We start from the raw sequence: 130,611 nt of genomic DNA on the forward strand, positions 1-130,611 counted from the left end.
GCGGGCATCCACAGCGCTCGAGGACAGGGGAAGGCCGCAGGCACGGCTCTCCCCGCACAGGCCTTGAGAAAGTAGCAGCAACAGCCCTGGGACAGCCCTGGAGGGCCAGTGGTTAGGAGTCTGTGCTTCCACTGCAGAGGGCACAGGTTCGATCCCTGGTGGGGGAACTAAGATCCTGCGTGCCAAGTGGTGCAAATAAATAAAACATTAACAGCCCAGGGACTTCTCTGGTGGTCCAGGGGTTGGTTAAGAATCGGCCTGCCAATGCAGGGGGCACGAGTTCACTTCCCAGTCCAGGAAGATCCTACATACCTGGGGGCTACTAAAGCCAGTGCACCACAATACTGAAGCCTGTGTGCCCGTGCTCCGAAGCAAGAGGAGCCACCGTAATGAGAAGCATGTGCACCACAACTAGAGAAAGCCCGTGTGTGGCAACAAAGACCCAGTGCAGCCCAAAATAAATTTGAAAAAAAATTTTTTAATTTAAAAATGATAGCCCTGCCACCAGACAGACCACACCTCACCATTACATGGCTCTCAGGGACCAGCCTGCACCCTGCCTGCTTTACTAAAAGCCTGGGAAGACACAGTTAGGGTCCAGAGCTGAGTTGTTGCTGTTCAGTCTCTAAGTTGTGACTTTGCGACCCCATAAACTGCAGTGCGCCAGGCTTCCCTGTCCTTCACTGTCTCCCAGAGTTTGCTCAAATTCATGTCCACTGAGTCGGTGATGCCATCCAATCATCTCATCCTCTGTCGCCCCCTTATCCTTCTCCCCTCTTTCCCAGCATCAGGATCTTTTCCTATGAGTTGGCTCTTCGTATCAGATGGCCAAAATATTGGAGCTTCAGCATCAGCATCAGTCCTTCCAATGAATATCCAGAGTTGATTTCCTTTAGGATTGACTGGTTTGATTTCCTTGCTGTCAAAGGGACTCTCAAAAGTCTTCTCCAATACCATAGTTCGAAAGCTTGGCCTCCACAAACTGAGCAATCAAGAAGGCATTTGGCTTATAGTTCCCCCTCTTGGGCTTCAAGGGCAAGAGTGCAATCTTGGGGCCAAGCGGCTTGCATTATAGCTCCCACACGCTTTCAGGGACCTTGGCCTAGCTCCTTAGAATTTTTGTGCCTCCCTTTCCTCTCGTGCAAAGTGGAGACAAGCTGTGGGGATTAAATGAGATGATACTGGCACACAGAGGTATCATTCGTACCCAGCCTGGTCCCTGCCCGCTGCCCTGCACTCCAAATAGAGCCACAGATTCTTCTCTCCCACCTCCCCAGTTAGCAGAGGGAAGGTGGTCAGAACCCAATGGGTCAACTCAGGATCCAGACCTCTCATCCTCCCCATCTATTCTGGGGTAGATGCCTTTTCTGCTCTCAGGATCTCTGCTCCCTGAGACTAGCTCCAGGGAGCGCACCCCACCCTAGAGCCATCCCCACGCCTGCCAGGGGCTGATGAGTTCCCACCTCGTGTGGGAGAAACTGGTAAGGTTTTTCCTCCAGGCACACATCCTGAAACACCCAGCCAGGGACTGTCAGGTGCAGGGCCTGGGCTGTGGGGAGCACCCTTCCTCTCTAAATGTCAAGGTTCTGGCACCCTCCTGAGGCACAGCCAGGGAGTTCAGCGGCCAGGAGGGAGGTGCAACCCAGGAAGAAACTTGACACAGAGAGACAGGACCAAAAGATGCTGCCCAAGAACAGCGGGACCACCCACCCCCTCACACCCTCCACAGCTTTTTCTTGAACACCTACTGAATATCAGGAACTGGTCAAGGCACTGAGAACTCAGCACGGGGTGAGACAGAGTCCCTGAGCCCATGGAACCTGCCTGATCCCCTCCTCCCTGTGCATTGACAGATTCTACCAACAAAACCCGTGGGACTAAATAAATCAGCCACTCCCCTTCCCAAGGTTGAAAATACTCACAAAAAACTTATCATAACAAGCTCCTTGTCTCAGGCTGGGACTCCCCAGAAAGCAGAGTCCGAGACCAGGACATGGCTTGGGGCAGGCCGCTGGTTTGGGGCAGCGGTCCAGGGAGCAGGGGTGAGGGGCCAGGGAAACTGGGACGGGCTGGAGCTGAGCCGGTGAGCCTCGAGTCAGAAGCATCGTCCTCTCCCCGCCGGCTAGGTCAGTCCGTTCACTTTGCTTTGAGTGGGGTTTCTGTGGCTTGCAGTCCAAATCATTCTAACACAAGTGGATGAGAGAGTGTTAGGAGTGAGCCCTCCAGCCCTGTGGTGGTGGCATGTTTGTGGGCTTCAGGAGATGCTTGGTAGAATGTGAGAGAATTGCTGCTGTCTAACCAGGGATGTGTTACCCCAGTCAGACAGGGGCTTGGGCAGAGCCCAGGGGGAGCTTCCCTGGGGGCCTGTATATGAAACAGAACTGAAATAAACCAGTTATACAGTAGGCAGCTTACCCCCCCCGACCTTGATTCCTTAAAATAACTGATTGAATATGAATTGATCCGTGCCGCTCTTCCCCCACCACCCCGAAGTGCTGAAAATGGAGAAAAAAGGGACTTCTTGATAACATTGCCTCTCTTTTGCTGAGGATTTTTGCAAGGCCTGTTCACTAGAAATTATTGTCGATTGAAAGTCAGAACTTCCAAACCAAATGCTGCGTGGGGTCACACTGGGTATTGGCAGCAAGTAACTTATTTTACCAACTGCATGGTAAACCCCAGAAGGTGCCACCCCAGCAGGTGTGGTTCAGAGACCCCCTTCCCCTGGCTGGAACTCAGGAGATGGGCCAACCATGTGACAGAGTCAGCCGGAAGGAGCCTGGGTCTCCACCACCATGGGGAGTGGATACCAGCCCATCCAGATGACTCTGTACCGTTAGTTGAACAAGAAAAGAACTAACTTGTTTCAGCTTCTGTTATTTGAAAGCTTTGTAACCGCAGTTGAACTTATAGTCAATTAATACACAACTGGAAGCAAGAATTCCCAGGTGGCTCAGTGGTAAAGAATCCGCCTGCAATGCAGGAGGCCTGGGTTCGATCCCCTGGAGAAGGGAATGCAATCCACTCCAGTATTCTTGCCTGGGAAATCCCAGGGACAGAGGAGCCTGGTGGGCTACAGTCCATGAGGCTGCAAAGAATCAGACACGACCGAGTAACTAAAGAGTAATAACAAAGAAGCAGAAAGGTAGGCAATGGCTATGAAGGTTTTTTCCAGCCCCCGAAAGTGAATATGTTTCTGTAAACAATCTCTTTTCTTAAAGCATATTTTATATGGCCAAACTTAATATTTAGTATGTGATGACTAAATATTTAAAACCTTTGGCTTGAAAGGGGAGCAGAGTACTAGCCACCTGTGCCCATATTTCAGAGTCCAACTCTCATCTTTTTAAAAAAGAGTGTTTGTGATTTCCCTGATGGTCCAAGGAAGTGGTTAAGACTCCGCACTCCCAATGCAGGGGGCCCGGGTTACATCCCTGGTCAGGCTACTAGATCTCACACGCCACAACAAAATAAATAAATAAAATAAAACTGCTTGTTGTATACAGAGGATGGATAAACAGCAAGGTCCTACTGAATGGCATAAAACACTGCAAACAATACCCCGTGATAAACCAAATGGGAAAGAATATGAAAAAAATACATGAATGTGCATAATTGAATCACTTTGCTGTAGAGCAGAAATTAACACAACACTGGAAGTTAACTATTCTTCAATAAAATTAAGGGGGGAAAGAGTTTGCTGTTTGGAAATAGTTTGTGTGGCAATATCACACAAGCCTCAAGCATAAGAAAAGGTGTGTGACATCATTAGTCATCAAGGAAATAAAAACCATTAGATTACCACTATACATCCATTAGGAAAATTGGAAGCACTGACAATTCCAAGTGTTAGCAAGGACATAGAGCAACTGGAACTTTCATGCTTTCTTGGTGGGAGTGTTAAAATGATTCAACTACTTGGAAAAATCGTGTTCTCTACCAAAGCTCCACTCCTGGGTATATATTTGTGATGGTTAATTTTATGTGTTAACTTGAATAAGCCACAGTACCCAGATGTTTGGTCAAATACTATTCTAGATGCTTCTCTGAAGGTTTTTTTTTTTTTTTTTAGATGAGATTGACATTTAAATCAGTAGACAATGCCAGCCTACCCTTCAGATTTTGGATTTACCAAGCTTCCACAATCAAATAAGCTGATCCTTAACTCATAATAGCCCCAAACCAGACATTCAACCCAGATGTCAACCAGTCAGTGATGATACGGTCACCCAGTGGAGGGCTTCCCTGGTGGCTTAGATGGTAAAGAATCTGCCTGCAAGGCAGGAGACCTGGGCTCGATCCCTTGGTCAGGAAGATCCCCTGGAGAAGGGAATGGCAACTAACTCTGGTATTCTTGTCTGGAGAATTCCATGGACAGAGGAGCCTGGCGGGCTACAGTCCATGGGGTCGCAAAGAGTTGGGCACAACTAAGCAACTAACACACCCAACGGACGCTGCCACACACCACAAGGATGAAACCCACAGACATTACACTAAGCCAAAGAAGCCACACGGAATAATGCCTGGTATACGACTGCATTTATGTGAATTCAGAAACATGCAAAACTAGTTTATGGCATTAGGAGCCAGAATGATGTGTGGTTTGGAGGGCACTAACTTTGAGGCGACTTTATGGGGTTGAGGTATTAGAAACATTCTCTCTCTCTTGATCTGGTGGTAACTGCAGAGGTCTGCATGAATCTGAAAACTCACAAAATCCACTTAAAGAGGAGTGTACTTTACAGTATGTGCACTGTAGGCATAATTATGTATTTATGGATGTATAATACCTCAACAACAGCAAAATTTATCCCTAAAGTTAAAAACCCAAATACACATTTGAGCTTCCCTGGTGGCTCAGTGGTAAAGAATCTTCCTGCCCATGCAGGAGACACAGGTTTGATCCCTGATCTGGGCAGATTCCACAGGCCAGGGAGCAATTCAGCCCACGCACCACAGCTGCTGAGCCTGTGATCTAGAGCCTGCGAGACATAACTATTGCTCCCTCACACCCTATAGCCTGTGCTTCACACAAGAGAAGCCGCTGCGATAAGAAGCCCGCATTCCGCAGCTAGAGAGTAGCCCCCACTCGCCTCAACTAGAGAAACGCCCTCACAGCAATGAAGACTCAAATTAAATTAAAATTAAATAAATAAGTTAACTAATTTTCCAAAAACAAGTTGAGGTAAATTTGTCTTTTACCATTTTCATATTGGTTTGCTTTCTATGAAGCAGTGATTCTCTGTGGTACTTGTGGTTCGCTGGCATGAGGACTCAGCTCCTGAAATAGTCCTTTAATCACAACCATCTAAATTGTCTTTTTGGAAATTGGCTTTTAGCTCACTTTCACTGTGCATAGGCAGCGGACTCTACAACTTCAATCCACTGGAATGCGCTGACATTTCTACGGAATCAATTTTGGTATATGTTACACGCGTATGGAAAAGAAAGTGTATTCTGGGACTTCCCTGGTCCAGTGGTTAAGAATCCTCCTCGCAATCCAGAGGACACAGGTTCAATCCCTAGTCAGGGAACTAAGATCCCAAATGCAGTAGAATTAAGCCCATGCTCCTCGACTACTGAGCCACAACTAGAGAGTCCATGTGCTGCAAGGAAAGATCCTCCATGCCGCAACTAAGACCCAACGCAGCCAAATAAATAAATAAAAGTGTATTCTGTGGTTGTTTGGCTTTTCCATATTATTTTGAATTTTTTCTCTGCCCGATCTATCAGTTACTAAGAGAAGCATGTTAAAATATCTGAATACAGATGGAAAGAAAATATAAACGAAACAAGACTGGCAAATGCACACACACACACGTAATGACTTCAGCTTTGTGTATGTCTCATTGCAATTCCATCATGTTTTGCTTTATAAAGTTTGAGGCCATGGTATTAGATACATACAAACTTAGAGTCTTTTTACTTCTGGATAAATATTGAGGCTTTTCTCATTAACAAAATCCCCTCTCTATATTTAAGTTTTTCATTCACTATGTATTGACTTTTGGCTTCCAAGCGCTGTTGTCCTGATACTGATGCAGCTACACTTTCTTTCAGGTGGTACTGGCACAGCATGCCTTTTCACCCTTTCACTTTCAGCTTCTCCATCCTAGGCCTGAAATGTGTTCTTATACAGAGAATGGACTTTAATGTTCTTTTGTCATTCTGACATCCTGTGTCTTTTAATTAGAACCTTTATATCTATTTACTTTTTTTGACCTAAACTTTTCCTTTTGAGATAACATCTTGCAAAACTGGAGTGCTACAAAGTCACACCCAGGATGTTGACTCTGATACAATCTAACCATCTTGTGCAGAGTGCCCTGGCTTCAGCGGGACTCCTGTGAGTGTGTGTCTGCTGCTGCTGCTGCTGCTGCTGCTAAGTCGCGTCAGTCGTGTCGGACTCTGTGTGACCCCCATAGACGGCAGCCCACCAGGCTCCCCCGTCCCTGGGATTCTCCAGGCAAAAACACTGGAGCGGGTTGCCGTTTCTAGTTCTATGCAATTTTATCACCTGTGTAGGTTCACGCATCCACCACCACAGTCAGGACCCTGAACAGTTCCTCACGACACGATTTCTTACATCATCTTTGATAACCACACCCGCGTCTCTCCCCCCTCCACCCCCCCACCCCCGCCCCAGCTCCACAGCACTTCCAATCCCCTTGCCTGTCCTTAATCTCTGGCAACCACAATCTGTCCTCCATTTCTATAATTTAGTCATGACAAGAATGTTATATAAATGGAATCAAACAGTATGTAAGCTTTTGGGATCAGCTTTCCACCCCCCCCCCAACTCAGCACACTTCTCTGGATTCCGGTTGCCCTGTGAATCAATAGTTCATTCCTCTTTTTGAAAATCAATTAAATAATTAATTTGACTGCACTAGGTCTTAGTTGCCCCACCTGTGATCTTCGGTCTTTTAGTTTTGGCACGAGTCTTTTTTTTTTTTTTTCTTAGTTGCAGCATGTGGGATCTAGCTCCCCGTCCAGGGATCGAAACCCACCCCCGACTCCTGCATTGGGAGTATGGAGTCTTAGCCACTGGACCACCAGGGAAGTCTCAGTTCATTCCTTTTATTCCTGAGTCATATTCCTTGGGATATTTAACCACTTACCCACTGAAGGATATATGTGTTAGTCTGGAGGCTTCCCAGGTGGCTCAGTGGTTAAGAATCCTCCTCGCAATGCAGAGGACACAGGTTTGATCCCTGGGGCAGGAAAATCCACTGGAGAAAAGAATGGCCACCCCCTCTAGTATTCTTGAGGGGAGAATCCCATGGACAGAGGAGCCTGGCGGGCTTACAGTCCATAGGGTTGCAAAAAGCTGGATACAACTGAAGCAATTTAGCAGCAACACACACATGCTTAAGCACACCTACCATAAATTGTGAAAATGAAAGTTCCTCAGTCGTGTCTGACTCTTTGTGACCCTTTGGATTATACAGTCCATGGAATTCTCCAGGCCAGAATACTGGAGTGGGTAGCCATTCCCTTCTCTAGGGGATCTTCCCAACCCAGGGATCAAACCCAGTCTCCCACACTGCAGATGGATTCTTTACTGTCTGAGCCACCAGGGAAAAGTGGGAAAATGAAAGAATGCCATTTGCAGCAACATGGATGAACCTAGAGATTATCATACTAAGTGAAATAGTCAGAAAAAGACAAATGTCATACAATATTGTTTATATTTGGAATCTTAAAAAAGTGATACAAATGAACTTATTTACAAAGCAGAAACAGACTTATAAACAGAAAACAAATCTGTGGTTACCAAAGGGGAAAGGGGTGGGAGAAGTAAACTAGGAGTTTGGGACTAGCAGATACAAATTACTATGTATAAAATAGACTCCACGTGGCTCAGAGCAACTCTGAGCTTGCGCTCTAGAGCCTGTGCCCTGAGCAAGAGCGGCCACCTCAGTGAGAAGTGTGTGCCACAAGTAGAGGGCAGTCTGCATGTAGCAATGAAGACCCCCCAATTTTTTTTAAAAAATAAAGAAAACCTCTAGCTCAATGCCTGGCCCATAGTAAATGTTCAATAAATGGCTGAACACAATTTTTGTAAGAAGCCAGCTCTGCAGGTATTTTCATCACCCTTACCTTAGGGGCTATCTCAACATCTTGGGAAGGTGGCATCTTTTCTCTCACCATACATTTACACAAGTATGCACTTGAGCAAGAGGGGAAAGAAAACAACTAATGATATGCTGACCTCTAGCAAAACTTGAAGTTCAACATTTTCAGCCAAGTCATCATTTGAGCACTTGCATGTATAATGAAATAAAGAAATATTACTACTTTGAGATTTCCTCTCCAAGTAAAGTTTTTTAAATCAAGTTTTTTCTTATTCAATTTTTAAAATCAACATGTTATTCAAGAATAAAAGCCATCATGTTCATGTATGGCAGACACCAATACAATAATGTAAAGAAATTATCCTTCAATTAAAATTAACTTTTTTTTTTAAAGAATAAAAACCAAATGGATTGTTCTAATCACAACAGATAGAAAATCAATCTTTTCAGAGACAGCCCTCAATAGGTGAGTCTTCTGTTTTTTTTTTATTTTAAATGTAATTGTATTAATTTATTTTTAACTGCTTATTTGTATCTATTTGACTGCTCCAGGTCTCAGCTGCAGAGTGTGGGATCTAGTTCCCTAAGCAGGGATCAAACCTGGGCCCCTGCATTGGGAGTGTGGAGTCTTAGCCACTTGACCACCAGGGAAATATCCTATGCTTCTGTTTAAATAGTGTATTAGTCAGCGTTCTATCCAGAAACAGAAGCAGTAGGGGAGACACAGATAAGAATTTTTTAACGATTTCTTTATTTTTGGCTACACTGGGTCCTCTTTGCCGCGTGGGCTTTCCCTAGTTGCGGTGAGCAGGGGCTACTGTGCATTGCAGGGTCCCGGCTTCTGGTTGCAGTGCCTTCTCCTGTTGTGGGGCACAGGCTCAAGGTGTGTGGCTCAGTAGTTGTAGTACATGGGCTTAGTTGCCCCACATCAGGTGGGATCTTCCCTGACCAGAGATTGAACCTGTGTCCCCCGCACTGGCAGGCAGATTCTTAACCACTGGAGCACCCGGAAAGTCCAGAGCTGTTTTAGATGTATTGCTTTGTTTGGGTATGGTGATCAGGATCACAGAGCAAATGAGGGGAAGGGATGGGACCTGAAGCCAAGCTCATTAGCTGCTCTTCAGTGTGAATGACCTGCATGGAAACACTAATTGTTGGAATACGCACTGGGGCATTGGGCTGCGCTGGGTTTGCAATCAGGAATTGAGATCATCAAAGCAAAGATTCCTGTTTGAAGAATGTACCTTTATCCTGAGGACTAACCAGCACTTGTGCCCAGTGGTGTCAGAGAAGACACCAAACCTCAACCAAAGGAACCAGAAAACCTCTGGGAAGTAGCTCATGAAACCTCAGAACACCTGCCTTGCTTCATGAACCCGGAAAGTTGCTCCATGTCCATCCCACGCTGGGACCAGATGCTGCTGGCCTGGTTCCGACCCTGTATTAGTTATCTACTGCTGTCTAACAAATGACCCCAAAGTTTATTCACTTAAAATAATAAACATTTATTATCTCCTTCTCTGGGTCAGAAATTTGGGAGTGGCTTGACTGTGGGGTTGTTGCCCAGAGTCACTGTTTTAAATATAGTCTTTATTATTATTTAGGTCTGGCAAGGCCAACAGATCAAGAGGCATCTGCCATCGAAGAAATAGTTTCTCACAGATCCCAAGAGAACGGGGCATGCCATCCTGGGGTAGGGGTGGGGGGGCGTCCACCCGAGGATGTACCGGGGGTGGTCAGGAGGCAGAGGGAGATGGGAAACTTCGGGCAGAGCCTCTACTGTGGTTTCCATGGAAAGAAACACACAAGGCAGGGTAGGCAGGCCAAGGATTGGGGAGTTTGGATCATTGCAGTGGGCTCAGGAGCATAGGGGCCATCTCTGGTTGTTTGGTACCTGGCCCTGGGGTGACTGTGGCAGGTGTACGGCCAGGGTATAAGAGCCCGTTGAGGAGGCGGGACATGGGCTCTGAACTGGTCAGTTTGCATCTGAAAGGCACACTGTCAGGCCAATCGTCTACCATTGCTTTTGTTGTTGTTCAGTCACCAAGTGCTGGACTGCAGCACACCAGGCTCCTCTGTCCTCCACTGTGGCCCAGAGTTTAGACAATTCATGTCCATTGAGTCAGTGATAACTATCTACCCATCTCACCCTCTGCTGTCCTCTTCTTTTGCCTTCAGTCTTTCCCAGCATCAGGGTCTTTTCCAGTGAGAATTAGTTAACCCTGCAGGGTCAGTCAGGCCCTAGAAGTCAGAGCATCAGAATACAGAAAATCAGACTTCCCTGGTGGTGCAGTGGCTGACACTCCACACTCCCAATGCAAGGGGCCACGGTTTGATCCCTGGTCAGGGAACTGGATCCCAAATGCTGCATCTAAGACCCAGCAAAGCAAAAAAAAAAAAAAAAACTAGAAATTAAAACACGTAGTTAACACAGTCTCTCATGAGGTTTCAGTCAGCATTGCAGCTGGGGCTGCAGCCATCTGAAGGCTCGACTGGGGCTGGAGGAGGCCCTCCAGACGGCTTGCTCACGTGGGTGGTGACTTCGTGCTGCCTTGGCAGGAAGCTTCCGCTCCTTATCACCTGAACCTCTCCCCAGGGCTGCTTGAGTGTCTTCCTGGTTGGCTGGCAACCGGGAGAGGGAACCAGGAGCAAGCCAGAAAGCTTCCACGACCTAGTCCCGGACAATCTGCACCATCTCTCCCACACCTGTGAGCTGGAAACAAGTTACTATGTCCAGCCACACCCAAGGGATAGGAGATTGACTCCAAATTCTGACGGGGAAAATGCATCTGTAGACATATTTGACAATTCTCACAGTCTCTTTCAGCTGAAATCACAGAAGCTCAACTCCAAACAAGAAGCATGTCTGAGGTCATGTGAACAAATCAGAGGAAGGACATGGCCTCTTGGAGACTGGAATCATAGCTGAAAACTCTCTCTCTCTCTCTCACACACACACACATAGGCTCAACTCTCTCAGCTATAAACAACCCCACAGTCTGCTCTGAAGTCACACCCTCACAGACTCTTTTTGTGCAGGGGCTGTGCTGAGCCTTCACTGCGGCGGGTGGGCGGGCTCAGAAGGTGTGGTGCACAGGCTTAGTTGCCCCGTGGCATGTGGGATCTTAGTTCCCTGATCAGGGATTGAATCCGTGTTGCCGGCATTGGAAGGCAGATTCTTAACCCCTAGACCACCAGGGAAGTCCCCTCACAGACTTTTGTGAAGAAAAGAAAGCTCTGGTTGCAGAGGAAGCTCCTGGTGCCTGGCCAGCACTGCCCTGCCTGGGTCAGGGAAGGACTCTGATGGGCCCAGCTCCCTGCCAGGGCTCAGCCCTTGGACCACACTGTGCCCGGGGCTAGGGCTTGGGTTTGGGTCACACGTGTCTGGAGGGCAGAGGCTGGTACCAGTAGCAGACGATGAAGGCTCGCAGAGTCAGAGGAAGAGAAGCCCACAGACATTACCAGGTTAGAGCTGAGCGACCAAGTCAGCTGTGTGTCTCAGTCTCCCCGAGCCTGATTTATGAGCCCAATTACCAGTTGCCTTATTTTTGGCATAAGAGGAAAAAGCCACTGCTTCAAACTCTCAAAATGGTAACTTTCCACTCTCGTTGTTGTTTACTCACTAGGTCATGTCCGACTTTTTGCAACCCCATGGACTGTAGCCCAGCAGGCTCCTCCGTCCATGGGATTTTCCAGGCAAGAATACTGGAGCTGGTTGCTATTTCCTCCTCCAGGGGATTTTCCTGACCCAGGGATGGAACCCACGTCTCCTGCATTGGCAGGTGGGTTCTTGAACACTGAGCCAGCAACTTTCCCCAGATGTGGCCTAATCAGTAGGTCTAGCTGGAGACTTAAACATACTGAGCCCAAATCTTTGAGAAACCACCATTTTCTCAAGGTTGACACACTTTTGAGCCAGAACCCAGCTGGGGATCAGCCAATGGGCGAACTAAAAGCCTTCGTTTATTTTCTCCCCTAGATGCTTCTCTTAAGATCAAGGCTCAGGCAAGTAAGTTGGAGGAATAGTAATCAGAGCTTGCGGGATCCTGGGCTATTTTCCTGACTTTGTGGAAAATCCCATCTGGAGATGTATAGGCTCCCCACCCCCACCCCGGTGGAAAGTCTTCCAAGAGGAAGATTTGGAGTTCAAGTTTTGCTGCCAAAAGCACTTCCTGGACAAATACTCAACAGTTCTTGGGGGTAAACGTCTCCATAGGGTCATGAGAGGATCCTCCCAGTTGTTCGTGCTCACCCTGGTTTCACTTCCACATGTTTGCAGAGCTGGTTTCCAGCCTCTCGGCCTTGAAAGCAAACTGCAAAGCAGGCCAGCGGTTGAACATGACCTGTGCTCTGGCTTCTAAAATTCCTGTGGCTCCCTCTTGATTGCAATCAGGAAATTTAACAAGTCACTAACATTAACATTGCAAATAACCACTCCCGTTGACGGCTAGATTCGTGCAAAGCACATTTGAGAGCATTTTCTGGGGCTCTTTGGGAAAGAATGTAGGCTAGACGGTCAGTCTGCCTGGGTGCAAATTCCAGCTCTGACCTCAGTTTTCTCATCTGTAAAATGGAAGTTTTAAGGCCCACCAAGTGTCTGGCACACAGAAGGTGCTTGGAAAACACTGTGGCCTTTCGTGATGTCAGAAGAGGAAACAGGCCCAGAGAGGGTATGCTGCTGCTGCTGCTAAGTCGCTTCAGTCATGTCCGACTCTGTGCGACCCCATAGACGGCAGCCCACAAGGCAAGAACACTGGAGTGGGGTGCCATTTCCTTCTCCAATGCATGAAAGTGAAAAGTGAAAGTGAAGTCGCTCAGTCGTGTCCGACTCTAAGTCTGCGACCCCATGGACTACAGCCCACCAGGCTCCTTCGTCCATGGGATTTTCCAGGCAAGAGTACTGGAGTCGGGTGCCATCGCCTTCTCTGCAGAGAGGGTATACACCTGGGGAAAGGCAGCCAGGGCTCCAGGGCTGGGAAAAGAGTCTTCAGGTGGCTCACCAAGTGGGCTCGGGGGGAGTGGGCTGGAGGCGGGGAATGGAGCCTAAGCTAGAGCCATCCGGGACCTTGACAGAGCCAGGAAAAGGTGGTGCAGGCCAGAGACGAGCCTGGGAAGGACTCAGCTGACGTCCCTGCAGCTTCTGGAGTGGCGGCAGAGCAGGGCCCATAGGCTGAGACCTAGACTCAAGGCCCCATAGCAGGCTGGGCTTCTACAGGTCAGCGGTGACTCCCTAAACCCCTAACCCCCAACCTCCCTGGTCTAATACCCCAGGGAGGGAGATTATCGAGTCTCAGAGCTGCCACCAAAGGGCAAACCCTCACAGAAACTGGGATCAACCCCTTTATTCCACCTCTTCTGACCCAGCTGCAGCTGGTTGAGGACTGGGAGCGCCCACAAGGACTGGCGTTTTGAGTCTGTAACCGCTTGTCCCTCCTCCCCAGCTGGAGAGCAAATCCGATCAACAGGCTTTAAATGTTCCAGTGCCCCCCCTCATTTTTTCCCCCTGCAACTCTTTATTTATTTATTTTTGGTTGCACTGGGTCTTTGTTGATGCACCCGGGCTTTCCCTGGTTGTCGAGGGTGGGGTCTACTCTTCACTGCGGTGCACAGGCTTCTCATTGGGTGCCTTCTCTTGTTGCAGAGCACGGACTCTAGGTGTGTGGGCATCAGTAGCTATGGCAGAGAGGCATAGCTACTCCTTGGAATGTGGAGTCTTCCGGGACCAGGGATCAATCCCATGTCCCCTTCATTTGTAGACGGATTCTGTGCCACCAGGGAAGTTCCTGATCCAGCCTTTAAACTGGAACCAGTTTCACTTCCACCCCGACCCTGAAAGGCTGGAAGCCCAACCTGTTAGGGTTCCTGTCTCCATATAATTGAGTGGGGGAAGGGGGTCACCAGAGTTACCAGCTCGCAGGGCACCTGGTAACTGCAGTCACCCTGGACCGGGATATAAAAAATAGTGGTTCAAGCTGGGAGAGTTGTTACAAGCACGGGTTCTGGGACCAGAAAGCCCAGGTTCGAATCCTGGCTTGTGGCGTGTCTTAAAGGAGGTTGCGGGCTTCCCTGGTGGTTCAGATGGTAAAGAATCTGCCTGCAATGCAAGAGACCTGAGTTCACTCCCTGGTTTTAAAAGATCCTCTGGAAAAAGAAATGGCAACCCACTCCAGTATTCTTGCCTGGAGAATCCCATGGATAGAGGAGCCTGGTGGGCTAGTCTATGGGGTTGCAAAGAGTTGGACACGACTTAGTGACTAAACCACCACCACCACAGATTTTGATGTTTTCGAGTTGTGATGCTGCAGAAGACTCTTCAGAGTCCCTCAGACAGCAACGAGATCAAACCAGTCCATCCTAAAGGAAATCAAGCCTGAATATTCATTGGAAGGATTGATGCTCAAGCTCAAGCTCCAATACTTTGGCCACCTAATGAAAAGAACCGACTCACTGGAAAAGATCCTGATGCTGGGAAAGATTGAGGGTGGCAGGAGGAGATGACAGAGGATGAGATGGTTGGACGGCATCACCGACTCAATGGACATGAGTTTGAGCAAACTGGGAGATGGTGAAGGTCAGGGAAGCCTGGCGTGCTGCAGTCCATGGGGTCGCAGAGTCAGACACGACTGAGCAACAACAAAGGTGAGTCAGCAGCGTCTCCCCTGGGGCCAAGGGAGGCAGAACGGAACTTGATCCAGTCTCTGACCTCACGGGGGAGGGCTGGAGGGGCGACACCTGGGCAGGCCAGACCCCAAAGAGTGGAGAGGCAGAAGTGCCCAGGGAACCTGGAAGAGGGCTGAGGGGCATGACTGTGGGGGGTGGCAGGGAAAGTGGGGGAGGGGAGGTGGAGGCAGGGAAGTGGGTCGTCAGCGGCACAAAGGCAGGGAGGGGCAGGAGAGGTGGGCTGTCTGGAGAGCAGAGAGCAGCTCTAAGGGTGAACCAGGTGGCTGGGGGCGGGGAAAGTTCTGGAAACCAGAGAATTCAGATGTAGGAAGGCCTGGCAGGCTCATCATTCTGAGGACTCTGCCTGGAGAGCAGCGAGGAGCCATGAGAGCTCTGCGTTGGGAATGCAGGCCTTCTGGAATTATCTGCCTCCACACTGTCCCAGGAGCAGCAGGAGGCCTTGGACAGGCTGAGCAGTCACAGCCTTGCAGGAAGGAGACTTGAGCTGGGCCTGGGCAGGTGGTAGGATGCTCCCATGGTGGGAGGGGGCGCTGACAGAGGCCCCAGGAGCTGGAGGACCTTGACTAACCCCCTCCCAGGTCCCCAAGCAGCACGTCGTGCCCAGAACTCCCAGGGCGGTCTTCAGCCACACACCTGGGCCCTGCTGGCCACCTGCCACACTGCCTGCGGGTGACCGTGGCACACATGAGAACAGGCAGCATGGACACGCGTGTGAAACCCTCGAGGGTGTGTGTCACTCCAAGTGGTTCGTGTGCACAGCACCGGAGAGAGCAGAGACCAGTCACCCTGCCTGTGCTGGGTGACGGAACCCATCACGCAGCTGTCAGGAACTGCGCATTCCCTACACGGAGGCCCTTTTCTCAGCTGGAGAGGGTTCCCAGGTTGCTGTGGCCCTGGGGAGGTCAACCTCCTCCTGCAGGCAGCCCTCCAGGGTGGATCTTGCAGGCGTGGAATCTCACCTTCCTCTCTGGACCTGGAACTCCTCTTTGTGTCTTGGCAGCTCTGAGGGCCTGAAGCTCCTTCAAGGCCCAGCCCAGCCCTCATCCTCTTTGAGACAGTCTGGGAAGGGCTGGGGATCCCCAGTGGCCACCCGGTCCCTCAGTGACCACAGCACAGCTTTCCTCTCACCGTGTTTATTCGTCTCAAGGGCAGCCCCTCTCCCAGGGGAGGCTGGGCTCATATTTTGCGGCTTCCAAAGATGGGACGGTTCACATGCTCCGGGGAGGCCAGGAAGGCCTTGAGCTTGGGCCGGGCGCTGAGGCGGGCCACGTAGGCTGAGAGCAGGGGGAAGGGGTCCAGGCAGCCGGGGACCAGCACCTGATGATTGAGCAGCAGGTCCAGCAGGTTGTAGTCGGCGAAGGAGATCTGTAGGGCAGGGGGCGGGAGGGCTTGAGTGGGATCAGGAGAGAGGGGGCGCTGCTTGAGGGGGCAGAACACTGACTGCTCCAGGAGCCAGTCACGGCCTTGCTCTGGGCCTCGGTTTGCCCATCTGAGAAATGGACCTCCAATGGCTGGACCCAGCGCTCACCTGGTCGCCCACAATGAAGGCCTGGCCCCCCTGATTCTGGGACAGGAGGGTCTCGAAAGGCTGCAGGTGCACCGGCAGCTCCTGAACATATTGGGCTTTGTCCTCCTCCTGTGAAAGGAAGTGATGCCTGCGGTGGTCTGCGGTGGGCCTGGGCCCGGGCAGCCTCCCCGCCCCAGCCCTGAGCGCCGGCCCCAGCGGCTCACGCGCTTGTGGTGAATGAGGTGGCCGCAGTGCCTGCGGAGGTCTTCCAGGCCGTCGTTCACCATGTCCACCAGCGCCGCCTCCCGCTCGTCTGTGCCGTAGAGCCCTGTGTCAGCGGCCGGGCGGAGGGTCACGTTCTGTTCAGGCTGGGGTCTGGCCCACCCAGTGCTCCCCTCTTCCCCCAGACCTGAAGGCCTCAGGTCTGGACACCCAGGTCTCCTGCTCTGGGGGGTCCGCTCTGCCCAATTCTGCCACTCCCGTCTCCATGAGCCTAAGGAACGTACCCAGCAGGAGCCCTGGCGCGCGTCTTTGAGACCAGACCCTGGTCCCTGGGACTCGGGAACTCCCAGCCCAAGCCACCCCCGGTTCCTCCTCCAAGCTGTCCCCCTGCAAGGGCCAGCCAGGCTCTGATTGAGCCTCCCCAGGCCTGAGGGGTACCCGGTTGTGGGGCCTGGCCAGAACCTGGCTCTGCAGACTGTCGTGTCCCTCTGAGTGCAGGACTTGCATGGGGCAGGATGGCGAGAGGCAGGCTACACCAGAGGCCCCCGTCCTCTCACCCTGGCTCTCGAAGAAGTCAGGGTGGGCCTGGGCCTGGCTGCTCCCACTCCCTTTCCCTGACTTCCTTGATGTGGGATCCCCTTCCCACATCCTCCTGTACCCACCCCCCAACCCCCAAGCTGGCCGAAAAAGAGGCAGTCACCTCCCCAAGCCACATTCCTGCCACCCTTGAAACAAGGCCACAGACCTGCTCATTGTGTGCACCAGGCTTTGCAGATTCAGGTGAGGCCAGGCAGGAGGAGACCGGCCTTGAAGCTCCTGGTCACACCCACAGTGACTCTAGACTACAGCAGCATGTACCTTGTGGTGGCCAGTGACCACCTCTGAGCTGTCATCCAGCAAGCGATGAACCCAGGAGGGCTGCCGGCCCAAGCCATGTGGTCCCTGCCCTGGGGGTGCTGGAAGCCCCAGCCCTGTAACCTAGAACCCTCCTAACCCAGGCCCTGCCCCTTCCTCTAGGGCCATCTGGCCCTTCCCCCAGCCGTAGGACCAGATCCCAGGACATCTGGGTGGGACCCTTCAGGAGCTTCCCTGGACTGCGCTGCCTTCAGCCTCGGGACTCACCAAAGGAGCGGCCCAGGTGTCTCAGGATGGCATTGGACTGGTACAGGGTGAGGTCTCCATCCTGGAACTTGGGGAGCTGCCCGTACAGCTGGGAGGGGTGGGGCACGGCTTGGTAAGGGACACTGAGCTCAGCTGCCCCCTACTCAAGGGTTGCCCCACCTGTCTGGGCGCCGTCACTCACGCAGGAGGCCTTGAGTGGGCCCTGCAGCCAGCTCTCCTTAGTGACCACCTCCTCCTTCCAGCTCTGGTCCTGGTCGGCTAGCAGCATGCGCAGGGCCTCGCAGCGCCCTGGGGGAGGGGAGGATGGGGCAGTGGGGGTGGGCAGAGACCCCAGCCTCGCAGCAGCCCCCTGTCAGGAGTGGATGGGAGCTGGATGTGGAGACAGGACACAGACCAGAGTCTGAGCCCCCTGAGAAGATGAGCAGCGGATAAAGAGTGCAGCCCCCGGCCCCCACAGCGTCTGGGCCAGGGGACAGGGTTGGAGGCCCAGCCCACTTCGCCCCAGGGAGGGACCCGAGAGGGAGGAATAGAGCGCACCGCCCGCGGGCCCCCTGCCCCCACAAAGGACGCTGCGGCGGGACCCCAGCCCGCGACCCCGCCCCGCCGCCCCGGGGTCCCGCCTCCGCCTCGGGCGCTGTCCAGACTGCGCGTCCTGCCGGGGGCCCTTCGCCCTCCTAAAGGAGCAGCGGCCGCACCTCGGGTCGGGAAGTAGACGATGGTGTAGGGCGGCACTAGGGTAGGCAGACAGACCGGACGATGCGGGAGGATCGGGGGTCAGGCCGCCCGGGCAGGAGGTGGCTCGGCCGGCCCCTTCCCCCACACGGTCCAGACCCTACTCACTGGAGGCGGCGGAGTTCAAGTGTGGCAGGAAGTGGGGAGGACCCAGAGCCCGTATATTTAAGGTCCTGCTCCACCCCGACGCCCCACCCCGGGAATCCGCCGAGTCACCGAGCGGATCTGGGTTGGGGCGAGGTGTGGGTGTGGTGAAGCCGGGCCGGAGGGGCCCACCGGCTCTCCGCAGCCGTGCACCTTGCCTGCTGTGCAGCGGTTTTACAAGAGGCTCCCACACTCAGCACCGGGCCGCCACTACCGGCCTCCTCACCGCACCTGAACACAGCATCCTCAGGGCCCCCAGAGGGCCAGGACTGAGCGCCCCAGCACCGGCACACAGTAGGTGCTCCATAAATGCTTTTTGCTTGAATGAATGCTATTTCAATAAACACCCATTTCCGCAGCCTGTCTCCTTTATAATAATAGCAAACCCTCAGGGACTGAGGGCTGCCGCTGAGAAATTTACACCTATTACAACCCTAAGACTTGGTCCTGTTCAGATCCCATCTTACAGAGGAGGAAACTGAAACACAGAGTGATGTTCCCAAGGTCAGAGGGCTAGTGAATACATCGGGTTGGATTCAGGGCATCACCTTCAATCCTCACGGTCTTCTGCAGGGCCTTGTTATTGACTACGTCTAAGGGCTCTGTATGCATAAGGCAATGGCACCCCACTCCAGTACTCTTGTCTGGGAAATCCCATGGACGGAGGAGCCTGGTAGGCTACAGTCCATGGGGTTGCTGGGAGTCGGACACGACTGAGCAGCTTCACTTTCACTTTTCACTTTCATGCATTGGAGAAGGAAATGGAAACCCACTCCAGTGTTCTTGCCTGGAGAATCCCAGGGACAGGGGAGCCTGGTGGGCTGCCGTCTATGGGGTCGTACAGAGTCGGACATGACTGAAGCGACTTAGCAGCAGCAGCAGCAGCAAGGGCTCTGTAAGAGGCTTCCTAGGTAGCTTAGTGGTAAAGAATCCGCCTGCCAGTGCAGGAGACATGAATTCAATCCCAGGATCGGGAAGATCTCCTGGAGAAGGAAATGGCAACCCACTCCAGTATCCTTGCCTAGGAAATCCCATGGACAGAGAAGCCTGGTGGGCTACAGTCCATGGGGTTGCAAAGAGTCAGACACGAATTAGCGACTAAACAACAACTCTTCAAATACAGGCTGAAGGGATACGGGTGAGTGGAAAGACAGATGAACTGGAGTGAGCAAGACTTTCTGGGCCTGGGAGGGCTGTGTCTTTCCAGGCGGGGCCTGTACCAGCCTCCCTCTGGGCCCATCTGCACCCGCAGCCCGGTTCTCATGGCTGCCCCTTCCTGGTGCTGGGGGTGGCAGTGGGTGGGGTCCTCCTTGGTAACTGGCGCCTGACTGAGCCTGGTTTTCCCATCAAAGCCACCCGAAAGAGGAAGCTGTCCTTCCCCAGGTGTAGAAGTATCCAGCCCAAGTGTGGGAAAACCCCAGGCAAGCCCGATTAGGAGCATCCCTGAGCCTCATGGAGCCCACAGCTGGAAGCGGGTGGGGGAGGTGGCCCCAGAGCTGGGATCTATCCCTGACTCACAGCTGCAGGAACATCTGCCCAGCACTTAGCAGCTTACAAAGAGCTTTTGCATAAATGGTTTCATGTTATCTCCACCGCAGCCTGGGAGGAACGGGGTCATGTTCCCATTATGCAGAAGAGGACACCAAGGCTCAGAAAGACTCAGTTACCCGCTCTGGCCTGGCATGCCTGTGCTCCTTCTGTGCACAAGCATCACACACCTGGGAGCTTGGAGACACCCTGCCAGCCGGCAGGCCACCTGCCAGCTCACACCCCAGCCGTCATGACTCCGGCCCGCAGGGCAGGCCTTAGCACCATGCTGCAGTGTTCTGCTGACTGCTTTTACCCACAGTCCTCTGGCTCCCCCAGCCCAGCCTGTGGTCTAGCTTTGTGGCCACCCTGGGGCCTCTTCCTCTGAGGCCCAGAGCACAGCTTTCCCAGTTGCATGGGGCAGGCAGCTTCCTGTGTCCATCCCCCACCTCCAGTCCATGTATATGTCAGCCCCTGTCTTTGGTGGAGTTTAAAGTATATGTCGGAGAAGGCAATGGCACCCCACTCCAGTACCCTTGCCTGGAGAACCCCATGGACAGAGGAGCCTGGTGGGCTGCAGTCCATGGGGTCTCTAAGGGTCGGACACGACTGAGCGACTTCACGTTCACTTTTCACTTTCATGCATTGGAGAAGGAAATGGCAACCCACTCCAGTGTTCTTGCCTGGAGAATCCCAGGGACAGGGGAGCCTGGTGGGCTGCCGTCTATGGGGTCGCACAGAGTCAGACATGACTGAAGCGACTTAGCAGCAGCAGCAGCAAAGTATATGTAAGAGCTTTATTGCTACACAAAATTCACCCTTACAAAGTGTATGTTCTGTGGGTTTTGGTATATTCAGTGTTGTGTGATCATCACCACTAATTCCAGAGCATTTTCATCACTCCAAAAAGAAACCCTGGATCCATTAGCCATCACGCCTCATTCCCCCTCCTGCCATCCCTACCTGGAGAATCCCATAGACGGAGGAGCATGGTGGGCTACAGTCGCAAAGAGTCAGACACGACTGAGTGACTGACACGCACGCACACCATCTATTTTGTCACTATGGATTTGCCTCTTTGGGGTATTTCATAAAAATGGAATCATACACGATGTGGCCTTTCACGTCCGGCTGCTTTCTCTTAGCGTAATGTCTTCAAGCTTCATCCATGTTGTAGGATGGGTCAGGACATCATTTCTATCTATGGCCAAATAATATTCCATTGTCTGGACATACGCATTTTGTTTACCCATTTATGTATTAATGGACATTTGGGTTGCTTCATTTTTTTACTGTTATGAGTAACACCTTCCCTGATAGCTCAGTTGGTAAAGAATCTGCCTGCAATACTGGAGACCCTGGTTCGATTCCTGGGTGGGACGATCTGCTGGAGAAGGGATAGGCTACCTACTCCAGTATTCTTGGGCTTCCCTGGTGGCTCAGCTGCTAAAGAATCCGCCCACAATGCGGGAGACCTGGGTTCGATCCCTGGATTGGGAAGATCCCCTGGAGAAGGGAAAGGCTATCCACTCCAGTATTCTGGCCTGGAGAATTCCAGGGGTCACAAAGAGTCAGACACATCTGAGCAACTTTCACTTTATGAACCTTGTAACACTGTTACACACAAGTTTTTGTGTGGACTTATCAATTCCCCTGGGTGTACATCTAAATGTGAAATTGCTGAGTCACGTGGTAACTCATTTTGAGGAACTGCCAAACTCTTTTCCAAAGTGGCTGCACCATTGTATAAGCCCAGCAGCGGCCTGTGAAGGTTCCAACTTCTCCTCATTCTCACCAATGATTGTTACTGCTCGTCTGTTTCACTGTAGCTGTCCTGGTGAGTGTGTGTATAACTTATGTGATATCTTACCACCGGCCACGCCTGGGTTTGGCTTGTGGGGAACTGGGTAGAGAAGGAACCATCATCTTTGCCTTTAGGGGAATTACAACTCAACTCAGAGTAGGAGGAGATAGACACAAGTCTTTTTTTTTTTTTTGGCTGTGCTGTGGAGCATGTGGAATCTTAGTTCCCCAACCAGGGATCAAACTCACACCCCTTGCATTGGTAGTGCAGAGTCTTAACCATTGGACCACCAGGGAAGTCCCCAAGCACAGGTCTTTATCACACATTGATTAGTGTGTCTCAGCAATGATTGGACTGGACATAAGGGAAGACACTGAAACAAGTACAATATGGTCTTTACCCTAATGAACTCTTTGACTAAAGAATGTAAGACCTTCAACAGCAAGTCCATCCACCCAGCCTCCATTTATCTGTCTGTCCATCTATATACCCATCTACCCAGTTATTCAGTTGGTTAAGAATCCACCTGCAATGCAGGAGACCCTGGTTTGATTCCTGGGTCAGGAAGATCCTCTGGAGAAGGGATAGGCTACCCACTCCAGTATTCTTGGGCTTCTCTTGTGGCCCAGCTGGTAAAGAATCTGCCTGCAATGCAGGAGACCTGGGTTCAATCCCTGGGTTGGGAAGATCCCCTGGAGAAGGGAAAGGAACCCACTCCAGTGTTCTGGCCTGGAGAATTCCATGGACTGTATAGTCCATGGGGTCGCAGAGTCAGACACAACTGAGTGACTTTCACTTTCACCCAGTTATTCAGCCATTCGACAACCAAACATTAGACCAGTAGTCCATCAAAACATCTACCTGTCCGTTTACCCACCATCTCATTTACCCAGCCGCTACTCATTTACCTACGCAATCATCCTCTACTTGTCTGTACCTCCATCTTTCCATTCACCCATCTATCCATGCAACCAACCATCTGTCTATGAAACCATTAGCCATCAAATCATCTACCCATCCTTCCATGAAGTCACCCAACTGTCCATCCATTCATTCATCCAACTTCCCATCTATCTTCTCAACTATACATCCACCTGTCCATTTATTCATCCTTCCATCCATGTTTGTCTATCCATCCAGCTTCTCAATTGTTCATCCTTCCCACCACCAACCATTCAAACCCATCAAATCATCTGGCAACCAATCCAACCACTCACTTATCTACCAAACCATCCATCCATTCATTTGTCCACCACTGATCCACCTGGGCATCTTGGACCCTGGAGTTGGACATGAAGGCTTTGCTCCTTCATTGAAAATGCTTCCAGCCCACATACCCTGACCAGTGATAGTCCCCACTTCTTTGGCTTATACTTTGGGACACATTTCTCAACACTTCCCCACCTTCTTAGCAGGTTATTTGGACATGGATTCTTTCATCTCATGTGACATGCACAGTTTTTTGAGCCTTTCCAATACACCAGGAACCTGATTGGTCTTTTCTCATTTAATTTTCACAAAGGCACCATGAGGCAAATACTAGGTCAATCCCTATTTTCCAGATAAGGAAACTTTCTTACCCACTTTCCATAAGGAAAGTAAGACTCAGAGAGATGAAATACCTTGCGTAGGGTCACACAGCAAATGCAGGGGAGATCCCAGGCCTGCAGGTCCATTCTAAGACCATGCAGAAAACAGGAGAATTCTCTAAGGGATGTTTGCAGTCCCTCTGGGGATGCTGTGCACGCCTGGCCTCTGGGAGGAGCTGTGACCCAGGGTGCAGAGGGACTGAAGGATGCTGAAGCTGAGCCTTCAAATGGTCAACATGAATGGTCACAATGAGCCACCCTTGACCACCGGCCGGCATCCACTGGCCTCTCAACCCTGGCCTTTGCTCAGATTCACTCAGGGCTCTGTGGAGGCCATTCCCTCTGCCTGCAAGTCCACCCGCCCCGCTTCATGTGGTCACTCCCATCATCCCTCTGGTCTCGGCTCACAGGTCACTTCCCCAGCCCCTATCCAATCAAGGTCCCCACACTCCTTCTCTGACAGCCGGTCAGGCCCTTCCCTGTGCTCACCCCTCCAGTCGGCTCTGAAGGTGCAAACCAGGTGGGAGGTCCCAGGAAGGCGCACAGCAGGGGGTCCACAAACATTTGCTGAAATCGAGTCTCCTGGGAGTTTTCTCCGACCTCTTGTGGCCTTTGCAGGGGTTACAAGCCGTTCCTCCCTCCTGAAGGCCTCCACCCACAGACCCTGTTGGATTCCAGCGCCTTGGAACACCCCATGTTCACAGCTGGTCCCTGCTTGGGACCCTGGGACTCACCCAGGTAAACATCAGAGGGCAATGCTTAGAATGCTGCCCATCTGCCCATCTCCCCCATGAAGCCTTCCTGATGCCTAGGTCCCTGCCCCAAAGCTCTTGGAGACTGTCTCTCGGCCCTTTTCTGAATTAGATGTGCCTGAAAGCAGGGGTCTGTCGTGTTGGCCCGGGGCTGGATCCCGGCAGACCTTTAGTGTTTACAAAAGAAATACATGAATGGATGGCCATGCTGTGGCAAGAGAGGCCAGCGCCACCAGCTCAGGTGGCAGGTGCTTGGTGGGATCTGGTTCCCTTGGACAAAGGCCGGTGCGGGGGCTAGGTGAATAAATCATGAGGGGCCCGGAGCAGGGCCGGGGCAGGACAACTGACCTCATTCTGGGAGGTGAGGAGCCGGCAGCTGGGTGGTAAGTGGGTTAGGGGCAAAACCTGGGGGGAGGGGCACACAAGAGGCCGCTGCAGGCTGCCTGGCCCACCCTCACCCTTCTCCCCAAGAAGCAGGAAGTTGGAGGTCGGCACAGGTTAGGTGGGAGGTGAGGGCGGAAGTGGGGTGGTGGGCAAGTGCAGAGATACCCCAGGGCTCTGGGTTGGGGAAAGGGGGGCAGATCTGGGATGGGGCTTAGGGGGATGGTTTTTCCAGAGTCCAAGAGCCATCCTGGGAGAGGGCATCCTACGGAGAACAGGAAGAGCAAGAATGCACAGACAGAAAGAGGGACAGACTGATATGGGAAAGAGTCTCACCCAACAGAGGGAGGCAACTGACAAAGAGATGGGCACAAGTGGGCAGAAGGACCCACAGGAACACAGCTGGGCAGATGTCAGCAGGGGGCAGGGGGTGGAGCGAAAACGGCAGGTGAGACAGACACAGAGAGACCCCCCGGAGCAGAGGGGCCAGGGAGGGGCAGAGAACAACACAGACTCAGAGGCGGAGGGGCATATGGGGAGATGAGCAGAGAGGCTGCTGTGACGCGAGGAACCCCGGGCACGGTCTGTGGTAGCCTGAGCGCGGTGGGTGTCAAGGTAGGGTTTCAGGGAGGGGCTGTGTGAGGGGTCCAGGGAGCTAGGAAAGATGGGGTTCTTGGAGGGCCTGAGGCCCACCAGCCCCTGGAGCCAGAAACAGGAAGAAGAGTAGCAGGGACCCTGCGGGAACCATACCTGCAGCTGCCCACAAGGCCACCCTCCCGCAGGCCCTGGGAAAGTGGAGTGGGCAGTGCCCCTCAGACGGCAGGAGGTGCCAAGCGCTCGTCTCCATGGCCCTTCCCCAGGGCCCGGCAGATGGCAGCCTCCCCACGGGGGACCCCACCCCCTCCGAGGTCACGCCAGGGCCTAGCCGGGCCCCTGCCAGCCCAGCAGCCACCAGGCGGCGGGCGCTCCTTCGGGAACTGGAGGCTCAGGTGCAGGCCGCCTATGGGCAGGTAAAGGGGGCCGGGGTGTGGGGTCATCCTCAGCTGAGGGAACCGTGAGGGAACAGCGGGGACCGCACGCCTTAGCCGGGGCCCCACAGGACAAACCCAGGGCTGAGCCCAGGGAGGGGAGCTCAGACATGCACTCTGATGGATGGGCCAGCAGCCACTCAGCTGTCCAGAGAGAGGCTGGCATCCCCCACAACCTCTGCCATCACTGAGCCCTGTTTCCAGACCGCAGAGCCCAGTCAGCTGTCCTTGGGTCCTCGCCTAAGTAGCCAGGTTGGGGCAGGTCCAGGCAGGGGTGCCGAGGGCAGGCAGGTTGGGCGGATGCTCTGAGGTGACAGCAGGGGTCCAGCTGGGAGGGGCAGGTGCTTCCTGGGTCTGCCATTTCCTGGAGAGATGACCCAGCCCACCCTGGCAATCAAGGCACCTGGCTTCCTCCTCCCAGGTCTAGGCACTGCTTCTGAAGACATTAAATCTCTCCAGATTGGGCTGGAGGGAGAGAATGCTGGAGAGGGCGTGTCTGCAAGACCCTCAGGAGTGAGCACGGGGAAGCTGTGCCTTCCAGGGGGAGCCTTGCGCCCCAAGTGGCCACCCTCACCAGCAGAGATGCTCAGAGATAATCCCAGATTAGGACCCAAGCCCCTGTGCCCCGGGCTCCCCGCTTGCCCACCCGCCCGCGATCTTCCCCACAAAACCCTTGGAAAATCCCCTGCAGTGATCTCAGACTCTCACTGGGAGCTGGTGGGAGCCCACAGCATCCTCTGAGGCCCAGCCTTGGGCTGCCCCAGGGACTCCAGGACTGGCATGGTTCAAGGGCCCATGGGAAACTGTGCCAAGCGGCCCCGGCACCGGGCGCCTAAGGTAGGAGGGTTAAGGGGGAGAAGCAAGGCCGGGAGGCTGGGCTGGACCCTGAAAGGGTCTGATGGGGTGGGCAGGGCCCGACTGGGGTCACAGGTGGGCACAGCAGGGGGATGAGTGGGTTGGCGCTCACCACTGTCGACCAAGATCTTCCCTGGCAGACCCCAGACTCTGACCCATCATAGTCTTGGCTCCTGCAGATCTCTGGGCCTTCTGCTGCCAAGCTTGTCAGGCCCCCCAACTGCCCATCCAACTGCCCCCTTCCTGCTGCTGCCCTTGCCCTCTGGAGTGACCATGGCCCTGTGCCTTGCCCCTTTTCTGGGCCTCGGTTTGCCCCACTGAACAGTAAGGGAGTGGACCCTTCTCGTCGAGAGTGTTGATGGTGAGGTTCCACTGTCCTGTGCTGGGTTCTAACAATGGGAGAGGCTGGCAAGTGAGGGTGGAGAGGGGTCACTGCCCCAGCTCATGGCTGGCTCTGCTGCAGGACCGCTGGCAGTGGCCTGGCTCCCCCCCAGGGGGGTCCCGCCATGGCCTGGGCCCCAGCCCCAGTCCCGAGGAGCCGGGGGCCCCTGGGCCGGGCGTCCAGGGCTACTCCGTGCTCAGCAGCGTGGTGGGGCCCGCCTGCATCTTTCTGCGGCCCAGCATCGCCGCCACCCAGCTCGTATGTACGGCCACCACCTGCCTGCCTCCGGTCCCTATCCTTGCCCCCACGTCTTGCCTCTCCTTGAGTGGGGGGGAGAGGACTGAGTGGGGATCTCAGAGCAAAGGCTCACAGATCTAGGAATGTGGGGGACAGAGAGGCATGGAGAAACAGACATAAGATCAAAACGGGGGGGGACCTGGGGAAACAGGCCAGGAAAGAGAGAAGAGGGGGGCAGAGAGTGTCTCAGAGAAACAGCGGAGACAGGAGCCACCAAGGGGATGGGCAGGGAAGAGACAGGGCCCCCAAAGAGGAATAGAGAGAACAAGAGAGACATGGCCAAGCCGGAGGGTCTGCCCAACCCCAGCTCCACCTCTGGCTAATGGAGCTCCAGGAGCGGGGCACAGGGGACAGGAAGGGGGGCCCAGATGCCCAGCCCATGAGCATGAATGGTGGGAGGGAAGGAGTGCCTGCATGTTGTGGGGCTGAGTGGGGGGCCCCAGAGAACAAGAAAGAGGAGGTGCAGGTACCTAGGGGGTTGTCCAGGGAATTCTTAACCCTTCTGTCTTCCCTCAGGACCGGGAGCTGCGGCCAGAGGAGATTGAAGGTAAAGGCTTGGGGAAAGAACTATAGTTTCCAGAGTGGGGGGCACTGGGTGGGGGTCTGAGCAGTCTCCAGGAGGACCTGGGAGCAAGCAGGCTGGAGGGGATCCAAGCGGGAAGATGGGGACCAGACTGAGCAGGGTGGGGTTGAGAGAACCCCAAGCTGTCAGTTTCCTGCTTCTATTTGCCCAGCGGGACATGGTCCCCCTTTAATTCATCCAGCGAACACTTCCTGGGTGCCCACTGTGGGCCTGGCCCAGTTCTGAGTACTGGGAAACGTGGCCAACCAGATAGATCTGGACTGTGTCCTCTGGAGAGAGATGTCAACAGGTCAACTGCCAGTACAAATGGTGCTATGCACTCTCAAGGAAGTGATCCTAAGAGCCAGAGGGGACTGAATTGAGAGGGAAGACCTCCTTGAATAGGTGGCATAAAGACCAAGAATGTTCCAGAATGTGAGCTCCATGAGGTCAAGGACTGTTTTTTCCTTTCTCTTTCTTTCTCACCTCCTTCACTCTCTCCTTTCTTTCTTTCCTTCCTCTCTTCCTTCCTTCTTTTCTTTCTCCCTTTCTCTCTTTCTTCCCCTCCCTCTCTCTTTCTCTCCTTCATCTTTTTCTTTCTTCACTGCCACATCTGCAGTACCGAGAGTAGCGCTTGGCACAGAGCAGATGTCCCTTAAATATTTGCAGAGTGAATGAAAGGAATGACATTTGCAAAGACCCTGGGGTAGCAAAGAGAAACAACTGTTTAGAAAGCAGGACATGACAGGACCAAGGTGAGAAGGTCTAATCCAGGCTGGGGTCCCAGGGGACATGCGGAAAGGCCTGACCCCGCCCTGCCTGGCAGAGCTGCAGGCCGCCTTCCAGGAGTTTGACAGAGACCGGGACGGCTACATCGGCTACCAGGAGCTTGGGGCCTGCATGCGGACGCTGGGCTACATGCCCACCGAGATGGAGCTCATCGAGATCTCCCAGCAAATCAGTATGTGCCTGAGACCTGTCCCACCCCCAGTTCTCCAGTGGCCATGACCACGGTCAGGGCAGCCGGGCAGCTCAGGGAACCGAGGTGGCTACACAGGTTGGCTCCCAGAACCTGGGATTTTGGTTGTTCTCACGGCAAGCTCTCTGCCTCCAGACATCTCACCATCCCCCGTGAGGTGGGTGGGTCAAGGGCTAGCATGCCCACTTTTTAGATGAGGCAACAGTCTCCGCTAGTGGTAAAGAAACTGCCTATCAACGGAGCAGACTTAAGAGACCGGGGTTCAAACCCTAGGTTGGGAAGATCCTCTGGAGAAGAAAATAGCAACCCCACTCCAGTACTCTTGTCTGGGAAATCCCATGGACAGAGGAGACTGGCGGGCTGCAGTCCATGGGGTCACAAAGAGTTGGACACAACTGAAGCGACTTAGCACTCAGCCACAGTCTCTGAAAGGTCCCTGTGACTTGCCTAAGGTCACACAGCCAGGTCACTGGAGTCAGGAACTTGAGCCCAACTGAGCTCTTCAGGAAAATTAAGGGAAGCCGGCAGGAGACACAGCCTAGGAGACCCAGAGGGAGGGAAAGGCCCATTCAGTGGGGCGGGGAGAGGGACACAGGCCAGGAGGGGAGGGCGGAGGAGGCCAGGGCTGGGCAGGGGTCTCTGATGGTTCCGGGTCTCTTCTGGGCGTGGCCCCCAGGTGGCGGGAAGATGGACTTTGAAGACTTTGTGGAGCTGATGGGCCCCAAGCTGCTAGCGGAGACCGCGGACATGATCGGCGTCCGGGAGCTGCGGGACGCCTTCCGGGAGGTGGGGTCCCCGGGGCCGGGGCGGGCGGGGCCTGCGTGTCGGCGGTGAGGGCGGGGCCGCGCGAATGAATGACTGGTTCGTGACCCGGTGTCGCCGCAGTTCGACACCAACGGGGACGGCTGCATCAGCCTGGGTGAGCTCCGGGCGGCCCTGAAGGCCCTGCTGGGAGAGCGGCTCAGCCAGCGGGAGGTGGACGAGATCCTCCGCGACATTGACCTCAACGGGGACGGCCTGGTGGACTTCGAAGGTACAGCCCACCGCTCCCCCACGCTCAGCACCGCGGACCCTGCGCGAGTTTTCACAGAGGAAGAGCCTCAACCGCTGTGTGTGTGCCAGGCTCTGTGCTAAGCACACCTATCTCCTCTGCCGGCTAACCATCAGGAGAACCTGGGAGGAAGCCAGGCTTAACCCCACAAGGAGGAGAAAGTCGGTTCTTAGGGAAGCGAGGGTGCTTAGCAAAAGAAGTGGATGGAGCCAGCGTCTAGATCCAGGAAGCCTACCCCTTCCCAACAGAGGGAAAACAAGGATTAAATAATAAAAGGAAGCCAAGGAAAGTAAAGTCTTCCCTCATAGCTCAGCTGGTAAAGAATCCACCCGCAATGCAGGTGACCCCAGTTTGATTCCTGGGGTCGGGAAGATCTGCGGGAGAAGGGACAGACTACCCACTCCAGTATTCTTGGGCTTCCGTTGTGGCTCAGCTGGTAAAAAAAATCCGCCTACAATGCAGGCGACCTGGGTTCGATCCGTGGGTTGGGAAGATCCCCTGGAGAAGGGAAAGGCTACCCACTCCAGTATTCTGGCCTGGAGAATTCCATGGACTGTGTAGTCCATGGGGTCGAAAAGAGCCAAACACAACTGAGAAACTTTCACTTTCACAGAAAGTCAGGGCTTCCTTGGTGGCTCAGATGGTAAAGAATCTGCCTGCAATGCATGAAACCAAGGTTCAATCCCTGGGTCAAGAAGATCCCCTGGAGAAGGCAATGGCTACCCACTCCAGTATTCTTGCTTGGAGTAGTCCATGGACAGAGGAGTCTGGCGGGTTACAGTTCATAGGGTCACAACGAGTCAGACGCGACTGAGTGACTAACACACATAAGGAAAGTCAGTGTGTAGAAATTCTCCAAGGTAGGCCCAAAAGTGTTCGCGAGCTTCCTAGCAGCCAAAGCAAAGAGGAAAGTAGGTTCAGTTACAAGATTTTTTTTCCCCCATAAGACAAAGCCCCTCTTCTCCACCAAATTCAGGGGACTCCGTTGCAGGTCCTGCCCTTGACCACACCCCCTCCCACCTCGAAGCCAGTATCTTCGCCTCACTCCAGGGTGTCGAGGTCCAGAGAGCAGACTGAAATGTTGGCTTTGTCCTGGCAGAGTTTGTGCGAATGATGTCTCGCTGAGCCTGCACAGAAGCTGGAAGCAGCAGACAGGACTTGGGACCAGAGCCACTGCCTGCCAGTGTGTTCTTGGAGCCCCTCACCTCCAGCTTGGACCCCTCCCCCTCTTCTCCCTGCCCTGGCCAGTGTGCGCAGCCCTTGCCTGCAACACCTCCACCCCCCTCCTCCACCAAGCCCCCTTGCCCAGCTCTGTTTCTCTGACAATAAAGCATGTTCGAGCTGGGGACACAGGTTCCACTGCTCACTTGTTCATCCTGCAGGTATCTGGCCCTCAAAGTGAAGTCCTCTCGATTGTGAACTTTGGGTGGGTAAGGGGCCCTCCCTAGATCCTGCAGCCAGCCCAGAGCAAGTACTGGGAAATGTTCCCAGATGAGTAAACCCAACCTGTTTCTCCCAGAGGTGGGTGCATGGTGGCCCCTCACCCTGTGAAGTGCTCTTCTGGATCCAAGGTTACAACCGAAGACCATGTGCCTAAGGGCTTCTCCCAAGCTCCTTCCCATTTCCTCTTAGAGGGGCGCAGCTCAGAGCTCCCTGCAAGAAAGAACTTGCTGGTGGGCTGCAGGGGGTGAGGGAGCTGACAGGCCCCTTCAGGATATATCTCAGCCTTTGGGCACACACCTCACTCTTCCCCGGAGCCTGCAGCCACTGACCACGCACACAAGTGGGCTCTGTTCCAAGCTCCCCGCTCTAGTTTAGCCGAGGTGTGGTCGGGTCAGCCCCGAATCAGCAACTCTCTGCCCAATCCTTCTTTATCATACTTCCTCTTTTTCACATTCCGAACTTCACCTTGGTGTTTGCCTCCCAGGGAAACCAAATGATACAGCTCCTCACTCCAGCCCTGCCATGGTCTTCATAGCCCCACTTTCCATATCGAGGGACCTGGGAGCCAGGTCCCGGCAATGTGCGGGAGTTCTCCCAGCTCCACTGTCCTCTCCCTGCTCCCGGCCGTGCAGCACGTGCTGCCAGATTTTTCTTTCTAAAATGCCATTTGTGTTTTGTCACACTCCTATCCAGAAACTGGCCATGGCCCCCCATTGCCCCCTGGGATGATCCAGTCCCTGTGCCTGGCGCTGGAAGGCTCCATGAGGATGAGGAACTGGCATACAGTCACACATGTTAGGAAGAAGCATCAGGGGGACTTCAGCTAGGCCTGGGGACTGTAGAGTCACAGTGCCAACCAGAAAGGGAGCCTTCAGGTCGGAGTGGACCCTGGACAGGCTGAGGCCTCTTCTAGCCCTGCATGACCAGCCACCGTTCCCACCTGCTGGGAGGAAGGATGAACTTGACCTCTAGGCCCAGAAAGGGGAGGAGCTTTCAGTGATTGTGCCAACAAGATGGCCTTGAGACAGATCAGGCAGGCAGCCACCAGCACCTTGCTCAGTCTGGAGCTTGGACACCGAGGTGCCAGGGCTGGCTGCAGCAGCCTCAGCACCACTTGCCTGGCAGATCACAATTAATCCTTAATCCCCAATTAGGTGATCTCTTCTGCCAGTCTGGCAGGCTTGGGGATGAGGGGGGAGTTGCAGCTTGTCTGGGAGCCATGGTCCACCCTCCTTCCCCCTACCCTCCACCGACACGCACAGATGGCATTACTGCCAGAGAAGAAATCTGTCCCCTCTGCAGGGGCTGGGGAGAATGATGGACATGGGCCAGGGGAAGAGCAGACCCTGCTCAAGGTCAGCCTCCCACTGGCCCCAGCTTGGTAGGTGCTATGGTTGGAACTGGGGAGGGGGGACGGTTGGTGGGGAGGTTTTAATTGGCTGCCGTGTATCTGCTGGCATCAGCAGTGCCCACAGCTCCCCTAAATCCCCCACACGCCCTCCCACCCCAAAAAGGCTGTTAGCCCAGAAGTTCCAAGCAGACGCAGCTGGAGCAGGGACCAGGGCTACAAAGACCAATAAGCAGGCGGCAACTATGTGGAGCCAAGAACCCCTCCCCCGTCTAAAGGGGGCACCTGCCCTCCAGCTCCACTGGCTGCTGCCAGTTGGAATAGGCTAGAGCTACAGGATCTCCTGGTTTTCCAAGAGAAGCTGTCAGTTGAGATTTTTACTTTAAGTTCACTGTATTTATTTCTTTTTAATTTTGGCTGCACTGGGTCTTTGCAGTGAAGAAGGCGATGGCACCCCACTCCAGTACTCTTGCCTGGCAAATCCCATGGCCGGAGGAGCCTGGTGGGCTGTAGTCCATGGGGTTGCTAGGAGTCGGACACGACTGAGCGACTTCACTTTCACTTTTCACTTTCATGCGTTGGAGAAGGAAATGGCAACCCACTCCAGTGTTCTTGCCTGGAGAATCCCAGGGACGGGGGAGCCTGGTGGGCTGCCGTCTCTGGGGTCGCACAGAGTCGGACACCACTGAAGTGACTCAGCAGCAGCAGCAGCAGCAGCAGCAGCAGCGTCTTTGCAGCAGCATGTGGGGCATCTCTCATTGCAGAGCATGGGCTCCAGAGCGTGCAGGTTCAGTGGATGCAGTGCTCAGGCTGAGTTGGCCTGCAGCGTGCGGGATCTTTGTTCCCGACCAGGGATCAAGCCTGTGTCCCTAGAACTGGAAGGCAGATTCTTAACCTCTGGACCACCAGAGAAGTCTCAGTTTCACTTTTAATAGTTGAGGTATAATGTACATTCAGTAACATGGATGAGTGTACAGTTCAGTGAGTTTTTGCATGCATATGCAGCCAGGTAACCATCACCCCGATAAGGATGTTAATCCACTTATTTAAGAGTAGTTCCCGGTTTACAGAATTATACTGAAGACAGGACAGGGAGCTCCTGAATACCTCACATCCAGTTTCTCCCATGTGTTAGTCAAGGCTCTCCAGAGAAACAGAACCAATAAGAGATGTGTCAGTGTAAAGATATTTATTATTAAGGAATCGGCTCAGGCAATTATGGGCACTGAGCCATCCTCAGATCTGTAGTCAGCAAGCTAGTGATATGGGAGACCTGGTGATATAGTTCCAGTCCGAGCCCAGAGGCCCCAAAACCAGAAAAGTTGATGTGGGAAGTTCCAGTCTGAGAGCAAAAGCCTGGTGACCCTGCTCAAAGGTCAGGCAGGCAAAACTCCTCCCTCACTCAGCCTTTTTTTTCCATTCAGATCTTCAGCCCACACTGGGAAGACCCATTCACTTTACTTAGTACTCAGATTCAATGCATCTCATCCAGACGCTCCCTCAAGACACTCCAAAATAATGTTGGACCTACGGCCCGGGCACCTCCATGACCCAGTCAGATCGACACACAGAATGAACCACAACACTCTAGTAACATCTTACATTAGAATGGTACTTCTGACACTGCTCATGAACTGTGAGCGAAGTGAAGTGAAAGTCGCTCAGGCGTGTCCGATTCTTTGCGAGGCCATGGACTATGTAGCCCACCAGGCTCCTCTGTCCATGGAATTCTCAAGGCAAGAACACTTGTGAAAGTGAAAGTTGCTCAGTTGTGTTCGACTCTTTGAGACCACACTGACTAGACAGTCCATGGAATTCTCCAGGCCAGGATACTGGAGTGGGTAGCTATTCCCTTCTTCAGGGGATCTTCCCAACCCAGGGATTGAACCTGGATCTCCCACATCACAGGTAGATTCTTTACGGTCTGTGCCCACAGGGAAGCCCAATTAACTAGTAGTGATGCATTATCATTAAAGACCACGTTTTATGCAGATTTCATCTCTTCCCTTGTTCTGTTCCAGAGTGCTTTCCAGGACACCATTTACATTAGAAATCATGTCTTTTTAGGGTGCTCTTGGTTGTCATGGTTTTACAGGATTTTCTTTTTTAATTATCTTGTCAGTTTTAAGGAATACCAGTCAGGTATTTTTATAGAATGTCCCTAAATTGGGATTTGCTTGTTTTTACCACAGTTAGAATGGGGTTCCTGGGACTCCCCTGGTGGTCCAGTGGCTACGACTCTGGGCTCCCAGGGCAGGGGGCCGGGATTCAATCGCCCTGGTCAGGGAACTAGATTCCACATGCTGCAACTGAGACTCAGCACAGCCAAATAAATATTTAAAAAAGAATGGCGTTCTCATCCCAACATATACTATCCATATTATCAACATGACATCATCATTGATTCTGACATTGATCACTTGGCTGAGAGTAGTGTTTCTGTCAGGTTTCTGTGCTGTAAAATTACTCATTTCATTTCCTTTCTCCTATTACATCCAATCCTATTAAAGGTCGATTTGTCTTTTCTCCATTTATTTGCTCACTATTTTTTATATCAATATATATTTTATACAAGTTATAATCCAGTACTATTTTATCAATTTTCTTGCTCAAAGTGCTCCACCTTTGGCCATTGAGAGCTCTTTCATTTGGCTCCTGTGCCCCTCTGACATACCCCCATCACTGTAGGGGCTTGGGTTTGGGAGTTTTGAGTTTTGTTTTAGCGTTTTCTTACTTTCTGGCACTACTAGCTGTTCCAGAATTATCTTGCATATTTTGGGTCCCAGTCCTAGAGTCAGCCATTTCTCCAAGGAACTCTGCTTCATTTTATTGGAGAATGGTATTTGAAACCAAGATCTGGCTGTTAAGTTGCTTCTAGGCACTCTAATAGAATGAGGATGTATATATGTACACCAACTTGTGGATATAAAACATTTTAAGTATTTCTGCATATAACCAACTGTATTTATATCAAGCTAAACATGAGTTCCTATTGGTATCTCCAACTCTGGTCCATTACCACATGGATCATTCTAGCGTCCTCCTCCTCCTCACTTACCTGTAACTTCTCATTCCAACATCGAGAATTGTTAGCCCATACTCCCATGGGAAACCACATCATCAACGAGGGTGCAGTGCTTTTTGTCTGTGTTCTTATGGGCTCCACTCATTTCCAATTTCCAGATTATGCTTTACCTACTCAGTTTTACCCCTCACCAACTCCTGGCAACCAGTACCTTGTTTACCTTCTGTATAAGTCTCCTTTTCCAGAATGTCATATCATTGGCATCATACTGCATGTGTCTTTTTCAGACTGACTTCTTTCACTTAGCAATATGTCTGTGTCTTTTTCTGAGTAGATAATTTCCTTTTATTGCTGAATAAGAGTCCATTGTATAAAAACATCAGTTTCTTTGTTGACTCACCTATTGAAAGTCACCTCTACTGGGAAGCCTTCTGTGATGTCACAAGGCTGGACCCTTACTCTGAATTCCAGAGGAATTGTCCCTCTGGAATTCCTTGCCCCAGGAATCCACACTGTCTTACTCTATTGTGTGGCTTTACTTCCCTGTCTGTCTCTCTTTGAGACTAGGATCTCCTTGAGGACAGAAACCATGACTAGTTCATTTCCATCAGTGTCCAGCACAAGGCCTGAGATGGAGGATGGAGTGAGAAAATGTTTGTTGAATGAATAAACAATGTCCTCGGCATGAAAAAAATCTACAGAGCTGGCGGGGGTAGGGGTGGGGTGGGGAGGGGCATGAGATTTTGAGGAGGAGGAAGAGTCTCAGGAAAAAGGTTAATGTTTGGAGGAGAGTCTAAGATCCAGGGTTGTGAGGAATGAGATTTGAGGGGAGGGATCTTAGTGGAGATATGGATAGGAAAAAGGAAATGAAACAGTAGACACTTTATGAATATTCATTTAATCCCCACAACAACCCTATGAGTGTCTTGGACTGCAAGGAAATCCAACCAGTCCATCCTAAAGGAAATCAGTCCTGAATATTCATTGGCAGGACTGATGCTGAAGCTGAAACTCCAATACTTTGGCCACCTGATTCGAAGAACTGACTCGTTGGAAAAGACCCTGATGCTGGGGAAGATTGAAAGCAGGAGAAGGGGACAACAGAGGATGAGATGGTTGGATGGCATCACCGACTCAATGGACATGAGTTTGACTAAACTCTGGGAGTTGGCGATGTGACAGGGAGGCCTGGCATGCTGCAGTCCATGGGGTTGCAAAGAGTCGGACACGACTGAGCTATTGAACTGAAGTGAACTGAATGTCTTCATTTTACAGACGGGGAAACTGAGGCCTATTGAAGTGATTTGCCCAAGGCCAAACAGCTAGCGGACGTGATTTAAGCTTCCAACCATCAGTCTGACCCCAGATGGTGCTGTAGTCCATGATCCAGGACGGTCCATGGTACAGGGCCCGACAAACAGTTTAAGTATTCAAGGTGAGCTGTTCCTGCGATTGTCATTATGAGTCACCGGCATGGGGATTTGGTGGGGTTGCGGGGGGGGGAGAGGCAGGCTGAGGAGTCTTTGAAGTCGCCCTTGGACCTTACACCAACCTAGACCCGAAGTCCAGGCAATTGGAAGGGAGAGGCGCATCACCCGCGTAGGTGCAGGACCCGTTGCCATGGGAACATATGGGGGAGGCCTCGGGGAGGGCGCATGCGCGAATCGGGGACAGGTTGTGGAACCGGTGAAAGGTGACGTAAAAGCGCACAGGGTGGGGCGCGGGGCTGGGAACGTCAAAGCCCTGCGTCCTTCGGCACCCAGAGCGGAGGACAGGCGCGCGCGCGCGCGCCGCGGCGGTGACGGCAGCGGCGGCCACAACCCAGCCGAACCGGGACGGGGCAGCGGGACGCTGACGTACAAAGCAACGTGAGTGAGGTGCGAGGGCGGCACCCGCGCCGGGGAACCCAGCTCGGCGCGAACCGCGGCGGACCAGACCCAGCTCTCAGGCTGCCGAAGCCCCGCCCCTTAGGCTTGAGGACTAATCGGATTGAAAGCGCGCCGGCCCCGGGCCGCGAACTCTCCAATTGTGGAGGGTGTCGGCCACCGCCCAATCCGAAGCAGACAGGTGCGAGGTCCGGAAGGCGGAGGCCAATCAGCAGCGGTTGCGGCCTGTTGGGGCCGGTCTCTGCCTATGAGGAGGGCCGAGTGACATCTCCACGCGCCAATCGGGAGTGAAGGATCGTTCGTGCCCGCCCGCCCTTCCGGCCCGAGCTCTATTTACCAGGGGCGTGCTGCCGGCCTGCCAATCAGAGTGCGGCTCAGAGGCCAGGCAGCCAACCCGGGAGGAGCGGCCGGCCGGCGTCCGCCGCACCCAGGAGTTGGGGATGTCCTACAAGCCCATCGCCCCCGCCCCCAGCAGCACCCCCGGCTCCAGCACGCCTGGGCCTGGCACCCCGGTCCCGACAGGTGAGGACCCAGCTCCATCCCTGCTTGCCTGCCCGGGCGGTCAAGGTCTCCGAAGAGAAGACGGCCCGAGTTCTGCAGTGTGCTAGGCCCGCCGCCTGTCCTCGCCGAGCCTCAGTTTGCTGGCCTGTAAAGTGGGCGTGGTCGCGTAAGGGTTGTTGGCTGAGCGCAGCGGGAGGGGGGCTTGTCCTGAAGTTTAGCGGCCTGGAATGGAGCGTGCCTTTGGAGGGAATCGGGGCGAATCTAGTCCGAGGCTTGGAGCGCCGGGAGGAGGCGCTCCTGACCCGCGCTGACCGCTTACTCGCTCCTCTTGCAGCTGGAAGTGTCCCATCACCATCGGGCTCTGTGCCGGGAGCCGCTGGCCCTTTCAGACCACTGTTTAATGACTTTGGGCCTCCCTCCATGGGCTATGTGCAGGTGAGCGGAGCTGAGGGACTGCCCGTGGGATAAGGACTGGAGGTGCCCTGTTGGCCTGAACTCACTGCCCTGTTCTCTTTTGACGCAGGCAATGAAACCACCTGGCGCCCAGGGCTCCCAGAGCACTTACACCGACCTGCTGTCTGTCATAGAAGAGATGGGCAAAGAGATCCGGCCCACCTATGCTGGCAGCAAGAGCGCCATGGAACGCCTGAAGAGAGGTGAGTGAGGCCAGGAGGCAAACACTGAACAACTCTTCACAAGGTAGGGAAGGAAAGACTTCTGGAGGCCGCCTGAACCAAGCCTAGACGAGGGCAAGGATCACTATCCAGAGACGTGTTGGAACTGAACTGAAATTGAGTCAGTTTCTAAGGAAGGACCAGGGAATTTGTATTTCAGTCAGTCAGTTCAACCGCTCAGTTGTGTCCAACTCTTTGCGACCCCATGGACTGCAGCACACCAGGCTTCCCCGTCCATCACCAACTCCTGGAGTTTACTCAGACTCATGTCCATTGAGTTGGTGATGCCACCCAACGCTGTATCTCAGCGGGGTAAATTTGCTGGTTAACGTCTAAACCTCTAATGTCATCGAGTCCCTCATTAGATTATAGTCCCTTTCACTGAAAGGAAACGGGGTGTGAGGGAGGGGTCTTCCTCTGGAGGGCAGACCTGCGACTGTGGAGGGTCGCTGAGATCCTGTATGTTACTTGCCCATGCCCACCCCAGGCATCATCCATGCCCGGGCCCTCGTCAGAGAGTGCCTGGCAGAGACAGAGCGGAACGCCCGCACGTAACAGGACCCGACTCCACCTCAGCTTCTGGACCTTTCCTGGCCACTGCAGAGCACCTGCTTCTCCCTGGCCTTCACCCCGAGTTGCACTTCCCGTCCTGGGCTTCCTGTCCTGTGTCCTTTGGTGGGTACCCTCCAGGAACCAGTGGGGTGGCTCTTAACTCCAGTCGGCAGCACTAACTGGAACCCCCCGAAAGAGTTAGCAGCGAGGTCACTGTGAGTCTCACCCATGACCTGCCAACAGTGTTGATCCAACTGGAGCTGTCTCCTTTCTGTGGCCTCCAGCACTCAGCACTTACCCAGGACTTTTACCCACTTTGCCCAGACCCCCTCTCCCCCAGCAGGGCCTCAGAAGGCCATGGCCTCCCTGCCTTTTCTCCTGGGCCATAACAACTCTTTTCTCAGTGTCTTTTGCTAAATACGCCCTTTTTATATAAATAAAATATAATTTGGAGTTGTTCTCTCAGCTCGGAGTCTTTTTTATTTTATTTTACTTATTTATTTTTATCCGTGCACTGCGGACCCATGCCCCTGCACTGGAAGCATGGCATCTTAACCACTGGACCACCAGAGAAGCCCACAGTTCATAGTTTCTCTGAGCCTGGTGCTTCTAAGCCTGGGTGGGCCACGAAGAAAGGGAAAGAAGAGACTCGGAGGGAGATGGTCGGGTACAGTGAGTGGGAGGGAGGCCCGCCAAACCTAGCTTTGCCTTGCCTCCACGGCCCATTGACCTTGAGTGGGACCCTGCCCTTCCCTGGCCCTCAGCCTGCCAGCTGTTTGTGGAAAGAGTTGAACTCCAATAGCTGAGTGCCCTGCCCTCCTTCACAAGATGCCACCAGGGGGCAGCACAAGGCCTGGGCTGCTTCCACAGCTGGAGGGCTCTGTCTCCAGCCTGAGCCTAGAGGGTTCTTTCTCTGGACTAAAGGTGCCTGGAGGGTAGAAATGCCAGTTCACTTAAGCCCCACCCTCGCATGCCTTAACACCCTAACATCCTAAGCTTGGAATCAGCCCTGGGGCTCGGAGTACACCCTATCTCTGAGCCCTAAGAAGAAAGAAAGGGAGCCAGGCTGCTTCCCAACCCCCAGGACCTGAGAAAGAGTCGAGAGAGAACTGGTTTCCCCAGTGTGGGTGAGACCCTGCGCCACGCCGCCCTGCACCGTCCCAGTGCCCTCTAGCCAACTGGGTGCGGTCCCAAGAGCCCAGCCCTAGGCCCTGGCAGCCTTTGCCCACGGTCTTGGCGCCATTGGCCAGACTTACGAACCCGGAAGATACAGGTGGGGAAAGCGCTGGGGCCCCGTTCCGGGAGGAGCCCCAAGACTGGAAGTGAAAGTGACTGCAGCCCTCTGAATGACCTGGCGGTCTGGGACACCGGAACCCCACCGGCTAGGCCAGGGATGTCAGAGACCAGCCGCTGGCCAGACTTGGGACGGGGAGGCGCTTCCCCCACCCTGGGCCCCGGGTTCCCAGGGCCGGAGAAGTTGGGGATGGGACTCTTGTCATATTTCCATAGCACACTGGAGGGCCGGGCCAGGGTGGAGGAAGGATCCCAGAGTGTCTGGGGATCCCAAAGAACACGGCCGAACTAAGCAGCGCCAGCATTTGGAGAAGGGCCTCTTCCCCCACCGCCGTGGGGAAGGAAGGAAGGTTGGGGCCGCCCTCCGCCGCCGCGGGCGGGGCGGCCCAGACCCCGCCGGGGTGGGGAGGGCCGCGCGCCCAGGAAGGGGGCGGGGCGGCCGCAGTGACGCGGCGGTCGGCGGGGAGGGACCGGAGGGGTGCCGGCGGGCAGACCGGGAGGAAGGTCGGGGCCATGGGCCCGCGCTGCGCCTCCAGAGGGTCCGGCCACTGCTGGAATCCGCGGCCGGGGCTGGGGGCGCTCGGGGCTCCGACCCGCGGCCCGTAGGCCCCCGCCCGTACCGGGTGAGGGGCGTCCACCCTAGACTAGAGGTGAGCCGGGACGTTGGCGGGCGGGCCGATAGAGAGCACGGCGGGGGACGGGGACGCCGGGGAGCAGAGGGAAGTGAGGGCCTCTCGCTTGCTCAGTGGGTGCGAGGTGGGGGTACGGCGGCAGCGAAGTCGGGGCGCAGGTGGACGGAGCAGGGCTTGCAGGGCGGGGGCCCGTAGGGTACTTCTAGCCTGAGCCTGAAGAGTGATCAGCCCTGGAGGAGGATGAGGCAGCTCCATAGACGAGTGCCTGGGGGCCAGGAACGATGCGGGGAAAGGGGAGCTGGGGCCTGGGCTGCCCGTCAGGGTGGGGAAGACAGGTCTCGGGGCGGAGGTGTTATCTAGTCTTTGAAGGTAGTTTCGGGTGCGGGGGGCGGGGGGCGCCCGGGGCTGCTCCGCGGAGAGACACGCGGGGGACAAGGTTCTAAGTGGATGTCCAGGAGTGGGGGACACGGACCGACTCGGGGAAAGGGATGCAGGGGGCGGGCCCCGAGGGGCCGGTGGTGGAAGGCGGCCCGGAAGGAGGGGCCCCAGGGTTCCCAGGGGCGGGTCCCCAAAGGATGCTGTTCCGAGGGGCTTAGGACGCCGCCGCGGCCGGAGAGGCAAGGCTGGCCCGCCAGCCCGCCGGCCACCTCCCGCGGCTCCTGGGGGCCCGCGTCAGCGCGCGGTTGCCATGGCGATGGGCGGGTGGGGGGCGGGGGCTGCGCGGAAAAGAGGTCAGCGCTCAGCTTCGCGGCGGCTCCCGGCCCCCCGCGGCGCTGGCTGCAGAGCTGGGCTCGCCGCTGCCTGCCCTGTAGCGAGCTCGGGCATGGGGTCCCCGCGCCTGAGCCCCTCGGCCCGCGCGCAGGGCTCGGGGCCGCGCGCCGCCGCCCCGCACTGACGGCCGCGCGGTGCCCTGCGCCAGGAGCCGCGGAGGCCGCGCGCGGTCGGCCGAGCGCTTTCAGGATGCTCATCAAGGAGTACCACATCCTGCTGCCCATGAGCCTGGACGAGTACCAGGTGGCCCAGCTCTACATGATCCAGGTGAGGGCGGTGGCAAGTAGGAGGCCGAGGAGGGGATGGGGGCATGCTTCATGCTGGGTATCCGCAGGAGCGCGCAGGCCACACCTGGGACAAGGGGCCAGGCCCAGCTCAATCCCCCTCCAGTCCAGCCCCGGGGCTTGGGAGGGCTCAGGCCAGAGCAGAAGAGAGCCTGTCCCCAGTCGGGTGTGGGGGAGGGGTGGGGTGGTTAAGGACTGTGCGAAGAGGGACGGAAGGGCCTGGTGGTGCCTCCCCACCCTGAGTGCCCAGCCCCTGCTGAACGCTCAGCCCCCATCTGATCTCCTTTAATCCTCCTTAGAACCCGTAATCCTCTGGGGGTAGGGAGAGGAGCGCATGAGGAGGCAAGAGTTGGGGGCAGAAAGTGAGGAGGGGTCCCAGGGGGTAGAGAAAGACTAGGAGAGGTTTCCCAGAGGATGAAGGAACCTGGCCACCCCCAGCGGTCAGGGAGATGGGCTGAGGCTCAGGGCCGGAGACTGTCAGAGGAGCAGGCAGGGAACCCAGAGGGTGAGGTCTAGGCTGAGAGGAAGCAGGTAGGGAGCCAGGCTTGGGCGGAGAAGTGTGAGCCAGGGCAGGCGCCCGGGGAGGGGAGGAGGCCGGTGCCCATTCCAGAGGAGTCCCCTGAAATGTGGGACCAGAATCTGAGCAGGCAAGAGGGCTGGGATCTGGCCTCAGAGGGTTGGGCGGGCCATGTTCAAACTCCTGAGCTACATAAGGACAAGATCTTAGTGCTCTCCAACTAGGAGGGGTGTGGCAGGAGCTGGTGTTGGGGTCCTAGAAAGGCAGGGATCCCTTTTACTCTCCTGATTCTTCCAGCCTGCCCACCCTGGCGCCTTGCTGGCAGGGCATGCAGCTTGTCCCCCTTAGGAGCTTACACGGGCTCTCTCTCTACTTGAAGTACACCCCCCACCCCACCCCATATCTGCCCAGCACCCTCCTTTCCCCCCCAAGTCATCTTCAAATCAGGGTCATGTTATCTTTTCAGTGAGGCCTTTCCTGCCCATCCTATCAAAACTGCAACCCCCAACTCTATCCACCTAACCCTAGTCTATGCTTTCTTTTTACCATGGCACTTAGAACCCTCTAAGATGCTTTTTTTCTGTTTTCTGTCTACTGTGTCTCCCTCCGCTGGAGTGTACAGTTCCACAAGGGCAGGCAGGGGTCTTTACTCTGTACGTCACCAGATCCCAGTGAATATAAGCCCAGACAGTGCCTGAAATAGAGCAGACAGCAAATACTTGAATGACTGAACAAGTCTTTGCTTGCAGAACCCCAGAGGGGACTGGTCAGAGGCTATAATCCTGACCCCAGTAGCTATAAGGGAGCAGAGTGGGATTTCAGAGACCTAGAAAGGCTGGGACTCGGGCCTCAGAGCTGCGCCAGGGACCAGGCCTAACTGGGGAGCCCATCCCAGGAGCGGAGTTAGGGCTGAGCTGCCCATCCTCCTCTTGCCCTGGGCTGCAGAAAAAGAGCCGAGAGGAGTCGAGTGGTGAGGGCAGTGGCGTGGAGATCCTGGCCAACCGGCCCTACACAGATGGGCCGGGTGGCAGTGGACAGTACACGCACAAGGTATACCACGTGGGCTCCCACATCCCAGGCTGGTTCCGGGCACTGCTGCCCAAGGCTGCCCTGCAGGTGGAGGAGGAATCCTGGAATGCTTATCCCTACACCCGAACCCGGTGAGTGGGTGGGGTGGGTCAGGGGCCAGGAGGGGAAGGGCCCTGGTGGGCCCAGCAGTGACCCTCACCCCTGCCCTCTGCCCAGGTACACCTGCCCCTTTGTGGAGAAATTCTCCATTGAAATTGAGACCTATTACCTGCCCGATGGGGGGCAGCAGCCCAATGTCTTCAACCTGAGTGGAGCTGAGCGGAGACAGCGCATCTTGGGTGAGACCTACAGCCAGTAATGACCCCAAAGACCCTCTCAGACCACCTGCCACCTGGAGAGGTGGCCTCTGACAAGTCCCAGGCTCAGTTCCTGGCCTCGGCTTTCTGTGCGTGAAAAGCTGCCCTCCCAATCCCGAGGTTGGGGAGGAGTAGCAGGGGCTGGAGGGGGCTGGTGTTGCTCAGGGCTGTCGGAACCCCCCCAGATACCATCGACATCGTGCGGGATGCTGTGGCCCCAGGCGAGTACAAAGCAGAAGAGGACCCCCGGCTGTACCGCTCGGCCAAGACAGGCCGAGGACCGCTGGCTGATGACTGGGCGCGCACAGCAGCCCAGACCGGGCCCCTCATGTGCGCTTACAAGCTGTGCAAGGTCGAGTTCCGCTACTGGGGCATGCAGGCCAAGATCGAGCAGTTCATCCATGACGTCGGTGAGCACCCTGTCCTGGGCAGTTCCACTTAGCATGCACCAGGCCGCATGTTTGAGCCAGGGATGCTCCCAGTCTGCCGGGGACACAGAAACATAAAACCATCCTTTCCATTTGATAGGGTGGGTGCTGGGGCAGGGGGGAGCAGCGCAGCCTAACTGGGGTTGGGGGAGCCTGCCCTGAGGTACAGGGAAGAGTCAGAAGGGCAAGAAGCTGGCAACATAATCTCTGAGGTTCATGCCGGTTCAGACACTCAGAGATGCATCTGCTCATCCATTAAAATTCTAAGACGCCAATGTTCTGTGGGTCAAGCGAGGCTTAGAGACTCTCAGGAGGGTCACCAGCTGTAACTGGCAACACGCTGTGGAGTGCAGGCCGAAGCTGGGTGCTGTCAGAGTCCCTCCCACCCCAGCTCTGAGTTCCATCCTCCTGCTCTGGTCTCCAGCAGGCCCTAGGTCATACTCCCGTGGCTTAGCCCTGCCCCACCTCCCAGGTCTAATGCTGGGCTCCCCACAGGAAGAAGGACGGGGGCCCCCAGGGACCTGGGTTCCACTCCACCACGGACTCTCATGGAATCTCCCCTCCAGGGAGCTGCTTCCTTAATTGTCCCTTTTGTAAATGAGGAAAAGGTTGGGCCTGATAGCAAAAGCTGATATTGATCACAAGATGCCAAATCCTCTGCTAATCACTTCCCATGCAAGATATCTTTCACACCCCCCGCACCTCTCAAGGTAAAGACTATTATGATTCCACATGAGGAAATTTAGCTCAGAGAGTAATAATGCAGGCTCTTTATCCTAAATTTGGAAAAAGTCCAAAAAGCACAAATAAGATTAGGGGCCTCCCTGGAGGTCCAGTGGTTAAGACTCTGCACTTCCTACGCAGGAGGCTTGGGTTTGATCCCTGATCAGGGAACTAAGATCCCACATACCATTGAAGAAGGAAATGGCAACCCACTCCAGAATTCTTGCCTGGAGAATTCCATTGACAGAGGAGCCTGATGGGCTACAGTCCACGGGGTCACAAAGAGTCGGACACGACTGAGTGACTAACTTTCACTTTCAATTTCACCATGTGGTACAGCCAAAAAAAAGCAACTGAAAATCACCCACATATAACCATTATTAAGATTCTAATGCATTTCCTTCCAAAAGTTTATAATTCAATCATTATTACTTTATTTCCTAGATACTGAGGTTTCTAACTTTACTCCTCTGCTTAAGATGAAAATATCCCAGAATGGGTATCGTGTTTTTGCTTCATTAAGTGCCAACACTTCCATTAACTATTAACACCTTCATTAACCATCAACAATTTCATTAACTGTTAACGCCTTAATTGTTGACTCCTCTGATGAAGTCAGCAGGAAGCCAGCTGAAAGATCAAGAACAAACATTGCTCCCAGCTTCCTGGGGTGTCGGGGTGAGCTCAGAGCTAAGAGTTGGGGTGTCTGGAGGGACAAAAGAGGCTGTGGGCAGGGAGGTAGGTAGGACAGGAAGAAAAATGCCCCACTTCCCACTGCCATCGCCTGGACAGCACTCACCCTTCCCTACTTTGCAGCTCTGGGTGGGTGGTGTGCCTAAGGGAGCCATTACCCGAATTCAAGGGAATTCAAGGGCTTGGTATGCAGGGCAGGGACACAGGGGGTGGGGAGGGCACGGCTTTGATGTCTGGGCACCTACAGGTCTGCGCCGGGTGATGCTGCGGGCCCACCGACAGGCCTGGTGCTGGCAGGACGAGTGGACAGAGCTGAGCATGGCTGACATCCGGGCACTAGAGGAGGAGACTGCCCGCATGCTGGCACAGCGCATGGCCAAGTGCAACACAGGCAGCGAGGGCCCCGAGGCCCAGCCCCCAGGGAAGCCGAGCTCTGAGGCCCGGGCCGGGGCCAGCCACGCCGGCACCCCCGATGGGCCCGAGGCCCCCCCAGGCCCCGATGCCTCCCCCGATGCCAGCTTCAGCAAGCAGTGGTCTTCATCCTCCCGTTCCTCCTACTCATCCCAGCATGGGGGTGAGGCTGGGGCATGGGGACCGGTGGTGGGGTGTCGGGGAGCACGGCCCTTGGCCGGACGCCCAGGCTGAGGCCCGCGTGGCCCTGCAGGGGGCGTGTCTCCCCAGACTTTGTCTGAGTGGCGCATGCAGAACATCGCCCGGGACTCTGAGAACAGCTCCGAGGAGGAGTTCTTTGATGCCCACGGTCAGCACCCCAGCCCTGCCGGGGGCGGGGGGGCCCTGAGCAGTGCCTACCGCCCCATGACACAGTCCCTGGTCCCTTCAGAAGGCTTCTCGGACAGTGACGAGGTCTTCCCCAAGGAGATGACCAAGTGGAACTCCAACGACTTCATCGACGCCTTTGCCTCCCCCATGGAGGCTGAGGGGACACCAGGTAAAGGTACCCTATCCCGTCACCGGCCACCCGCACCCCCTAAGTGGTGGGGACTCAGGGAACTACTCATTCCTAAACGTAACGGGGACTAAGATGAATGTCAACCCAGAAAGGGTGCTCTTTAAATACACAGATGAATGATGAGTGGATAATGGGTGGATGGGTGGATGGATGGTTGGAATGTAAAAAGACAGAACAAAGAATGGAGGAATTCATTTGGAGGCCGGGAAGTCTTCATACAGGAAGTATAGATTTTGAAGGATTAGACCAGCTGTGTCCAAAAGAACTTTCTGAGATGCTGGAAAGGTACTCGTCACTAGCCACATGTGACTCTCAAGTTGTTGAAATGTGGTGAGTGTGACTGGGGACCTAAATTTTGCACAGTAATTTAATTCACTTCAACTTAAACAGGCACATGTGGCTCGTGGCTACCACATGGGACAGGGCAGGATCGGAAGGAATCTTCCAGGCAAACGGGCATTGTGGGGAGAGGTGTCTCTGGGAACAGCAGGGACTGGCTGGCCTGTGCTAAGGTCTAGAAGTGTGAAATGACCTGGGGGAGTCGGGTGAGAGGGGCACGTCTGAGGGAGATGGGGGCAGGGGGTAGTGCCCAGGCAGACAGCGAGCGGGGGCACCTGAAGTGCCAGGTGAGGGCATCCCCACAGAGCCCTCAGTCTCTCTCCCTGGCTCTCCCCCTCCCATAGACCCTGGAACTGAGGGCACCAAAGACCTGGGGGACGGGGCCCGGGCACCCAGGGACTCGGAAGTGAGTATGGCCGGCCACCCCGAGCCTTAGTTCTGCCTGGCCACCCACCAGCCACCGCTCTGACGTCACACTGTGCCCCCTGCAGGGCCCAGATGGAGACAGCGCTGGGGAGCTGGGGGCGGAGACGTGCGAGGTCCACGCCCTCTTCCTCGTCCTGCACAGTGGCAGCATCCTAGACTCGGGCCCGGGAGATGCCGACTCCAAGCGGGCGGACGTGCAGACACTGAGCCTAGCCTTCGAGGCCGTCACCCGCGTCCACTTTCCCGAGGCCCTGGGCCACGTGGCGCTGCGCCTGGTGCCCTGCCCACCCATCTGCGCGGCTGCTTATGCCCTCGTCTCCAAGTACTGGTCTAGGGGGTGGAAAGCGGGGGTGGACACACAGGGTCCCCGAGGTGTGGACAGCCACCTGGAGGCTCCTGGAACCAGAGAGGCCCCCATGGGGCGGGGCGGTGGGGGGAGAGGCCAGGAAGTCAGACACCTGGGCCAGTCACCCGCCCAGCTGTCCTCAGTTTCTAGTCTATGGCTCCATCACAGAGCCCTCTAGGATACTGGTGGACCCCACAAAGCCCCCGTGGTGCTGGGACTTGCTAACAGGTCAGGGGGACTTCGAGGGGGCAGGGGTAGGCCTGGAGGCCCCGCCCATTCATTCCGCCCCTCCTCCTGCAGCCTGAGCCCCTACAGCCATGATGGTGACAGCCTGTCCCGCTCCCAGGACCACATTCCCCTGGCCGCCCTGCCGCTGCTGGCCACCTCATCATCCCGATACCAGGGCGCCGTGGCCACAGTCATCGCCCGCACCAACCAGGCCTATGCGGCCTTCCTGCGCTCCTCTGAGGGCGCCGGCTTCTGCGGGCAGGTCAGGGGTTAGGGGTTGTCTGGGGGGAACTTGCCGGCTGAGCCTCCCCCACCCTCCTGCCCCTGCTGCAGCCCCTCCTGACCACGCTGCCCTCTCCCCCAGGTGGTGCTGATCGGGGACGGCGTCGGCGGAATCCTGGGCTTTGATGCGCTCTGCCACAGTGCCAGTGTGGGCACTGGGAGCCGGAGCAGCAGCCGCCGTGGAAGTATGGTTAGTGTGGCTGGACCCGCCTCCACCGGAGGAGCCGGGGTGGCGGGGAGACTCCCCTGCTCTAGTTCTCTGCCCCAGGAATCTGACCTCTCTCCAGCCTGTTCCTTGCTGCCTCTGTCCATCCCCTCTGGGGCTCTGCTTGCTGGCTCTAAGTCCCTGCCCAACCCCCATGCCTCCTTCCTCACTTCCAAATAAGTAGAAATCAATTGTCTCCAGTCCTAAGGATGTTTCTGTCTCCTGCTTCTTCTAGAACAATGAGCTGCTCTCCCCGGAGGCAGGCCCAATGCGGGATCCCCTGGCAGAGGGGGCTGAGGGGCTGGGCCGGGCCAGCCCAGAACCCTCTGCCCTGCCCACCCAGCGCACCCCCAGCGACATGGCTGGTCCCGAGCCCGAGGGCTCTCAAAACAGGTGACATTCCCACCCCATCAACCCCAAACTGGGCTTGTGCTGGGCTGCAGAGGTGGCAGCGCTGACAGCCACCTCCGCACGCAGCCTGCAGGCAGCCCCCCCAGCCACCTCCTCCGGGGAGCCCCGGCGGGCGAGCACAGCCTCCTGCCCACCCACTGCCACCTCTGAGGCTCCCGACAGTGCCCCCTGTGCCGCCCGCCTTGACTTCAAGGTCTCCGGCTTCTTCCTCTTTGGCTCCCCGCTTGGCCTGGTGTTGGCTCTGCGCAAAACCGTGATGCCCACGTTGGAGGGTGAGCCCTTGGGGTGCAAGTGGGGGGCACGCCTCCTCCTCCATCTGCCCCTCCCCTTAGCTCCTCCAACCTCTCCCTCTCACCGGAAATTCGAGCATTTATGCCATTCCCCACTGTAAAAATTAAGTTTCTTGGCTAGAGAGGGGGAACCTGAGGCCCAGAAAGAAGGGACTTGCCAGGGCCACGTTTCCCAGCATGCACCAGGAGGAACTCGTACGCCCAGATGCCCTTCCTGAGAAGGGGTCCAACAGGCCTAGGGAACGCTTCATCCCGAGCATCAGCAAATCGAAGGCTGTGATCCCTTGTTAGCCAAGAGACCTGTCTCACTTTTAAGCAGGACCCCGGGGACCTCCCAGGGAGTACAGTCTGGGAAGCGCTGTTTCAGTGTCACCCAGCATGTCAGGGAGCTGCTCCCCACCACCCCTACCTCCCAGAATGCCCAGCTGAACCCCCTCTCTCCTTTATCTTCTGGGTACCAGTGGCCCAGATGCGGCCAGCCTGCGAGCAGATCTACAACCTCTTCCATGCAGCCGACCCCTGTGCCTCCCGCCTTGAGCCCCTGCTGGCCCCCAAGTTCCAGGCCATCGCTCCCCTGGCGGTGCCCCGCTACCAGAAGTTCCCTCTGGGAGATGGCTCATCTCTGCTGCTGGGTATGCACCCAACCAAAATACAGGGAAGAGGAGGAGAAGGGCCCCAACAGTGAGCGATGCAGATAGGCCCCCCCCAACCAAGAGGCAGTTCCCGCATCATTGGTACTCTCTCAGGTCACCACTCCCAGGACCAGGAGCCGTCCCCTGGCCCCTTGGGCAGTCTGGATCCCCAAGACCCTCTGCCCAGAAGCTGGGGGCAGTGGTGGTAACTGGACTAAAGAAGAGAGGCAGTGACGTCGAAAGCAGCCACTCGCCACTGGGGCGGGGGTGAAGGGGTGCGGTATCCGTGTCTAGGGATGCACTGTGTCTCCATGGGCACTTGAGGTCACGTCCTGATGTGGGTTGTGTACACATGCATTTAAGTGAGTACCCATCTGGCCCCATGAGACAAGCGGGCCTGAATTGGAGTGATGGTGGCAGGCATTCTGGCAGGAATGCTGCTAACGGGAGAATGCCCCCACCTTTCACATCCACCCACATGTTGGGGCAATTCAGCCTCAGCCAAGACCTGACCAGGGAAGGCTGGCAGTGGAGATGGGGGAGATGTGGGGCGAAGCAGTCCTGGAACCCCAGTAGAAAGACAGGAGGGTGGCCTGGCCCAGCCCACCACTGAGGCTGCCCTCCACCCACAGCCGACACTCTGCAGACCCACTCAGGCCTCTTTCTGGAGGAGCTGGAGATGTTGGTGCCCTCAACACCCACGTCTGCCAGTGGTGCTTTCTGGAAGGGCAATGAGTTGGGCGGTGACCCGCCAGCCCAGCCAACTGCCCCCAGCACCACTAGTGAAGTGGTTAAGAGTAAGTCAGGCCAGCCACCCCGCCTGGGGGTGAGGGGCAGTGGTGGGGGTGCGGATACTTGTTCCACCGCTGAAGCCCAGCAGAAACACCCTTGCCCCAGAGCCTTTGCTCTGGAACGAGGGGGCCCCGGCACCCAACTCTGGACTCGGCAAAGAGCAGGGCTGGTGGAAGAGAGGGAGGGAAGAGCCCTAGAGGCCAGACAGGTGGGCCTGGGGTGAGAGGCCACCCCTGACTCACTGCCCACCGCGGCCAAGCAGTCCTGGAGCGCTGGTGGGGGACCAAGAGGATTGACTACTCGCTGTACTGCCCGGAGGCGCTCACCGCCTTCCCCACCGTCACGCTGCCCCACCTCTTCCACGCCAGCTACTGGGAATCGGCCGACGTGGTGGCCTTCATCCTGCGACAGGTGGGCCCAGGGATGCGGGGTGGGGGGCGGGGTGCGGTGGGGAAGCAGGCAAGGATAGGGAGCCGGAGCTGGGGGAGGGGCAACCCCAGAGACTCTTCCCCCGCCCCCCCCCCCACCCCCCGCTTCATGTGGCCTCGCTGGGGCCCATTCCCCGCAGGTGATCGAGAAGGAGCGGCCACACCTGACCGAGTGCGAGGAGCCGTCCATCTACAGCCCGGCCTTCCCCAGGGAGAAGTGGCAGCGCAAACGCACCCAAGTCAAGATTCGGGTACGTGCCCTGCCGCTAGGGACCTCAAGTCTCCCTGGGATCTCCGCCCCTAAACCCCTCTCAGGTTCCACCTCCTCCTGCCTCGGCCCCGCCCCAGGTACCACCAAGTCTCCTCCCCTCCCTCTTCCCCGCCCCCTCCGCCAAGTCAGGTTGGCGCTCGTCTCGCCCCTCTCAGCCTCTGCACAGGGTCTATATTGCCTCCGCCCCTTGGAACCGCAGTCCGCACAGAGGACCCCCAGGACCTCTGATCGGGGTCAGCAGAAGCGCCCACCCATCGGGCCTCGCCCCTCTCTCGGAGCGAGCTGGCCCGCCTCCTCCAGGCAGCGCGCACACACGTCTGGGCGCGGGTCCCCCTCACCAGCTCTTCCCGCCTCCCTGTCATCTCCTGGCCGTGGGCTCACACTGTCTCCTCCCGCCAGAACGTCACCTCCAACCACCGGGCGAGCGACACGGTGGTGTGCGAGGGCCGCCCCCAGGTGCTGAATGGGCGCTTCATGTATGGACCCTTGGATGTGGTCACGCTCACGGGAGAGAAGGTTAGGACACAGAGGCCTCAGTCCCATGTAGACCAGCCCCCTCCTCGGGCTGACCTGGCCCTAAGCGGGAGCTCCCTGGTCCCGCCTCCTGTTCCCTGGACAGCTCCGGGTCCTGGCAGGTTGAGCCCCCAACCCCGTCCTCCTTCCCCCGCCTCAGCCTCAGCCCTCTTCCGCTCAGCTCCACGCCGCTCAGGGGTTCCCCCCTCCCCCCTCCCTCCGCTCCGCTCAGGGGGACCCTCTGACCCTCTCTCCCTGCTAGGTGGACATCTACATCATGACGCAGCCACTGTCGGGCAAGTGGATCCACTTTGGCACCGAGGTCACCAACAGCTCTGGCCGTCTCACCTTCCCGGTGCCCCTGGAGCGTGCGCTGGGCGTCGGCGTTTACCCGGTGCGCATGGTGGTCAGGTGAGCGTGGTGCGGGCCCGGCCTCTGCGGGGCGGGGCTCCCGTGGGCCCCGCCCCCACGCCGCTCACACAGCAACCCACCCCCACCCCCGCCCGGGCCGTAGGGGCGACCACACCTACGCCGAATGCTGCCTAACGGTGGTGGCCCGCGGCACTGAGGCCGTGGTCTTCAGCATCGACGGCTCCTTCACCGCCAGTGTGTCCATCATGGGCAGCGACCCCAAGGTGCGCGCCGGCGCCGTGGACGTGGTCAGGTAGGAGCGGCTGCCCCTTCTCTTCCCCGCTCGCTGTGAGGACTGGTCCCCACTCCTGGTGCGCGGGGCTGACCGCCGCCCCTCCCTGCAGACACTGGCAGGACGCGGGCTACCTGATCGTGTACGTGACGGGCCGTCCTGATATGCAGAAGCACCGCGTGGTGGCCTGGCTGTCGCAGCACAACTTCCCCCACGGCGTCGTCTCCTTCTGCGATGGTCTCACTCACGACCCACTGCGTCAGAAGGCGATGTTCCTGCAGAGCCTGGTGCAGGAGGTGTGGTGGTTGGGGAGGGCCCCCGAACCCCGTGATTGCCCCGAGAGGAGGCCCGTTTGTTCCCACCCGTATGGCCCTGGCTCCCAGCCTAACAGACCGCACATCCCCGCAAGGGTCTCTAGAGTCCTTGGGGCCAACTAGGGAGATCCGGCTAGTCCCACCCCCCAGCCAGACCTGGTGATGGAGACTAAGCGGCTCCGCCCCTAACCCTTCAGCACTGAACGCCCACCAAACCCCACCCTCTGTCTCCCGCCCCACTCCCTCTCCCCCGTCCCTGGGCTCCTGATTGGCCTCTCCGGCCACAGGTGGAACTGAACTTCGTGGCCGCCTACGGGTCCCCCAAAGACGTGGCCGTGTATGCGGCGCTGGGCCTGCCCCCAAGCCAGACCTACATCGTGGGCCGTGCCGTGAGGAAGCTGCAGGCGCAGTGCCAGGTGAGGGCCGAGTGAAGGTGGGGCTGCAAGCCAGTTGGAACATGGGAGCCTGAGGCTGTGCCGTGAGGACCACTCATGCGTTAAGAAGCACCTAGGAGGGAGGCTGTGAACAGGCTGGCCGGCTTTGGGGAACTTGGGCTTCTCCTAGGATCTGGGAGGTCACGAGCAGCTGGAAGCTGCTGGACAGGCCAGAACGGGTAACTCAAGCTGGAGTATGAGCAAGACCTTGGGTGCTCGTTCCACGCTGGCATGGTTCTGGGCACAAGCCTTGACCTTTCTGAGCCTCACTTTCCTGTCTGTAGAATGGATCTCCGCAGCTGTCACGAAAAGCCCGTGATTTACTGCCTGTCAGCGAGCACTGGGCTGGGCACAAAGCAAGTGCTTGCTAAACGTTAGCTGCTGTTACTTCCCTCCAAAACCCCATTTTACAGATGAGGAAACTCAGGACGAGGCCCAGAGAGGGGCAGGCTCCCCGGCGGGGTTTGGTCAGGCTGTGCCAGCCTGGTACTGCAGCCAGCACTGCCCAGAGCCTGGGAAGGGCAGGTGAGGGCAGTGTGTGGGCCCGAGACCAGCCATCCCCTCACCCTGCCCACCTCTGCCCGCAGTTCCTGTCCGATGGCTACGTGGCCCACCTGGGCCAGCTGGAGGCCGGCTCCCACCCTCATGCCACTTCGGGACCCTCAAGGGCCGCCCTGGCCAAGAGCAGCTATGGTGGGGCTGCCCCTGTGGACTTCCTTCGGAAGCAGAGCCAGCTGCTCCGCTCGAGGGGCCCCAGCCAGGCGGAGCGGGAGGGCCCTGGGACGCCGCCCACCACCCTGGCGCGGGGCAAGGCGCGGAGCATCAGCCTCAAGCTGGACAGCGAAGAGTGAGGCTCCAACTGTGGCTGGACTTGGGTTATTTATTCATGCACTCGAAGAGCCCCAGTGGAAGGCTGGGCCCCTGGCCCCATGGCTGGCCTGCATCTGTTTGCCCTCAGGGATAGTTCCCTTTCATGCTGGGGGACCCAGCCCTGGGGGCTGGAGGAGGGAGCAGCAAGGGTCCAGAGGCTTTTCCAGCGTGTGTAACTCCACGGAAATAAACACCGCCTGCATCCCGCCTGACTGCCCACCGGCGTGGCATCACAGGGCAGCCCAGCTCACAGTTTCTAGTTCAACAGAGATGCTGAAGGGCAAAGAGGAGCCGGGATGTGCCCGGGGTCAGACAGCAGGTCAGAGGGCAGGGCCAAGATTGGGACCTGGAGAGCCAGCCTCCTTCCCCTCCCCACCTGGGCTGGCCTTTCAGTTACCAGGGGCTCAGACTTGGCTTCTCACTGGAACCACTGCCTGCATGAGCTGAGACCGTAAGATTGGGGGTTGGGAGGGGGGCGATGGGGAGGGCTGCGCCGGGAGCCCACCTCACCCAGGCAGTAAGCCTCCTGGCTTGCACTTGCTTCGTCTCCCCCTTAAGACTGAAGGCTCCCAGGCACCTCGGCCTTGGCCACCAAGAAACACTTCCCTTGTGACAGAGACCATCCTCGTTTCTCTGTCAGGCACATGGAGGCCCAAAAAGGTCTCAGAGCTGATGAACGGGGAGCTGGGATTAGAACCCCTATTGTTTGCCTCCCCAAACCACCCAAGTACCAGGAAATGAGGGGCAATGACCCCAGCTTTCCCAGTGGATCAGTTTGGCAAGCCCAGAGAGGGAGAGAGAGACAGATAAATAAGGCCTTTATATACAGAGAAGCATGATATAGTAGGGGGGTGGGTGGGCTGGCAGCGTCGGCAGCAGCAGCAGTGGGCGGGGCGGCCGGGCCAGCGGGGCGCCATCAGTGGGAGAAGATGCCCCGGAAGCGGGCCTTGTCCTCCTCGTCCTTCTGGCGGATCCGCGCCTCCAGGGCCCGCAGCTCACGGCTCACCACAGGCGCCAGGGCCGGGTCCAGCTGCAACACCTTGGCGAAGTCAGCCTGGGCCTCCTGGGCATTCCACACCGCCGCGTGGGCCTTGCCGCGCTTGAAGTAGGCCTTGACATTGTCTGCAGGGGGCGCCAGTGGGCGGCAAGTGCCCAAGGGCATGAGAAAGGGGGGCCAGCCAGCACCCCACCTTGACTGCCCACACCAGGGGCCCGGCGTGGACGGAGCCCTCCTGCCCTGAGGATGCCAAACCCCCCCCAAGCCCCATTCCTCTCTCACTGGCACAGCAGGGCCACGGCCCCACTGGGTGGGAGCTACTGGGTCAGGCTCCCTCGGGAGTTCAGAGCGGGGGTGATGTGGAAGGCTGCCTCCCTGCCCTGGTGACCTGGCGCCCGGCACTCACCGTCATACTTATTGAGGATGGAGGAGCAGTGATCCAGCACTTCGTAATACTCTTCGGCCACCAGCTTGCACTGACAGTAGTTGAGCAGCAGTGGGGTGATCTGCTGATCCAGCTGGATCCAGTCGGGGGACCCAGGCTGTTCCTGGGGGCATGGAGGCAGGGACAGGGGAAAAGATGCTGAAACCTGGGCCCCCTGGGCCCCTCCGGACCCCTTCCCTCACCCACCACAGCCCCCAGGCAGCACCTTCATCTGAAGGTTCTTGAGGCAGGCGATGGCGTCGTAGTACTTGGCAGCGGCCTCCTTCACGTGGCCCTCGCGGTACAACCGGTTGCCCTCCTGGTGGATAACCGGCACTGCCTTTGCCTTCTCCTCATCCGTCATTGCCCACGGGTCTTGCTGGTACGTGCCAGGGTTCTCCACCTGCCGGGGCATAGGCCAGGTCAGGGCCCGGGGTCAGCCTCTGGGCTGGCTGGGCCTGGGACACCAGGTACCAGAAGCAGAATCACTTCTTCATCCACTGACCATTCAACAAACACGTGTACAGCATCTCCTGCATGCCCAGCACTGTGCTGGGTTCTAGAAACAGAGCAATGAGCAAGATGGTGAAAAGCCCTGTCTTGGCAGACCTGAGGGAGCGGGGAAGGGCCCTAGGAGGGAGGCACTCCTTGTGCCTGTCCCACCCAGCCCCCGAACAGTCAGGGAGGCCACCAGCTCTGGGCAGGCGGGCAGAGCCGGCACCCTCTCTGAAGCTGGGTGGTAGGGGGTTGGCCTGGTGGCCCCTCACCTTCAGCATCTCGATGTCGAAGATGAGAGGCTGGGGGTTCTGCTGCAGGGCGTCCAGGTCGGCGTGACCCAGGGAGTTGTGCTCGTGCATCTGGGCGATGCCACAGCAGTGCCGCTGGCCCTCCAGGGGGTCCTTGCCGGCTGCGATGTTGCGTAGACTCTTGGCCACCAGTGGGTACAGCACCACGTGCTGCAGAGGGTGAGTGGGCAAGGGGGCTCTGTCAGCACGTGCTGGCTGCTCATGGGCTCAAGAGGCCCCACCCCTTGTCCCATCACCATCTGAGAAAGGACACTGAGGCGCAGGAGGACTTTCCCTTCCCGACTCCTCCAGCCTCCCAGCCCTCCATCACTTTCAGGCCAAACACCCACGCTTCCCACCCCCCCCCAACACACAAACACGCACTCCCACTGCCAACCCGTCTCCCAAGCCCTGACAAGTCCAGGGGAATTCTTACCTCTTACCTGTCCTCCTCCCAGGCTTGCAGCCCATGAGCTGGGCTCCTCATCATTCCGGGGGCCCTTCCACACTCTTTTCCCAGCATCTCTTCTCTCCGGCCCCACCCCCACCCCTTTCGGGGCCCATCTCTGAGGTGGGATTAGGGCAGCAACTTCAAAATCCTCATGGGGGACCCTCAGGCATTGGAGACCTAGCTTTTTTATGGTGTTTTTGTTTTTTTTTTAAGTCCTGGCCTACTTTAATTTTTTTTACTTTTTGGCCATGCGGCATGTAGGATCATAGTTCCCCGACCAGGGATCCAACCCACGCCCCCTGCATTGGAAGTGCGACGTGTTAACCACTGGACCACCAGGGAAGTTCCAGGGACCTAGCTTCTGACCTCTCACCAGGGACACGTGCTGGGACGGCGGAAGCCAGACCACCCCACGCCTAACCAGCTCTTCTCACTGACCCTCTTGTCGGCTCGGGCCAGCTGCTCAGCTACTGTTCATCCAGTCAGCAGATATGTTCTGAGTCCTGGCTCTGGGCTGGCCCACACTGGGCACTTTCAAGGTAAACAGGCCTAATCCCTGCCCTGAAGTAGCCTAAATGCAGACAAAGGACCAGATCCTGGCCATGCAGAGTATGAGAGGTGGAGAACCCAGAGGAGGGGTTCAAGTCAAGCACCAGTAGTCAGGGAAGGCTTCCTGGGGTAGTGACCCAGGAATTAGTTTGAAGTAGGAAGGAGGATGTTGGCTAAGGAGGAGATGGGAACACAGGGAGATGAGTGGGAGGGAGACCCTGCAGGGGCCACGTGGGCATCTATGGCTTGTGCTTCAGCTTGGCAGTGACCAGGAGCAGAGGGGACTGAAGCAAGGAGCTGTAGCGGGTATTGCACTTGAGAGCCAGTCCCTGGCTGCAGTCTGGCTAAAGGAGAGGAAAAGGCAGACTAGGGGCCGGGAGGCCAGTGCCTGGCGGTGCAGTGCCCTGGAGGGAGTCAGTGGTGGCCTGGCCAGGGCAGAGGATAGGGAATTGGGTGTGGCCAGACAGACCCAGGCAGGCGTGGGGCACGGGGTACCTTGACGTCGCAGCAGAACTGGGCGATCTCCCCTTCCCGCATGGTGCGCACGATGGTCTCCCACACGGGCAGCTTGAACTTCTTGCCGATGATGAGCTCCATGGGCTTGCCGCGCACCCGGCTGTCGTCCAGCACGGCGCCCTCCTCATCACTGCGCAGAGTGCGGTAGTGGAACGTGGCCTGTGGACCGCAAATGGGATCAGACAAGGGCACGGCCTTCCCACAACTACATGGACAAGGCCAGCTCACAGCCTGCAGGTGGCACAAGGGACAGGGCTCACCACGTGACCTTTACCACACCACCCAGGAGGGAAGGGGTCCAAGTCACATGGCGAGTGGGTGGATGGGCTGGGACGAGAGCCCAAGGGGTCTAGCTTTAGTCAATCTTTCAACAAATATTGACAGAGGACGAGATGGTTGGATGGCATCACTGACTCAACGGACATGAGTCTGCACAAGCTCCGGGAGATGGTGAAGGACAGGGAAGCCTGGCGTGCTGCAGTCCATGGGGGCGCAAAGAGTTGGACACGACTGAGCGACTGAACAACAACTACCTGCCTGAGCTCTGTGCTAGGCCTGGCAGTTGACAAAACAGACAAAAGCCCCTGCCCCCGTGGAGCTCACAGGGAACTTCTAAAGGAAAGAGACGGGCCTCAAACAAAACACGCTCTGTGAGGTGGAGCGAAGTGCTATGGATCAGACATCAAAATGCAGCAGGGTAAGGCACAGCGAGTTCAGGGAGCCGGAGTCACTGAAGGAACTCCCTGGCCGTTCAGTGGTTAGGAGCTGACAGTTTCACTGCTGGGGCTCAGGTTCGATCCCTGGTCAGGGAACCAGGATCCTGCAAGCAGCACTGTGTGGCCCCACCCCCCTCCAAAAGAAAAGAGAGAAAGCAGAGACTTGAAGGGAGTACAGGAGAAGCAAGCCAGACAGATGCTGAGGTAGGAAGGGGTGGGAAATTTCTTGGCCAAAGAACAGCAGGTGCAAAGGCCTCGCAGAGGGGCAGCGTGTGGTGTGTTCACAAAGCGAGAGGCCAGCGCAGCAGCAGCAGCAGACTGAACCAAGGGGAGGGGTGGTACCTCACGGGGTCAGCAGGTCAGCAGGGAGGGACCCTACAGAGCCTAACGCCCATGGTGAGGACTTTGTTTTTTCACTCTGAAATGGAAGCCACCGGTTGGCTCCAAGCAGAGGAGGGACATGATCTGATGCTGGTTCTGCTGGTGCGGGGATGAGACAGGTGGGAGAGCCGGGAAGACAGAAGCAGGAGATGAGTTAAGACGTTACTGGAATAACCCAGGGGAGAGACCTGGACTACGGTGGGAGTGGTAGAAGTGGTCAGATCCTGAGTGTATCTTGAGGATCTTCTGGGGGGTGTATGAGAACAGGAGGAGGAGTCATGGAGACCAGGAGGTTTTTGGCCTGAGCAACCAAAAGGCTGGAGGGGCCCTACCCTGAGATGAGAGGGTCGAGGGGAGCAGGTTAAGTTGCCAATGAGACTTCCAGGTGGAGACGGTGAGTAGGGAACCGGATATCAACTTTAAGGGGGAGGGAAGGCTACACACAGACATTTGGGAGTGGTCCAGGCATGCGTGGAGAGTTTCTTAAAAGACACGAGCCTGGATGAGATCATCTCAGGGTGAGTGAAGAGAAGTCTTGAGACTGAACCCTCCACAGGATATGGTTAGAGGAAGCCACATTCTTTCCCACCCCTAGCCACCCCTCTGAACTCTGTTTCCGCATCAGTAAAATGGAGTTAGCAACAGTACTTACCTCACCTGAGAATGAAAGCAAATAATCTTGTGAAGCATTGAGCACCACGCTCTTGTGAACCCTCAATCAATGCCGGTGATTGGTGATTGCTTTTTGTTTTTTATTTGTCCCTATTCTTTCGGTGTCATTGTTCACACATCATCGCTATTTTTGGTGTTTTCTCCAACTGGTGTCTGTTGCATCCAAGACTTCCTTTGCCAAGACTTTCTTCAAGGCCACCACCCCCCCTCCCCTGCCCCAGCCATGGGGAACTTCACCCACATCCCTTCCCTCATCTCCAGAAGCGTCCCTCTATGTATCGCTGACCACTAGGGCATGCAGCTCTGCCTTAGGGCACTCCTGTGAGCCAGGCTTTACCTTCACCGTCTCTGCACAGCTCTTGTCAGCACAGTAGCTCTTACTTTGGGTGCCCCCAGTATGTTTTAAGTGTTCAACTGTTGTAGTCATCAACAAGATGTGTCACTTCAGTTCATTTTTGGTGCCAGGATCTTTACTCATTCGCTCAATATACATGTCCTGTGTGACTGCTCTGCTGGGCACAGGGGCTGCCCCCAGGAAGCCCTTACGCTACAAACAAGTGGCAACTGGGAAAGGCCCTCCAGAAGAAGGAACTGCACGACCAGAAGGAGATAAACCTGGAGGCGTACATTATTGGGGCGGGGAGGGGTGGAAAAGGCTGGAGCTAGAGGCCTGGATGTGCAAAGGAGGAAGATGGGAGGCTCTTTATTTCTTAGCCCTTGTCTGTCCCGACCCAATGCCACGAAGAGCAGTAGGAAAGCTGTCAAAAGGGTTCTCGTCTGGTAGACCCGACCTCCTGGCCTGTTTTCTGGGTTTGTGCGTCCCAGGGCCTCAGTTTTTCCACCTAAGCAATGGGAGCTTGTCTACATTTTCAGAAGGCCCTTCCATCCATAGAAGACCTTGAAACTTGCAATCCAGGGGCCCCTCCCAGAGCCCAGCTTTCTCATCTGGGGTCCTCTCCAGCGCTGGGTCTGGGCAAGCAATGGGGTCAACCCCGTTACCTCCCGCAAAATGTTTATTGATGACTGACGGCCTCCCTGACCTATGTAGCCACTCGGCCAAGGCAGGGGGCGGAGCTCACGCATCCGAATTCACCCTCTACTTAAATCCAGGCCAATCAGCGTCGAGCTCGGCATGTGAGCAGTAGGGTCACCGACCACTGCTGTCTGGGCATGCGCAATATCTCGCCTAAGGCCTCCTCCCGCCTCGCATGCGCACCGCGCCACCGACAGGTTAAGGGGAAGCGGGTCGATACGAACCTTGGTTCCATCCTGAAAGTCAGGGAGCGCTCCTCGGCCCTCCTGTATCACACGCTTTTGGATCCCGTCTTCCCGGAGTCTTGCGATGATATCCGCCATCCTCCTTCCCCGCTGCTCTCTTTCGGCAACTTCCGGACTCGCTCGGCAGCTTCCGGACCTGCTTCGGCAACTTCTAGAACTTCGGCAACTTCCGAGCTGGCGCCATTTTGGTTAAGGGCAGACGCCAAAAAGAGCCCGAACGTAGAAACGGGCTGTGATTGGTTCTCTGCTTCGTGGCTGAGCGCGCGGGTCAGGCCAGGGGCGGGGCCTGAGACTGTCCAGGGGCGGGACTGGGGCCTGTGAGAGAGGCGGGGCGGGGCGGGGCGGGGGCGTCCCTAGGAACTGTGTCCTTGAACCGATTTGGTTTGGGCCCTCCCAAGTGGCCGTCTGCCACGCTATTTAAAGTTGTAAAAGTAGCACGACAGCATTACAGAAGTGGGGGGAGGAAAGGTCGGCATCCGTAAGGTCACCTCCTAAAACTACTATTTTTGTGTATTCCTTTTTGTTTTTTCTTTTAGCTTGCCTAGCACAATACTCGTGAGTTTTCCATCCTGAATTTTTCTCATCAATCAGTCAGTCTGGGTGTAAGAAGGAGGGGAAGGAGGGTTTCTGTATTCCCGTGGAAACTCTAAGCTCCCCAAGAGACTGGCAGCTCCTTGTGGTGTCCGGGCTAGCCGTGTCGTCACCACGGAGTCCACCGCGGTGTCTGGCACATAGTAGGTGCCCAGCGAATATTCGGGAATACAGGAATGATAGAAATGAGGCACCTCAGAGGCTAAAACATTTCTCTCCGCCTCTGGAAACTAGTTGTGAAGAATAACTCTAAGCGTCTTCTCCCACTTTGGAGGTTTCAGTTCAGTTCAGTTCAATGTCTCAGTCACGTCCGACTCTTTGCGACCCCCATGGACTGCAGCACGTCAGGCTTGCCTGTCCATCACCAACTCCCAGAGCTTACTCAAACTCATGTCCATAGAGTCAGTGATGCCATCCAACCATCTCATCCTCTGTCATCCCCTTCTCCTCCTGCCTTCAATCTTTCCCAGCATCAGGGTCTTTGCGAATGAGTCAGCTCTTTGCATCAGGTGGCCACAGTGTTGGGGTTTCAGCTTCAGCATCAGTCCTTCCAAAGGCTATTCAGTACTGATTTCCTTTAGGGTACACTGGTTGGATCTCCTTGCAGCCCAAGGTTTAGGTTACTGATTGAAGGGATGTCTTCGGGCCTGTGCACTGTCCTCAGTCCTTTCATAACTGGAAAGAATTACTGTCCGTCCCCTTTGCCCCACGTGCTGAGGGCTTCAGATATTTATGTTGGTTCATTTCCCCCAAGAAGTCCCCTGAGAGAGGTGGAACCTCTGGGGCGAAAGGGAAACATATTTTGTTTTTAGCTTTTGTTTTTCACTCGCACAGGAAGTTTTATAGGCAAGTTCTGCCAAATTCTGAAGCAACGAGTTGTCTGTATTCTTACACAGATTGTCCCAGAAAATGGAAAAAGAGGAAAGTCAACCAACATATTTTATGAGACTAGTTTAATCTTGATTCTAAAAAACATACTTAAACCATTAGGCAAGACAAGTCTACACCGATTTTACTAATAAATATAGATATGAAGGAGTCCTAGGTGGTGCAGGGGTAAAGAATCCGCCTGCCAATGCAGGAGACACAAGAGAGTCAGGTTTGATCCCTGGGTTGGGAAGATCCCCAGAAGTAGGAAATTACAACCCACTCCAGTATTCTTGCCTGGGAAATCCCATGGACAGAGGAGTCTGGAGGGCTACAGTTCTTGGGGTGGCAAAGAGTCTGACACGATTATGCATGCGTGCAGACACACATAGATATGAAAAATCCCAAATGAATCCATTAGTATATATAAAAGTGCCTCAGTGTGCTAAATGAGTGCCATTCACAAAAAGACAAATATTACTAATACGTTATTCCATTTATATGAGGTACCTAGTCAGATTCATGGAGACAAAGTTAAATGGTAGTTGAGTGGGGGGGAGGGAAGGAAATAAGGAGTTGTTTAATGGGTATGGTTTAGTTTTGCAAGATGAAAAGATCCTGGAGATTGGTTATACAGCAATGTGAACATAGTTTTTTGTTGTCGTGTTTTTGCTTTTTTGCCACATGGCTTGCAGGATCTCAGTTCTCCAAACTGGGTTTGAACCCAGGCCATGGCAACAAAAACCTAGAATCCTAACCATTAGGCCGCTAGGGAATTCCTGTGAATATATTCAATAGCACCAGAACACTGCTACAAGCACTACTACAATGTACATCAAGGCTGTATACTGTCACCCTGCTTATTTAACTTATATGCAGAGTACATCATGCGAGATGCTGGGCTGGATGAAGCTCAAGCTGGAATCAGGATTGCCAGCAGAAATATCAACAACCTCATGTACGCAGATGACACCACCCTAATGGCAGAAAGTGAAGAGGAACTAAAGAGCCTCTTGATAAAGGTGAAAGAAGAGAGTGAAAAAGCTGGCTTAAAACTCAACGTTCAAAAAACGAAGATCATGCCATCCGGTCCGATCACTTCATGGCAAATAGATGGGGAAACAATGAAAACAGTGGCAGATTTTACTTTCTTGGGCTCCAAAATCACTATGGACAGCGACTGGAGCCATGAAATTTAAAAGATGCTTGCTCCTTGGAAGAAATGCTATGACAAACTGCTGCTGCTGCTGCTAAGTCGCTTCAGTCGTGTCCGACTCTGTGCGACCCCATAGACGGCAGCCCACCAGGCTCCCCCGTCCCTGGGATTCTCCAGGCAAGAACACTGGAGTGGGTTGCCATTTCCTTCTCCAATGCGTGAAAGTGAAAAGTGAAAGGGAAGTCGCTCAGTCGAGTCCGACTCTTAGCGACCCCATGGGCTGCAGCCTACCAGGCTCCTCCGTCCATGGGATTTTCCAGGCAAGAGGTACTGGAGTGGGGTGCCACTGCCTTCTCCTGACAAACCTAGACAGTGTACTAAAAAGCAGAGACATCACTTTGCTGACAAAGGTCCTTATAGTCAAAGCTATGGTCTTTCCAGTAGTCATGTACGGATGTGAGAATTGGACCATAAAGAAAGGTGAGTGCTGAAGAATTGATGCTTCCCAACTGTGGTGCTGGAGAAGACTCTTGAGAGTCCCTTGGACTTCAAGGAGATCAAACTAGTTAATCCTAAAGGAAATCAACCTTGAATATTCATTAGAAGGACTGATGCTGAAGCTGAAGCTCCAATTTTGAAGCTGAAGCTTTGGCCACCTGATTTGAAGAGCTGACTCACAGGAAAAGGCCCTGATGCTGGGAAAGGTTGAGAGCAGAAGAAGGGGGTGACAGAGAATAAGATGGTTGGATGGCATCATTGACTCAATGGACATGAGTTTGAGATATTGAAGGAAGCTGCTGGTGATATTGAAGGAAAGGGAAGCCTGGCTTGCTGCAGTCCATGGGGTCACAAAGAGTTGGACATGACTTAGCAACTGAACAACAGCAAAGCATTGCTGAACTTTGCACTTAAAAATGTTTAAGATAATAAATTTCATGTGTATTACCCACAATTAAAATTTTAAAATGCTTTCTCAAAAGAAAAAAAAGGGGGACTTCCCAGCGGTTCAGTGGTTAAGACTCTGCCTTTCAATGCAGGGGAAGTGGGTTCAATCCCTGGCTAGGCAACTAAGATCCCACATGCCACGGGAAACTGAGCCTGAACACCACAACTATCAAGCCTGCGTGCTCTGGAGCCCACCTCAGCTAAGACCCCACATAGCCAAATAAATAAATAATTTTTTAAGAAAAGAAAAAGAAAAAAGATCAAGTAGGGCTCATTCCAAGAATGTATGAATGGTTTAACGTTAGAAACATCCATCACTGAACTTCCCTGTTTGTCCACTGGTTAAGGCCACACTTCCAGTGCAGGAGGCTCAGTTCCTCCCTGGTTAGGGAACTAAGACGCCACATGCCACATCCTTTAGCCAAAAAAAAAAAAGAATCAGCTATTATAATTCATCAAATCAGTGAATTAAAGGAGAAAACTCATATAATTATTTCAAAATATGCAGAAAAAGTATTTGATTAAATTTGTTTTGATGACTATGATAAAAACTCATAGGGGAAAGAGAAACTTTATCAGAATGACACAAGCCATATGCAATTAATATGATGGATAAATACTCACATTCCCTTCAAGATCAGGAACAAAGTAAGGAATGCTCCCTATCAATGCTGTTGTTTAGCAAAGTATTGGAAGTCCTGGCCAAAGCAATAAACCAAGAAAAAGAAATGAATGATTATATCTACATAGAAAATCCAACAGAATCTACAGATAATTTTAATAAATTAGAGTCAGCAATGTTACAAAATTAATAACTCTCTTAACATTATCAATCAGTTCAGTTCAGTTGCTCAGTTGTGTCCAACTCTTTGCAACCCCATGAATCACAGCACGCCAGGCGTCCCTATCCATCACCAACTCCCAGAGTTCACTCAAACTCATGTACATCGAGTCGGTGTTGCCATCCAGCCATCTCATCTTCTGTCATCCCCTTCTCCTCCTGCCCCCAATCCCTCCCAGCATCAGGGTCTTTTCCAATGAGTCAACTCTTCACATGAGGTGGCCAAAGTATTGGCGTTTCAGCTTCAGCATCAGTCCTTCCAATGAACACCCAGGACTGATCTCCTTTAGGATGGACTGGTTGGATCTCCTTGCAGTCCAAGGACTCTCAAGAGTCTTCTCCAGCACCACAGTTAAAAAGCATCAATTCTTCGGTGCTCAGCTTTCTTCACAGTCCAACTCTCACATCCATACATGACCACTGGAAAAACCATAGCCTTGACTAGACGGACCTTTGTTGGCAAAGCAATATCTCTGCTTTTCAATATGCTGTCTAGGTTGGTCATAACTTTCCTTCCAAGGAGTAAGCATCTTTTAATTTCATGGCTACAATCACCATCTGAAGTGATTTTTGAGCCCCCAAAAATAAAGTCTGACACTGTTTCCACTGTTTCCCCATCTATTTCCCATGAAGTGATGGGACCAGATGCCATGATCTTCGTTTTCTGAATGTTGAGCTTTAAGCCAACTTTTTGACTCTCCTCTTTCACTTTCATCAAGAGGCTTTTTAGTTCCTCTTCACTTTCTGCCATAAGGGTGGTGTCATCTGCATATCTGAGGTTATTGATATTTCTCCCAGTAATCTTGATTCCAGCTTGTGCTTCTTCCAGCCTAGCGTGTCTCATGATGTACTCTGCATACAAGTTAAATTAGCAGGGTGACAATATACAGCCTTGACGTACTCCTTTTCCTATTTGGAACCAGTCTGTTGTTCCATGTCCAGTTCTAACTGTTGCTTCCTGACCTGCATATGGGTTTCTCAAGAGGCAGGTCAGGTGGTCTGGTATTCCCATCTCTTTCAGAATTTTCCACAATTTATTGTGATCCACACAGTCAAAGGCTTTGGCATAGTCAATAAAGCAGAAATAGATGTTTTTCTGGAACTCTCTTGCTTTTTCCATGATCCAGCAGATGTTGGCAATTTGATCTCTGGTTCCTCTGCGTTTTCTAAAACCAGCTTGAACATCTGGAAGTTCACGGTTCACATACTGATGAAGCCTGGCTTGGAGAATTTTGAGCATTACTTTACTAGCGTGTGAGATGGGTGCAATTGTGCAGTAGTTTGAGCATTATTTGGCATTGCCCTTCTTTGGGATTATCAATAACCCACCCAAAAATGTAGTAGAAAATAAACAGCAATAAAAATCAGAAAGTATTTAGGAAATAACACAGCCCAGAGCTTTTTGGAGAAAAAACCTTTAAGAGCATACAAAAAAAAATACAAATAACTGAAATGGCATACCTTGTTAATGACTAGAACAGTTTAACATTTAAAGCTGTGATTTCTTCTGAAATTAATCTAAAAATTAAGTGAAATCCCAGTGATAATTGGGAGGATATTTATAGAAGATTTTTGTAATACTTTTGTAGAAGAATAAAAGTTTGTGAAAAGCTAGATCAAATTTGAAAAAGATGACCAGAGCAGGGGACTTTTCCTGCCATATTAAACCACAGGGCAAACCATAGTAATAAAAAGCGCATGGTACTGGCTGAGAATTAGTCAAGCGAACCAAAGGAACCAAAACCAGACCTTAAAATAGATACACATGTTAGCAACAACATACTTGATGTCTGATAAAAACGGCACCACAGTTCAGAAGGAGAAAGAGCTGACTGGTAGATAGTGCTGAGGAAACAAACTCACTCTACGTTGAAATTAACCTGGATGTCTTGTTCTACCCTGTTCAAAGGTAGAAACTATAAGGTTAAGCATCTCATGAATTGCTTTAATCCTTAACACTGATCAAGTATTGACATGTGCCAGACACTGGCTATGCTGCTGATTGTGTACTAATTTAATCTTAAATTAATGTCCTGAGAAGGAAACACACTGTTACCAGCTCCACCTGACGAAGGAGGAAACTGAGGCACAGAGAGGTCATGTAACTTGCCCAAAGCAAGGTCATGACCAGGGTACAGTGGGTCATGTAAGATCTAATCCCATTTTTATTCAAAATTTTGATATTTTGTTCATCATGATTTTTACCTCCAATTTGATTTTTTAAAAAAATAATGCATTAAGGACTTCCCTCATGGTCCAGTGGTTAAGAATGTGCCTTCCAAAGCAGGGGACAGGTTTGATCCCTGGTCAGGGAGCTAAGATCCTACATGCAGTTAAACCTGAGCTTCACAACCCCTTGGCCCTGGATCTCGGAGCCCACACACAGTGAAAAGATTCCACATCCCACAGTGAAGACCCTGTATGTGCAACTGAGACATGACACAGTTGAACAAACAAACAAATATTGAAAAATAATGTATTAAAATATTGTTGATCTTGCTTACTGAGTTTTTTGGTGTCACCCAAGATAAGTGCCTGACTCTGCTCCACCTAGTCCTGACCTTCCGAGGTCCCAAAGCTAGTGCAGAGAAGGCTGGAAGTCCAGTGCGACAAACCTGATGGATTTGACTATACAAAAATGAGGATGGTTCTTTAAAGGCAACTTAGACAAAGTAAGGAGACAAAGACAACCAGGAAGGAGATATATGACCAGCAAGGGATTAATAATTAGATATGTACAGACATGCAACGCAGCAGGGAAAAGGCTAGAAACACAACAGAAAAAAATGGACGAAGGGTAGGAACAGACAATTCGCAGAAGAGGAACCACCATGAACTGACATGTGCATGAAGAGCTGTTCAAATTCTCCCGTTGTCAGAGACACCAGATGAAAAAGAGACCCAATTTTAGATTCATCAGCCATGGGACTTTCCTAATGGTCCAGCGGTTAAGAATCCGTGCTTCCATTGCAGGGGGCACAGGTTCAATGCCTGGTCAGGGTGTAAAGATCCCACGTGCCTCTGGGTGCAGCTCCCTCAAAAAATCTAGCTTAATCGCCCATTACAAAGTTGGAATACTAAGGGCCTAGAGAAAACTGGAATCTGTATGGTGGGAGTGCAAATTTGTACAGCTACTCAAGAGACCATCCATGATACTTTGTGAAGTCAGTGGCACGTGTACCCTATGGCCTGGGAGTCCTATTTCAAGAGGGGTTTTTCCACTCTTCATAAGGGTACAGTGTGAAGATGTTCACAACAGCGACTTATGTGATGGGGGCATTGAGGCCAAGCTATGCGTACATCATTGAGGGCTGTGGTGGGTAATAAAAGTGCTGGATGCTCAACACGGTATGCTGAATGTAGTTAGTAGACGCAAACATGAGGTGAAGGTGGAAAACGTTAGTGTTGAGTGTAAAAACGTAAACAGAATGAGTGCTATACACGATACTACGTTTGTAAATTGCAAACACACCCGCGTACAAGCCAATACCACATGGAGTAGAGGCCCAGACAGGATTCAAAGCAGTGGACTGAGCACACTGACGTGGGGGTCCCATGGAAGGCAGGAGGAAAAACAGGAGCGAAGGAAGGAAAACAACTCAAGACGAATTAAATACTTCATAACACAAGACGGGCTTTGTTCACCGTGATGAGGCGTCACAAACCGTGCAGGATTGACTCAGCTCTGCACACGGAGTCACAGAATGAACCGGGGTGGGTAGATGGAGGAGCATGAGCCCCCCCAGCCTGCATTCGAATCCCAGTCCTACTACTCGCAAGCATGTGGGAACCGGGAGAGCTCTCATTCACGTCGTCCACAAATATTTATTGAGGATCTATGTAGTTCCAAACACTGTTCTGGGCACAGTGGACACAGTGTTGAATAAGACAGTGTAAAACAACATAATTTCAGGTAAGGGCTGTGTGATATGAAACTGACTTTAGATTGCATAGTCGGGCACAGCTTCTCTGAGAGGCGACATTAGAGCAGATACTTACATGATGAAAAAAATCCCCCCACCCCCACCCCGGTGAAAGAGCAAGGTTAAGTGCTTTCCTGGCATAGAAAAAAAGCATGTGCAAAGGCCCTGAGATGGAAGGAGCTTGGCCTGTGTGGCTGAATGAGGTGAAAGAGGGGCAGAGGGGGACTTGATGAGATTGGGACAGACAGGCAGCAACCGTTCAGAGCTCTGTGTGGGCTTTAGTCAAGAGTTCAGGTATTATTCTAATCACGATGGAAAACCAAGGGATGGTTTTATGCAGAGGAGTGACTTGGCAGCATATTTAAAAAACAAAAAAAGTTTTATTGAAGACTAATACAAACAGAAAAGGACCAGATATGTTTTAAAAGACCACTTTGCCTGCTGCGTGGAAGCCAGTGCAAGCCACAAAAGCTCTCTTTTTCCACATCTGCACCTAGACAGCATATTAAAAAGCAGAGACATTACTTTGTCGACAAAAGTCCATCTAGTCAAAGCTATGGTGTTTCCAGTAGTCATGTATGGGTGTGAGAGTTGGACTATAAAGCAAGCTGAGCGCTGAAGAATTGATGCTTCTGAACTGTGGTGCTGGAGAAGACTCTTGAGAGTCCCTTGGACTGCAAGGACATCCAACCAGTCCATCCTAAAGGAAATCAGCCCTGAATATTCATTGGAAGGACTGATGCTGAAGTTGAAACTCCAATACTTTGGCCACCTGATGCGAAGAACTGACTCATTTTTAAAGACCCTTATGTGGGAAAGATTGACGGCAGGAGAAGGGGCCGACAGAGGATGAGATGGTTGGATGGCATCAGCGATGCGATGGACATGAGTTTAAGTAAGCTCTGGGAGTTGGTGATGGACAAGGAGGCCTGGCGTACTGCAGTGCATGGGGTCACAAAGAGTCGGACACGACTGAGCGACTGGACTGAACTGAACTGCACGGTGGTGACAATCCCTCTCCCGAGCAGGGCCGTGGTGAGTAAGGGTGGGAAAACAGTGCTCAGGAATTTCCTCGGCACTCAAGGAGAGGTCTGGGATGCAGACGGCTCTATCTCGGACCTGTAATGCTGGCGCGTGGCAGCCCCTCCAAGACCCTTGGATACACCCAGGGATTGCCTCCGAGAGCGGCACTCGTTGTTGTTGGTCGAGGCGGCCGCTAGGCGGCGCGGCGAGCCCAGCTCGTTCCGGACGAGAGCGGGCCCGGTCCATCGGTCTGCTCGGCGCTCGGCAGCTCTGGCCTGCTGAAGGCGGACGGGGGGCGGGGCCGTCATGTAAGGGCGGGGCCTCGGCCTGGGCGCCGGACCGTCGAGCAACCTAGACGACGGCCCGGGGGCGGGGGCTGCGCGCGGGGGCGGGGCCTGCGGGCGCAGAAGGCGACCGCGCAGCGCGCCTGAGCGGGCCGGGGTCATGAGTGCCTCCCGGCCCCAGTTCAGCATCGATGACGCCTTCGAGCTGTCCCTGGAGGACACGGGCCCTGGGCTCGAGCCCAGCGGGGTCGCCCGCTTCGGGCCGCTGCATTTCGAGCGCCGGGCCCGGTTCGAGGTGGCCGACGAGGACAAGCAGTCCCGGCTGCGCTACCAGGTGAACCGCCCGGCCCACCTCACCCCACCCTCGCCCGAGTCTGGACGGACCCCAGGCGGGACCCCGGAGAACCGCGACTCGGCCGGAGCGGGAGACCGCCCCCGGGAGGTGGCCACTGATCCAAATCCCTGCCCAGACCCTCTCAGCTCTGATTTCAGTCCCCAGCACCTAGGAGCTCGCCCCCACCCCAGCTGGACACCCCAACCTTGAGTCCCCATCTATCCTGGCTACTGACCCTCCCTCTCCTTACCCCACAGGGATGGGAAGCTCTTCTGTACTTGAACCAAACTTTGTCCATACTCAAAAGCAGCCCCGAGAGCCCCAGGCCAGATAATCCAACGGGAACCAGCACCCCCTTTTCTGTTCTGGAAGTCCCCATCCCATCCTTTTCTCCAGAGCTGAAGGCCCTGACTCACATGATGAGTGAGTCCTTGCCTGTGCCATGGCTCCCACTAAACTGGAAATCCCCCTTTTTCCAGAGGACCTCCACCATCTCTAGACTCCTTGTCTTGGGAGCCTGAACAAGATTCCTGTGCCCCAAACCTTGAAACGATTGGCCTGCCCTTCTCTGGCCTCCCAAATCCAGGGCCTCCATACTGGGCCCCCGAAATACCATCCTGACACCTCCACCCTGACTCCCAAAGCTTGGGAGATCTCCTGGCCCCTGCTGGCTCGTCCCTGCCAAAGCCCCCAGCACATACTCCTACCTGGGTTTCAGTTTCTATGAATCACCAAACCCGTTCTGCTGGGAGGGCGGAGGGAGCAGCTGTCAAGCGGCCAGGCAAACAGCTGTGTGGGCTGCCTTTCTTCCTCTCCACCAGAGGGGAGTGAGGAAGGGCCTGAGCCCAGTATCCCCTCTGAGCTCTGTGTTCTGGGATAGAACCTGGAGAACGACGAGGATGGAGCCCAGGCCTCTCCGGAGCCGGATGGGGGAGTCAGCAGCAGGTCAGGGCCAGGTGGGGACCCACCCCGTACTCCTAGCCCCATGCTTCTGGCTCCCGTGCCCAGGCGCTGCTCAGTCGTCCACCTCACCTCACTCAGCTGTATCACATCCTGTCCTAAAGAGACCCCTACGTGGGGTCCCTGTCCTGCAGCCTCCCCTAGTGCCAACCCCACCCGCCCACCTCACCAGGCTCTTTATCCTGCAGAAACCCCCGGCCTGGGCTGCCCCTGCCTTCTCACAGGTGGCTTGTCCTGCAGAAACCCCCAGCCCTTGAATTCCTCTTCACCCCGGTCCTCTGTCAGTGCCCCCTCTCCTGTAGGAACACCCAGCCCCAGTCTCCACACCATCCCCCACGTCATGATTCCTGTCCCAAAGGGTCCCTTTCCTCACCTCCCTTGTCCCCTCACTGGGCCCACTCGTCCTGCAGGGATTCTGGCCAAACATCCATCCGCAGCTCCCAGTGGTCCTTTAGCAGCATCAGCAGCAGCACTCAGCGCTCCTACAATGCGTGCTGCAGGTGAGACTCTGCCCTGATCCCACCACCGGTGGCCCCTGCCCCCACACAGGCAGCCCCAGCTACTCCCCCGCTGTCCCTGTCCTCTGGGCGGGGGAGGGTGCCCACGGGAGGAGGTGGGCCTCCTGTCACGCGTCCACACTCTTCCTGCTCTGCTGCCATCCAGCTGGACTCAACACCCTTTGATCCAGAAGAACCACCGGGTAGTGCTGGCCTCCTTCCTGCTTCTCCTGCTGGGGCTGGGTGAGTGCCCTGCCTACCCCCATCAGGGCTCCACCCTCCTTTTGCTCAGGTTTTGCACCCCTCGTGAACCACCCAGCACCCTGAGGAGGCAGCTGGCTGGCATGACCCCACCCCCATTTTACAGATGAGGAAGCTGAGGCCTTGGGAGGGGCAGGTGCAGCCTCCTGGTCACAGAGCCAAAAAATCACACATAGTTGAAAATGGAACCTGGTTCCATGCTCCAAACTTTTCCTTTTGTTTTTTTTCAGTCTGTTTAATCCATTAGGGAAGAGAAAGTAACAGCTACTATTTATTCTGTGTCTACTTTGAACCAGGTGCAGAGCAGGCTTCCTTACCGAGGTCACACAGCAAGTGAGAGGTGGGGCCACTACTCAGAACCTAAATGTAGGGGCAGGTGAGCAGGGATACGCCCGGCCCAGTGGCCAGGATTGCAGAGTACCCTGCCAGCCCGAGCCACAGGGTACCTGTCAGTTCCCTTCCTCTGGAGTCTGAGAGCTGACAAGGACCTCTCCCCCGCACCCATTATTCAGATGGGGAAACTGAGGCCCCGAGCAGAGAGAAACCAGAGCCAGATGTTTTCTGACTCCTTTTCTCCTCATTCTGTGGGGCTGAGGAATCAGGGTCCCCCTGAAAGAGTCTAGGGTTGGGATCAAGAGGAGCCCGTAACATGGGCCCCACTGTGGCAGCCGCTCTCTGTCCTCCAGGAAGGTCAGAGCCCCCTAGCAGGAAAGCTGAGCAGCATCCTTGCTTCAGTTCTGGGTGTGTGTGCAGGGGAGGGAGCTGCCACCTTCCCAACACTTGGAGTCACACTGGCAACCTGCCTTACCTCATTTTATCCTCATCACCCGACAGGGCAAACATTATTACTCTCCCAATTCAAAAATAAGGACACAGGTGAAAGGTCACAGCTGGGAGGTAGATGAGCTGGGATTTAAACCCACATCAGTGACATTGCCAGGCCTGTGGGCTGCCACAACCCATAAATTAGGAAGAGGAATTAGAAAAAGATGCCTCTTCTGAGTGGGCAGAGCCCACAGCCATGAGCCAGGATACCGAGAGTGAGTTTCAGCTGCCATCTCATCCTTTTTGAGGTGTTCTGTGCAGGACACAAGCCACACAGCAGTCCATGGTGGTCCTGCAAGCCTCTGTGCTGTACCCCCCCAATCTTCAGGGCTGCAGAGCCCAGCTCCCCATTTCCCCGCCCATCCCATCCTAAAACTGGGGACCCAGGACTCTCAGCATCTGAAAAATTGATCCAGCCGTGACCTCAGCTTCCCCAGTGCCCACTGTCATTAACCAAAGTCCACATCCCTCTCCAAGCCTGGACTCTGCCTCTCCAGTCTCCCCAAAAGCTGGAAGTTCCTAGAAAGTTCCTCCAGACTCTGGGCCTTTGCCAGCCTGTTTCCCCGTCTGGAACACTGTTCTCCCTTTCTGCCTGTGGGATGCCCAGAACAAAGCCTCTGAAGTCAGATGACCTCCACCTTCCCAATATAGCCAGGGACAAGTTACTCCTCCCCCTCCCCAAACTCTGTGCCTCAGTTTCCTCTTCTTCACAGTGGGGATGATAATACCTATTCAATCAAGGTGATAATTAAATAAGGCACTGCATGTAACACGCTTAGCCCAGTGCCTGCTAGCACCTGGTAAAAGGTGACTAAGTGGTGACTGCTCCTGCTGCTACTACCCTTGCTCAGCTTAGATGCCACTGCCTCCAAGGAGCCCTCTCTGATTCCCCAGGCTCCTGAGCTGCCTGATCACAGGAGTTTGGAGGTTCTTGTTGGTTGCTCCACTCTGGAAGGGCCTGGAGGCAGAGACCTCATCTGCCGTTCCCGGTGGGATTCCCAGTACCAGGCACTTAGCAGTTGAACTCCGTTAAGTGTTTGCTGACTGACTAAAGGAGCCACACCAAGGAGCAGACAAAAATGTCCTTTCACGGACATTTCCCAGGGCCTTCCAGGTGTCCTGCCCTGAAAACACAGAGCTTGGTGAGCTTCCCCTGGAGGGTCTCTACCCAGGGGGCCTTCAGCTTAGGTGGGGGACACCATTCCTCAGACCTAAGCCACGTGGGAGATCGCGGGTGGAGGCCCCCACCCTGCCACCAGCTTCTGCCTCCTGCGGCGCCTCCCTCACGCTCGCGGCTCCATTTGTGCGCAGTGCTGATCCTGACCGGCGTGGGACTGGAGGTGGCCCCCTCGCCAGGTGAGCGGCCCCTCCGACCCCCGCAGGCAGCGCTCACTCCCCTCTTGTACCCAGGGGTCCTTGGCAAGCCCTTCCACTTCCTCCAGCGGTCAGCACCCTCCCGGCAGGAAACACCCCCTTTGACCTCGGAGAGGGAGACTTGCCCAGGCACTGAGCCCGCCTGGGAGCTTCCCTGCCCTGACCGGACCCCTCCTCCCCTCCCGCAGGTGTCTCCAGCGCCATCTTCTTCGTGCCGGGCTTCCTGTTGCTGGTCCCAGGAGGTGCGAGTGGGCGGTGGGCGAGGGCAGGATGTGGGCGTGGTGGGGCGGGGCCCTGGGCAGGCAGTGGGCGGGGTCCGGCACTGACAGGCCCCGCCCTGCAGTCTACCACGTGATCTTCATCTACTGCGCCGTCAAGGGTCACCGGGGGTTCCAGTTCTTCTACCTGCCCTACTTCGAGAAGTGAGCAACCGGAGGTAGACGGCGGGATCCAGCGTCAGCGCCGAGAGGCCCCAGTGTGTGCGGCCTCCTCGCATCCCTAGAGGGGCACTCCCGGGGTCCGCGCCCGGCTTCGGGTCCCTCATCTCAAGGGAAAAGCCCCGCCGGGACCCTCAAGCCCCCTAGTCCTCTCGGGAGTTTGCTCAGGAAGTTTGGGGCGTGTGGGTCTTGGGCCACTACCCAAGTGAGCATGTGAGCCTGGGAAAGTCGCCCCTTCCCTCTCTGTGCCTTAACTTATTCTCAGGCCCTGGGGTTGCTGGGTTGGTGATGTTTTGTGCTAATAAAAGCGGTGCTTAGTTTCAGCCCGCAGTTGGCTTTTTACTTGCCACCGGCCACCAGGCTGGCCACAGCCCCCTCCTAGAAAGGCCAAGAGAAGGACTGACCATGGGGCTGAAGGGCTCTGGGACTGTTCCTCCCTATGGTACACATACAGCCCTGACGCTCCAAGACTTGCCCAAGGTCACACAGCTCATTAGCAGCAGACCTGGGCCTGAGCTCTTCTGCCCTGCAAGCCCGGAGAAGGCTCTCCCCGCCCTTAGCTGAGTCAGTCCTGCTGGGTCTCCAGTCAGAGGGCAGCACTGGTGCCTTCCCACCCCCCAGCCCTGGCCAGGGGCAATCTGGTGACGCAGGCCTGGGGCCTGGAGGCTGGTATCCTGGTTCCAGCCTGGCTCTGGGGCCCTGGGCTGCCACAGCCAGCTCCGAATGTGGGCCACCGGGAGGCAGCCGCCCAGACTCCTCCACCCACTGCCCTACTTCCCAGGCCCGGGGGTTGGGAAAAGCAGGGGCAAAGGACATAGGAAGCGGGGCCTGTGTGACAGAAAGCCTCAATGATCAAAGACTCTTCGAATCACAGAACATTGGAAACAGACCGCGGCAGAATTTTGGAAGGACCGAGCATCTCCGGATCTCAATAACCAGGAAACAATCTTTGAGCACCCCGAAATCTGAGATCATAATAGCTGCCATTTATCAGACTCTTAGAAGGCACCAGGTTGTGTGCTAAGCACTTTACACAGGTTATTTCTGGTCATCCTCCAAGAAAACCGAGGCCCAGAGAGACTGGGTCAGCCAAGGGCAGAGTTAGGAACATAACCCAGAGCTTCTGTGACTTGAGCAGGAGGGGTGTCAGCAAGCCGGTATGGTCCCCAGCTAACCAACTGGCCGAATGAGTGTGGGCCAAGGAGACCCTGTTCGTATTCTTACGTGTTCACAGTCTTCCACCCCTAGTAAAACATGAATGCCACTAAGATGGTACTCCGTCTGACGTGGCCTCTACTGTGTCTGCAGCAGCCAGGACAGTACCTTTCGATTTCTGTGATTTTGTTGAATGAACACCAAGGCCCCTGCTCTCACACCTGATCTGGCCAACCCAGACTTCCCACTCTCAGCCACCAGTCAAGGCACTTTGAGGGGCACCAGTTAGATGCAGGAACTCCTAAACAAGTGATTCTCACGTTAGCTGGAGTTAAAGGACCAGTTTTCATTTGGAATGTATTACGGACCAGTGCTTTAGTGAGATAAAAGCCCACAGTTGTATTACCAGACTAATCAGACAGAAAATTACATTTCAATAGATAGAACAAACACGGTAAAAAAAAGTTATAAAAACCATTCATTCAAAGTGGGCAAATTAGCAATTAACGTAGAGTTGTTGCCATGCTCATCATTTTTTGTCACTTCACAGTCTTAAGTGATTCTCTTAGAAGTTTTTCTCTAACCAGAAGTGGTGATTCTCCATAAGACCACCTCGGAGGTCTCCCTGGTGGTCCACTGGTTAAGAAGCCGGCTTCCAGTGCAGGGGATGCGGATTTGATCAGGGAACCAAGACCCCACATGCTGCGGGGCAACTCTGCTGGTGTGTCACGACTAGACGGAAGGCCAGGCCGTGCAGGAAAGAGCCTCCGTGCTACAACTAAGACCCGGCACAGCCAAAAATAATTTAAAAAAAAAAAGACTATTTCAGGGATCTGCAAGCTATATACCTCACAGGCCCAATATAGCTCCCAACTACGAATGGTTTTCACATTTTTGTAATGGCTGGGAAAACAGCCAAAGGATAATAAGCTTTTGTGACACAAAGAAGTTTATGAAATTCAAATTTTGGTGTCAGTAAGTTGCATTCAATTAATTATTATTTGTCAAATTCCCTACACAGCCACACTTGTATATTGACTTTGGCTGCTCAGCCATACAAACTACTATAAAGAGCAACGGAAATCATATGGTCCGCAAAGCCTAAACTCTACTATCTGGCCCTTCATGGAAGAAGGATGCCAACCCTTGGTTCATATGAACATGTCGACAGAACACTGAATCGCAAGGTTTAAAGTTTTAATGTGACCAATGTGCTTGATCTTTGCTAGTTGTTTATGTAATCCAAGTTGGACTGACAGCAACACCATCCTCAGGAAATAATGAATCTCCAAACTCTAAATATGATTTCTTTTTAGTTGGAAAGTGCATTAATAGTTGCACGCAGCTTTAGAACATTAGATTTCCTTAGTGAATTGTAATTCCACTCACCCCTGACGCTTTTACCCGCCATAGTCCACTTTGTAGTTGCACTAGCTTTCTTTTGGTTAATTCTCTCCTTGTCAATCTTTTTTCCAAGCTGTCAGTATCAGCCTTTCAGTTGGCATTATGCTTTGAATGTGTCTCTTATATGTGCACTCAGCTATGGGGAAGAGCCTGGGTATCTGCCTATTGAGATCTGCTCTCTGCCCTTGTAGTAGAACCTCTGGTTTCTAGCTGGGTACAAGGTCCCCCAAAATAAAGACTGCATTTCCCAGCACCCTTTGCAACCAGCTGTCCCAGCTGCAGAGCCCTGGGGGTATAAATGCTTCAGGCTGATCGCTCCCTTTCTTGTTTCTGCTCCCATTCTGTCAGGTGGGAAACCAACAAATGTGGCTACACCCTCAGAATGGCAGAGCAGCCGGCAGAAGCAGCCTAAGTGCCTGAGGGCCATACAGCTGGATTTCAACCAAGACTCTTCCTGGGAGGGAACTAAATGTCCATCCAGTTTAAGGCATTGTTATTTGGGGTCTCCATCACTTACAGGGACCTTAGTCTAATACTGATGTTTCCTTCTGGGACTGAAACTCCAACTTTTAACCAAAAAAAAACATAACTTGCTTATACTTATTGTAATTTTTTTAAGATTTCTACCTTCTGTTTTAATGTTTTCTGTAGATTTTTCTTTGCTTTTTTCCCCTCTTTCCCAGACTTCTACTAGCTTAGTCAAGAATTTTTCACTTTCTCCATTTTCCTCCTCTATTGATTAAACTGTTGAGAACGGAACATTCAACCTCTATTTCTGTTATATTGGTGGTTACCCTTACATGATTAACAAAATCTCAATGAATCTTCCTACTCTAGGAAAAACAAGAAAAAGATTTCAGCCTATCTAAAATATTCTTTCCTATCTTCCATTTTATTTTTGTCTAATTTTTAGTCCCTCCTTGTTTTAAAATCCGCCAAATTATTTTTTTTTTTATATAGTTAGTGCTTCTTTAGAGCTACCAGTACGTTTACTGGTTTCTTTCCTGACTATTATTTAGTACACACTCTGCCTTGAATTTTCTTCTCACTGAAGCCATCCCTTCAACAAGAGTTTGTGGGTGGGAAACTCTTTCTGCCTTGTGTTGTTGAAAAAAGTTTATAGTTCATCTTCATTCTTGAATAAGATGAGCTAAGTGTAGGCTTCTTAGCAGGCACTTCTTTTTCTTCTGCACGCTGAACAATTTATTCCATTTTCCTCTTGCATCTACTGTTGTCAATGAAAAAAAAAGTCTTTGGAGAGTCTAGCTGCTAATCTTGGTAAGTAATCTGACTTCCCTCTTGAGTTGTTTACAAGATTTTCCTTTTGTATTCTGCAGTTTCACTGGGATGCATCTAGATATACATTTCTTTTTATTTATCCTCCGGCTCCAATGTGCTCCTTCAGTCTGGGCCCTTGTCTTTGTGGAAGTCTTTATGGAAAAATTTGAACCATCATCTCTTTGAATATTGCCTCATGCCCATTTTCTACATTTTCTTCTTCTGGGACTCCTAATGACTGTGGTTGTTGTTGTTTGGTAGCTAAGCTGTGTCTGACTCTTTGCAACCCCATGGACTGCACTTCCTGTCCTTCACCCCATAGACTGCACTTCCTCTCCTCCACACCAGGCTTCCCTGTCCTTCACTGTCTCCTGGGGTTTGCTCAAACTCACATCCACTGAGTCAGCAACACCATCCAAACATCTCATCTTCTGTTACCCCCTTTTCCTCTTGCCCTCAATTTTTCCCAGCATCAGGGTCTTTTCCAGTGAGTCAGCTCTTCACATCAGGTGGCCAAAGTATTGGAGCTTCAGCTACAGCATCAGTCCTTCCAGTGAATATTCAGGGTTGATTTCCTTTAGGATCGACTGGTTTGATCTCCTTGTAGTCCAAGGGACTTTCAAGAGTCTTCTCCAACACCACAGTTTGAAAGCATCAATTCTTTGGCTCTCAGTCTTCTTTACGGTCCAGCTCTCACATTCATACATGACGACTGGAAAGACCATAGCTTTGACCATACAGACTTTTGTCGGCAAAGTAATGTCTTTGCTTTTTAATACAATGTCTGGGTTTGTCATAGCTTTTCTTCCAAGGAGCAAGTGTCTTTTAATTTCATGACTGCAGTCACCATCCACATTGATTTTGGAGCCCAAGAAAATAAAATCCGCCACTGTTTCCATTTTTGCCACATCTATTTGCCATGAAATGATGGGACTGGATGCCACGATCTTTGTTTTTTGAATGTTGAGTTTTAAGCCAGCTTGTTCACTCTACTCTTTCACCTAACTTTTAACTGCTCTTTAATATTTTCTGTCATTCATTCCAGTTCATTAATCTTTTCTTAAATTGTGTCCAATCTGTTTAATTTATCCCTTGATTTTTTTTTTCATTCCAATGGCCATATCCTCTATTTTTAGGTGTTCTATTGGGTTATTTTTTTTTAACCTTTCTAATCAGTTTTCATACCGTGCTGTTTCGGACGAGGGTCTCTCTTGTTTATTTTGCCTCAATTTTGTTTGTTTTTGTGCTTACTTCATGGTTTCTTTTAGAGTGTTTTATGACTTCCGCTTTGGAGCGCTGACTCTCCTGTTTACTGCGTCTGCTGTGTCTCCCTCATGGTGATTTGTTTCCTTATGTGAATTGTCACCCTTTGTCATGAGTTCATCTTCAGAAGTGACAGGGGTGTTTGGGTTTTTTTTTTAAAGGGTATGTGCCCTGGGTTGAAAGAGTGTCTTTCTCAGCAGTTTTTTGTTTTTTTCCTATTTCTTCTGCTTTTCACACCACAGAGATAGACCACACTCCTGCTTGACATGCAGACCTGAGTTTCAGGTTCACTGGGGTAACTTTTTCCACTCAAGGTTGAACATCTGCACCTTGTCACTTTCTCAGGCTTGTGGGTAGCAGTATATTTTGGCCCCCTTTTCAAGAACAGGGTAGCCTGTTGAGACCCTGGAATGTACGGAGGTCATGTCCTGCTCCCCAGTCTCTTACAGGTCTCTCCTGGATGTCTGAGCCCAGACTCCTGAACCTCTCCACCTCTGAAGCCCCCATAGCCTCTGATTCCTCCCACCACCCAGCTTTGGATTTTCTCTTTGTCTCTGGTACCTGGGATCATCCCTGTCTTTCAAGTTCAACTTAAAAAAATTTTTTTCCACGTATAAGGAATGAGAGGAGTCCAGCCACCTTTCTCAGTTCCCCATTTTACCAGAACCACCCCCTACACTGCCCCATCTCTGAATGCTGCTGATGGCAGGGAGCTCCCTACTTCCCAAGGGGCTGGAGAGAGTCAAACCTTGTCACACTAGGGAATGACAGGCGGTTGAGGGCAGGTTTCGTCCAGGCCACTCGGATGGAAGGGAGGCCAGGATGAGGGTGGGCAGGTGATATCACAAGCCAGCTCTCCAGCCAGAGGTTGTCAGAGCAGAAGCCCGGGGGCTGCTGGGTCTCTTTCATCCTGGGGCCTCCCGGGGAGGACGTGCATCATGAACCTTGCTGGTGTGTCTGGGGCCAGAGGAGCCTTAGTGGCGGGATAGCATCATCACGAACTCTGCAGGAGAGAAGGGGCGAGGCTTGAGCCGGTCCAGGTCAGCGATCCCAGGAGGCACTGGGCTCGGCCCGGGAGCCAGAGGGATCAGGCTTGGTCTGGGAGGAGGAGGCTCACCGTCAAAGTCCACGGTGCCGTCCCCATTGAGATCCACTTCTTGGAGCATCTCGTCCAGCTCAGGACCCACCAGTGGCTCCCCCAGCAGAGCCGGTGCTGCCTCCCGCAGCTCTGCCACCGTGATCCGCCCATCCCTGTCCCTGTCAAACTGTGATTCCGGCAGAACTCAGCCCTCCTACCCTCTTCCTTCGCCCGCCGCCACCTTGCCTGGACACCCTCACTTCCTCCATCCAAACCCTCCTCCTCCTCCCAGACTGAGACCATGAACCCCCTGCCCCCAGGGAAGTCCTCCTGGGTAGACCCCCCAGCGGGCAGTGAACCAAACCCTCTCTGACCCCCTTCCCAGTCCTAGTCCCACCAGCTGCAGGGCTTGGGGCCTCCAGAGGCTGAGGCTCCCAGTCTCCCCTGAGGCCAGTAAGGATGCCACCCAGAACCCACCCACCCACCGGCCCCCCGGGGGGCCCCCACACCTCTCGGAAGGCAATTCGCAGCTCCCGCAGCCCCAGCATGTGCGCCGTCTCCTCCCTCAGCTTTGGGCCCATCATCTCCACGAATTCCTCAAAGTCCACGCGGCCACCCACTGCAGACCCAGGTAGAGGGTCACAGTGGTGAGGACTGGGGCCCAAGGAGGGACCCCAGCCCCTCACCTGCTCTGCGTCCAGGAAAGATACCAGCTTCCATGTCCCCAGGGGTAGGAGGCTGCAGCCTGGGGCTCTGCTGGGGGCAAGATGCTCCAGGGCTCTCAGTGAAGCACCAGATTTGGGGGACTGAGACCAGGCTGGGGAACCAGACAGCCCCGGGTTCAAAGCCTGGCTCTCCCACTGATGCTGTGACCTCAGATGACTCGCTGGACCTGCCTCCCCACTGGAGGACAGGGTGCTATTGCGGTTGGAGTTCATGACTGTATAGTGCCGGAACCCCACAGGTAGCAGTAAAAACACCTTAGAAGCGTACACCAGTAGTCCCTGGATTCTAAGGGGCCATCAATTATAAAAAGCAACAATGGTCCATGAATAGCTTCGGGAGAAAGAAAGAGGCATGACACTAAATAGTCACATCAGTTGTAAATCACATCCCATTTTGAGAACTGTAAGGGGAAAAAAATTGCTGGTGTCTTGGGATGAAAGGAACCTGATATTTGATAAATCGGCTGTGGTGTTCGAGAAGACTCTTGATAGTCCCTTGGACTGCAAGGAGATCCAACCAGTCAGGATATCAGTCCTGAATATTCGTTGGAAGGACTGATGCTGAAACTCCAATGCTTTGGCCACCTGATGCAAAGAGCTAACTCATTGGAAAAGACCCTGATGCTGGGAAAGATTAAAGGCGGGAGGAGAAGGGGACAACAGAGGATGAAATGTTTGGATGGCATCGCCGACGTGATGGACATGAGTTTGAATAAGCTCCAGGAGTTGGTGATGGACAAGGAAGCCTGGCGTGCTGCAGTTCATGGGGTCGCAAAGAGTCGGACACGCCTGAGCAACTGAACTGAACCGATACTCACACAAGGGCTGCCCGTCAGACATTTAATCGCCAAGAGTGGCCAGGGTTCTGTCCCGGTCGGCCTCACCAACAAACCTTAAAAGACTTTTCAGGATGATCAAAGAGAGGCAGAGACAGCCCAGGTGGCTGGTACCAGCACGGACCGTTTTATCTCAGTCAGAGACGGGGGTCCCCAACCTGAGTCCCGCGAGCCTCTCGTGGATCACCCGGTGCCTTCTTAGTCCCCCTACCCTCCGTGTCCTGGGGCCAATGTCAATAAACTGTCCTGGAAACTGCCACCCCACCCCCCTCACTCCACCATCACCCCTGTCTGAGTGCCAGAGCCACCGCCCAACACCCCTCGGTTCCGGGAACTTTGAGGCTGGGAAAGGACCCCGGCGGCAAAGCCAGGTGGCTCCGCCCACCCGCCCCGCCCCACCCCGGGGAGGCGGGGTCAAGCACTGACTCCGCATCTTGACGTGCTGGGAGACCTCGATGAGCTCCATCTCGGTGGGCATGTAGCCCAGCGTCCGCATGCACTCGCCCAGGTCCCGGTAGCCGATATAACCGTCGTGGTCCGTGTCAAACTCCTCGAAGGCGGCCTGAAGCTCTGCAGGGGAGGGAGGTCAGGCTCAGGCAGCCAGCCAGGCTCTGGGACACCTCCCACCCGCCGCTCCCAGGGAGGGCCACTCACCATCCAGCTCCTCGGGGCCCAACTCTCGGTCCTGCAGGGGCATAGACCAGCATGTCCCCGGGGCCAGTCGGGGCTCTGGCCAGCCTTCCTCCTCCAGCCCCAGGCCACGGTGGCCTGGGCAGGGCCCGTCCCACAAGGGCAGGAGAAGGCAGCTGAAGTCCCAGGAGAAGAGTTGACCCCCTTCCTGCTCCTGGGGGCCCTGAGCTGCCACAGACCCTTGGGTTAGTGGTCTAGCTCCACCCATTGCCCAGGCTGCCCCCCAACTGCAGAAACTCTGCCCCCGCAGTCCAGCTCTTGAGTCTGGAGCAGAAACTGGAGGAGGCCTGAGTATTAGGGGAAGGGTGGGCTGAACCTGAGCCCATGAGTCCCAACCCCACCCCCAGGCACCCCAACCTTGGGTCGGGCCCACCTGACCTTCCCAAAGATGCGGTTGAGCAGGGGCCCGTACGTCCTCTGAGCAGCATCGTGCTGGGGGCCAGGACGGTGCCGGTGGGACTGGCGACGAGGGGCCAGCCCAGAGGCCGAAGGGACGGGCCCCTCCTGCCCTTCTCTGGTCCTGGAGGGGTTCTTGCTGCTCCCCGGGGCCTCGGGGCCCTGCATGGGGGTCTGCTCCCCAGAGCTGCTGGGGCCCTTCCGGGACCCTCGGAGCCCCTTCTCCCTCTTGCTGCTTCTCTTCCTCATCAAGGGGGACCCCTCAGCGCCACTACTGGAAGCCAGGACCTCCACAGGGGGCTTCTGTGGTCTGGGGGCCGGGTCTGGGCCATGCCGCCCCCTCCCCTGCTCTTCGGCCATGTGGAGAGGGGTGACAGGGTTCAGAGAAGCGGCACCAGGGAGCACCCCTACTTCTCAGGACCCATAAAGCTGCTTATGCTCTGCCACCCCGAGGGCTGATGACCAGGGATCGGGCCCTGAGGGGGATTAGGGTAAGTGAGTCAGGCAGCCCAGGCCCTAATCCCGCCCTCTGCCTGCGGGTGGCCAGATCAGCAGAGCAGATCAGTCAAGGGAACCATCCTCAGCAGCACAGGTGCCAGGACAGAGTGGCCACAGTGAGCCTCGGACTCCGGCTCTGCCACTCATGAGCTGGGAGACCCAGCAGACTCACCTCTCTAAGTCTCAGTTGCCTCATCTATAAAATGGGAGCAGTATTGCTGAAGCGTCAGAGAGCCCAGTTGTCTGACATGAGCAGGACTCAGCTACCAAAGGACACGGGGAAGCATCTCAGGCAGGAGGAAGAGTGTGCACAAAGGTGGGAGGTGGGGGAGAGGACAAATGACCCCTCTGTGGGCGACCTCCTGACCGGAGCAGGGTGTGTGAAAGGAAGGAAGAGAGGCCAGATCATAGGGGCTTGGAATCCCGGGTGATTGAGGGTCACGGGGGTGACATCAGAGGAGGCGCACCCTGGGGGACCCAGAGCCTGCTCTGAGCTGGGGGGGCCCAGGCCGAGGGCTTTCGGCCATCTGGCCCTGTCAAGGATAGGGGGGCCTGGCTGGTCACTTGGCCCCACTGGGCTGGGGTTAGGGTTTCCCCAGCGAGCAGCCCCATGAAAGATTGATGTCCTCTTAGCTTGGGTTTCATGCCAGCAGCCTGAGTGCCGCCGGGCACCATGCAGCAGGCCCCGGCATGGGGCTGTGTGGACGACTGGACCTCTGAGCAGGCAGACACCCCTGCTCCTTCCAGCCAGCGGCCTGCACCTCACAGGTAAGCCAGGCCTCGCCAGTTGGAGCCTCAGTGGGTGCCCTGGGCTCTGATCCAGTAAGGACTGGAGCTTGCAGAGTGGGGTCTGCCTGAGTAAGGGCCCTGGGGGTGGGGAGACCACAGGCTAAAGGTCAAATGGCTTGAGCTATGAGCCACAGGCGGGACCCAGGCTTTCCGGGACATCTGGTTTTTCCACCTCAGAGGGAGCCTCTCTCCCCCCACTAAGGAGGTAGGGTGAGGGCAGCAGGCTTCTTGGGACTCAGCCCCCCTCATCCTCATCACGCTGCTGAGCCCCTTACCCCCTTTTCTAATGAGTAACACCGGGGGGACAAGGGAGCCCCCCCCCAGACTCCCTGTCCACTCTTGAGCCCAGGGGACCCTAAGCCTTTCCCTTTGGAATCTTTCTGTTTGTTTGTTTTGGCTGCACCACGTGGCTTGCAGAATCCTAGTCTCCCTACCAGGTACTGAACCCCTGTCCCCTGCGATGAAAGCGTAGATCTTTAACCATTGGACCACCAAGGAAGTCTGAATCTCAAAATCTTGAAACCAGGATACGGACAAAAAGGGAGCCTGCAATGCTTTGACCATTTGGGGTTGTTTTGTTTTGGCCGCACCATGCAGCTTGAGGGATCTCAGTCCCCCCACCAGGGACTGAACCCAAGCCCACAGCAGGGAAAGGCCAGGTCCTAATCAGTGGACCACTAGGGATTTCCCAAGTGGTTTTTAAACTGTGTTCCCTGGAGTTCTAAGGGTGCTCTCCCTCCTTTAACACACCCTTTTAGCTCACACAGAAGTTCTGCTATAGTATCTTATTGAAATGAATTTGAAAGCCTCTGGTTTGGTCTGCGTGGATGCAACGGGATTCTGGGCAGCAAAATAATTAGAGTCCTGGTGCCCACATTCCTGTCTCAGACCGTGCATAAGTCACCTTCCTCTGCACCTTTCTCTGCTTACCTGTAGGATGGATTGCAGGAAGACTAGGTAAGGTAATCTCTTTAAAGTCCCTGGCAAAGGTTAACCACCCCAAAGGTGATGATGATGGCCCAGAGAGGGACAGCGACTTTCACAGAGATGCTCAGCTTCCTCTCTCTCCTTTTCAGTCATTCATGCCTTCATTGATTCACCAGGTGCCCACTCCATGTCCAGTAAGACACTGGGGACCCCAGATAGACACTGCTATGGAAGCCAGCCTGGGCGCCCCCGGCCGCTGGCCCCGCACAGAGCTCGACGATGAGGACTACCCACAGGGTGGCTGGGACACGGTCTTCCTGGTGGCCCTGCTGCTCCTGGGGCTGCCAGCCAACGGGCTCATGGCGTGGCTGGCTGGCTCGCAGGCCCGGCAGGGCGCAGGCACGCGGCTCGCTCTGCTCCTGCTCAGCCTGGCTCTCTCTGACTTCCTGTTCCTGGCAGCAGCGGCCTTCCAGATCATGGAGATCCAGCATGGCGGGCACTGGCCACTGGGGACGGCCGCCTGCCGCTTCTACTATTTCCTCTGGGGGGTGTCCTATTCCTCCGGCCTCTTCCTGCTGGCCACCCTCAGCCTGGACCGCTGCCTGCTGGCGCTGTGCCCTCGCTGGTACCCTGGGCGCCGCCCAGCCCGCCTGCCCCTCTGGGTCTGTGCCGGGGTCTGGGTGCTGGCCACCCTCTTCAGTGTGCCCTGGCTGGTCTTCCCCGAGGCCGCCGTCTGGTGGTATGACCTGGTCATCTGCCTGGACTTCTGGGACAGCGAGGAGCTGCCGCTGCGGATGCTGGAGATCCTGGGGGGCTTCCTTCCTTTCCTCGTGCTGGTTGTCTGCCACGTGCTCACCCAGGCTGCCGCCTGCCGGCCCTGCCGCCGCCAGCCTGGGGCCCCGGCCTGCCGCGGCTTCGCCCGTGTGGCCAAGACCATTCTGTCAGCCTACGTGGTCCTGCGGCTGCCCTACCAGCTGGCGCAGCTGCTGTACCTGGCCTTCCTGTGGGACTTCTACCCCGGCTACCTGCTCTGGGAGGCCCTGGTCTACTCTGACTACCTGATCCTGCTCAACAGCTGTCTCAGTCCCTTCCTCTGCCTCCTGGCCAGCACCGACCTCCGGGCCCTGCTGCGTGCCATGCTCGCCTCCTTTGCAGCCGCTCTCTGTGAGGAGAGGCCGGGCAGCTTCATGCCAGCTGACCCACAGACCCAGGTGGACTCTGGGGATCAGACGGTACCAGGGCCAGTGGCTGAGGCCGAGCCACAGGTGAACCCCACGGCCCAGCCACAAGTGAACCCTGAGGCCAAGCAACAGGCGAACCCCGCGGCCCAGCCACAGGAGGACGAGGAGGGCCCACCCCAGCCGGATTCTGGGGCCCAGTCACAGGCAAGCCCCAAGGCCCAGCCCCCCGGGCCCACTACCAGCTCAGCCCCCAGTGCCTGTGAGGAAGCTTCCTCTACCCCAGCCATGGATTCCACCCTAGAGGCCCCCATGAACCCAGCCACGCCTGCTGCCTCTGAGGGAGAAGGCCCCAGCGGCGCTCCCCGAGAAGAGGCCCCAGGCGCAGGCCCCACGTGAGGGCTCGGGAAAGTCCAGGCCTGCCAGGACAGCAGAAAAGCCGGGGGAGACGGAGGAACCAGCCCGTCAGAGAGGAGGACGGGTACCGCGGGGGAAGTTCGCGTGGAAAACCCCTACCGAGTCCCTTGGGCCTGGCAGATGGGGCTTGGGAGACATGAACATGAAGCAGCCAAAATCCCGTACAGTTTGTTGAATGTCACATCCCTGGTCCCAGCAAGCTCTTGCAGACTTGGCCCCCACACAGTGGCCCAGCACCGCCCCCTAAGCTACCACAGGTGATGGTGTCCTGTGGGTTCGGCTCTCCGATGCCCCCCAGACCCCACGGACAGCCTTCTCCTTAGCCTCGGTCCTGCAGGAGAAGGATGGGCAGGGCTACTTCCCCAGGCTTGATCCGACCTTCACTCGATCCTTCCCTCCCTTCCCTCCTCCCTATCCCGACCTCTCACCTGGATACAAGGAGCCCAGGAGGAAGTCCCTAAAGAGAAGGGAGGAATGCAGGAGCCATCGGGAGCCTGGGGCCTTAGCGGCCCACAAGCGGACTTGGCAGCCTTCTCCTCCAATCCCCTACCCCAACAGGCAGTGAGGCTGGGGCCCGACTTCCTTCAGCAAAGTGATGAGCACAGAGGCAAGAGCAAACAAGACTGGATTCCAATCCAGCTCCGGGTGACTCTGGACAAGCCGCTTCACCCCCTGAGCTCCTGTTGCATCTGGCATCGTGAGGATTAAATGAGAAGGTGTGTGAGGTGCTGGCAGGAACTGGCACACAGAAGGGGCTCAGTGAACAGATGCTTCGTAGACATCCAGGGATGCAGGGGCTGGGGATGATGGAAGGAGGGGGCACCTGGCCAGAGCACCTGGGATCCTGTGAGCTTCTGGGCAGATCAGCTGTGCCCATGATCAGCTCTGGGCTGCAGACGGCCAGGTGGCCTGAGAGAGCTTGGGGCCACCTCTGTGCCTTGGGCAGCTCCAGGGGACTTCAAGGTCTGCTACGTTTGAGGGTTCAGTGAGTGTTCACCTGCCCACTCCCCACCATGGAGGAGGCACAGAGTGCCCTGGTCCTGCCTCTGCCTCAGCCCCTTCCACACTCTCAGCCCAGATGCAGAGATGGGAAGATGTCCCAGCAGAGAACTCTGGGACCAGTGGTTCCAGGGACAGCACAGGCCCCTTGGAGGTCACACGGTGTCTCCAAGCAGAGCCGGCCTCTTCCGTCTCCAGCTGCAGACCCTGCAAGAAAAACTAGGAAGTGCTAAAGGTCTATTTTCAGACTCCCCCACCCCACTTCCTTTTCATACCCATTACTCTCTCCTGGCACTCACCCCACCCAGCTTTCTCTCAGTCCCTGGGGTTCTAAAACCATGAACTCTGTCTCCTTTCACCCCACCCCCTAACACCCTTTCCCTGAAGCTCAGCACTGTGACCTTTAGAAGCTGAGGGGTGCTCTTACCAGTAGGTGTAAAGGTTAATGACCTTTTAAGTGCTACCCTTCCCAGCAGTGCTTGCTACAAAGGCAGGCTGAAGTGGTTCAGTAAGATCTGGGTTCTGGTTCCCAGGCCTGTCTTTGCCTCAGTTTCCTCCTCTGTAAAATGGGGTGATAATGTTCCCTTTGCAAATTTGGCTGTTGTGATCATTAGCCAAACCCAGGGATGGAAGCAGGCTGGGTGCTGGTGATGGTGATACCAGCAGCATAATCATAGTATTTCCTGGAATTCTGGCCACCGAAGCTGGTGGGAGAGAGATTTCTGGACAGGCACAAATTTGTTGAATTCATTCATTCAGCAAATATTTATCAAGCACTTGTCAAGTACTTTTCCAGCCAGCCTTCCATTTTGAATGGGATTAGGGCATGGTCTCCAATGTCCCTCAGAGGTCGTTTGAATCCTGGTTTGCCACGATTCACCAGGGGTGTGATCCTCAGCAAGGCTCTTGGCCTCTTTGAGACTCAGTTTCCTCATCTGTACAATGGGGATCATAATAATGGTTCCATTTTCTCAGTGTTAATCCCTGTGAAGTTCAAAGATCCTTGCCTGGCACAGAGTAAGTGCTTAATAATTGTTAGCCATTAGTTTGATTATGCCAGCGGGCATCCCCGGGCCTCACTGACACCCAGGACAGTGCAGACCCACCAGAGCCCATGTGGCAGCATCCTGCCCACCAGGCATTGCCCCCACCACCACACAGCCTCCTCCTCCACTTTCCAAATGTTTTCACACTCCCCACCCACTTGGACTTGTACACTTCCTGAGGGCAGGGTCTGTACTATGGACCCTTCGCAGAGTACCCCTCCTCCTTCTCCCAGGTAGGGATCCTAAAGCCTTTCCATATGACAGGCAGATCAGGGATTAAATCCTCAGTGCCAGCCACCTGGCTTCAACTCTGGTTCATTCTCCTAACCCCACCTCTTGGAGAATCCCTCCTTCAAGGTCCCAAGAGGGACCCCCCACTCATAATGGGTACTTGCTATCCAGGAGAAAGAGCAGCATCATGAAGGGTTTTGTGAGATAAAGAGGAGTTCTCCTGCTAGCCCACAAAGGAGGGTTTTGTACTGGAGGAAACATGCACCCCCAAGGCCAGAGGGGGTGAAAGGAGGGCCTACCCCCCACATTCCACAGCCCCTCCACCTCACGCCTAACACACTCAATGGGCTGGGCTCCTGTGGCCCATTGGAAGACTCCTGCCTCTGCAGGTGAGAGACACACTTCCCTCTCCTTCATAGGGACCAGACGTGGACTCTGAGAGCTGTAAATATGAACATTTTTCAATTACGCATTCAGAGCTGCTGTTCATTCGTTCATTCAATGTACATTAATTGAACACAGACTGTGTGCCAGGGCTTGTTCTAGGTACTGGGGATCCAGAGAGAAACAGGCCAAGTGTGGACCTCAATTTGCTGACATCTTAGTGGGACGAGGCAGACAAACAGCAAATACACTGATAATTAGGGATTTCCCTGGCAGTCCAGTGGCTAGGACTCTCAGTTTAACTGCTGACAGTGTGGATTTGATTCCTTATCAGGGAACTAAGATCCCACAAGCTTCTCAGTGCAGCCAAAAATAAAAAATAAATGAAAGCAAATATATAATAGTTACATAATATAACACAATGTAGTGATTAAGAACATACGGGGGGAACAAGTAAGGACCAGAGAGTGATGGGTGAGGGGGATGGTCAGGGAGGGCCCTCAGAGAAGACATCTGAGCTGAGACCTGGAGGAAGCGAGGGATGGAGCCTTTTCAAGATGGGGGGGTGAGGAGAATTTCCAGATGGAAGGAACAGGATGTGCCAAGGCCCTGGGGTGGGAAGGAAGGTGGTAATATTGCAGGGATAGGAGAGTCAGTGTCACTGAACCACGTGCACAGGGAGGATGGAGGATAGTAACAGGTGGAGGAGGGGCAATGACCGTGGGGGTTGCATCAAGTGGTGAGGAAGGGCAGGGTGAGGGGCCGGGGATCTGGTGTGGGCTTTAGTCAGGCCCCTGACTATTGCCTGGGGGGACATGATGGAGAAGGAAGTTTCGTGACTGCCTTCTCTCTTCCAAGCCTCCCACACTCTGTCCTGGGCTGGAAGGACTGGCCTGTCCTAGGAGATATGGAGCAGTGGGAAAGGCAAGGGCTTTGGCATCAAACAGAGACTGAATACCCGATTGGAGGATGCAGATCCTGCCTGTGGGACTTACAGGGACACCTAAGCCTCCCACTGGAAAAGCCCCTGATGCTGGGAAAGATTGAAGGCAGGAGGAGAAGGGGATGACAGAGGATGAGATGGTTGGATGGCATCACTGACTCAATGGATATGAGTTTGAGTAAACTCCGGGAGTTGGCAATGGACAGGGAGGCCTGGCGTGCTGCAGTCCACAGGATCACAAAGAGTCGGACACGACTGAGCGACTGAACTGAAGCCTCCCAGGGTGGGAGAGGGATGGGTAGATCGGGGAGGCCGGTCTCAAGAACTGGCCAGGAGGAGGGAGGGGTCTGTGGCCAAACTTCCAGGCTTTGCAGGGAGGTGGTTGAGGAAAGGAGGGAAGGTGTGAGGGGTCTGCAGGTCATAGCACTATTTCTCTTTTCAGTAAGGAGGCTGGGCAGGACCCAAAGGTGTGCACCAGGAAGAATGGGAGGGCTGGGTCTTCCACCCGCCTCATAAAACACCGCTGTTTTATTTACATTGTACCAAGAGGAGGTACCTTTGTAACTTAAGAGGCACACGAATATATTGTCCTTCAGTCTCGAAGTCTTGTCCGACTCTGGCTTTGCCACCCAATGGACTGCAGCACGCCAGGCTTCCCTGTCCTTCACCATCTCCCGAGTTATCTCATGAGTTTGCTCAAACTCATGTCCATTGAGTCGGTGATGCCATCCAATCGTCTCATCCTCTGTCGCCCCTCCTCCCCCTGCCCTCAATCTTTCCCAGCATCAGGGTATATTTTGGAGTCAAGGTGGACTCCATCGGGAAGTACTCACTGAGGTGGGGGACTGGGAGGGCGGGGCTGCACCCGACCCTGGCGACTCCCGAGGAGGCCGACAAGAGGAGCAAGAAGAGAAACCGGCAGTCTGCGGCCAGGCTGCACCACTCCGGCCCCATCTTCATCCCGGCCCCTGCCCCTCTGCCCTAGAGGGACCCGGGGGTCCGAGGGGCGGGGCTCGCCCAGGCCCCGCCCAGGCCCCGCCCCGGTGCCCCTGGAGTCTTCGGCCCCGCGCGCTCCTCGTGCTCCTGGCCACCAGGCTCCTGCCTGCAGCCTCCAGCTCCGCCCTTCCACGCGTGACCTCGGCCCCGCCCCCGTGAGCCCCGCCCCGCCCCCTGTTCCCCGCCTCTTGCTCCTCTGTCACTTCCTGATTCCCGCTTCCTGCTTCCCAGAGACTGGGATCCAGAGCCACCCGAGGACGAGGACGGTGCTGCAGCCTCTCGGCGTCCCTGGTGAGCACGATGGATTGGGGCTGGGGGCGCGGGCGTAGGGGTTGGGCAGGACTTCAGGGGCAGATCGCGGGGAGCTGGGATGGGGGTCGCAAGTCCGAGGAGCACTCCCCTTCCGCGGTGCCCCACCGTCAGTCCCAACTCCCCTTGGCTGCTCAGTCTCCCCTCTGAGGAGCCAGAATCCTTGAAGTTAGACTCCTGCTTCACCTTGGACCCCGTTCCGAGCTGAGCTCGGAGGCTCGGTGGCTGGGAGCGGCGCCCTGACCCCGCCCAGTCCTGCCAGACCCCCTGGACCGGCCTGGGGCTCCCTGCACATTCCTGCAGGCACTGCACATTCCGTGGGACCCAGCACTGTGGCCTAACGCAGCGTCCTAGTGGAGATCATTCCTGCCTCCTCTGTCTGTCCTCCCCATCACCCTGCTACCAAATCCTGGGGGGAAAGGGCCCTGCTGGCGACTGAGACCCACCAAGAAGCTAGGCTTGCACTGGCTGGGCACCTCCCACCTCCCCCACACATATCAGAGCCTGGGAGAGTCCCCCCAAACCCCTCAGGTCTCAGCAGTGGCTTTGCTGGAGGTCAATGCATTTCTACCTTCAGATCCCCATTGAAGAGAGGCAGCCAGACCTGCACTGTGACCCTATTTTGTTTGTAACCAGGGAAACTGAGAGCCGGGCAGGTTATAAGGACCAAATCGCCGGCTGCATCCTCCCCACCACCCCTTGTGCAGCCCTGGGAGGGTTAGGGATTGTCGGGTTGGGCAAAGGCTGACTTATGCTTCTCTACCGTGCAGTCATGTTTCGCAAAGTGGTCCGGCAGAGCAAATTCCGACATGTGTTTGGGCAGCCTGTCAAGAATGACCAGTGCTATGAGGACATCCGAGTGTCCCGTGTCACCTGGGACAGCACCTTCTGCGCCGTCAACCCCAAGTTCCTGGCAGTGATTGTGGAGGCCAGCGGGGGCGGTGCCTTCCTGGTGCTCCCCCTAAGCAAGGTGGGCCCTGTCACAGCTGGGGAGAGACTGGAGGCAGCTTGGTCACATCTGCCAAGTCTCCGCTCACTTCACAGCCCATAAAGTGCCCATCCCCACACTGCTGGGCAGGTGTTAGAATCCAGATTTACTGCCCAGGAGGTGCTAACACACATGGAGAAGGTGTTTTTTTTTTTTTTTTTTATTGCCAAGGAATCAGGGTCAGAGGCAACTTTTCCTGCTCACCCGGTGACACCTGTGAGGAGTAGGTGGGTCAGGAGCAGGCAGAGCGAGAGTCACAGCTGGGCACCTGTGTGCCAGGCGGGACCACATCACCCCGTCATTCCCCATCCACGGAAGGGAGGACTCAGCTCTGGGAGGGACGGACCCTGAGCCTCCTGGGGCCCCCTTGACTGCCCCCCCCTCATGCCTGCAGACCGGTCGCATTGACAAGGCCTACCCGACAGTGTGTGGACACACAGGACCTGTCCTGGACATCGACTGGTGCCCCCACAATGACGAAGTCATCGCCAGCGGCTCAGAGGATTGCACGGTCATGGTGAGGCGTGGGACAGTGGCGGGCCGGGGGTCACAAGTATGATTCAAGGGTCCTGGCAGCGGGGCCGAGCTTGGCCTTGCGCTGACCTCCCCACTTCCCCCACCCCACCCCCGCGCCCGGACAGGTGTGGCAGATCCCGGAGAACGGGCTGGTTTCCCCGCTGACAGAGCCGGTGGTGGTGCTGGAGGGGCACACCAAGAGAGTGGGCATCGTCACCTGGCACCCAACTGCCCGCAACGTGCTGCTTAGCGCAGGTCTGCACTGTGGCCCCTGGCCCCGCCCCGTGACCCCTGGCCCCGCCCCTCACCACACCCTCTCCCGGCCCCGTCACACGTGAAAGCTGAGGCCCACGGAGGTCGAAACGCTGGCTCTGGTCCCCAGAGGGTGGTCAGAGCTGACGGCCCCCCCGCCCTGCAGGCTGTGACAACATGGTGCTCATCTGGAACGTGGGCACGGCGGAGGAGCTGTACCGCCTGGACAGCCTGCACCCCGACCTCATCTACAACGTCAGCTGGAACCGCAACGGCAGCCTCTTCTGCACCGCGTGCAAGGACAAGAGCGTGCGCGTCATCGACCCCCGCCGGGGGACCCTGGTGGCGGTATGCGGCCCCAGAGGGTGAGGACGACCGCGGACTGGCGAAGGGGCTCTTCCGGTGCACCGCACAGACCAATCCCTCCGTCTCCTCCGCAGGAGCGGGAGAAGGCTCACGAGGGAGCCCGGCCCATGCGGGCCATCTTCCTGGCCGATGGCAAGGTGTTCACCACAGGCTTCAGCCGCATGAGCGAGCGGCAACTGGCGCTCTGGGATCCAGTGAGTGGCTGTGGCTGCCCTGAGGGGCGGACGCAGGACAGGCTCCACCCTGGGCAAGTAGGGTGAAGTCACCTGGAGAGGCTTGTCCCTCCCAGGTTGTCAGCCTGGCCCCTGAGGCACCCAGGACCCCAGCCCTGCCGGCCTCTTCTCTCCCTGTCCCTGCTCTCTGGCCTCCCCCACCTGCCTCCACATCTGCTGGCAGCAGCATTCTTGGCTCCTGAAAGGCCCCTGCCTCCTTTGCTTATCTATTTCCACTCTGGCTATCCTTGGAGCCCCAGTGCAGAGGCCCCCTCCTCCAGGAAGCCTCCCAGCCCTTCCTCTGAAGTGCTCTGTCCCCCAGCCTTATCCTGTAAGTGACCTCCAGGGGCCCCTCAGGGAACGGGTTAGTGCTACCCTGCAGCCTGGCTCCCAAAGTGTGGGGACTTTCTCAGCACCTGGTTGGTGGCCTGGGAGTCATCTGAAGGCCTGGAATCGGCAGGGGAAAATGGGACCGTGGAGTGGAGGGGCGCCAGCGAGGCCAGTGGGGCACGTGTGGCTAGAGGGTGAGAGTGTTAGAGGCAGTGCCGGCTGGTGTGTGGGGCTGGTCGGGGCCAGTCTCGAAGCAGGGCTGGGATGGTGAGGGGAGGAAGCAGGTTCTGACCTGGCCCAACTGTCCCTCACCCCACGTGCCAGGGAAACTTCAGGGAGCCCATGGCCCTGCAGGAGTTGGACTCTAGCAACGGAGCTCTGTTGCCCTTCTATGACCCTGATACCAACGTGGTCTACGTCTGTGGCAAGGTGGGGCTGGGTAGGGCGGGGGTAGGGTGGTAGAGAAGACAGAGGCGGGCCCTGGTGCTGACCTCTGCCCCCCCCACCCTCCAGGGCGACTCCAGCATCCGGTACTTTGAGATCACAGACGAGCCCCCCTACATCCACTTCCTGAATACATTCACCAGCAAAGAGCCCCAGAGGGGCATGGGGAGCATGCCCAAGAGGGGTTTGGAGGTCAGCAAGTGTGAGATTGCCCGGTAAGAAGGGCTGCTGAGGAGGCCAGCTGAAGGGGGATGGGGTGGGGGCGGGAGCTGGACCCTAGGCACCCAGGGTGAAAGGTCAGATCACAGGAGGCTGCTCAGAAACAGGAACTGGCCCACAGAGGCTCCAGGGTCGAGGTCAGCCCATGGGAGGGCTCAGGGGAAGGACTGGATGCAGAGAGCAGAGGGAGCTGGGAGAGCTGGTAGAGGGGCAGGTTCCACCCATGGGTCCTCCCTCCGCCCCCTTCCCCAGGTTCTACAAACTGCACGAGCGCAAGTGTGAGCCCATTGTCATGACTGTGCCAAGAAAGGTGAGGCCGCCTTGTTCCCTGCTCACCTGCTCCCTTCTCTAGCAGACAGACCACACGGGGGTGACCGAGGTGAGGCCTGTGAGTGAGACATGGCTAAGTGCGAGTGTAATCAGTGGGCCGCATGGACGCCAGCGTGCCCTGCTGGGGCAAGAGACACAGGGTGAGCTGAGGCCTTGCTCTGGACGGACGCGGAGCAGCCTTGGAGGTCTGCCCTGTAGGAGGCATGGCAAGATCCACCTCCCGGCTGGGGTAGGGTCTCCATGAGGGGTGGGTAGTAAGCCAGGCGAAGGCACGGAGGTGGGAGCAGTGAGAGCCAGGGAGTCTGCTGCAGTGGAGGCTCCCAGGAGGCGAGGATTCAGCCATGCGTGGGTTGGCCTCGGGGCCCCAGCCGAGAGTCTTGAACGAGCTCTGTTTCTCTGCAGCCAGAGTTAACCGAGTTCCGTGTAGCGTGCCAAGCCCGTCCAGGGAGCGGGGCCTGCCCCAGAAGTTCACAATCCACAGGGCGCAGACGTGGCTCCCGGAGTCCCACGAAGCCCATAGCTGGCCCCTGCTTGGGGAGGTGGGAGGAGTCTTCAGAGGGAGCTGTTGGTGGCGTCCAGAAGAGAAGTGAAAGAACAGATTGGAGCTTTAGAAAGGTCACTAGGGGTCAGGCCATCGGAAGACAGGTTGACAGGCTGCCAGGCTGCCAGCCTGGAGGTCAGAAGAGTGGCGAGGAGGTGGCTGCTCAGGGTCCAGACAAGAGGACCCCGCAGGTGGGCCCCCAGCTGACCCGGGCCTCCCTCCACCGCCCCCCGGGGCAGTCGGACCTCTTCCAGGATGATCTGTATCCCGACACGGCCGGGCCCGAGGCGGCCCTGGAGGCAGAGGAGTGGGTGAGCGGCCGGGACGCCAGCCCCATCCTCATCTCCCTGCGGGAGGCCTACGTGCCCAGCAAACAGCGGGACCTGAAGGTCAACCGGCGCAACGTGTTGTCGGACAGCCGGCCCGCCGCGGCCCCTGGTACCTCCCGCCCGGGGCCCTCCATGCCTGCGGCCTCCACCAACATCGCCATGCCCAGTGGCAGCCTCGCTGGAGCTGGGGTATGTGCCCCTCAGCTCAGAGTGGTGTTGCCCAGGTCTGCTGTGCCCGACTGAACCGTTCACTGCCCTCTCTGGGCCCCAGGCCCCTGCCCGATGGTAGATTTGGGGAGGGCTGCGGCTCCGCAACGCTGGGCCCCTTGCTGGTGTCCCTGCAGGAGGCCGGGAAGCTGGAGGAGGTGATGCAGGAGCTGCAGACACTGAGAGCGCTGGTCCGGGAGCAGGGCGAGCGCATTGGCCGCCTGGAGGAGCAGCTCAGCCGCATAGAGAATGGAGATGCCTAGGTCCCCGGTCCGCGGACGCTGCTCCCCGTCACCTCCTCCCCACCACCCCTTTCTCACTCAGCCTCTGTCACACCGACTGCAGGCTGGCTGGCTGCCCCCCTGCCCCCTGCTGAGGGTTTCTGGGGCAGGTTCGGCGGAGTAGGGGGGGAGCGGGGGGAGCCCTCCCGTGGGCCCAGGCTGGAACCACCGCTAGGCTTTGGTCTTTGTTACTGTTGGAGGATTTTTGTACCAAGGAGCACTTATATTGTGAGGGACCACCTCTCCCACCCCCCGCCAGCCCTCCTGCTCCCTCCTCTGAGGAAGCAGGAGGATTGGGCTCTATATTTTCATTCCAAATAAAATGCTCTTTCTAAAAAGCCAGGCTGGCCCTTCTGCTGCAAGGGTAGGGCTGGGAAAGGAAGTCTGGGCACCTGGGGACACGGGACACCGCCAAGGCTCACAGATGCGAGAGAGGGGGCCCTAAGCATGCCCCCTAGTCTTCCCTGACTTCTGTCAGGTAGGAGATCAGAGGCAGAAGCCCTGTGGATGCCTCCAGGGCCTGCCCTGCTTTGAGCCGGGTGCCCAGTTCCTCCTCCTCTCGGAGGCCAGGCCACAGGCCCCATGGCCCCAGCCTGGCCAGGTGAGAGGCCGCTGAGGATCTGCTGTGGGTCAGGGTGGTCCTGAGGTCCTCTGGTGGGAGGGCTGGGCAGGGTGTTCTGGGCAGGAAGCGGAAGTGCCGATGAACAGCAGCTGCTGTCGAGAGCGGGAGCTCTCATTTTGCACTCGACACAGCCAGAGCTGGAGGTGGGAACCCAGCGCTGAGAGGCGAGGCACTGATGGTGAGCATGGAGCCGACTGGGTCCTGGGGGTAGGGGCTGCAGGAGGTCAGGGCTGGAATGTCTGGGCCCCCTGGGAGCTAGGGAAGGACCCCTCACAGGCCTGGGGACACTAAGCAGTCAGGTAGGGTTGGTCGTCGGCAGAGGTGGGAGACCCGGGTGGGACAAACAGGGGGCAGAGACTGGGCCTTTCTCTCACCTCACCTTAGACCTGGGCCTCCCTGGGATTCAGGGGGTGGTCCTCAGCGCCCCACTCTGTGTCCTCGGCCCCTCCCCAAGACCCCCTAGAGGGACTCTCACCTGCTCTGCTCTGGAGCCTGGAACACGCGTGCCTTCTCGACTTGCTTGCGTCCCTGGAGCCAGGCAGGCAGACTTGTGTCCCCGGAGCCAGGCAGGCAGCCCGGGTAGGGAAAGGCCTGCAGCACCTCGGCACCCCTCCCCCCTCACACCCCCCACCTGCCTTGTTCCGACCGCAGGCTTCCTCCGGCAGCTGCACTCGCCTCCCCAGCCCCTGGCCCTGAAAGCCTGAGGCCCCCTGGGACGCAGTCTAACGGAAACGCTGCAGCTGGGGCGGTCCCACAGCTGGGAGGAAGAGGGGTCTCAGTGACCCCCGTCCTGGGACTTGGCCAAATAGAAGGAAAGAGTCGCCTTGGGGTTGGGTGCCTCCCTCCTGAGCCTCAGGAAGAGCCAGCCTTGCCTTCCTTCCCTTCCATCGCCCTGCCTCCTGGGGCGGGGGCAGAGTCTTAACACACTCAGCCAATATTTCTTGAGCCCCTACTCTGGGCTAGGAGTTGTTCAGGTGCTTAAGCCAAAAAGATCCTTGTTTTTCTGGTGGGAAGATAAAACGATAAGCATGGCACACAAGCAGAGCGATCCCCGTTTTGGGGAGGGGTGGGTGAACAGGGCTGGCCGCAGGAGTGAATGTCAAGGTAGGCATCCACCTAGGTGAGGCCTCACTGAAGGCGCCCAGAGCCAGGGCGAGAAGGGAGCCGGGGGGCAGGGGGTGGGGGGGTGGGGGTGGCACTTGGGGATGGAGCATTCCAGACAGAAGGCGCAGCCAGGGCACAGGCCCCAGGCAGGAGCAGGCTTCTGTGGTGCAGTGGGAGGGAGGGGGGCATGGCTGGCTGGCTATCACAGACCCAGGACAGGCCTTCGTGAGTGAGTAAGCACTTGGGCTTTTCTGCTGATTGTCCCAAACTTGCCCAAGAGACGACCGACCCACGCAGTGACCCTCTGCCCTTCTCCCCGCAGGATCTGCCCCGTGCCCTAGGGCTCTGGACACTGCTGGCCCTGCCCGGGGCCCTGGGCTCCAACAGCAGTGACAGTGGCTCCAGCTCCTCAGTCACTGTTGTCCTGCTGCTGCTTCTGCTCCTGCTGCTGGTTGCTGGCCTGGCGCTGGCCTGGCGCCGCCTTAGCCGGGACTCGGGGGGCTACTACCACCCGGCCCGCCTGGGAGCTGCGCTCTGGGGCCGCACTCGCCGCCTGCTCTGGGCCAGCCCACCAGGCCGCTGGCTCCGGGCCGAGCTGGGTTCACCAGATGAGGACCCAGAGCAGCAAGAGGACGAGCAGGACGTGGAAGACGACTATGATCTGCTCAGTGGCCAAGAGGAGCGCAGATCCCAGGAAGAGGAGCGGCGGGGAGAGGGGCCCAGCCCGCCGCAGGCCACCGAGCCGGCCGGGGCAGTGCACAACGATGACACGGAGGGCGGCCTGGGCCTCAGCTGCCAGGGGCCTGCGGGCTCAGGGGGCAGCGCCGAGGCCCTGCTGAGTGACCTGCACGCCTTCGCTGGGAGCGCGGCCTGGGATGACAGCTCCCGGGCAGCCAGCGGCCAGGGCCTCCACGTCACCGCGCTGTAGGCACGGGCCCTGCGGCCGCACCCCAGCCACCGTCCCTCTGCTTCTGAGCTGCCGCAGCTGCACATAGCTGCCCTGGACTCAGGTCACCCCTGCTTGGAGAGCCTTGGACTGTCACACCCGCCCCAGCCCCCCCAGTAGTTCTGTCCCCAAGTCTGCGTATCCCCAGCCCCTCCAGCAAGGCCATCCGTCCCCAGGTGCTCTGAACAGTCAACGGAAATAAAATCCGTCCAGCTCCGTGGATTTGTGGTCCTGTCATGACCCTTCCCATCCCTGAGCTGGGATTCGTCCGGGCACCACCTCTGCCCTGGAAGCCAAGGAAGAGCCAGGTCAGTGCCATGATTCAATCCTTTTAATTCTCCAAGGGCATGGCTCAACTGCAGGAGGCCAGGTGGGTGCCCCCTCAACTGGCAGCCATAGCCTACAGCCCTTGGTGGTCATGATTCCGGGGTATGGCCACCCCAATAGAGACTGACTCACACCTGTCACTCCTGCACCCCTAGGCACGGCTCCAGGTCTCTGGAACTGGCCTAGGGTCCTGCCGCCCGTATCCCCACCCATACTCTTAGCGCCCAGGGCGCCCGCGGCCCCTCTTGGACTTCTTGGTCCCCGAGGGGGGTCGGATGGGGAGAGGGGCAGTGCTCGAGGGCGGTGGTGGTGGCGGCGGTGGCAGCAGAGGAGGTAGTGGGGGCTCCACGAGCTCCTGTGGGCCAGGGCTGGGCCGGAACCCCTCGAAGGGCGAGAACTTCAGGGGGCTGCAGGGGAAATCGAAGCCAAATCAGCATCTTCTTGGCCCGGGCCAGGAGGGGTGACTCTCCCCCTTCCCCGTCCCCATGCCTGGGGCTCAGGCCCTGTGGTCACGTGCCCACCCACAGGAGTCCCCACAGTAGATGGAGAAGCGGAGGCTGAGGCTGGTCACGAGACGGCCAGGGCAGCCCCAGGGTTGGCGGCAGAGCCACAGCTGGAGCCGGCCGCGCCCCCACGGTACCTGACAGGGGTCCGGGGGCTGCTGTTGAGGCGCCTGGGCGAGCGCAGCTTGGGCTGGAAGGAGAAGGCCTCCTTGATGCTATCCAGGACGGAGGGCGCCACGTACGTGAAGCCCTGGGGGCAGAGACCGAGCGACACTCGGGGTCAGCGGCTCCTTGGCCACGGCCCCGGCCCCGGCCCCAGCCCCCACCCCTCAGGCCCACGACCTCACCAGGAAGGCCTGGTTGGCACTCTCACTGAGCGTCGTGTCGTCTGGACTGTCCACCGGCGTCTGCTTCGTGAAGTGGGAGTCAAACTGGCTCACGTCCTCCTCCGACTGCTGTGGGCGCCCGGGAGGGAGGATCAGAGGCGTCCAGGAAGGGGCCCCCGGGGCCCCCACCCGCCCCCCACCCACTCCACAACCAGTCCCACCAGCCCCGCACCCACCCCCCCACCTGCCCCTTGGCCAGCGAGGCCTCCACTCACCAGGGAAGGCCGGAAAGGGGGGTCCACACGGCGGACCAGGAGGTCATCCCAATTAACGTGCCGGAAGAAGGGGTGCCTCTGTGAATAGAGTGCCCAGCAACATGCCAACATGTCAAACCCTGGCTCCCTTAAAAACACCCTCTGCCCTGAGGCCCCGCCCACTGAGCATCCAGGCACCCTGGGAGCTCAGCCTGCCCCCTCACGATGGTTTCACCTGCACATCAGCAGCATCCCCGGGGCCCCCTCCAATCCGCTGGTTAGGATTCCGCTTCAGGAACTGCAGGACAAGGGCAGAGGGTCAGGTCTCAGGCAGAGTTACAGACCGAGCGTTCAGAAAGGGGGTGGGGAACAGTGACACGGGGGTTGTAGGTTGTGGTGGGAGCTCTGGAGTGTGGTCTCCCCCTGCTGACACCCTCAGGATTTCCAAGGTTTGGTCCAAAGGTACCCCCTTCTCCACGAAGCCTTTGCAAAGGTCTCTGGTTGCTGGCATTGCCCCAAGGGGAAATTCATGGGAGTGCAACTTGCAATCTGGATGGGGTGCCTGCCCTCCCAACCTCGATCCCCAAGGATCGCCTTTTTGAGGAGAGCAGCGAGTCTCACTGATTAGGACTCGGGCATGGCAACCCACTCCAGTGTTCTTGCCTGGAGAATCCCACGGACAGAGGAGCCTGGCAGGCTACAGTCTATGGGGTCGCAAAGAGTTGGACACGACCAAAGCGACTTAGCACGCAGGCGCAGAGACTTGTCCAGGGTCGGCAGCTGGTCTGCATCACAGCTGACGTCTCGGACCCCATAGCAAGTGCTCTCTCCCCAAACATACAGTGTTTGGTGTGTGTGTCAGCGGGGTGGGGGGTCCAGCAACCCCGACCCAGGGGGGTTCAGGCACACATGCAGGGCCTGGGAGAGAAGACGGGGCAGGACCGAGTGCAAGAGGGAACCCACCTTTTTGACAAGATCCCGGGCATCCGGGGTGAGGTAGGGGGGCAGCTCCAGCTTCCCTCTGATGATCTTGTCCATGGTTTTCTTCCGGTTCTCTGCAGTGAAGGGCGGCTGGAGAAGGCAGAGGGTGAGAGGCGCCTTGCAGGCCGCCCACGGGCCACCCCTGCCCCGGAAGGGGCCCCTCCTCCCGCCCTGACACCCGCCCTCCCGAGGAGGCTGGACTTGCCGATCCAGTGAGCATGTCGTACATCAGGGCCCCCAAGCTCCACCAGTCCACCGCCCGGTTGTGGCCACTGCGCACCAGAATCTCAGGGGCCCTGGGGGCCAGGTGGAACCGCCAGTCAGACCAAGCCCTGCCTGACTGTGCTGTCCGTCCCTGGGCCCAGCCGGCTGCCACTTACATGTACTCGATGGTGCCGCAGAAGGTGTGGGTCACGGCGCCCTCGTGGATCGACTCCTTGCAGAGGCCAAAGTCCGTCAGTTTGATGTGGCCTGAGGGAGAATGCTAGAGGGTCAGGGCCCAGCCCCCCTGCCCTCCACTGGGCTCAGCCCTCCCCACATGGGCGCACCCTGGCTGCTGAGCATGATGTTTTCAGGTTTGAGGTCCCGGTAGATGATGCCTTGGGAGTGGAGATGGCCCAGGGCCAGTGTGATCTCCGACAGGTAGAAACTGCAGGGACAGGACAGAGTGAAGGCCAGGGTGGGGCTGGAGCCAGGCCCAGGCCCTGGACCCACTCAGGAGGGAGGCAAGAGGTAACACCCACCAGGCCGTGTCTTCTAGGAAGATGCCTTCTCGCTCCAGGTGCGTGAAAAGCTCACCACCTGTGACACAAACACGTTAGCAGCTGCGTGCCGGGACCAAGCTCCTCTGCTCGCCGAGTCTCGGTTTGTTCTCGGGGAGAGTGGGGCTCAGAATTCCCGCCCTACCTGCCTCCCAGAGCTGCCGTGGGGATTCAATTCAATTCAGCAAACATCTACCGACGCCTACTCGGTGCCCGGCCCTGTGTGGGGTGAAGCTGGGGACAGAGATGAAGAGACCCAGCCACGGCCCTCAGGATGCTCAGTCTAATGGGGAGACGGATGCACATGGACGCTCGGATACGCCAGCCCGAGGCTACAGCTCCGAGAGCCTAACCCCAAAACCTGCACAGAGGGGACAGGCGGACACAATCCACCCCCACATGAGCGGACAGAGAAAGTCCATGGCAGCGGTGAGACTTAAGGGCATGCAGAGATGGCATGCAGGGGATGAAGCCCCCGGGGTTCGTGGGTACAGCTGGGGTCAGCAGGAAGAACAGGCCCAGATCACGTCCTGGTGAGCAGGAGACACCGGGCCCAAGGAGACCATCCAGGCAGGTACGGGGAGGCATGGAGCTCTGAGCAGGAGGGCGGGGACAATCCCGTGCTGACCCTGGGAGTTCATGGAGGAGACACTAGGAAGGGAGTGAGCTGGAGCCTTCGAGGCTAGTGAAGAAAGTGCTGGGACTCCTCCCCTCCCCCCGAGGGCAGAGAGGACGGAGAGAATAAGCCACCTGGACTGGGGTCTAACTGGATGCAGGGAACGCAGGACAGAGGACCGGGATGTGACGGAGTCGCAGTGGAAACGGACAGAACAACCCTCTGGACGTCTCTACCAACTCCCACCATTCCCATCCACCCCCACACAGGGGAGGAACACAAGAGGCGCTGGACAGACGTTTGCTGAATGAATGAATGTATGCACGCATGAACGGATGGATGGAGGGATGGATGAGGTGGGGCCCCCGCCGTTCTGCTCCCTACACCTCTCCCAGCTCCCCCACCAGAGCTCCCTGCGCTGGTTCCCTGGCCTTGCCTGCCCCCCGGCTGCGTCCCCGTTCGTACCGCTGAGGCACTCGAGGATGAGGTACAGTTTGCCGCCAGTCTGGAAGGCATAGGCCAGTTCCACAATGAAGGGGTGCTTCACCGACTCCAGAATGTTCCGCTCGGCCCGCGTGTGTGCCGTGTCCTTGGCGTTGCGCACAATTTTGGCCTGCAGAGGCAGCGATGGGTTAGAAGGTATGTGCCCAGGACTCCCTCAGCCCCCCTGCAGTCATGACCCTTCCTGGCCAGCCTCTATCACTCCGCTATATTTCTCCGCAGTCTACTGCTATCAGTGACCATCCTTTCCAGGGATGGGCTTATTATCCCAGTAGCATGGCTATCTGATGTGAAGAGCCAACTCACTGGAAAAGACCCTGATGCTCAAAAGAGTTTGAGCAGACTCCGGGAGATAGTGGAAGACAGAGGAGCTTGGTGTGCTGCAGTCCATGGGGTCACAAAGAGTCAGACATGACTTCAGTTCAGTTCAGTTGCTCAGTCGTGTCCGACTCTTTGCAACCCCATGGACTGCAGCATGCCAGGCTTCCCTGTCCATCACCTACTCCTGGAGCTTGCTCAAACTCATGTCCATCGAGTCGGTGATGCCACCCAACCATCTTATCCTCTGTTGTCCCCTTCTCCTCCTGCTTTCAATCTTTCCCAGCATCAGGGTCTTTTCCAATGAGTCAGTTCTTCACAGAAGCAGAACCCATACAGACACGACTTATCGACTGAACAACAACATGGTGTTCCTCAACCTCCGCTCTCATGGTGTTTGGGGCAGACGATTCTTTGTGGTGGGGGGCTATCTTTGCACTGCAGGGTCTTTAGCAGAATCCCTGGCCTCAACCCGCTGGGTACCAGTAGCAGCCCCCCTCTAGTCATGACTCAAAAATGTACACAGACACTGCTAAATGATCCCTGGGAGGCAACAGGGTCCACAGTTGAGAAGTACAGCAAAACAACATAATCGAAACTGATGATAAACAAGCAAATGTTCAAGACAGTGACCATCTTCTCTCGCACATTCACTCCTGTCCCCAAAAAGCCCGGCATAGTGCACTGGGAATGGCAGTCACTCAGTGATGAGCTGTTGGAAAAATGAATGACTCACCTTCCTCAGGACTTTCATGGCATATATTTTGCCCAGATTGCTGCCCTGTACCTTTCGCACCTGGAACACCTGTAGGGCAGGGGAGACAGGATCAACCTCCCATTCCATCCCTATCTTCAAAAAGCTCCACCCTGAAGCTCTGGTACTGGGACCAAGAAGCCTAGGCCCACCCAGGGGTGGGGTAGTAAAGAGTTCAAGTCTAATTCTGAGAGGATTTGCTCTTTCTTCCTTCCCTCTGAGTTCAATCAGAGGCTCCGCTGATTTACAAGTCTAATTTCATTTTATTTTTTAAATTTTTTGGCAGCTCCACAGGTGGGATCTTAGTTCCCTGGCCAGGGATCGAACCTGCACCCCTGTACTGGAAGTGCAGAGTCTTAATCATTGGACTGCCAGGGTAGTCCCTACAAGTCTAATTAGTTCTGAGATGCTTTGATGCAGCAAAACTGAGGCTATGAGGCCAGTCAGGAAGGAGGAGAGCCAGTACCTTGCCATAGTTCCCCTTGCCCAGCACACGCAGCAGCTCAAAGCAGTGGGGACCGATGCGCTCGGGGCCCGGGTTCACACTGCTCTCAGTCAGCTCCACCTCCTCATAGTGTCCCACAGGCCTGCGGACACAGGAGGTTAATGGGGGCAATGCGCTCCTGCGCTCCTCAGGTCCCCTTCCCCAGCCCATTCCCTCCTCCCCCAACACGACCCTCACTCACTCCAGGCCAGCCGCCCTCAACTCCGCGAGGGGACACGCGTCCTGTGAGAAACCGAGGGGTAAGAGCCAAGGGAGGTGCCAGGCTCCCTCTCCCCAAAGCTGGACTGCTTAGCCCAGAAGAGAGGGTCAGGAATGGGAGCTGGTAGGCGATGGACCAGGACTGGGGAGGAGAGGCGAGGGCAGAATAGGGAGACGCAGGGGAAGGGCTGGGAGCGTGCAGGATAGATCGCGGTGTGGAGAGGGTCAGATCTTAACAGTGGCTGGGATCTGAGACAAACCAGCGTCTGCGGGACCCGAGCCCTCTCTGCCAGGGGGTGCCCGGGCGATCCCATCGCCTGGACGACGGGATCGAGCCGGGATCAAGCGGCGCCCGGGCGGACCACTCACCGCGGGGCTGAGCTCTGGCTCGCCCTCGCCTTCGCTGCCTTCCTCTGTCTCCAGGTCCAGGTCAAACACCGCCGCCATGGCTGCGCCGGCCCAGCGGGCCCACCGGCGAGTACCCCGCTGCGCTCTGACTGACAGGCCGGGAGCCCGGGGCCTTACGTCATCACTCCGCGACAGCCTCGCGCACCTATGACACAAGAGATTCCCCCGCCCTCGAGTCGGCGGCGGGAGTAAGGCATCTTGGGAATGGTAGTTCCAGAGTGCTTAGGTGCCGAATCCAGCCGGACCCAGGCTTCGGCCGGCCGCTCAGTCTTCCCAACGCAGCTCCCCGGGGGCGGCACCGGACAAGAGCCTCCTGGAAGGCGACTGTTTTGGTTCTGGGGCGAGTTTGAGCATGGATGGGACATAGTCGAAAGTGAATGCAGGTTTGAGAGTAAACACAATTCCCAGCCCCGTTGGAGCCCTGCGCTGCCGGGTTGTCTGGGTGGCGGCGAGAGGCAGGTACAGTATCTCAGTTCGACGCTGAAAGGGAGCCGGCGGCTGCAACACGGCTTCCCTAATGTGCCTCTCAGCTGGAAGACTTGAAAGTCAGAGCATTTACTGCTCCGTATTCAACTCACTGCTGGGTTTTGTTGCCAGTGAAAGTGTTAGTCGCTCAGTTCTGTCCAGCTCTTTGCAAGCCAACGGGACTGTAGCCCACCAGGTCCCTCTGTGCATGGAATTCTCCAGGCAAGGATACTGAAGTGGGTTGCATGCCCTCCTCCAGGTGATCTTCCCGATCCAGGGATTGAACCTGAGTCTCCCACACTGCAGGCAGATTCTTTACTGAGCCACAGGTTCCTCCCCAAAAGGATTCATTCCTTCAAGTCTCATCAACCCACCCATAAATACAGGCTTGGGCTGTGCGTCAGGCACAAGAACTTGTATTTGGCAACACTACAATAACGAACATGCCAAACAAGGCCTGTCAGTTTAGAAGTGGGCACAGATGCTGGATGGGGCTTTGGGGGTGTGAGTTGGGCCAGACCAGACCTTGGATGATTTCCAACAGTTTGGAAGCTGTCTGGATGTGCATTCCAGTTGGACCGTGGGGGCTATATATGAACTCAAATGGACAGAATTCAGAGTCTCCAGCCTGGAGAAGGGTTATCTGGTTGGGGTTGGCCCTTGCTGTAATTCCATCTTCAGGAAACCCTCAGGTTTGGGTCCTGGTGTGGGTGCCCTTGGCACGCCCCTTGCCAATGGTGAACCCAGAGGTCTGACAGTGTAGTAGTTTATCCTTCCCTGGTGGCTCAGACAGTAAAGAATCTGTCTGCAAAGCAGGAGACCCAGGTTCAATCCTCTGGGTTGGGAAGATCCCCTGGAGAAGGAAATGGCAACCCACTCCAGTAGTCTTGCCTGGAGAATTCCATGGACAGAGGAGCCTGGCAGGCTACTGAGCGACTAGCACTTTCACTTTTTAGATGCAACAGGTAGCCCTTAACTACCTCTCCTTCCCCCTCCCACATCCCCTGTCTACCTACGCTTGAGAAGTGTTGTCCAAGTGGCAAGAACCTGGCCCAGACTCTGCACATGTCACTAGTCCATAAGCCTTTATTCGGAGAGGGATGCCTGTGGAGCTGTCCACAGCTCCTGTGCTGCACGGAGAAAGAGTCCTTAGAGCAGCCTCCCCTGAATGAGGACAGGAGTGTCGTCTCCTCTGCCAATGCAAGTTAAGTGTGCCTGAGGCCAAAGCACCAGAGCTAGGTGGATAAGGTGCAGAGTGCATGGAGGGGTGTTCACCTGTCTCAGGACCACATGTGAATGAAGGTAAGGAGGTGTCAGGACCACATGTGAATGAGGGTAAGGAGGTGGGTGGGGCCCAGAAGCTGAGTGGGCGGGTGAAGTGAAGTGAAGTGAAGTCGCTCAGTCCTGTCCAACTCTTTGCGACCCCATGGACTGTAGCCTACCAGGCTCCCTGGTCCATGGGTCCATGGGAGTGGGTGGGTAGGGCTCAGTAAAAGTGGAAATCTGGATGTGCATCTTGTCCTCAACCTTTCAATCACAGTGGCAAGACACTGAAGCAGTGGCTGCTCCTCTCTGAGCCTGTTTCCTTATCTGTGAATGGAGCAATAGTGTCTGCCTGGAGGGGAGATGGTTACTGCTGACCCCAGGCCACCTGCTTCTACTGCTCAGGCCAAATGAGGCAGACGGGGCACTGCCGAAAGTTGTCAGCAGGCTCTAGAACTATCTGGAATTTGTTAAATGAGGGAGTGAGAGTAGGAGGATGAGGGGTTTAGTCTCAGGTTTTCTTGGGATTTGTTCAAGGCTCTCTTCTATAGGCAGCAGGAAGAGAAACAGACCTGGGGGGTGGGGGGAAGGATGGGCTGGGTTCGGGCCTACTCCCACTAACCTGGGGGCAGGGGGTGTGTGTGTCTGTGTGTACAGGTGCTGCTTCTCCATGGCTAGAGTCCTGGGCAGCTGTGGGGCTGGACGGAGGCCTTCGAGAGGGCAAGAAGGCCCTGCAGCGGCTCACCAGATACTTTCTTTTGTTGCCCTCAAGTCCAGGAGGCCTTGGTGTCGAAAGAGCCCTGGGCTCTGGAAAGACCTGGGGCCTTGGAGTGGACCAGCCCAGGGTGGGGCGGGGCTGTGGGAAGAGAAGCAGGGAGAGCTCCAGGGAGCAGAGGGTACCACAGCGCCCCCTCCAGCACTTTCCCCCTGCCCTCTGGCCCCAGCGCTATTTGAAGTGGGACAAGAAGTAGGCAACGGGGTAGTGGGGCCCGTCAATGCCCAGGCCCTGGCAGAGGCCCAGCAGGCGGTGACGGGCCTCGGCTGGGCTGGACCCAGCACAGGCCACACTGCAGTAGGGCTCCTCGTATTCACCAGGGACCAGGGCCTCCTCCAGCAGATTGAGGCGCAGCAGGCCCTGGTCGTGAAGAGCCTGCAGGGTCTCGGGGCTGGCGGTGGAACTCAGTGCCTGCAGGTGCTGGGACACCAGGCACATGACACCCACCAGGTGGCCCCGGGCACGGGGGTGGGCTGGCAGGGCAGGTCGCAGGCCACAGGCCACCATAGCTGCAGCCAGCAGCAGGTCCACACCATAAAGCTCCAGGATCCAGTCTCGCAGGTAGAAGCCGCCCATGCGGGGGTTGATCTCAATGAGCCGCGGCCCAGCCCCGGTCAGCTTGAGCTCCACGTTGAAGACCCCATCCAGCAGCCCGCAGCCCAGGCAACAGCGGAAGGCGGCCTGCACCAGCTGCGCCTCCTGCTCCGGGGCCAGCCCAGTGGGCATGCAGGCTGCGGTCTCAGTGAAGCCAGGCAGCCGCGTGGGGCCATTGTCAGAGACGAAGGCAGCCAGCAGCCGCCCGCCGAACAACACCAGATCCACATCATGTTCCGTGCCCTCGATGAACTCCATCAGCAGCATAGCATTGCCCCAGCCCAGCCCAATGCCCGGGTGGTCAGCCTCGCCCTGCAAGTCTCGGGCGATCCGGGAAAAGTGCTCACGGCACTGCGAGGCATTCTTCACCAGCCGCACACCCACCGCGCCGGCCCCGAACTCCAGCTTCATGACGCCTGGTAGGGGCACCTGGTGGACAGCCCTGTCCACATCGGCCTCACTCTCCAGTGGACAGCAGGGCACAGCATAGAGGGAGGGCGCAGGCCAGGGTGGGCCACGGCGGCACAACAGGTGCAGCTGGGTGCGGCTCTTCTGCTTGGCCAGGCGCATGGCGGCCGGCGGGTTGCAAGGCAGGCCCAACTCCTGGCAGAGCAAAGCTGTGAGCACCAGGCAGTCATCCCAGTAGGAAAAGCAGCCATCGAGCTGCAGGCCGCGTGCCCGCACCAGCTCCGCCAGCACCCGGGCGTTCTCCTCATCCCGCCGGTGCTCTGTGACGTCGAAGTGGATGAAGGTCTGCACCAGCTGGGACGCAAAGTGGTTGGGGTCTGACTCCACCAGGTGTAGCTGCAGAAAGCACAGGATGGCGACAAGCCGAGATCAGCTTGTGTGGGGCACTGGGCAGTGGGATGGCGCCTGGAATACAGTCCTAGCCCTTGGGGGAGAAGGGTTCACTAGCGCTAGGCGCTCAACGCGTGTTGATTGAGTGAAAAGTGCAGAGGTGAGACACCTAATGCAGCCCAGAGGGGAGGGAAGGCAACCTAGAGGAGCCAGTGCTTAAACTGGGAGCTGAGTAAGATTTGCTGAGTGCTTAGTCGCTCAGTCGTGTCTGACTCTGCGACCCCATGGACTGTAGCCTGCCAGGCTCTTCTGCCCCTGGGATTCTCCAGGCAAGAACACTGGAGTGGGTTGCCATGCCCTCCTCCAGGGGATCTTCCCAGCCCAAGGATCGAATCCAGGCCTCCCACATTGCAGATGGATTCTTTACCGTCTGAGCCTCCAGGGAAGCCTGATAAGATTTAGCCAGAGGAAAGATAGTTGCAGGAGGGAGGTGGGTGGGGGGAGTGATCTAGGTGGGTGAGGGTGTCAGAAAGGGTTGGTTGACTCCTACTGGCAGGCACAGTCTGGCCTGGGTTTGTAGGGAAACCAACAGGGTTAGGGCTTGGGACTGGTGGCCCGAGGGGGGGCCTTTTACTCTCGGCGGGAACAAAATTCAGCTAGGGGCCAAAAAAAAGAATTGAGACTTCTAACCTGGGCGGGGCGATAGGCCCTGCCCCTACGCTGAGGCTCTGTGCTAAATCGGTTCAGTCGTGTCCGACTCTCCGCGACCCTATGGACCGTAGCCTGCCAGGTTCCTCTGTCTATGGGGGTTGTCCAGGCAAGAATAGTGGAGTGGGTACAGTGCCCTCCTCCAGCGGACCTTCCCGAACCAGGGATGGGGACCTTCCCGACCCAGGGATCGGAACCCTGGTTTCTTAACATCTCTTGCTTTGGCAGGCGGGTTCTTTAAGCACTAGCTCCACCTGGGAAGCCCAAGCTGGACCGCCCCCTCACAGGCCCCGCCCCCAGGCCAACACCTCCCGGGCCCCGCCTTCACCACGCCCACCGGGACTCAAAGCTCCGCCCACCTTGAGCCCGTAGTCGCGCGCCGCCTCCCACACGAACTTCTTGCTGACGCCGCCGGCGCCGAGCAGCAGCAGCTGCTTTCCCTCCATGAGGCAGCGCGCCGAGCGCCGCAGCATCGTCTCCACCAGCGGCGCGGCCGCCGCCTCCTCGGCCGCCAGGCCTGGGCGCTGCGCGGCCCACAGCCCCTCGAGCGCGCCGCACGCTTCCAGACACAGGCCTCCGTTCAACTCCAGGGCCACGGGGGTCAGCGCACGACCGGCCACCGTCAGGGCGAAGTCCACCCCTGGGCCGGGCAGAGGGGCGCGCGGGCTCAGTGCAGGCCGCCTTCGGGCCTCCGGGGGATCCCCCCCGACCTCCGCCCGTCCTCATCCCCAGAGGTCCCGCACTCACCGAGGAAGTCAGTGCGGACCTGGCGTCCGCCTCGCTGCTCAGCGCTCAGGCCGGCCTCCAGGGTCAGCACGGCGGCTAGCGCGGCCTCGGCCGCCGCCTTGACGCGCTGCCGCACGATTGCCACCTGCGAGGCCTCCGCCAGGCCGCACTGGGCCAGCGCCGCCTCCAGGGTCCGGGGCAAGGAGCTCTGGTGTCGCAGAGGCCGGTCCCCACGGCCCACGCTGCATACCACCTGCGCAGGGAGGCGACTCAGGGGGCTGGTCCCTCCCAAGACCATCCCCGGCCCCCAGCACACCTCCCGCATGCCACGATCCCGGCCACACTCCTCCCTGGACATTGAACAAGTCCTGTCCTCTGGTGTGACTTAGACTGCACAAACCACCCTCCCCTGTCACTGCTCATCTGGTCCCCTGCGGGGATTCTTTCCAGGCGTCCAGGCCCAGCTAGGGGTCTCTGTTATCTAAGGGTGCCAAGTATGCTTGCTTCTAGGTCCTCAGCTCCTGTGCTAGCATGGTGGCGGGGGGTGGTGCTGTGCCAGCCTGGTGGGCCCAACCCTAGAGCTCCCTGAGGGCAAGGCTGAATCTCTCCTCATTTTGGCCCAGAGCTGTGTACCTAGGTGGATCCCTAAGCCTCCCTGAACTCCCCAGCTTGGAGACCCCTCCTAAAGTGTATTGGGCACCCTGGGTCAGTCTCTTCTGTGGGCAAGAGCTCCGGTGGAAGAGGATTCAGCCCTGGGCCCTGGTAGCCAGCATGGCACACGAGGTAGGGCTCCTGTTGTGGGAGGGGTACCTAATGGGCGGGAGAGGAGAGAAGGGTGTCAGACCAGGAGGCCTTCCAGAGGCAACCAAAATCCCCACCCCCGAGATTTTGTCCTCCCTGTCCAGGGGTCCTCAGAAGCTCAGTGGAAATAAGCTGGGGTGCGGCAGCAAGACCGTGACCTGAATCTGAGCCAGGCTCACCTTGCTCAGCAGGGGCCTGTCACCCTGTGTCCGACACACCACCGCACAGATCCGCAGGGCCAGCTCAGGGCCGGGGGGAGGGCTGCCTGGGGAGAGGCGGTGAGGCCTGAGCACAGAGCAGCCGGGAAGCCGAGCCAAGCTCCACCCTGGGCTGGCCCAGGCGGCCCTCACCTGCGAAGGGGAGCCGGGCAGGTGGGCAGACAGCCTCCACCAAGACACTCTCCTCCTCTTCCAGTTTCTCCAGCAACGCCAGCACTGTGTCCACCACTGGGCCCTGCTCAGCTCGTGGATACAGACGCAAGGCCTGCCGCCCCCGCCAGCGCCAGCCACTGAGCTTCACGGCCACCTGCAACAAGGAGGGTAAGGCGGCCGCCTCACTACCCAGGCCTCTACAGGGTGGGACACTCATACCATAGGGGCTCAAAGCTGGGGACGGCTTCCCAGCATGACCTGTAACCATCCAGGGGGTCCCCTCCCTCTGGCATCTGCACAGGCTCAGGGGCAGGAGCCGGTTACCTGCAGGGCATCACCCAGGGCCTCGGAATGCAGAAAGGCCCCCACTTCCTCCTTCACCAGTGTCTCCTGGCCCTCTTTGCCATTCAGCTCCACCAGCCGTAGTCCCGGGCTGGCATCCCCTCCCCGCAGCGGTGCTGGTGGCTTGTAGGTGAAAGCCAGGGTAGCTGGCACGGCCACGTTGCCCTGCTGAGCCAGCAGCCGCCTCGTCAGCAGCCGGTCCTCCAGCAGCCGGGCCAGCTCGGCTGAGGCTCCGGTGGGGCAGGTCAGGTCGCGGGCGAGCTCAGCCGCCTCTCGACCCCAGCCAGGCCCCAGCCCCAGGCCAGCCAGGAAGTAGGTGGCCCGACGAGGGGGAACAAAGTCATCCAGGAATGTCAGGCCCCCTGGGTGGAAGCTCACGGCCTTGGAGACCAGCAGGGCTGCCTCACCCGGCTGCCCTGGGGCTGGCACCTTTGTCAGCCAAGCGGGGGACAGGCAAAGGAGCATGTTTCCTGTGGGCAGAGAGAGGAGGGTTGCTGGCCAGGGAAGGCTTGATGCCCCCATGCCCTCCACCTCCCGCCTGGGCCCCTGGGTCATAGGGGGCAGCTGCTCCCAGAACCCACCCCCCCCCGACCCCGCCTCCGGAGCAGGGCAGCTGGTCCAGTGGAATGCAGGCTGTTGCCAGGGTCGGCGGGTATTTTGGGATGTGGCCGGGCCAGGGCAGGGCTGCCCTTTCCGTAGGAGGGGGTGGGGGAACTTGGGCACGCACTCACCCGGGCTCTGGACCCCAGCCTCCAGCAGCACGGACAGAAAGGTGCTAGGGGACCCCAGAATGCACAAGGTCACCTCCGCCCCAGGGCAGCCTTGAGAGAGAAGAAAATGACGCCAAGCTCACCAGGGGCTCCCCTTGCTGTCTTTCTGCCCGCCTTTCCCTGCCCCCATGGCCCTGGCCTCACCCTTGGGCCCCCCAGGTCCTTCCCAGTTATCGGATGAGAACAGTAAAGGGGACAGAGGAGGCTGGAGAGGGAAGGGGAGGCTGCCTGCCCACCCCCGCTCTGTGAGGTTGCCCCCTTCTCTCCACAGCTGGTCCGCAAGACACCGGAGCTTGGGTGCCTGGAGACCTGGGCTCTCGCCTGAGCTCTGCCACTTTCTGTGCAACCCTTGGTCCCTGTGCAGCGGGGTGAGGAGTCGCTGAACCCAGTTTCCCAGTCTGTTACACTGAGACCAAGTCTGTGATGTTCACCTATTCTAACTGTAAAGTCTCTGTCCACACAGACTCTTCTGTGGCTGCCTGATACAGAAAACAGACAAAGCAAGGGAGAAGTCCTGGGTCCCAACTGCTAGCTGCCTCCACGGCAACTCCCGAGACACTTCGACAGAAGCGCTGGCTCCACTGAACATGGATTGCAAATCCCAGGGCTGGATCTTCTGGGGGTGGGAGGGAAGCCTTGATCTCTGACTTGACTGGTGCCAACTGCCCTTTGAAACGCCTGCCTGCTGGAGTTTGACTGACCTCACCTCCCTGGCTTCAGACCGAGCCCAAGCCTGGGGGGAAGGGGCTGACTTTAACAGAGATGGAAAGCAGGATGGGCTGAGGGTGCCCCCCTCCCCTCAGCGGTGCCCCCCACCTCCCTGGAGCCCTCGGGCACCTGTACGGGGCGCCTGGCTGCGGTCCTGGGTCTCCGGGAGGCCCGCTTGCTGCAGACAGCTCTGCAGAAGGCTGTAGTAGTGCACAGTCCAGGCCTGGGCGTCCGCCCCCTCGGAGGCGCCCTTGCAGTCCAGGCCCACGTCGTGGCACCAGGAGCCAGGGAAGCAGCCTGGGGGCGGCAGGCCAGAGCCCCCGCCCCACGGGCCCTCCTCTTCCTCCAAGTCCTTGGAGCCCAGGGGGCAGTCCCACTCGGGACCCAGCGGATCCAGGGAGAGCTGAGGGGGGCAGAAGTGGGGGGTCTTGGGCAGGCTGGGCAAGGGCCACATTAAGTCACCCAAGGGTCTAAGCCCCCCAGTCTCCTAACCTTGGGCAGACCCGGGCCTGGGAACCAAAGAGGATGGAGTTGGATTGGAGGGTGAAGGCCTGTCAGCAGGAACATGCAGGTGGGAACGCTCTGCAAACTGTATGTGCTGTGCTCCAAGGGGTGGGGGCAGAAGGCAACGCGCTGCTAGCAGGACCGCTGCCCTGTCATCCCACGCCCAGGTCTGCCGAGCTTAGTTCACAGGGGCAGAGGTTTTTGGCTGTTTTGTTTATCAGGGCAGCCCTGGCACACTGTCGTGCTGCTCAGTGTTTGATGACTGAAGAATAAATGAACGAATAGACCAAGCGATCACTCCTGGGCTGTTTTCTTCTCTCTGGCCTCAGTGACCCACAGACCATCATGGAGTTCTGCTGAGACCTAAATATGTAGATGAACCCGGCCCAGCGTCTTCCCCAAGTAGGCCTGAGGATCTGCTATACGGCTAGTCTTGGGTCAGGCACCAGTAAGGAAAAAGCTGGTGTCCTTCTTTTCAGATGTTCTGAGTCATGGAAATGCGCTCTTTGCATGAAATCTTATACCCTGCCCCTCTGAGGCTGGCTGACTCCTGACTCCTGCTCAGAGGCTCAGGGTGAACAGATGGGGACACAGGTGGGCCTGTCCTCCGGGGGAAAGGCTGGGCCTCCCCGGACAAGTCATGAGGTTTCCTTGGGCCTTGGGGTTGCCTGGTGCCCTCCCTGTCCACCCCCAGGGTCCTAATATGACCCAGAGAATCCCCTCGGTCATCGGGAGACAACCTGTTGCAGGCAGCCGGGAGGGCAGAGGTCTGGGCCTCCAACCTGGACTCGAATCCTGGTTTCCTGGTGCCAAATTCTGAGCCTCGGTGCCTCCTCTTAGAACTTGCATTCCCTGAGAGCCCACACTGGGTTTACTGCTGTGTCCCCAAACTTAGAATGGGGCAGGGCACACGGCAATAATGAACATGGCTGAATAAATGAATGCCAAAGGGCACTGAGAGTGCCCGCCTCCCGGGCCTGATGGGGGAGAGACGGAGTGCCTGGCACCTCAGCAGCTGCTTGTCCCATGGCGCATGGTGGGGAGTTGAGGGGTGTGCGTGCAGCTGGTCTCGGGTCTGAGCTGCCTGCACAGGCCATGCCAGGGCTAGGTTTTTAGTGCCCGCTGCTGCCCTCTGGGCCCTCCCTCTGGTTAGGGTCTCAGGCTTTGTGGGGAGGGAGGAGAGGAGACTCACCATCGTACAGGAGGAGAGGCTGAGACTGATGGGAGAGGCTAAGGGAGAGAGACAGAGGGGGAGTCAGGGCAGCCAGGGTCTCCACCCAGCCTGCAGCCCCTAAGACTCTGCGGGTGGAGAGGTGGCAGCCACCGTGCCTCTCCTGCCTGAGCTCCGAGGTGGCCAAGGCTGCCCCACCCCCACTTCAAGGAAACAGAGGGATTTCTGACGCCTGGACCCCAAGGGGGCGCACCCAGAGCTCACACATCCCAAGTCGCGCGCGGCAGCGCTGGGGGTCCTGGCACTCAGCCCTTCCAGCGGCGGGGCGCACCGGGTCCCCCGTGTGTGCACGCACTGTCTGGGAAAGGCGGGGTGGCGGGGTGCAGGTAGTATCGCGGGTCCCCCCGGGGGTCCGGGCGCTCAAGGTCCTGTCCCTGCAGCCCCTGCCCCGCAGCCCCCTCCCTGGCTCTCCCCGGGGCGCGGGCAGCAGCCGGGGTACCTGGAGCGCAGTCGCGGCTCTGCGGGGCCGTGCGGACCGGCGGGACTCAGCGGCGGAGGCACAGCGCCCGGCCCAGGCGGCGCCGCTTTATATAGAAGCGACCGGGGCATGCCCAGTGCCGGGCGGGGGCGGCGCGGGGCGCAGGGCCCGGGCCCCGCCGGCCTCGGGCCAGGGAACCCGCCCCACCCCTCCCGCCAAAACCTCCCACCCATCCCAACCTGGGCTCCTGGGGGGCGGGGGTGGGCGCGGCCGACCTGGTCAGAGGTAGGGCGCCTGGCAGGCCAGGGAAAGACAGAGTGTGTTGGGGGTCAGAGTGAGGTACTCCGCCCATGGCAAAGAGGAAGGAGGCGCGACATACGCAAAGGTGGGATCAAGCCTCAGGAGTCCCCCTGGAAATCCTTGAGCATCTACCCCCATAACCAGAGCCTGCCTGCTTTACTACTTTGTGCTCTCACCTACACCTCTGACTTTACGGGGGGCTGTCCCCCACCACCTCTTTTGGAGAAGGAATTAACTTAGAGCTCCAGTTAATAATACTTCCTGGGCGTGATAGGAGTGTTTCAACCTACAAACTCCTCTGAAGGTTCTCTAGCCTGCCTGACAGGCTTGTCCGGCCACATGTGATTGCTCACAGCCTCCCAACTTTAAACCTTCTAAAAACAGGTTCCTTAGAAAAGTTAGAAAACTATTAGTATAAGTATAATGGGCTGATTAGAAATTGTGTTGGTGAAGGGTTTTTCATTTGTTGAGCCAATGTTTGTTGCTAAGTCTCCACATCCCCTGCCCTTACACACATTAATGAATATATAGAAGAAATAAGTATTAACCTTTGATATTAATCACATTAGACCTTAGGCTAAGTATATTCTTTCCTTAACTAAAACCCACTACACCGTCACCCTATAGGAATGAAACTTTATTTGGGTGGTGTCTGTTTTAAGAATAATCACCCCTGGAGAAATAAGTGTCCTGGTTGACTGACTGTTGTCACAAGGAGAGGGTCATAAATTGTCAGCAGGCCCCCCTGGCCAGAAGATGATGTAACACCCCTAAGACCTCTGTATACATTTGTATGAAGCACCTGACTTTGATAAAAGTCAGGACTGCTGACCCCGCGTGACTTTTGCATAACATCTCAGTGTATAAAAGTAGACCATGGAAAATAAAGAATTGGGATCAGTTCCTCGAAATACTGGTCTCCCCATGTCGCTCTCTCACTCTGGTTGAGTCTCCATCTGGAGCGCGGAACCCGCCATGCTTACTAATTATGCCTGGGCTTCTAAGATCCGACCGGGGAGGCCTCAGTGTCTCCTCTCCTTCGGGAGAATGGAAGGACGCCTGCGGCCTACGTAAGTGGTGCAAACTTCTTGTCTTGAAGTTTTATTGGTCTCCCGCGTAGACCAAGCTACTCAGCCTCTTTTCTCCACTGAATTTTCCTACTGAGCTATCCTCATCCTATTACTCTTTATATCTTTGATAAAATATTTAAATAAATAGGTCGCCGACGCCGTCCCCGCTTCGAATACCCTGGATCAGCCGGGGCAGGACCCCGGCACGACCTGGTCAGAGGTAGGGTGCCTGGCAGGCCAGGGAAAGACAGAGTGACAGACAGGGGGACAGACAGGAGACATTTAGAGCCACAGTAAGTCGAAGAGAGAGCCAGGTTCTAACGGACAGCAAGCATCCGAGAGGGTCACAGGTTTAGGGGCTACAGTATAGACAGAGGACAGAGTGGGATAAATAGAGAGACCCACAGTGGAAGAGAGATGCAGAGAGGATAGAGGGGGAGGGAGGGGAGCGGAGGGAAAGTTGGCAGAGACTGGTACCAGGGCTTGCTCCCAGGGGTGGAGTGCCCAGGAGAGCTGGTGGGGCTCACAGTCTGGTGCCTCGCCCTTGGATGGAGTCCTGAACTCCCCAAGCACCACCAACCACAGCTGTCTGCCAAGGAGCACCCTGCCCCATAGCAGATGGCATGCCCAGAAAGGCTCTCTTGAACAAGGGTCCCTGTACATCCCCAGGGTCCCTCCTCACCTCTCCTGGACCTTCCAGAGTAGTGATCACTGGGTAAGATGGCCCCACGAGGGCAGTCACAGTTCTCTGGGACGCCCTCTGCCCTGGTGCGGGGGCAGAAGGGAAGGGGGGGCCAGGCTGGGAGTTCCCGTGGGTCTGAGCACAGGATAGGAAAGGGGGCATCTACACAATCTTCCCTGCCTATCAGCACTCAGGTCCGCTGGATACCCACAGTTATACCCACTATCTCCCCAAGACACACATCCTTACCCCCAGACACACCCGTCCAAACAGCCACAGAAGCACACCGCAAGAGTGTGGCTCACACTCACATGTTCACCCCCAGGAAACACACCCAGAGATTCACACCCTCTCCTCAGGTGTGTCCCCCTAGGTGAATTCCCCGCTCGATCCAGCTCCAGGACCTCGGCACCTCCCCTTTCATCTCCTCCTCCTGTGATACGTGTTTCTGCCTCCCAGGACTGGGTTGAAATGATCACAGCTCCCTGTGCTGGGTGCCCAGGACAGGGAGGCGATTGTTACAGGCCTTCCCCTGCAGACCCTCTCTCCAGAGACCCCCTGGTGGATCCCTAGAGCCTCCCGGGCTGGAGGGGAAGGACTGATGACCCCATGGCATTTGTGGGGGCAAAGACGGCTGCCTCAAGCCCTTTCTACAGCTATAGACAGAGCAGCCTGTGAGGACCACCCCCGACTACCAAAGCAGTAGGGGGAGAAGTGACTTATCTGGAGCCCCCACCCAGGTTTCCAGGGCTGCCCTGGGCCCCCTGCTCCAGATCTGCACTCTGCTCCTCTCTGTGGCTGGCCCAGGCTCCTGGAATGAGGCACGGCCACCCTAGAAGATCCATCCTCTCGCTGCGTGAGTACCCTGAGCTCCACGGAGATCCACAGAAGGGATGAGGGATGAGGGTATGGACATCACCAAAGAGCATGAGTGTTGACACTTAACACGTATTAAAAACCAAAATTCAGCAGCGCACATTTTAAAGATCTTGTCAGCTTTATCCAATGGGCTAACAGAAAGGAGCTCCAAGGAGCTGTACAAAATGAAAAACTTTTATAGGCAGAAGAGGGCAGACACAAAAGTTATACTTAGGCAAAAAAGTGGGTTGGTTATTGCAAGGTCGCTTTCTCCTCCTTATTCTTTTGCCCTTGCCCTCAGCAGTGAAAGTGCAGAGTCCTAACCACTGGACTGCCAAGGAATTCCCTGCAAAGTCACTTTGTTTTGGGGGGACAGCAGGAGTGTATCGGGTAGATGACCTCACTAGTGCTGGTCAGGTGATTCCTGATTGACTGCTTTAAAAGAAAGAATTTCCAGGAGAGCTGGAACTGTATTGGTGGTGGTGGTTTAGTTGCTAAGTTGCGTTTGACTCTTTCGACCCCACGGACTGTGTAACCTGCCAGGCTCCTCTGTCCACAGGACTTCCCAGGCAAGAATACTGGAGTGGGTTGCCATTTCCTTCTCCAGGGGATCTTCCTGACTCAGGGATTGAGCCTTGGTCTCCTGCATTGCAGGTGGGTTCTTTACCAACTGAGCCAGTGATTGAGTTGCCTCAGTTGGGTGATGGCGGGCTTAGTGTCAGTGACTCCATCTTGGGCCTGCTGTCTTGGTCTTGTTTTTTAACATGTTTTTATTTGCCTCCACCAGTTCTTAGCTGTGGCATGTGGGATCTAGTTCCCTGACCAGGGATCACACCCGGGCCCCTGCATTGGGATCATAGAGTCTTAGCCACTGGACCACCGGGAAGTTCCTGATGTCTTGTTTTTAACACAAGCAGTGCAGCATCTGTTTTCTCATCCTTAAATGGGGATTATGATGCCTCCTTTAGCCCAGGCTTGGCTGGGCATGGGGCGCCTGGCAGAAGGCAATAGTGTTAGCAAGTGTTTTTTGACTTGTCCTAGGCACTATGGAGTGCTTTATGTTCCGCATCTCACTTAACCCTACCCCGTAGCCGTTGTGATTCTCTGCCTTTTATAGATGAGGCAGTCAAGGCTCAGAGAGGTGATGTGATTTGCTGAGGGTCACACAGTTGGTGAGGGGCAGGGCTGGGGTCTTCCCTCTGCCAGAGCATATGCACACAGAGCAGCGTGGTTCTGTGCCCACCCCCAGACTGCCCTGGCTGGGCACCAGCTGTGATGGCATCTACCCTGTGGACACAGAGAGGAAAATCAGGGTCAAGCTATGGCAGCCCTGGGACTCGGCAGGGCTGGGGGCAAGCAGGCTGGCAGGGCAGTCTTGCTCTGTCTACGCCAGGAGAGCCTGGAGGTCACCCGAGGCCGAGCTGAGCCAGGTAGGGGCGGGGTGAGGAGAGGCCATGCCTGAGCTACTGCCCAGCTCCACCAGACAGTAATCCCCGTAAAGATGACCCCAGCGGAGCGCTCTGGGGGCTGGGGTCGGAGCTGCTGTTATCCCACTATTTGTAGGAGGAAACGGAGGCTCAGAGAGAGTGAGCCTTTCCTATGTGTTGAGGCAGTCCGAACGCGGGTTGGAAAAGAATTTCCAGACACGGAGCATTTCAGAAAGGAGTGAGTCTATTAAGAACAATGAGCAGAGAGAAAGTGGGCACTGTGAGCGCAGGGGGCCAACCTCCTGACAGAGCAGAGAACGCAGACAGTTTTTGTGGGTTAATAGCCAATTTTTATAGCCTCAAGACAAAGAAAATTCCTGCTGGAAGGTGGGCATTGGTTGGGGTGTCATAGGGTGTTTACTGGAGTGGGCATCTTTGCCAAATTAGGAGTCAGGAAGCTTCTTAGTAATTATCAGGGGTGCTTTTGGCAAGGGCTACAAAGGGGCTCAGTCAGCTTCAGAGGTGACCTTTGTTCTGGGCTCCGCTTCTGTGGCCTGGGGACAGGACTCCACACCGAGCAGGACTTTACAGGAAGTCCAAGCTTGACCTCTGGACAGTGTGGGGATGGGGGGACGTTTGGGGTGGGTGGCAGTCAAGATGAGACCATGCCCCCCAACCGCGAGAGATTCGTCTGCCCTTCCACTTCTTTGCTTGCCCCCACATTCCTGTCCCTGTCCCCTGGGCTGACCAGGCAGATGCCAGCCCAGCTTTGGTTCCCACAGGGTGACTGCTCTCGGGTGGGTGCCCTGCCTTCTCAGAGCCCCTTTCCGGGCAGGGGTGTAGGGAGCTGGGGCTGCGTGCAGTTGTGGGGGTTGCTCACTGCACAAAGTTGCTCTGCTGAGCGGTCACTTCCTTGCGGTCCTGAAGGGCTGCATGTACCTGGAGAGGGGACATCTTTTCCTAACTGGCCCGCAGGTGCCATAGGGGTAGCGCAGCCCTGTGGGAACAGCATGTGTAAAAGTGTTCACAAAAGGAGGGAGTGGTCCTCTTCTGGCCTGATCCCTTGGCCCAGGCTTCCCAGGTTGATAACAGGACCTGCAGAAGGACTGCCCAGAAAATGCTTCTCTGAGTAGATAAGGCCATGACTCAGCCCCAGCTCGAGGGGCCCTGCTGGAGACTGCCTGCCCCAAGGTCTGGATCCGTGGGAATGCCTCGTGGCCTCCCCTCCAGCCTCGGGATGGGTTCTGAGCCCTGGACCAAGGCTGCTATTCCTGCTCCCCTAACCTCTCGGCAGAAGAGCTGAGTGGCGGGAGGCAGGGAGTTCAGGGCGGACCCTATAAACTCCCTGCAGGCCCCCACCTGCCTGCTTCCCTGCCTGAGAGTCCATCAGACTCGGGCTCTAAGCCTAAGGCACGGTCTAGCCGGCCCTGCCTCTCTCTGTGATCCTGGGCTGGACACTCAACCTGGCCGGGTCCCCCTTTCTTTACAGAGGCTCTCAGTGCCACCTGCAGAGACAGGTGTGTGGGTGGATGGGGGGTCTGAGAAAGTGGTCTGTGAACTGCAGGGGAGGACGTTATTATTAAGCTCCAAGTACCCTGGTGGAGGTGCTTCCCAGGAGGCACTAGTGGTAAAGAACCCACCTGCCAATGCAGGAGACATAAAAGATGCGGGTTCGATCCCTGGGTCAGGAAGACCCCCTGGAGGAGGGCATGGCAACCCACTCCAGTATTGCTACCTGGAGAATCCCATGGACGGAGGAGCCTGGTGGGCCACAGTCCATGAAGTCAGAAAGGGTCCAAAGAGTTAGACACGACTGAAGCAACTGAGCACCCTGGTGGGGGCTTGGGAGGGAAGGGGGGCTCAGAAAATTTTATTTAACTCACAGGGGCCCAGCTGCTGCCCCACACTCAGAACCAGGGCTGGAGCGAAACTGGGGGAGTGGGTGGGAACAGGAGGGAGAGAGCACCCACAGAGGGTGGCTAGAGGGGGGTGTCAGCCAGGTTCATGGTGGCTGACTGTGGGGGGGTGAGCCTTGAGTCTGCCATAGGCGGCAAAAGAAAGGAAGTTAGTTGTTCAGTCATGTCTGACTCTTTGTGACCCCATGGACTATAACCCACCAGGCTCCTCTGTCCATGGAATTTTCCAGGCAAGAATACTGGAGTGGGTTGCCATAGGCAGCAAAGCTCAGGCCCAACTGCCTCTCCTCCTGGCAAACTCAGTTTCCGCCCAGGCAAACTTTAGCTCTGTGTCTGGACCTCCATGTGAGTCCCTCCTCCAGACCAAAAGCTCCTTGAAAGTGGGATGGTCTGCCCCTGAACCCGGGACCTGGCCAGTCACATAATAAGCGCTGTAAGAGTATATACACAGAGACTTCCCTGTGGGCCCAGCGGCTAAGACCCTGCGCTCCCAATGCTGAGGGCCCAGGTTTGATCCCCGGTCAGGAAACTAGATCCCACATGCTGCAACTAGAGATCCCTTGCACTGCAAGTAAGACCTGATGCAGCCAAATAAATAAATACCAAAAGGAGGAAAGTATATATAGATCCTGACGCTGGGAAAAAACTGAAGGCAGGAGGAGAAGGGGACGACAGAGGATGAGACAGTTGGATGGTATCAATGACTCAATGGACATGAGTTTGAGCAGACTCAGGGAGATGGTGAAGGACAGGGAAGCCTGGCGTGCTGCAGTCCACAGGGTTGGGCTGCAGAGTCCGACACGACTTAGCAACTAAACAATAACAACACAGAGGGAGTGTCTTCCTGTGGCCGTGGACTTGTCACCAGCCCGTTTGCAATCAGGGGTCTGAGAGTGCCAACATGTTCCAGCACAGCCATTGAGGAGGGCTGATGGAACACTCCACCATTTAAGACTACAGTCACTTTCTCCGGGTACTCCCGAGCCCGACCGTGCCCCCACCCTCCGCCCTCCACCCTCGGGGGAGGGCACCCGAGGAGGCGGGTCACCGAGACCGCCCTGCAGGGACATGAGCCTGCCTCGGAACCAGCCCCGTTGTCTTGGCAATGGCTCCTGTCCCAGGCACCTCGGGCACCCACGGGGGCAATTAGCGAGTGTGGGAGGGGTTTCCATGGTGGCAGTCCCCAGGGGGTGCGGCTGGGGTTTTGGGAGGGGGCAAGGGCCGGCAGGGCCTTTCTCCTTTGTCCGGGCACACTAGGCCTTTGTTCTCAGCCGGCTCTCTCTGAGGATGGGACCAGGACACGGGGTGGGCAGACTTGGGTTAGAGTGCTCCCACTGCTGGGGGGCTCCTGAAATCAGCAAGGGGAGGGAGCAGAAGAGGAGACAGAGTCCCACATGTGGGCCCAGCGTCCACTGGGGGAGCCCTCCTCCCCCAGGCACAGGAGCCTCACCTGGCCCCAAGAGGCTGGGTGCTGCGGCTTGCCCTTGGTCCCTGTCGCTGGTAAACACCTTCCAGCAGCCAACGGCAGCCTCCATGTGCCTGGGGAGCCGGGGCGGGACTAGGAGGGGCGGGGCCATGAGGGGAGGGGGCAGCTGGTGGAAGGTTGCGGGTAGAGGGCATTGAGCTGACCGCATGCAGGCTTCTGTTCAGACTTTATTCCAGGCCCCTCAGGAGCCTTTTGGGGTCCCCGTGGCCCAGTCTGTGCCCTTTCTTGCACACTCCTCCAGTGCGAGCTTGATGCGTGCAAGGGCCCAGGCACTGGGGCAGCCCTGTGGGTGGGGGAGGGCCTGGGTCCCCCAAACCCCACTCTGTACCCTTCCGTCCTCCTCAGGCCTGAGGCAGTCCACAGGAAAGGAGCGAGGCATCCAACCCCAGCTGTAAAGTGCAATGCCCACGTCGAGGCTGGCATCCACTGTTCAGGCAGTTGGGATCAGGGGGACCCTGAGTCCGTGGTACCCTCAGAAGTGGGACCTACCCTCAGAATCGGGTGTCCAGGAAGGAGGTGGAGCTTCGATGGGACCTGGTGGGGCTCTCGATAGGGGGCCCCCTGGATCGGGTCAGCAGCCCATGGAAAGTCTTGCCTCGGGTCTGGGGCTTGCGCCGGGGCGGCCGGGGCTCCTCTGGGGGCTGTACCACGATGCGGGGCACCTCAGGCCGAGGGCTCCCCCGGGTTCCTGCCAGCTGTTGGGCCTCAAAGATGGCTGGGGCCCCGGGCAGGCGGGCCTGCGGCCTCGGGGGTGGCTCGGATGCCGATGCGGGCAGCTGGGCCAGCTGGGCCTTGATCTCCCGCTGCAGGTCCTGTTCGGACAGGGCCACGCCATGCACCTGCGGGGAGCAGTTGATACTGAGCCCGAGGGAGGGCAGGAAACGATGAGATCCCCGCAGGGCAGGCAGCACACAGCCCCAGGAAGTGGCTGAGGGCTGAGGGGCTGACAGACAAAGAGACAGACTAAGGGAGCCACAAAAAGCCACTTGAGGCCTGGGGTTTCCACATTCTCTGCTGCTCAGAGGACAAGAACGGAGCCCCGTGCTCACTGTCACTACTCCTTCTGGGCCTGTTTCCCCAACTGTGCAGGGGGCGCGCAAGGGGCACCCACCTGGGGCATGAAGACCTCTTCTTGCAGCTGGGCAGGTGGGATGGATCGAAGGGCGCCGAGCGTCTCCAGGAGCCCTGGGCAGGCCAGGCGCTGTTCAGTGGTGCCCAGCGCCAGGCGCACCAGGGTCAGCCCCACGCGGAACAGCACCTTCACACCTGCAGGCCGGTGGGGCTCACTCAGTGTGGGCCAGCTCTCAGCCCGGGCCCGAACCTGTCCTTGGCCAGACTCCTTCCACCCTCCTGCAGCTCTGCTGCCTGGACTGAGAGCAGGTCGGCCATTTGGGGGCACCGGCCAGCAGGTCCCAGCAGCCACGGACACTCGTGGGCAGCGCAGCCTGCCAGGAGCCAAGGGCTGCTGGCAGCCTCACACGGGCCTTCTCATTCTGGGCCTCGGCTCCTCGCCCCGTCCAGTGAAGGGCTGGGTGGTGACGAGACAGCCTTTCCAGATCAGACCTGTGAGCTTCTGATTCTAGGAAGATTCAAGCCAGAGCTCCTCACCCCTAAGCTAAGAGCACAGGGCACACACGTGTGCATACACACGCAGGCACGCACACGCACATGACTTTGGCCTGCTCCTGGAGCCTCAGAGCCCCTCCCTGGCAGCCTCCGGTCTGCTGAGAAAGGCAGTCGGGGGACCAGTAAGGCCTGGTGACCACTGTGCTGTGTAAAGGGACAACAAGACTACTAACATCGTCACCGTTATCAAAGCGCAAGGGTGCCCCCACGGGGCCCGGCCCGCCCCGCCCTCGAGGTCCGAGTCTGCAGGGGAGGACAAGCGGACGGTGACTTGGACGTCCGTGGTTAGAACACTAACCCAGTCTGAAGGCACCTGGGCATACAGCGGGTGCTCAGTAGGTGTACTGATGGATTTCTACCATGCAACTGCTGGACAACCCGTATAGAACCGAATCCAACTGTGCCACTGATGGGGGTACGAGGCAGAGCCCCAAAGACCCAGAGTCCAGCTCAGCTTTGCCCCGACTGCCCCCTGCTCTTAGCCTGGCACCTCTCCCCATGCCTGCACCCCTCAAGTCATCCGTGGCTGGGACCCTGAGGACAGGGCCCTGCCTGCCTCTCCTTCTCCACCCAGCTCCGTGTATCTGCCTCTTCTGAGGAGCAGCCGCCAGCATATTTAAACAGCCCTCTTTTGCCGTTCCCCTACGCTCTGGCATGTCCTTTGTTTTATTTTCTTCACGGAACTTATGACAATCTATAAATATCTTGTTAATTTGGTACCGCCGCCTCCCATCCCCACCCCCACCACCACCAGAATGTAGGTCTCACTTACTCAAGTGGCCTCGGCTCCCAGAGCCATGCCTGGCCTGCGAGGGCTCGCATTGAGGGCCCGGGGGCTCCATCTGCTGTGCCCTCACTGTGCCCAGTCCCCAAGCTGTGCCACTGCTATGGTCTCCCCAGCTCCTGCCCCATCGACCTTGGGGAAGCCTCCCTGACTCCAGCCCTCCCCCCATGTGGATGTTGTGCCCTCCCTGTGGTGATCTCACTGCTTAGGGCGGGGGCTGCTGTTCCTCCCATTGGTGATACGTGGCCAACAGTGGGTTACCCTCGGCACACCCCAGCACCCAGGCCCCAGATCAGGGTCAGCGGTGGCAGCGGGGCAGAGCGAAGCTGGCACCTCCACCTTCTGTGTTCACCAGGCACCCCCTCCTGCCCCCGCCCACCTAGTCGGCCCCCCACTCACCCTCGCTAAGAAAAGCGTCCCAGACACGCAGCACTGTGGGGAAGGGCAGGGAGCGGGCGAAGAGGCACAGGAACCACTCTGGCAGGTAGAGCAGGGGCCCGACGCCCACCTTCTGCAGATGCTTGTGCACGCGCGGGAGCAGCCGTCGCAGCAGGGCCATGAACACCTCGGCGTCCAGCCGCACAGCCTCCTGTGGCCACGCCCATCAGCACTACTGCTGGCTTCCCTAGGCTCCCAACCCCACCCAACCCTCCCGCTGTGCCCTCGGGTCCCATCCCTGCCTCTCACCATGTGGGGCCCGTAGTAGCCGGGGAGGTAAACCTCGCAGATCTGGACCAGGCACCAGAAGGCCTCCTGGGGGTGGGTACAGGCCTTGAGTGCCCACCGCAGAGGGGACTGCAAGGCTGGGGGAGGGGGGCACAGGGGAGGGCCTGGACACCATCTGGGGTGATTCTGGAGCCAGGAGCCTGGTCTCAGTGCTGGTGGTGGGGTTGGGGCAGGGGGTGGGTCTTACCTAAAAGCTTCCCGTTGCCTAGAAAGAGGCCTACCAAGGGGTGCAGGAGTTAGAAGTCACAGGGCTCAGAGGGCTGAATTTGAGGGTCGCAGGGTGGGGACTCACTGGTCAAGGGCAGCAGAGGTCCCAAAGTTCAAGTCTTGGGTTCTTGGGGTCATTGGGGTCAGGGATCATGGTCACAGGGTTCAGAATCAAGGTTCATAAGGTCAAGGTGATAACATCCAAACTTTTAGATCATTGGGCCAAAGGTCAGGGGTCAGGGTTCGATGTTCCTGGAATCAAGGTCATTGGGCTTGATGGTCACTGAGGTTGGCAATCATGAGGCCCTGGCTCATTAGGACAGGTCTTCGTGGGACTTGAGGATCCTAGGTCCCAGAGGCCAGGGTTCCAGAGGATGAGGGGGGGGCGGTCACGGTTCAGGGCACAGGATGCTTTGGTCCCTAGGTCACTAGATTTGGCGGTCCAGGGTCTCAGGTAACTGAAGTCAGAGTTCCTGGGGGTGGGCGTCCGGGTCTGGGGTCCCTGCCGCAGGGCTGAGGGCACTCACCTCTGGGGGCAGGTGCATGAGCAGCACGGCGGCCACAGGGCCCTGGGCCTGGCAGTAGCCCTGCTCCGGCCGGTACAGGGTGTAGGCCTTCAGCACCTGCAGGAGCCCCTGCTGCCTGTGCCAGAAGACCCCATCAGGGGCCAGTCCTCCGGGCAGCCCTCCCGCACCCTCTGGCGGCCCCTGCCCAGGCCTCGGCCCCTCAGGGGCCTTGCTGGGTCCTCTGAGATGCAAAGACGTAAAGCCAGGGGCGGGGACTCTGCCAAAGCGCCTGGAGGTGTGGGGGCTGGGGGTCCCTGGGCATCCCCGCCCTCGTACCCGTGACCCTGGGGCGACACAAACATCTCATGCAGTGGGAACTGGCGGTGCAGGTCCCTGCCGATGGTTTCCATCCACTGTGGGTCTCCCGGGGCCTCAGCCAGGTTCTGCACGTGGGCATGAAGGTGGAGGTGAAGGCCAAGAGGGGTGAAGGGCTAGGGGCGGGGGCTGGGACCCCTGCTGGTCCCCTCACCTGGTAAGTGCCGGGGCTGTTCTTCTGACACACGTGAGCCCCGCACAGAAGGGGCCAACACCGGGCCCGCAGGGCCGAGGGGATGCCTTTCCGGCACTGCATCTTTACCTGTGAGTGAGGCCAGGGCACCCCGTCAGGCCAGCCATGCCAGATACCCCTGCTGCTCTCAGCAGGCCTCAGGCACAATCTGCTATGGGGCAAGAGTCTCCGCAAGGAGCAGGGAGCGAAGGCAAGAGGTGCTGGGACACAGGAGGCTTTATTTTGCCAGGCAGAGGGGGACGAGCCAAGGAGGGCCGCGTGGGACCCTTCTCCCCTCACCTTCTTGTACCGCCGAGACATGGTTTTCTCCCAGTGTGAAGTCATCTCCACCCACTTCATCTCCCGCTGGCGGATGAGGTCTGCAGGAGGGTGACCCGGCCTGGGACACACGACACAGATGTCCAGACACAGGACACCCACGTCCACCACCCTTCCTGCTACCTGGGTGAGCCCAACCCTTGGCCCTGATCTCTGGGAATCTCTGGGGTGGGGAGTGACCTGTCACCCAGGAGTTGCCAGTGGTTGTCATGGGGACAGGAAAGGATGTGGCTCCGATGTGGGCGGAAGCAGGAGATACTGAAGAGGGTGTGTAGGTGTGTGATGGGGGAGGGGCTGGTTGACTGTCCCCCAGGATGGGGACAGACAACTCTTTGGGGAAGTTGAGTAGACAGAGCCCAAGACCTAGAAACCAGGAGTCTTCTCTGAGCCTGATTCTGCCTCTGATCGCGGTGTGACCTCCCTATCTATCTCCAAACTTGTCTCCCTTTCAGCACCTGGGGAAGTGGGGGAACTAGTAGGGGAAGAAGTGTGGGTTCTATGATTTTGGGATTCCTGGGCCGGACTGAAAGGAGAAGCAGGTTCAGCCCCGCTGGGAACCCTCAGAGACTGGGAGGAAGAGACACACAGGGACCCACCCCCCACAGCCCTGCTAAGCTTAAGATTCCATCTAGAACCCGAGGACAGGTGACACT

General features: G+C 56.6%; 13 protein-coding genes and 2 long non-coding RNA genes across 52 annotated transcripts in view; 8 read left to right on the forward strand and 7 right to left on the reverse strand.

Annotated features, from left to right (window-relative positions):
* Window positions 1–15,876: 15,876 nt before the first annotated feature.
* LOC147341776 (glutathione S-transferase P-like) lies at window positions 15,877–18,671 on the reverse strand. The gene is made up of 7 exons (XM_086385382.1): window positions 18,451–18,671; window positions 18,306–18,341; window positions 17,792–17,898; window positions 17,611–17,698; window positions 16,491–16,594; window positions 16,288–16,395; window positions 15,877–16,124 (listed from the first exon to the last, which is right to left on the reverse strand). Coding segments are annotated over exons 1-7 (633 nt in total). The 5' UTR covers window positions 18,452–18,671; the 3' UTR covers window positions 15,877–15,935.
* Window positions 18,672–25,384: 6,713 nt separating this feature from the next.
* Window positions 25,385–31,041, forward strand: CABP2 (calcium binding protein 2). 2 transcript variants are annotated; one of them, XM_086385383.1, is made up of 5 exons: window positions 25,385–25,549; window positions 27,618–27,648; window positions 28,451–28,624; window positions 29,319–29,428; window positions 29,528–29,982. In XM_086385383.1, exons 1-5 carry the CDS (start codon window positions 25,385–25,387, stop codon window positions 29,774–29,776), a joined length of 729 nt encoding a protein of 242 aa, XP_086241509.1. In that variant the 3' UTR covers window positions 29,777–29,982. The 2 variants fall into 2 exon arrangements, with proteins under 2 accessions (XP_086241509.1, XP_086241510.1); XM_086385384.1 differs by lacking the exon at window positions 25,385–25,549 and adding an exon at window positions 30,670–31,041 and having other exon boundaries at window positions 27,558–27,648; window positions 28,490–28,624; window positions 29,528–29,675.
* Window positions 31,042–37,263: 6,222 nt separating this feature from the next.
* On the forward strand, window positions 37,264–39,587 carry CDK2AP2 (cyclin dependent kinase 2 associated protein 2). Of its 3 annotated transcripts, none has more exons than XM_086385398.1 (4): window positions 37,264–38,062; window positions 38,231–38,331; window positions 38,420–38,552; window positions 39,058–39,587. In XM_086385398.1, exons 2-4 carry the CDS (start codon window positions 38,317–38,319, stop codon window positions 39,123–39,125), a joined length of 216 nt encoding a protein of 71 aa, XP_086241524.1. In that variant the 5' UTR covers window positions 37,264–38,062; window positions 38,231–38,316; the 3' UTR covers window positions 39,126–39,587. The 3 variants fall into 3 exon arrangements, with proteins under 3 accessions (XP_086241524.1, XP_086241523.1, XP_086241522.1); XM_086385397.1 differs by having other exon boundaries at window positions 37,264–38,043; XM_086385396.1 differs by having other exon boundaries at window positions 37,264–37,917.
* Window positions 39,588–40,889: 1,302 nt separating this feature from the next.
* Window positions 40,890–54,451, forward strand: PITPNM1 (phosphatidylinositol transfer protein membrane associated 1). Of its 9 annotated transcripts, XM_086385393.1 has the most exons (25): window positions 40,890–41,065; window positions 41,967–42,085; window positions 43,565–43,779; window positions 43,865–43,986; window positions 44,190–44,414; window positions 46,096–46,422; window positions 46,513–46,608; window positions 46,690–46,797; window positions 47,502–47,563; window positions 47,649–47,905; window positions 48,230–48,419; window positions 48,522–48,629; window positions 48,880–49,037; window positions 49,122–49,327; window positions 49,807–49,977; window positions 50,610–50,774; window positions 51,032–51,180; window positions 51,338–51,448; window positions 51,624–51,701; window positions 51,868–51,984; window positions 52,244–52,392; window positions 52,496–52,645; window positions 52,737–52,920; window positions 53,226–53,354; window positions 53,960–54,451. In XM_086385393.1, exons 2-25 carry the CDS (start codon window positions 42,008–42,010, stop codon window positions 54,221–54,223), a joined length of 3,819 nt encoding a protein of 1,272 aa, XP_086241519.1. In that variant the 5' UTR covers window positions 40,890–41,065; window positions 41,967–42,007; the 3' UTR covers window positions 54,224–54,451. The 9 variants fall into 9 exon arrangements, 8 of the variants coding, with proteins under 8 accessions (XP_086241519.1, XP_086241511.1, XP_086241513.1 ...); XR_015158023.1 differs by having other exon boundaries at window positions 46,690–46,803; window positions 51,624–51,984; XM_086385385.1 differs by lacking the exon at window positions 51,624–51,701 and having other exon boundaries at window positions 46,690–46,803.
* Window positions 54,452–55,043: 592 nt separating this feature from the next.
* On the reverse strand, window positions 55,044–61,119 carry AIP (AHR interacting HSP90 co-chaperone). 2 transcript variants are annotated; one of them, XM_086385394.1, is made up of 6 exons: window positions 60,991–61,119; window positions 57,944–58,123; window positions 56,431–56,619; window positions 55,890–56,066; window positions 55,646–55,787; window positions 55,044–55,364 (listed from the first exon to the last, which is right to left on the reverse strand). In XM_086385394.1, the coding sequence occupies exons 1-6, from the start codon at window positions 61,087–61,089 to the stop codon at window positions 55,159–55,161; spliced, it is 993 nt and encodes a 330-aa protein (XP_086241520.1). In that variant the 5' UTR covers window positions 61,090–61,119; the 3' UTR covers window positions 55,044–55,158. The 2 variants fall into 2 exon arrangements, with proteins under 2 accessions (XP_086241520.1, XP_086241521.1); XM_086385395.1 differs by having other exon boundaries at window positions 55,152–55,364; window positions 55,654–55,787.
* A 9,616-nt stretch (window positions 61,120–70,735) lies between these two features.
* TMEM134 (transmembrane protein 134) lies at window positions 70,736–75,652 on the forward strand. Of its 11 annotated transcripts, none has more exons than XR_015158034.1 (8): window positions 70,736–70,975; window positions 71,856–71,931; window positions 72,346–72,435; window positions 72,599–72,675; window positions 74,413–74,660; window positions 74,830–74,874; window positions 75,081–75,134; window positions 75,236–75,652. XR_015158034.1 is itself a non-coding variant. In XM_086385414.1 (7 exons), exons 1-7 carry the CDS (start codon window positions 70,802–70,804, stop codon window positions 75,316–75,318), a joined length of 795 nt encoding a protein of 264 aa, XP_086241540.1. In that variant the 5' UTR covers window positions 70,736–70,801; the 3' UTR covers window positions 75,319–75,652. The 11 variants fall into 11 exon arrangements, 6 of the variants coding, with proteins under 6 accessions (XP_086241540.1, XP_086241541.1, XP_086241542.1 ...); XR_015158032.1 differs by having other exon boundaries at window positions 71,856–71,920; XR_015158031.1 differs by having other exon boundaries at window positions 71,856–71,920; window positions 74,623–74,660.
* Window positions 75,653–80,114: 4,462 nt separating this feature from the next.
* CABP4 (calcium binding protein 4) lies at window positions 80,115–84,600 on the reverse strand. The gene is made up of 6 exons (XM_086385422.1): window positions 84,137–84,600; window positions 83,723–83,753; window positions 83,495–83,638; window positions 82,017–82,126; window positions 81,547–81,694; window positions 80,115–81,432 (listed from the first exon to the last, which is right to left on the reverse strand). The coding sequence occupies exons 1-6, from the start codon at window positions 84,512–84,514 to the stop codon at window positions 81,404–81,406; spliced, it is 840 nt and encodes a 279-aa protein (XP_086241548.1). The 5' UTR covers window positions 84,515–84,600; the 3' UTR covers window positions 80,115–81,403.
* Window positions 84,601–86,544: 1,944 nt separating this feature from the next.
* On the forward strand, window positions 86,545–87,987 carry GPR152 (G protein-coupled receptor 152). Its single transcript, XM_086385421.1, has one exon. The coding sequence runs from the start codon at window positions 86,596–86,598 to the stop codon at window positions 87,943–87,945; it is 1,350 nt and encodes a 449-aa protein (XP_086241547.1). The 5' UTR covers window positions 86,545–86,595; the 3' UTR covers window positions 87,946–87,987.
* Window positions 87,988–92,791: 4,804 nt separating this feature from the next.
* On the forward strand, window positions 92,792–98,224 carry CORO1B (coronin 1B). The gene is made up of 11 exons (XM_086385406.1): window positions 92,792–92,853; window positions 93,642–93,841; window positions 94,254–94,376; window positions 94,501–94,630; window positions 94,794–94,975; window positions 95,068–95,187; window positions 95,860–95,964; window positions 96,049–96,194; window positions 96,451–96,508; window positions 97,309–97,587; window positions 97,743–98,224. The coding sequence occupies exons 2-11, from the start codon at window positions 93,644–93,646 to the stop codon at window positions 97,866–97,868; spliced, it is 1,467 nt and encodes a 488-aa protein (XP_086241532.1). The 5' UTR covers window positions 92,792–92,853; window positions 93,642–93,643; the 3' UTR covers window positions 97,869–98,224.
* Window positions 96,477–99,394, reverse strand: LOC147341785 (uncharacterized). Its single transcript, XR_015158038.1, has 2 exons — window positions 98,984–99,394; window positions 96,477–97,090 (listed from the first exon to the last, which is right to left on the reverse strand). It is a non-coding gene; the product is annotated as an uncharacterized LOC147341785 (long non-coding RNA).
* On the forward strand, window positions 98,223–100,778 carry PTPRCAP (protein tyrosine phosphatase receptor type C associated protein). The gene is made up of 2 exons (XM_086385420.1): window positions 98,223–98,686; window positions 99,935–100,778. The coding sequence occupies exons 1-2, from the start codon at window positions 98,684–98,686 to the stop codon at window positions 100,538–100,540; spliced, it is 609 nt and encodes a 202-aa protein (XP_086241546.1). The 5' UTR covers window positions 98,223–98,683; the 3' UTR covers window positions 100,541–100,778.
* Window positions 100,779–100,871: 93 nt separating this feature from the next.
* On the reverse strand, window positions 100,872–107,133 carry RPS6KB2 (ribosomal protein S6 kinase B2). 8 transcript variants are annotated; one of them, XR_015158028.1, is made up of 15 exons: window positions 106,972–107,133; window positions 106,586–106,626; window positions 106,366–106,486; window positions 105,882–105,950; window positions 104,792–104,939; window positions 103,693–103,750; window positions 103,498–103,598; window positions 103,330–103,420; window positions 103,177–103,245; window positions 102,932–103,039; window positions 102,204–102,266; window positions 101,990–102,067; window positions 101,736–101,840; window positions 101,526–101,638; window positions 100,872–101,292 (listed from the first exon to the last, which is right to left on the reverse strand). XR_015158028.1 is itself a non-coding variant. In XM_086385408.1 (15 exons), the coding sequence occupies exons 1-15, from the start codon at window positions 107,047–107,049 to the stop codon at window positions 101,103–101,105; spliced, it is 1,455 nt and encodes a 484-aa protein (XP_086241534.1). In that variant the 5' UTR covers window positions 107,050–107,133; the 3' UTR covers window positions 100,872–101,102. The 8 variants fall into 8 exon arrangements, 5 of the variants coding, with proteins under 5 accessions (XP_086241534.1, XP_086241533.1, XP_086241538.1 ...); XR_015158027.1 differs by having other exon boundaries at window positions 101,736–101,843; XM_086385408.1 differs by having other exon boundaries at window positions 103,155–103,245.
* A 1,410-nt stretch (window positions 107,134–108,543) lies between these two features.
* On the reverse strand, window positions 108,544–117,567 carry CARNS1 (carnosine synthase 1). 7 transcript variants are annotated; one of them, XM_086385401.1, is made up of 11 exons: window positions 117,506–117,567; window positions 117,271–117,360; window positions 117,028–117,065; window positions 115,461–115,734; window positions 114,585–114,674; window positions 113,836–114,323; window positions 113,491–113,665; window positions 113,320–113,405; window positions 112,361–112,592; window positions 111,973–112,253; window positions 108,544–110,911 (listed from the first exon to the last, which is right to left on the reverse strand). In XM_086385401.1, the coding sequence occupies exons 2-11, from the start codon at window positions 117,272–117,274 to the stop codon at window positions 109,685–109,687; spliced, it is 2,895 nt and encodes a 964-aa protein (XP_086241527.1). In that variant the 5' UTR covers window positions 117,275–117,360; window positions 117,506–117,567; the 3' UTR covers window positions 108,544–109,684. The 7 variants fall into 7 exon arrangements, with proteins under 7 accessions (XP_086241527.1, XP_086241529.1, XP_086241526.1 ...); XM_086385403.1 differs by having other exon boundaries at window positions 117,260–117,360; XM_086385400.1 differs by having other exon boundaries at window positions 117,271–117,364.
* LOC147341789 (uncharacterized) lies at window positions 113,555–116,129 on the forward strand. Its single transcript, XR_015158037.1, has 2 exons — window positions 113,555–113,679; window positions 115,087–116,129. It is a non-coding gene; the product is annotated as an uncharacterized LOC147341789 (long non-coding RNA).
* Window positions 117,568–125,374: 7,807 nt separating the features above from the next.
* Window positions 125,375–130,611, reverse strand: part of TBC1D10C (TBC1 domain family member 10C) — a 6,475-nt gene continuing 1,238 nt past the window's right edge. For 2 of the 3 annotated variants that reach the window (XM_086385441.1, XM_086385440.1), the window contains 8 exons: window positions 129,920–130,019; window positions 129,602–129,709; window positions 129,409–129,515; window positions 129,094–129,208; window positions 128,321–128,386; window positions 128,033–128,222; window positions 126,335–126,489; window positions 125,375–126,062 (listed from right to left, as the gene is read on the reverse strand). In XM_086385441.1, the coding sequence (XP_086241567.1) occupies window positions 125,715–126,062; window positions 126,335–126,489; window positions 128,033–128,222; window positions 128,321–128,386; window positions 129,094–129,208; window positions 129,409–129,515; window positions 129,602–129,709; window positions 129,920–130,019 (1,189 nt within the window). In that variant the 3' untranslated portion in view covers window positions 125,375–125,714. Of the gene's footprint in view, window positions 126,063–126,334; window positions 126,490–128,032; window positions 128,223–128,320; window positions 128,387–129,093; window positions 129,209–129,408; window positions 129,516–129,601; window positions 129,710–129,919; window positions 130,020–130,611 lie in introns of those variants that run through there. The other variant, XM_086385442.1, reaches the window with a different exon arrangement.

Source organism: Bos grunniens, chromosome 29 (genome assembly GCF_055505025.1).
Source record: "Bos grunniens cultivar Pamir isolate PY7600 chromosome 29, Bosgru_T2T1.0, whole genome shotgun sequence".
In the NCBI taxonomy this organism is placed as follows: Eukaryota; Metazoa; Chordata; class Mammalia; order Artiodactyla; family Bovidae; genus Bos; species Bos grunniens.

Bases quoted from the DNA above. Each gene is read 5' to 3' on its own strand.
- LOC147341776 (XM_086385382.1), bottom strand. The intron at 17,699-17,791 runs GTGAGTGACGGC...CACCCCTCCCAG, and splicing joins GCCCACTCAAGGCCTCCTGC to CTGTACGGGCAGCTCCCCAA. The intron at 16,125-16,287 runs GTGAGCGCTGGG...CCTGCCCTACAG, and splicing joins CCTTCATTGTGGGCGACCAG to ATCTCCTTCGCCGACTACAA.
- CABP2 (XM_086385383.1), top strand. From the start codon at position 25,385: ATGGCCCTTCCCCAGGGCCCGGCAGATGGCAGCCTCCCCACGGGGGAC. The intron at 27,649-28,450 runs GTAAAGGCTTGG...CTGGGGTCCCAG, and splicing joins GCGGCCAGAGGAGATTGAAG to GGGACATGCGGAAAGGCCTG. The intron at 28,625-29,318 runs GTATGTGCCTGA...CGTGGCCCCCAG, and splicing joins CGAGATCTCCCAGCAAATCA to GTGGCGGGAAGATGGACTTT.
- CDK2AP2 (XM_086385396.1), top strand. From the start codon at position 37,836: ATGTCCTACAAGCCCATCGCCCCCGCCCCCAGCAGCACCCCCGGCTCC. The intron at 37,918-38,230 runs GTGAGGACCCAG...CTCCTCTTGCAG, and splicing joins TGGCACCCCGGTCCCGACAG to CTGGAAGTGTCCCATCACCA. The intron at 38,332-38,419 runs GTGAGCGGAGCT...CTTTTGACGCAG, and splicing joins CCTCCATGGGCTATGTGCAG to GCAATGAAACCACCTGGCGC.
- PITPNM1 (XM_086385393.1), top strand. From the start codon at position 42,008: ATGCTCATCAAGGAGTACCACATCCTGCTGCCCATGAGCCTGGACGAG. The intron at 46,609-46,689 runs GTCAGCACCCCA...TGGTCCCTTCAG, and splicing joins GGAGTTCTTTGATGCCCACG to AAGGCTTCTCGGACAGTGAC. The intron at 52,646-52,736 runs GTAGGAGCGGCT...CCCTCCCTGCAG, and splicing joins GGCGCCGTGGACGTGGTCAG to ACACTGGCAGGACGCGGGCT.
- AIP (XM_086385394.1), bottom strand. From the start codon at position 61,089: ATGGCGGATATCATCGCAAGACTCCGGGAAGACGGGATCCAAAAGCGT. The intron at 58,124-60,990 runs GTTCGTATCGAC...TGCGGTCCACAG, and splicing joins ACTTTCAGGATGGAACCAAG to GCCACGTTCCACTACCGCAC. The intron at 56,067-56,430 runs GTGAGGGGCCAC...ATGCCCCGGCAG, and splicing joins TCGACATCGAGATGCTGAAG to GTGGAGAACCCTGGCACGTA.
- TMEM134 (XM_086385414.1), top strand. From the start codon at position 70,802: ATGAGTGCCTCCCGGCCCCAGTTCAGCATCGATGACGCCTTCGAGCTG. The intron at 71,921-72,345 runs GTCAGGGCCAGG...CTCGTCCTGCAG, and splicing joins GATGGGGGAGTCAGCAGCAG to GGATTCTGGCCAAACATCCA. The intron at 74,875-75,080 runs GTGAGCGGCCCC...CCCCTCCCGCAG, and splicing joins GGAGGTGGCCCCCTCGCCAG to GTGTCTCCAGCGCCATCTTC.
- CABP4 (XM_086385422.1), bottom strand. From the start codon at position 84,514: ATGGCCGAAGAGCAGGGGAGGGGGCGGCATGGCCCAGACCCGGCCCCC. The intron at 83,754-84,136 runs GTCAGGTGGGCC...ATGCCCCTGCAG, and splicing joins TCAACCGCATCTTTGGGAAG to GACCGAGAGTTGGGCCCCGA. The intron at 83,639-83,722 runs GTGAGTGGCCCT...CCTCCCCTGCAG, and splicing joins GGGCCCCGAGGAGCTGGATG to AGCTTCAGGCCGCCTTCGAG.
- GPR152 (XM_086385421.1), top strand. From the start codon at position 86,596: ATGGAAGCCAGCCTGGGCGCCCCCGGCCGCTGGCCCCGCACAGAGCTC.
- CORO1B (XM_086385406.1), top strand. From the start codon at position 93,644: ATGTTTCGCAAAGTGGTCCGGCAGAGCAAATTCCGACATGTGTTTGGG. The intron at 96,195-96,450 runs GTAAGAAGGGCT...CCCCTTCCCCAG, and splicing joins AGCAAGTGTGAGATTGCCCG to GTTCTACAAACTGCACGAGC. The intron at 97,588-97,742 runs GTATGTGCCCCT...GTGTCCCTGCAG, and splicing joins GCAGCCTCGCTGGAGCTGGG to GAGGCCGGGAAGCTGGAGGA.
- RPS6KB2 (XM_086385407.1), bottom strand. From the start codon at position 107,049: ATGGCGGCGGTGTTTGACCTGGACCTGGAGACAGAGGAAGGCAGCGAA. The intron at 103,751-104,791 runs GTACGAACGGGG...TTTGTGTCACAG, and splicing joins CATCCTCGAGTGCCTCAGCG to GTGGTGAGCTTTTCACGCAC. The intron at 103,246-103,329 runs GTAAGTGGCAGC...CCTGGCCCCCAG, and splicing joins TGCGGCACCATCGAGTACAT to GGCCCCTGAGATTCTGGTGC.
- CARNS1 (XM_086385399.1), bottom strand. From the start codon at position 115,785: ATGTGGCCCTTGCCCAGCCTGCCCAAGACCCCCCACTTCTGCCCCCCT. The intron at 114,324-114,584 runs GTGAGTGCGTGC...CTCTGCCCACAG, and splicing joins GGCTGGGGTCCAGAGCCCGG to GAAACATGCTCCTTTGCCTG. The intron at 112,593-113,319 runs GTGAGCCTGGCT...CTCCCTGCGCAG, and splicing joins ACAGGCCCCTGCTGAGCAAG to GTGGTATGCAGCGTGGGCCG.